Here is a 144179-nt window from a genome sequence, read left to right on the forward strand (position 1 = left end):
ATTTCCCTAATAATTTCGTATACCTCTATCAAGTCTTCCCCCCTCCACCCCCCCCCCCCCCACCAGCTTCCTCATCTCCAGGGAAAATAAACCCAGCCTATCTAATCATAACTGAAATGTTCCAATCTAGGCAACATTCTGGTGAATCTCCTCTGCACCCTCTCCAGCACAATCACATCCTTCCTATAGTGTGGTGACTACTCCGTGTGATTTAAACGATGTTTTATACAGTAGTAACATGACATCCCAGCTCTTATATTCTGAGCCATGGCCGGTGAAGGCAAGCATCCCATATGCCCTCTTCATCACCCTCTCCACCTGTGCTGTCACATTCAGGGATTTATTGACCTGTAGCCCAAGGTTCCTCTGTCATCAGCACTCATTAGGACTCTACCATTTACTGGGTATGTCTTACCCTGGTTTTCCCTCTCTAAGTGTATCATGTCGCATTTGTTAGGAATAAATTTCTTAACGTATGAATGTAACATAAAAATTAGGAGCAGGAGTAGACCACCTTCCCCTTGAAGTCCATAATGCCATTCATTCACATCATGACTAATCTTCTTCCTCAGCTTCATCTTTCTGCACTAACCCCATGCTTCTTGATTCCTTTAAATGCAGAAATCTATCCAGCTCAGTTTTGAATGAACTCACTCACTTTGCTGTCCAAGCCCTCATTGTAGAGAATTCCAAAGGTTCACCTCTCTTTGGGTGAAGAAATTTCTCCTCACCTCTGTCCTAAGTAGCCTACCTTTTATTCTACAACTTTGTTGCCTAGGTATTGCTATATGCAATTGTGGACTGCTTCATTACCTAAGGAATTGGAAATGATAAAGAATAAATCTTCAGCAAACATCCCCACTTCTGACCTTATGATGGATGGAAGATTATTGATTAAACAGCTGAAGATGTTGGGCCGCCGTCAGTGCCCTGAGCAATATTCTGGCACAGGGGTTATCAATCTCCAATGACCAGAAACACCTCTCCTGGTGCCAGGTATGACTTCAACCAGTGCTGTGTTTTTCCCCTTAATGCCCCTTAACTTCAGTTTTATCAGGGCTCCATGTTTCCACAGTCAAGTGCTGCCCTGATAGCAAGGGTAGTCACTTTCACCTTTGCCTTTCAATTCAAATCTTTTGTCCATACTTGGACCAAGACTGTAATGAGATCTGGTGAATCCCAAACTGATCATTGGGAACAGATTGGTGAATAAGTGCTGCTTGATACTGCTGTTAATGACACCTTCTATCACTTTATTAATGCTTGAGTGTGAAATGAAGGAGCAGTAATTTGTCAGATTTAAGTTGCCATGCATTTTGTAGGAAGGATATACAGGGACTATATTGTTGGTTAAGTCAAAGGGTCATAGAATTTTATATATAACACAGAAACAGACTGTTGAGCCCAGCATGTCCATACTGACCATCAAGTAACCATCTATACTAATCCCATTTTCCAGCATTTGGCCTTCTATGCCTTGGTGATTGTAGTGTTTATCTAAATACTTCTTAAATGTTAATGAGAATCACTGACTCCACCACCTCTTCAGGTAGTGTGTTCCAGAATTCAACCACCCCCTGGGTCAAAAAATTCTTCTTTATATCTCCTTCAGATCTCCCTCCTCTTACCTTAAACCTGAGTCCTCTGGTTTTTGACACCTTTGAGTGCCAGTGTTGTAGATGTCCTGCATCAATTTTATAAGAGATGTGTCTAATTTTAGAGTGAAGCCAGGATATTGTCAGGGCTCATAGCCCTTCTTGTTGAGCTGGTAGATCTGATCCAAATCTATTCCAATTCGCACAGTGGTAATGTAGCACAACACAATGAAGGGTATCCACATTGTGATGATGGGACTTAATCTCCACAAAGACTGTATGATGCTCATTCCTACCAATACTGTAAAGGATGGATTAGAGAGGTTGAGATCAAGCAGGATTTTCCATTGTGTTGGTTCTCTCATTACCTGCTGGAGATTCAGTGCCATAGCTATGGCCTTGAGCAATGGCACAGCCGCATCGGTCACTGGTAATGGTCCTGAGGTGATCTTGGTTGAAGTCCTCCACTTAGAGTACATTCTATGGTTTCTCTATAAAATATGCTTCTTCCAAATGTGATCTGATGCATGGAACTTCATGGGATCTGCGGAGTCATTGTTGAGGTCTCCCTGGGCATGCCCTTCTGCTTGTATACCACTGTGTCACCACAGCTGGTCACTACATCCTGCTGGTGGGAGTAACATGTCCAGAGATGGTGACGGAGGATTCTGAGTCATTGACCAAATACTTTGATGTTGTCAGTATGATTATGTCAGTTGCTGCCTGTATAGTCTGTATGATAAATCCTCAGAAGTTAGCAAGCAGGACTTTGCAAGGTCTAATGAGTCTTTGTCACGTCTGCACTAAGTCAGTGCTATTATTGTGTTTTGTCATGGTGGTTTTGTGAAAGTAGGCGTCTTACATGGCTACTTCATGTATAAAGCAAACCAAATGTGGAGGGCAGATTTCCTTCCCCATAGGATATGAGAACCAGATGGGTTTTAAACAGCAATTCAGCAGTTTCATTTTAGCCATTATTGAAACTATCTTTTATTTCAGATTTACGTAGTTGCTTGAATTTAAATTCACCTGTTGCTATGATGTGATTTGAATCCGTGTCTGCATTTCTTCGGTTTAAACCTCATGATTACTACAAAAGAAATTTTAAAAAGCACTGAAGATACCCAGTAGGTCAAGTCAGCATCAGTGGAGAGAGAAACAGAGTCAAGTTTGCAGATCGATGACCTTCCATGGAGCCCTCTTGATTACTAGGCCAATAACTTCACCACTATACCACTGTTCCCAATAATTGCCCTTTTCTTTGGACCCAAAAGGCCAATGATAAATTTTCATAACATAATTGCTTTATGCTGTGTAGCTCATAGAAAGTATTGAAAGTTAGTCAAGGACTCAAGTGAAATATTATGTTCACACATTATAGGAAGGAATGTGAAGATGGTCCAGAAAAGACTTATGAGAATGGTTCAACAGGTCAAGCAGCATTTGTGGGGGTTGGGGGGGGGGTGTCGATTATTGAAGGAATTGTCAATGCGTCCTGATGCAGGGTTTCAATCTGAAACATCAACAGACCTTTCACCCTGACAGATGCTGCTCAACCCACTGAATTTCTCCAGCAGATTGTTTGTTGCTGCAGATTCCAGCATCTTGTATCTCCATTATGAGAATGGTTCTTGGATGAGGGACTACATCTACAAGGATAGATTAGAGAGGCTGGGATTAGTTTCCTTTGGAGATTTGGTAGAAGTATGTAAAAGGAGAGAGTGGATAGTGAAAGGCTGTTCCCTTTGGTGAGTGGTCAAGGATAAAATAAAGGGAAAGAGAAATAAAGGTGACATTTTTTATATGCAGCATATGTTTGGAAACTGAAATGTACTGCCTGCAGATGTGAAGGCCGGATCTATTGTGGCCTTCAAGTGGAATTAGAAAATATATATTATGGAGAAAAATTTGCAAGGCTAAAGGACCAGTGGGTGAAACTGGTAGAGAGCTGCCACAGACATGATGGGCTGAATGGCCCCCTTCTGTGCTGTAACCATTCAATAATTCTAAAATCACTGCTTCCTGTATCCAAATATAGTCATGCTCTCTTGAAAATTTAAATATTTTGGCCAACTCGTAGAATCCTGTAGTATTGTCACATTTTATAAGAAGCAAGCACTACATCTTCAGTTTTAGGGTTTAAGAAGCATTATGTTGGTTTCTAACTGTCCTTTGACTGCTCTAAATGCAATCCAGAACTATGACGTGATTTTTACGATGCCAGATGGGAGGCAGTAAAATCTATTTTACTGCTGTTGTGTTGTACATCCTGTTATATAATGGTTCCACGTGACTGCATGACACACTGGGAAACGGGAAACTAGCAGTTTGAGTATTCCTTTTGTGAATTACATTCTATTCATGTATAAAGTTTTGGATCTTTTTCCTACCTACAATACAAAATAATTAATTTCCAACAATCAGGTATTTGTTTCATGGTTATGGACGTTCATAATCAAAGAGATGAAAAAAACATGGCACTTTTCCCATGTGGCTTCTGTTGATTTTCTCTTCACCCTTTGCAGAAATTACATACAAACATACAAATTACGAGCAGTCAACCCCTCAAACTTGCTGTGCTTTTCAATAAGAATGTAGATGATCTGATCATAACCTCAACTCTGCATTCCAATCAACCTGCAGAAACCTCTCACCCATTTGCTTGTAAAATATCTATATATCTCTACCTTAAACATATTCAAAGTCCCTGCTTCTACTGTCCCTTCTGAAAGGCAGTTCCAAAGACTCACAATCCCTTGAGAAAAAAAATTGATTCATCTCTGTCTTAAGTGGACGACTTTTCATTTTAAAATGGCGAGTCCTCATCTTATAACAGTGATCTAGACTCTGTCCACATCCATCCTCTGGATCTTGTATGTGTTAATGAAGTCTCCTCTCACTTTTCTAAGTACAAGCAGATACAAGCCTAGGCTGTTCAATCTTCCCTCAGAAGACAGCCCATCCACTCCAGGTATCAGTCTAGTACACTCTGAACTCTTTTCAACATGCTCGTTTCTTAAGTAAGGAGACAAGTACTGTGCACAGTACTTTAGATGTGATCTCATCAGTGCCATAAATGAACCACTCATTTGCTGCACAGTCTTATCATCCCTTGGTCAAAATCCTAGAACTTTCTCCGTACTAGCACTACAGAAGCACTTGCACCATACCAACAGCCCAAGAAAGTGGCTGAGCACCAACTACTCAAGGGCAATTAGACACTAGCTGTCAATGCTAGCTTTGCCAGTGATGACCACACCCTGGAGTTGAAAGTAAGAATTCACTGGGTCTGCATCATGAACTAGGTTGTGTTGCTGCAGACAATTCATTTTAACATGGACCTTGATTTGACCACAGTCACCCAACTTTGATATTTCAGGGCCAAGACAATGGGGGACTTCTAGGTAATTCACGTCGTCAGAGACGCCCACTAGAAAAGTAGGGGCATGGGTACTACACGGCAGCACTGGCGGAGTGTTCTCGATGTGGTGTCTGTACTAAGCACCATCACTGTGGATGTAGTCTGGTCGATTCATCAGTTCTTTGTGCCTTCATACAAATCCAACTTTGCAGAAATTGTGATGTTTAAACTGTGCAAGTCATCAGCTCATTACATCAGCAGGAAAATAAGAATAGAACTTTAATCCAATATTAGCACATGGGAGGGCTGTTTCTTTCATTGTAATAAAGTCATAAGGAACAGCCTATAGCTTTGCGGTAGAAATACTCCCAGGTAGAGTACAAACTTAGAGTGAATTTGTTCATTACATTGTGGTAACAAGGTCATATGTTGACTCTCTCATGTACATAGATCGTAGGGATTGCTGATTCACCAAGATCACTGATCAGTCAATGTAAATTAGAGGCAACATGATGTTGGCAACTTCTTTAGTGTGAGCTTCCATTTTGTCAGATGTCACCCAGTTGTTTTTCTGGTTCGTCTCTGGCTGTGGTTTGGACAGTGGACACAGTGAGAAAACTAGGATATAAAACAGTAGCTGACTGAGAATGTTAAGTAACTGGTATGTATTTAACTATCGCTGCAGTGAATTCTCAGACAGCTGATGGCCCACAAGATAGAATAAAAATTACAAAGGAGGAGGAAGTTGATACAGGATCTATAGATGAGAGACAAGAGTTACCCATACATTGCCTTGTGGAATGTGGAAAATGCATGACAGCATGAGTCGGGCCTCTCTCAATACCACTGCATCTTTCACTGTTTGGACCCCAGTATTCTCCTTCCTCTGTCCCTTACGGGGGGACAGAGTTGCATTTTGTGAACAGTACTCAGCTATGTCCTGCAGTGGCCGTTTTTATGATACCAACATAACTCACAGCACCAGCCATTCAGGAGCAACCACAACCTTCCCTAACCAGAGGACAATGTGAACAACAGTAATACCTCTGATAATGATCATTAAACCAGCAGAGACTGCAGGTTGAACACTCAGATCTATTCACCTCAGAAATGGTGCCTTTAGCCATTTAGCTAACAGAGTCTCCTGAGAATGATTTTTTACATCTGTGAATAAAGTGCGGATGGTTGAGGAAAAGTTACCCCTCCTCCACCCACATGGGGATCAGAGGTCAACGTAAGTAAGCCAGATGTAAATTCTCCTTGCTGCGGGCCTTTCCTGCTTAATGTTCCTTCCCACACCAGACTTTCTGTTCAACGTTTCATCTTCCTGAGTGAAAAGAAGCCCTTTGCGTGGGACTCAGACTCATTTCATTTAAAAGAAGCAGTGTTTTTCATAAAAAGAAACAGGAAAGAGAGGGGGAATTATATTTTTCAGTGTTACTTCAGTTACTTAGTCCTGTTCCCCCAGTGAGGGAAGCTGCAGTGCTGCCTGTGCTTTGCACTGTTTCAGCTATTGATCAAACATTGTGCTCAGTTCTGTGACTGAAAGGTGGAGTCTTTTAAAGGCAAAAGCCTACTCTGTTCACACAAGCACAGACAAGCAGGGTTTATCCCTTTTGGGCACTGCCTCTCCTGAGCTGTATTTATTGTAAACAACAGCAACAGACAAAGAGTGGCAGGAGCAATTTAGGTTGAACAGCCATTCATTTAACTGTCATCTGCCCTACCAGAGGAAGCTCAGCAGATTTGAAAAGTGGAGGAAATATGGATTCTTTTCATTTGTTATCAACTGATTTGTTGGGCCAACAATAAATGAATTAACCTGGCTGGGGCTAGGTATCAAATAAGCTCTTTCAATATGATGAGCATCATTTTCCAGGTTAATATTAACTATAGAATCCCAGCTGATTTGTTCTCCCATTCTTTTAACGCTCTTACCCTACAAAAAGAACCAGTGACCTCCATGCAGTATAAAACTTATGCACTCAGGGCAAGTTTGCTTGCTGGAGCAACAGACAGTCCTTTGGAGGAACTCATTGAGTCAAGCAGCATCTGTGAGAGGAAAGGAATTGTCGATGTTTTGGGTCGAAACCCTGCATCCTGACTGACAGTGGAGAGGCTGTCAGTCCCGATGCAGGGTTTCAACTCGAAACATTGACAATTCCTTTCCTCCCACAGATGCTGTTAGACCCACTGAGTTCTTCCGGTAGATTGCTTGTTGCTCCAGATTCCAGCATCTGCAGTCTCGTGTCTCCAAGTTCACTTGCTGGTTTACTTAACATTGCTACCAACATCAGCATTGCTTTTATAGTGTCATATAGCACGGGAACAGGCTCCTCGGCCCACCACATCCATGCCCACTACCTACACTGATCCCAATTTTTCCCTCATATCCTCATCAATTCCCCTCTCCCCCCATTACCATTGTCCTGCCAGCCACCTACACTAGAGGCAATTTACAATAACCAATTAATCTTTCAATAACCTCTTTTATTGGGATGAGGAAGGTCCAAGGCATCCATGGAAAACCCTTGCAGTCATAGGGATAACACAAACAACACCCAAGGTCAGGATTGAATCCAGGTCTCTGGAACTGTGAAGCAGCAGTATAACCATTGTGCTGCCCCTATACTCATAGACGGACAGCTACCACAAAGTTATCCCCTCACTGGGCAGATAGGAGGCTTCTATGGAAAATTTCTAATTGTCAAATGTTAATGAGATAAAATAGACAAGGCACAAGTGGTGAGGCAGCAACTGTAAAGAAATCTTTCAGCCACATCTCCTTTATTCCGACTTTAGCTCACCCATTATGGTGATCTCCATTCTAATCATTAACTTGCCCTGATAACTGCTGAATATTTCAAATTCTAGTTGCCTTTGAAATGTTTTAAGATCTAGAATCACAATGAACAACTCTTTTCAGATCTGGTTTTATGTGCTGGAACAGGTAACCTTTTGCTTTCAGTTATAGCTAGCTTCCCGCTCATATCCTGTTATTAATTATTGCATCTGAACTGAGTGGATTTATTTTGAAACCAACTTGTTCAGATTGATCCAGAAGCAGTAATGAGTCACAGATGGGTGAAGGAACCTTAGGGTGTTGACTAGCTTGAGATAAGCATGAGTAGAATTGGACTAATTTGAATGGAGCTTGTCTTTGTGGGGCACTGTGTGTGAACTTTTCTCCAACACGCAGAGATCTTACTTCCCAGAGGGGTGAGAGCATGTATTAAAAGGATGTTGCCAAGCCTTTGTAGCTTTTGGAGCATCTTATGTATAATAAAATATAATAGAGTGAAGAATCATGGGCAGGTTAACACCTATTGATGTATGTTCACATGTAGGAAACATCTTTAAACAAGGCAATTCTCCAGGACTGGGCAGCTCCAACATCACCAAGATAACTGTATCCCATAGCTGGCTGGCAGCAAGTGAGATGGACTAAATTCCTACTTTAAAACAACTATAATGAGGTTCCGACCCATACAAACTTACAAACTTAGTGCAGATCAGAGCTTGTGTTACTAGTTCTAAAGCAGTGAAGTTTACTGACTAAATGGACAACTGAGTGATGTAAGTTTCAATGTTTATTTTCATCAGGTTTCTGGTCCAGGGTAGCTCACAAAAACAACGCTGCTAAAAAACACAGCCCATTTAGCAGAGAGCAGCAGTGTAGGGTTTGGGTTGTAATATTCCCCAAAGGAAAATCGTAACATTTAGGGAGAAGAGAGCAACAAAGTGAGAAATGTTCACTGTGGGTGTAATCATAGGATTCACCCAATAACAACGGGATCAATGGTGAGATAGAGGATGGTGTCATTGAATAGTTGGATTGATGGAATAGAGGCCCTTGTGATTGGTTAGAGGGATCCATGGTGTGGTAGATACTTATTGAGATTGGACAAATCGATGGCCAATTGGATGGTAGACTTTGTGATTGACAGTGAGATCAATGAATGAATAAAGAGCTTTATAGTTCCACAGCAGGGTTGATAACTGGTTCATGGCCCCTGTGATATGACATTGAGATTGGGTTTTGTTAGCTAACCAGTTGAATTTGATGGTTAGATAATGAATCTAGTTACTGTTGCAGAATGGGGCAGCAGCTGGTGGACTATTCTCCCTACACTATTGATGTTTGTTACTCTCCAGCTGTTTGCTAAGCTATACACAATATTTCACCAGGTTTGTTACATCACCACCCTTTGTTAGAAAGTTAGTAGTTTAATGCCTTAGAAATCAGCTCTGGCTATTGGGATCAGCCTGTTTACAGGAATGAGAGAACATTCAGCAAAATCCCTAAACATTAATCTCAATGCCTATCCCGGAAATACCTGCAGATTAAACAATCTGTAGATAATTACTTTAATCATTTAAATCATATAATATGCAACATATCAAGCAAGCTTATTAATGACTGATCATCGGTTATTTTAATTACTGTGAGCAAAGCAACTCTGACAGCTCAGTGAGTGCACAGGAACTGCTGGGACTGTACAGACCCAAGGGCCTCCTTCCAACTCTGTTATACTAGCTTTTTAAGTCTCAGTCAAGACGCCAGCATTAATCTCTTAATAGCCTGAGCAGAATATCTGTAAAATTAAAATAAGATGGAAAGACTCAACAGGTCAGGCAGCATCTATGGAAAAACAATGTCAGCAGCCCAACCTCCTCAACCCTTCCTCAACCCCAGGAAAACAGATGAGAAGTATTTAATGAGGACCCCGATTCCATTCTGGGAGTGTTCAATGCAGTGCCTGAGTTCTGGGTGCAGGACTGTATCATTCAGTGTGGAAGATAGCCAGGGATGGTTGGAAGCAAATCCTGCAATGTTAAATGTTGTGCATGCAATTTTGTTATTACTTCGATCCCTGGCTCTTGCTCATGTGTTCTTCCCTCAGCACCACATAACCTCATGTTGTGTGAAATCGTTCTTTTAACTGGCTTAAGGATCAAGGACTCTGGATTCGAGCTTTGTAGACCAAAACTAGTTTAATCACAAAGGCAAACATGGGACAGAATGGATGGGAACAGACACACGATCACGCACACTCAGGATACCACAAACACAAGAGGGGAAGCGCAACTGGGGTAAAATACACTCACACACACACACTAATACACACAAGCACACAGTAACAATGTACAACTTCAAGATATAACACTTCAATGCCCGTCCCACACTAGCATTGGCCCTTAATGCTCCCTGACCATGTGGTGATGCACTCTTACCAATGATCTCTGCAGCATTGTCTCACTACTCCTGGGGTCATCAAAAGAGGAAGGGCTAGTGGACACAGCCCTTTTTATGGTGCTAGGAGGCTGGGTGGAGCCTCACTGTTATGATTTGAACGAGCCAATGGTGTGGAAGTCAAAGACAAAAGTTCCTGCCACAGCCAATGGTCAAGCAGGTTCGGAGACAAAGGATACTGCTCAGGCAGGTTCAGATGCAAAAGATACTCTCACACCTGAGGGGTGGGTGGAGCCGCACCTTGATTGACAGTAGTATCACTTCCAATCAGAGGAGCAATGTTGTCCTCCTGTCAGCGGGGGTCAGTGTCATTACTGTCACGTGACAGCCATGTGGATTTCTCACAACACCTCACTCCTAACCTCCTTTAAAACCCCACACTCTACCAATGTTCTCTGCTCCTTCCCTTAAACCTACTGGTATTCTGGTTTGTACTGGAAATGTACTCATTCTGCCCATCGCTCACCCAATCTGTGCCAAAGACCAATGTATTACATCACACCCATTCTACTCTCCTATTTGTCTCAGTGCCAAAACATTGTAGCACCACACACTCTGTCTTCCATACCTCCAAACAATCAGTGCAACAAATTCTAAGCAGTACAGAATCTCAGAAACAAACCACAAGCAATTTTGTCTCCCATATGTTACATTACCTCCTACTCTTGAAATCCTGAAGTCTTAATGGGATCTGAGCTTGGAATAATTTAGTATCAGGGAATTTTGGACTGGCCCTGTCCTTCTAGCTCTGCATGTGTAACCCTACTATAGGTCAATTTTGGAGTGACATAAGGAGATGGCATGCAAGTTAGTTCAGACCTATGCTGGTATTGCCAGTATAGGGAAGGCTAGGTTGAGAGAAAGGCAAGGAACCAAGGGATATGAGGATAGTGCTGGAAAATGGCACTGAGGGAGATCATCTGTGATCTTAATGGATGGTGGAGCAGGCTTGAGGGGCACTCCTGCTCCTGTTACTTATGCTCTTATGTTCTCATCCATCCTATGTGCCTAGCCCGAGTCAGACAATCCCACCACTCTGTTGAGGATAAAACAAATCACAGAACTAGTATGAAATAGTCAGGAAAAGACACAGTTAAACATTAAAAACAGAACAGTTGTCAGGTTGAATGGACCAACATCCCTTCAGATCCCTTTTTTTTCTCTGAGCTAAAATGTAAGTGGAGAGAGATTTGATCGCAGGAAATGAAAGCAGTAGATGAAGGTGATCCTGATGCTGTATTCACAGGCCAGGAGCAGGCACCAGAGTCCATGATCTCACAGAGTGCAGCATTCTGACAAGGGATAGCATAGTTTAAGGATGAAATTTTATATTTGCACAGTAAGGTACCAACATGAATGAACTAAACCAGAGTATCAGGGAGAGTTTGAATGAACAATGAAAGTACACAGTGTTGAAGGATTCTGTGACTGATAGTGGGCTTCTTAATACTGTCTTTTCTCAAGCTGGTTTCATTGCCACAAAGAATGTGCAGCTCACATCACAGCTACTGATGTGTATCATGTATGAACTGGTTGATGGGAAAACTTGCAAAGTGTATAAAGATGTCAGTCTGAGGAAGTTCATAGGTTCAATGTAACTCAGCCCCACACATCCAGTCAGTCATGGGTGCAACTGGAGTGCTGGTCAATGGAGAGAGAAAATGGCATGTGACTCAGTTCATACCGATCCTTTATTCAGTGAAAACTTCATACTCCGAAGTACCAGCTCCAACACACTACTGATCTGCTGTAGAATAATCGGTTCACAAACAGCAGGATGACAGAACATTGGACTCCCCAGGAGAAAAGCTGAGGTTTCTTCTGGCAAGTACCCCATTTAATGGCTGTCTGGGCCCCTGGATTGGGAGAAGAAATCTCACCATGGAATGATTTGTCGATCGTGTCCCCCAGAACTCAGGCTGCAGCATCTTTTTAGATTCAACCTGTGGGTTGTGGGCATCTCTGGCAGGACTCTGTAATCTCTTAACAAGTATGGCCTATGACCTGGAGGGAAATTGGAAAGAGATGAAGCTCTCTGGTACCTGGCACCCTTACCCATCTGGGTGGAGACATCACTGGTTTCTGAGGGGCTGGCAAAGAACCCTTGGCAAACTTCTGCAATGTATCCTTGGAAGAGATGCACAGAGGTGGAGAGCGATAAGATACGGAAGCATGTTCACTACTAACAGAATAATTGGAAAGGACAGAGACGTACAGAATGCTGACCCTGCACATACTGAGGAAACCCCTGCAGCTGAAATTATTGTTGTGCTTTTGCTGACCAGCTCTTATGAACAGAGGCAGAACATTTTACAGGCAGGCAATTGGAAACCCAAAGCTCATACAAAAGTAGTATGCAGCAGAATCTTGCAGCAAAATGCAGTGGTGCAGCAGGTAGTGCTACTGCCTCACAGCTCCAGTAGCCTGGATTCAATCCTGACTCCCAGTGCTGTCTGGGCAGAGTTTGCATTTCCTCCCTGTGACCACATGGGTTTCTCCAGTTTCCTTCCAAGTTCCAAGGCTGATAGGTTAGTTGGCTGCTGTAAATTACGTGTGGAGCAGGTGAATGGTAGGAGAATTGGGTGGAGTCGATGGGCATGTGAAAGAGAAAATAAGAGATTACAGGGAAATAAGAGGAAGAATGGGATTACTCTGGGTGCTGGCACACGGCAGATGGGCCAAATGGCCTCTTCCCATGCATTAGTGAGTAAGTAAATTGAAATGTAATATTTCAAACAAATAACTCTGTTTGTTGCCTCTTGTAATTAGTTTAACCATTATATTATCAGACAGGAAGAACAGGGGAAGGTGCTTGCAGTTAAATGGTATAGTTCAAGCTATCAAACCAGATTAGATCCACTCATTAAATGTGCCATAAATGACACAGCTCCACTTAAAAGCTGCTTTAAGACGATCAAATCTTTTTTTCTCCCAGTCTATTCCATGGACAAAACAACTGTTGGTTGGGTTGACTGAGACTGCATTGTATTGCATTGCGATAACCATATCAGGTTGAGCATCGCCGCCTGGGGCTAATCAAATCTGCAATTGTACATACACCATTGCTGACTCAATCCTGTGCAAAGGAATGAATTATGACTTCATGGAATGCTGTATTACAATGATCTATTAGAAATCCTAAACTATTTGTTCTTATGGAGGAGGGTTCTTTCTCATCCTATCTTACTATCTGATCCATAGACATTATCTTTTAAAAAATGGTTTGTCCCATGAATGCATCCCTGTCTGGCTGGAATTTATGTTAATTTACAGATATCTTATGATCGTCTGTGTGTCATATATATAAAGGTTGAAGTTTTAACCCAAACCCCCACCTAAAAAAACTGAGATTAGTCACAGCTCTGGTTTGACGCTCCTCATACATTTTACACCCCATTGAAGTTAATATTTGACTGAGATGTAAAATCACCATTCCATCCAACAAGTTGGGGCAGTTAGAATGGCCTGCAGAGTGTATGATGTTCACTCCCTTGCACTACCATTCACTGTGGACTCTGGGCCAACCCTCATTGTTTTGACATGAGCTTAGGTATAAAGCTCAGAATGCTGTTGTAAAGCCCTGGTGAAAATTGCAGTGGGGCTGATTATTTGGATCAGATCTTAAATAGGATTTCACATTGGTTACACAGTGCTCAGTTACAGTGTGTGGTTGTCACCACAAGGTAACTTCTTTGTTGGAGTTGCACTTCCCATTGCACTAGCAGCGAACGTCACGTAAGCTGCACCTGGCAGAAGAACAGCTACAATAAAACCTGCAACGGGGTCGGGGTTCCTTTCCATCATCTCACTGCTGCTAGTTCACATGGGCTCAGGTCATTAAATATTCACAAGTCTGACAGACCAGTCAAACTCTGTAACCACATGGGATCTCATCTCAAAGAATGCAGTCACCTGTGTGTTCGTAGAATGTCCAGGACCCTGTTGAGAATGTGATGCTTAGAGAGAAGGGGAACTGGACAGACACTATTACTTGCTGCTGAGTACGTGAAAGGGCTTTGGCTGCTACATCAAGGTTCGATTCCTGCTCACTGCTGCTGAGAGCCTACAAACTCAGGATTTACAGCAGTTTCACAGGACCATCTGGTGTTTGTCCTAACACCAACGATACAGGGAGTATTGGTGATAGGTCAGTGACCTCAGATGTTATCTCTGTTTCTCTCTCCACAGGAACTGCCCGACCTGCTGAGTATTTCCAATATTTTCTATTCTTCAGGGATTGTGTAGCATCCAGTTTAAGGCAGTCTAAGACAGCAGTTGCTGCCTTTACATTGGGGCTGTATCCCTGTAACTGGGGCTGTCATGGGGTGAACATGACCACTGATTACAGAGTTATATCAACACCTGTACCAACCCCATTGTAGAGACACCAACTGATATCTTAGGCTTCCTTAAACTGGATGCTACACATTCCCTGAAGAACAGAAAATGTCAAAAATATTCAGCAGATCAGGCAGCATCTGTGGAGGGAGAAACAGAGTTAAGGTTTCACATTCTTGACCTGTCACCAACACTCTCTGTGTTGTTGGTGTTAGGATAATACCAGGTGCTGATATGAAACTACTGTAGACACTCATTGGATGTGAGCAGGAATTGAGGTTTGAAATGGCAGCCAAAGACCTTTTACATACTCAGCAGCAAGTAATGAGTTCACCACATTTCAGAAACAGTGGGTGAACCAGATTGGCAGGTGCACTGTTAGTGGCCCTTCCACAATGCTGTAACCTTATAGATGTATAATTTTTCAGGAAATGTGGGTTATAGTAAAGAAAATTCCCCGTCCCAAGTGATCACCCACCAGACTCGCATTCTGAGTGTTTGTGACAATGAAGCATAAAGTTCTTCCCACACTGTCTGCTTTCAGTATTTAAGAGTTCAGGTTCAGACATAGCAAGCACATTTGGGTAGGAAGAAGAGAGTAAAGGAGAGCCAGACTTTACTCTACAGATGTTCAATATGTTGCCTACAAAGGCCGCCAGTGTGCTGTACCCTGGCCATGATTCACAGCCTCGAATTAACTGAGAATCAGCGCAACAAAAGGAACAACTCTGCTTCTTAAACCAAACCAGACCGAGGCAAAGGCTGAAGTTCAGTTAGAGGTTGCAATTGTTTTGGAAGATTTACAACAAGAAAGACCACTCAGCCTATCAGGCAAATTTCCTCCACAACACATAAACATTCAGCCCTGCCTGGACTTTCCCCATCCATTTAAAGGTAAATGTCACATTCATTCTGCTCTTTGAATAGGCCACTCTCAACTGATGAAATCAATTTATTCTGAAAGAAATTACAGGCAAAAGAGATTAAAATAGATATCAAAATTATCATCACTTCAATGGCACTTCTTCCCACATCTCGTCTCTCTGGTGGGTGTCTGGCAGGAAGGTGCGGTGTGTGTTTGAAACATTCCACCTTCTTTAATCCATCCCTCATGGACAATTCAATGCATTACTTGCCCAAACCTAAAAGCATTCTGCTATATGGGAACTGTGCTTACACATTACCTTAACTAAGTGTGGCTGGAACTGTGCATTGTTGTATTACTATGTGTATAGGAGAACAGAGGATGTACAGAGTGCCTGGAATCTTCTCCAGTACTTCATGCTTCTTGGCATTTCCATGACACTCTGGGAAAGTTTTGAACAGGATCCTCCTCCCTTCCCTCTGGTCCCCTCACTCTCGCCGCTTTCACATTCCAGACCTTTTCATCACTAACAATGTGACATTGAGTGTTTCAGTTTTTCCACTCCTATTACTCGGTCTAACTTATCCCCTTCTGAACTTGGTAACCTCTGTTCATTAGGGACCGACCCATCAACAAGGGCAGTGCTGTTTTGGTTTGACAAACTGACCTCTATCTCGCAGAGGCAAAATATCATCTCTCAGACACTTCTGCATACCTCTCACTGGACCATGAATCCACCTCTGAACATCAGGCCATTGTCTGGCACATAGCCACAGACCTCATTTCCTCGGGAGATCTTACCTCCCCAGCCTTCAGCCTTGTAGTGCCCCAGCCACACAACTGGCTTCTACCTCTTGCCAAGGCTCACAATCACGACTGTCCAGGCTGACACATTGCCTGCTCTAGCCCCACCAATGATTTCTTTTTGCTTGATTCCATCCTTGTTTCCAAGGTTCAGTCCCATGCCACAGACATCCGTGACACCTCTGATGGAGGGTTTCCAATGTATTCGTCCCAACTGACTATTTAACCATGGACGTCCAAAATCTCTACACCTCTCCCTCACATCAGGACGGGCAAAGGAACCTCTGCTTCTCTTTTGAGTTCTGCTCCACCAACACACTCGTTCACTTGACTGAACTTACATTGAACACCTCCAACTTCGCTCACTTTCTCCAGATCAAAAGGTGTAGCTATGGGAACTTGCATGGTCCCAAGCCACGCCTGCCCTTTTGTGGGATACATGGAACAGTCTTTATTTCAGTCCTACTCGGGTTCCCTGCCAAATCTCTCGCCAGTACATTGGTAGCTGTCTTGGTGCTGCTTCCTACACTCATACAGAACTCAAACATTTATTTTGCTGCCAATTTTCACCCAGCTCTTACCTTCACATGGCTTATTCCTGACTCTTCCTATATCATTCTGGATCCCTGTGTCTCTGTCTCTTTCATTACAATCCGACAGACCCACAGCTATATTGATTATTCAACCTCCCACCCTGCCTCTGTGAGGACTCATTCCATTCTCACAATTCCTCCGTCTCTGCTGTGTTTGCTCAGATGATGAGACTTTCCACATGGGTGCTTCTGAGATGTTTTTCTTCTTCCTTAAACATGACTTCTCCTCATCCTGATGGATCCCTTAACTGTATCTGATCTATTTCCCACACCTCTGTTAATCCCCTAAAATCCCAAACAGAGCAAGGATAGAATATCTCTGATTCTCACTTTCTCCCACCAGTCTGCACATTTAATGGATCATCCTTCAGAATTTCCACCATTTTCAGTGAGATTCCAGACACATTTTTCCTTACTCTCCATTCCTGGTCTTCTGAAGGGACCATCCACTTTTATCCCCCGGTCCAGTTTTCGGTCTCCACCAACTTACTCCCCTTCTCAAGCACCTTCCCATGCAATACCTGTATTTTTTTCTTCCCACCATGCAGGGAACCAAATGCCCTATGCAAGTGAGGCAACAAATGTATCTTTTCCAGCCTAGTGTACTGTATTCAGTGCTAACTGTGTGGTCTCCTCTATGTTGGAGAAACCAAAGGCAGATGCAGTAACTGTTTGAGAACACCTGTGTTCAGTTTGCAGGAACTACCCTGAGCTTCCACTTACCTGACACTAACTCTCCATCCTAATTCCATTCTGACTTTATCCCCTCCCCTGCCCTGCTCCAAAAAAGCCCAATGTGAGCTTGAGGAACAGCAGCTTTCTAGACTTCAGTTTGGACAATTTCATGTAACTTGTTTTCTCTGCATCCAAACTGGCCAGTTCTGCTGCAGGTTTTCCATCTGTAATATTAACTCAGTTTTTCTCATTCCACTGGACTGCCTGACCTACTGGGGATTTCCTGCAGCTGTGACATGCACTTCACTGTTTTACATGTTTGTTTTCTATCACTCTAACTGGCTTCATTAACCTCTCAACCAGATAGCTTTACCAACAATCAATCATCATAGCAACCCCTTATCCTACCATCCCTCCACAACCTCCCTGCAATTTAAAACTAGCCTGTTTTTTCCTCTCTTTCTCAGTTCTGATGAAGAACCTTTGACCTGAAATGTTAACTCTGTTGTTCTACTCACAGATGCTGCCTGATCTGCTGAGTGTTACCAGCATTTCTTGTTTTTATTTCAGACTAGCAATATTTGCAGATTTTTTAAATTTCCAAATGCCTCCTGACAGGAAAGGAAGGAAATTATTCTGGACATTTTCAGTACTTTCTGGGGGATCATTATAGCCACAGAACCAGCCAGGCCCCTTTCTCTCTCAGAAAATAAGAAAAACATTCCAACAGCAAGGGATTGGTGCTGAGGCCTCGATTGTGTGTAATGTATATAAACAAGGATGAAAATGTAGGTGAGTGGGTTAGTAAGTCTGCAGATGACACAAAGATTGGTGGAATTGTGGACAGTGTATATGATGTAGGCTGTCAAAGGATACAGCAGGGTATAGATCAGTTACAGATATGGGCGAAGAAATGGCAGATGGAGTTTGATCTGTGCAAGTGTGAGGTGTTAAACTTAGGGAGATCTAATGTAAGGGGAAAGTTAATGGCAAGACCCTTAACAGCATTGATGTGCAGAGGGACCTAGGGGTCCAAGTCCATAGCTTCCTGAAATGGCCACCCAAGTAGATAGGGTAGTAAAGAAGGCATATGGCATGCTTGCCTTCTTTGGTTGGGGAATTGAGAATAAGAGTCAGGAAGTCACGGTGCAGCTATATAAAACTTGTTAGGTCACATGGAGTATTGTGTGTAATTCAGTATTGTCACCCCATTACAGGAAGGATGTGGAGGCTTTGGAAAGGGTGCAGAAGAGGTTTACCAGAATGCTGCCTGGATTAGAGGGTATGAGTTATAAGGAGAGGTTGGACAAACTTGGGTTGTTTTCTCTGGAGCGTCGGAAGCTGAGGGGAGACCTGATCAAAGTTTATAAGATTATGAGGGGCATAGATAGGGTAGACAGTCAGAATCTTTTGCCCAGGGTAGGAACGTCAAGTATTAGAGGACATGCATTTAAGGTGAGGGGGGGGAAATTTAAAGGAGATGTGCGGGACAAGATTTTTACACAGAGAGCGGTGGGTGCCTGGTACAGGTGATGGGGGGAGTGGTGGTGGTGTTTAAGATATATGATAGTGGCATTTAAGAGGCTTTTTGATAGATAGATGAATATGCAGGAAATGGAAGGGATATGGATCATGTGCAGGCAGAAGAGATTTAGTTTAATTTGGCAACATGTTCAGGGCAGACACTGTGGGCCAAAGGGCCTGTTCCTGTGCTGTACTCTTCTATGTTAGTGGCCTACAATAAAAACTGAATGCTTAAAATAATCAGCTGGTCAAGCAGATACTGTGGGGAAAGCATCAGAGTTAAAGATTTAGGTTGATTAATCTTTTGTCAGAACTGAAAATGAAACGTCTAAAACTTCAGAAAAGGGTTGGGAGGATGGGGGGAAGTGCTGGAGAGAACAAAAGGGCAGGTCTGTGATTGGGTTGAAACCTGGAGAAACTGAGCAACATGTGGTGGTCATGCTGGCTGAGAGAGGGTGGTAAAGGGTAGGGAATATCAGAGGATATGTCTAGGCAGGTGTAAGTAGGGGTAGATAACTGAAATTTGAGATACCAGAAGAGGAGTGAGAAGAAACATTCAGTGCTGGAAATGTAGGATACAAGATCAGGATAACTGATGAGCTGTGTTAAATTCAATGTTGAGTCCTGAAGGTTGTAATGTCCCAGTTCAGAAGATGAGGTGCCTTTCCTTGAGCTTATGTTAAACTTTATTGAAGTAGTGTCAGAAGTCAAAGGCAAGAGAGGTAGAGTGGAAGTAAGATGGAGAGTTAAAGTGACAGGTGACTGGAAGCTCAGGGTCACCCTTGCTGACTGAATGGAGGTGTTCTGCCAAGTAGCTGCCCAATTTGTGTTTGTTTTCCCCATTGTAGAGATGACCACAGTGTGTAAATTGGATGCAATACATGGTCATAATTTGGAAGAAAAGCAATGAATCACTGCCATTCCAGAGCTACTCAATCTCTACCTACTGTAAACCTGAACTCGTGCAAAACTCTACTGCCTGCACCCAAACTGTTGTGTTCAATAATCTATGCTGTCATGTGCTCTGATGGTTTAAAACTCTCATCCTTGGGTTCAAATCACTCCAGTCCAGGAGCCTCCATCCTTCTTACACACATGCTCAGTGCTGGGAACCTCAGTCCCTGTTTTACAGACACTGTCAGTGCTGGGAAATTTGGTCCTTGTTACACATTGTGTCAACGCAGAACCCTCTGTCCATGTTACACACAACAGTGGTGCTGAGACACTCTGTCCTATTACACATATTCAATTCAAGGATGGTCTGTTCTGTTGCACACAGACAGCACTGGGACTCTAATTCAATTATACGCCCAGTCCAGAAATTGGTTTTGGAGCGCGTATTTATTGGTGGACATTGCAATCCAATTTTCAGTTTACTTGAACCAGATCATGCTGGAATGCATTTCCTAGTTGAAATAATACCTGATCCAAAATTGTACTGATCACTCTGTGTGCTATTCACATCAGCACACCTTATATTTTCCCAGCACCAGGTAAGCACAAAGTGATGTTATTAGAACAAAGCATGTTTCTGTCCATACCAGCTTCGTAAATGGGAAACACACCTGATATCTTCACCTTCAGGGAACCTACGTTCCCAGACCTTTTCAGTTGCCAGCATGGATCATGGAGGGATGGTTTTTGGGGCATGAATGTCTTGCTAGTCCCTTCTAGTGATCATGGGAGCTGTTTCCTTATCCCCAGCAGCTCTGGCTCCTCCGTAACAGCCAAAGTGTATGTTGCTGCTGTGGCAGATGTGTCTTCATGGGCTGATGGCCTTCTCTGATTTCCGCCTGGCAAAGCGTTGAGAGATGTGTTAGATTGAGGGAGGTCCCATTGGGAATCACACATGTTTTAGCCTTGCTGCTAGATGTAATCCATGCTGACAAAATTTCAGATTGGATTTTGACCAATTTTGTGACTTTTGTGAGGGACCTGACTGGGTTTTGGCACAAAACACAGCAACATGCAATGTTGTATAGTCAGTGCTGGGTACTTTCATCTAATGGTGAACCGTTAATCAAGAGTTCCTGTTAGTGAGACAAACTAAAGTGTCATCTATACGAGTGTCCTGTCTGGAATGAGTACTACAAATGCCATCGCCCAACGCATTCAGACAGCAGAGTTCAAATTGTGAATCCTCCATTAAAGGTCTTCGTAAAAGAGAGTTCTCTTTTACAATACTTCTAATCTATTTGATAGCAAGTGTCATCATCAAGCAGTTAGAGGGAAGGAGCTGCTGATAACTGAGGCAAAGCTGGGTTGTTACCCGAGGATTTTGTCTTTCCATTTGCCGCATTGTGGCACATAATAAATGCCTAGTTAACATGATTCCAAATACTTCTGCTCCAATTTTACAACTGGTTTAAAATAACTCTTGTATTCTAATGACATTATTAACCATACATCTGATTAATGTAAATACAAAAAGATATGCAAACACTTGTCAAATATGAAGACACAAGAAATTCTGCAAACGCTGAAATCTGGAGCAATACACAAAGAGTGCTGGAGCTACTCAGCAGGTCAGGCTGGATCTATGGAGGGAAATAAACAGTTGATGTTTCGGGCCAAGACCCTGCATCAGGACTGGAAAGGAAGAGGGCAGAAGCCAGAATAAGAAGGTGGGGGGAGGGGGAGGCACACACGCATGCAGGGGATAGGTGAGTTCAGGAGATAGGCAAGTCCATGTGAAAGGGGGAAGGTAGGTGGGTGGGGGGGCGGGGAAGATGTAATAAGCTGAGAGGTGATCGGTAGAAGAGGCAAAGGGCTGAAGAAGAAGGAATCCAGTAGGACAGGGCAGTGGATCATGGAGTAAAGGATAGAGGAGGGGAGGAGAGGAGATGGGCAGGTCATCAAGGCAGGGGAAGGGAGCCACAGGAATAACTGAAGACAAAGGGGTGGGGTGGGGGGAAGAAAAAGAAAGGGTGAGGTTACCAGAATTGATCTCGAGAAATTATTGCATGTTGCTGTGTTTTGTGCCAAAACCCAGTCACAAAATCGGTCAAGATCCAGTCTGAAATTTTGTCAGCATGGATTACATCTAGCAGTAAAATATTGTCACATATGTAATCTAATCTCATATGATCTGTAGAGCAAACACAAGATACTGTATAACAGAAAGATGCACTGAGGCACACATAGCCACAGACACATACACACATTTACACACAGACATGCACATATGCAGACACAGATATGTAAACACACACATTCACATATGTGCACATTGACATATGCACCCACACATATTTCCTGGCTAAATAGGAAGATAGATTATATCCAAAAGACATGCATATCCACATTGAGCAGCATACAAAAGGCATACATGGATCATAGATACAAACAGAGGTGGGTAAAATTGGAGTAATGTTAGCACATAGGAAGTCTGGTTGACTGGGAATTCGTTCCAGTAACAGTCACATGCTGTGTGGTAGTTAGATATTGCTTCAGCAGTGATGTTAGGATAAGTTGTGGTGAGGTCAGATTGTGTAAGTAAACGGTTTGTTCACTCTGCCTTTGCTCTGCTTAAGAAGTTAAGCAAGTAGATGAAGCTACCATGATCTTAAGAAGTAATTAAATGTGTGGATTTGTACAGTGCCTTTCACATCATTAGAAGTGCATAATCAGAATATGGACTCCAGGCTGAGGAAGGAACCATGAGGAACAGTGACCAAAAGCTTGGTCAGAGGTGGGTTTGCAAAATGATTTTCAAGTAGGGAGGAGAATGGTGGCTAGAGATGGAATTTCAGGCTGTGAAGCCTGGATGAATGAAGGTCCAGCTGTCAATGGGCCAGAGAAAACCATGTGAGACCAAACTCGGAGGAACACAAGGCTTGGATGGAGAGAAGGGCTGGAGTAGATTATATTTAGAGATAGTGAGGGTATGAGCTGGTATGGATGATCATGGTTAATCAGAGGCACAGGATTGGGAGCCATTTGGGGTGCTGGGTGTGTAGACCACAGTAGCAGAGTTTTGACTGAAGTTTATAAGATGAGGGAGTCTGTTGGATCAAGTCTGTAGGTGACTACGATATGGTTGTGGGTTTTAGCAGCAGACAGACCTAGGTAATGTCGGCGAAGGGCAGTATCACTTGATACAATGCACAGAAAGATATACTCACATTGGAGGCAGTGCAGAGAAGGTAGGAATGAAGTACTTGCATTGGTAGTAGTGCAGAGAAGGTTGCTTCCTGGAATAGCGAGGTTGACATGAAGAGAGGTTGAGCAGGTTGGGCTGAAACACATTGGGGTTTAGGTGACCTCATTGAAACATCTGAGATCCTGAGTGGGATTGACAGAGTTAATGCTGAGACGATGTTTTCCCTAATGGGGCTATCCACAGCTAAGGATGTAGTTTCAGATTAAGGGTGTGTCCATTTAAGACAGAAATGAGGAAGAATTTCTTCTTTCAGCTGTGACTTTTTGAAATTCTCTACCCCATAAAACTGTGGAGGCAGAGTCCTTGTATGTATTTAAGGTGAAGATTGATATATGTTTGAACTACAAAGTAATGAAGGGATATGGGGAGAGAGAGCAAGAAAATGGTGAAGTGCCCAAGATGGGCTCAGCCACGATCTTATTAAATGGTATAACAGGCTTGAGAAGCTGATAGGCCAATGGTCCCAGTCTTGCTCCCGTTTGGATGGTTTGGTAGTTTAGTGGGACCAGGCTAAATGTGAGAATCTCATGGAGCACATAAGCTTGGAGAGAATATGAGAGGAAATGTGTAAGAAAGATGAATTCGGAGCTGGGGGGAGGAGTACAAGGTGGAGTTTTATCCATCAAACAATGAAACTGACCTCTGGATGCTCACTTCCTGAGTGTATTTGTGAAAGAGATCCATAGAATTTCAGACACTTAGAGAATCAAGGGTGGGCCCAAATTGAACAAGATGCAAGGACAGTCTTACTTAAGAACATTAAAGAACAAGAAATAGGAGCACGGGTGGGCTGTTTAGCCCCTCAAGCCTACTTTGCCATTTAACAAATCATGGCAGACTTTCTACCTCAACACCACTTCGTGCCCTGACCCAAACTCTTTGACTTCTTTAATATTCAAAAATCTTTCAGTCTCTGTTTTAAATGAAACCAATGACTGAGCATCCAGGACCCTGCAGAGTAGAAAATGAAGATTTACCATCCTCAGAATGAAAAAAAATGTCTTCTTGTCTCCTAAGTGCGGTACCCCTTATTTTGAAACTGTGACCCCAAGTTCTAGTCTTGATCTCATTGAATGTCAAAGCAGGCTTAAAGGGTTGTTTGATTGTTTATATTTTCTTATATTCTTAAATATTTTATCTGTGCTGATTGTTATCTGGGCTTGTGGTGGATGGGAATGGGACGTGCACAGTCTCTCTGTCACTGCTTCTCAGTCAGGCTTGAACGACAACTATAAACAGGATGGGTTTTGAACTCTGCTGTTGTCCCTTTGGAGTCTCTCTGCAGATCAGGGGTCATTCCTGGGAGAGCTGTTGGCTGAGTAGTTTTTCCTTCATTTCTATGTATCCTGATAAACCAAAGAAATAAATAGTTGGAATGGAGATTGAAACACCAGACTTCAGATGTGCATAACATGTGCCATACATTCATCTTCGAGACTGTCCACATTAAGGCCCTGAGAAGCTAGGTGGTGTATGAAGAATTTGCATATTTCCTTATGACAGAGATGGAGGCCATTTGGCCCATTCCCTCACTAATTTTCTCTGTTCTCCCCACATTTCTATCAACTACCTCCGGATTCTAACACTTACCTACAAACTCAGTGCAATGTACAGTGGCCAATTAACCTACCAACCCACACTTCTTTGGGATTTGGGAGAAAACCTATGCTATCACCAGGAGAACATGCAAATTCCACACAGACAGCACCAGTTTAGAAAATGCCTGGGTACTTTCCAACAAGTGAGAGAAGGGTGCAGAAAAGTTGTGTTCTGATCACACCAGGGCCCAGAGCTCTGAGGAACATTCTCAATCAGGAAAATGAGAAAGTTTTGACTGTAAAATCCCAGATTGAGAAGATTTCATCTTAATTTTAAGAATTAAAGATTCAGCTCAAAGCAAAAAGAACTATGTTCTTCTGAGGGACTTTCCAAAAATCCACATTTTATTTCTTCCCCTATCTGACCAGTGGTTAGTTTATACAGCAGCCCTGGCTGTGGGAGCATCTGGGCGAGGAGGAGACTGCAGCTGCCCCGTGTTCATCTCAATTCAGCAGATGCAGACTTTTTGTGAAACAATCCTCAAATGCTGGGCCTCCTTACACACACAGAGCTGGGAGGTCAGTGAAGGAAGCAGGAAAACCAGTTCTGCCTCTGTTGTGTTAGCCGTGCTGTTTCGTGAAGGCCCTTGTGCCACAATTTGAGGTGAACAGTAAGACTGACAAAGTAGTGAGCAAATGATTCATTTCAAATTCTGGGAAAAAAATACAAATCCAAGTGAATGAAAATTACATTCCATAACAAGGTAATTAAAATTATGGATAATTTTCATGATGGGCCTTGGTATAAACTATAAGAGTTGTAGTGTCATACAGCATGGAAATAGTTCCTTCAGCCCACTGAGTTCATACCAACCATGAACTGTTCATTTACACTAATCTAACACAAATCCCATTTTATTCTCCCTCACATTTATAGCAGCCAATTAACTTACCGGGTCACTGGAGCTGTGAGGCAGCATTACTTAGTGCCACTGGGCAATTCCACCCCAGTTAGGATCTTTATAAAAACCTATCCCTTCGCATCCTAATTGAAGTCTTCCAAAGGTGTTCCAGTGCTGCAGTCCCCAGGATTTCCTCAAATCAGGTAGGGTCCCAGTTAATCTATGCTGCAGCCTTCAGTCTGGAAATTGCTTCACAGGCTACTTTTGGCATTAACGTAGCTTTGTGGCTTACCCTAGTGCTGATTGTGAATGGGACATAAAAAGTGAGAACCTTGGGCGGCGCAATGACACAGCTTGTAGACCTGCTGTGTACAATTCCAGCGATCTGGCTTCAATCCTGATCTCTGGCCTTGCTGTGTAGAGTTTTCACGTTCTTCCTGTGACCCTGTGGGTTTCCTCCCGCATCCCAACAACATGCAGGTTGGTAGAGAGACTGGTCATCCTAAACATGTGGATGAGTTGTGGAAACTGGAAAGAGTCGAAGGGAATGTAGAGGAAATAAAATGGGATTAGTGTAGAATTGGTGTGCATTGGTGCATTGCACAGCCTCGGTGGGCTGCAGGCCGTGTTTCTGTGCTCAACAACTCTATATCTCTATGAACTTCAAATGTGAAATTGTTAGGCTGAAACCAACATTGTCAATTTCAGCACTGTGACATATACTGACAGGTTGCTGTTCTCAATGTGTAGCATAACAGGTGTGATCTTTGCAGATACACATCCTGATACAAGCAACCCTCTTCCAAATACATGGGAGTGTTGCTACTGAATGAATGGATATGGCAATAATGGGAAGAGGGCAGAAGAGTAGTCCCGAGTGGACATGGACAGGCTGTTGAAGGACAGTACCTGCAAGAGGCCTTTTCTTCAAGTATTTGGGCCATGGAGATCCTCCAGGGTTATAGTCAGACACTCCTGGGAGAAGGTTGCCAGGAAGGTATTTGGGCATGCGTACAGTATATGAATGCCTGTACTATGGTTAAGCATGCAATACGGTCAAACACCTTCCCCTGCCTGCTCTTGTGGGCAAAAGGAAAATTAAATGAAGTCCTCTCTACATGAATATGGAGATTGGGTGACGTCCCGACTGCAGAGATCAGCAGTAGCATCTTTGAATGATCCTGAGACTGGAGAGTTGAGAGTGATCTTGACCCACGGACAAAGCACTCAAGGCACACATGTAGGACTACATTTGAGGTCATAGGAAGACTGAGGACCAGGAATGCTGTTGGAGTGCAGATCATGGCATGGCCTCAGGGAAAATGGAGTGTGACTATTCTGTAAGTCATTTAGAGGCATTTTTCAGGCCAGTGAGGTTGAACATCCTATTGATGTCATTTTGGGGTGGTGGGGGGTGGTTTATACTGGAAATGTATGGAGAACAAATATCCATTGAGAAGTGTGACAAATATTCCAACGGGAACTAATGCACCCTCAAATGTGCACATTACTCCAGGTTAACCCAATTTTCAACACCACAGCACCATTTGTCTTCACATTGTGTAGATGTATTTCTCGCCTCCACTGTGGTTAGAATCCCATGCTGCTTCCCCATAACACATTAATTGGTTCCAGGCAGGTGATATCAATGTCCCGTCTTGGCTTTTTTAATTCACATGGTTTGGGTTAAAATTAGAAACTTAGTCCATAGGGGAGTCACAGGTTACAGGGAAAGTACAGAAAAGTGGAGCTGAGGACAAGGTCAGGTCAGCCACGGTGAATAGTCGAGCAAACTCGAGGGGTCATGTGACCAAGTTCTGCTCCTGTTTCTTATTCTGTTAACTGCTTTCATAGTTTTATCAGGTTGGATATTATTTTGATGCTAATTCTCACTGAATCCTGCCTCTATTACATAACTCTCAGTCCACTCAGATTCATGGCGTTACTCCCAGTTATTTCTCTTATCAAAATGAATCACCTCACACAGACGATGAATCTGATATTAACCCAGTCCCTGTCTTATCAGCATCGTCTAAATAAAAAAAAACTATGCTTCCTGCTCTAACCACAGTTTGCAAATTTTAATCTGAACCTTGATTTTTGCAGTGAACAAAAGTAGCTGTAGAACGAAACCCTGTAGTCACCATAACCCATTTTCAACTATCTGGATGAATTTCTTTTATCTGTTACTGTCCACTTCAACTATTCCTTTCCCTGGCCAACACTAGCCCACTCATTAATTGCACACTATTTAATTTTCTGCAGAAATGTAACACATCCTTGGAGAACTGAATATAGTCCTTCGAAGCTCAAGGTGTGACTCAGACCTTCTGAGACCAAAGTATTATTTTCCATGAATTGTTCCCTTTTAAGGTTTTTTGATCTCAGGAATTTCACACATCCTAGCTGCCTGTCTGTTACATAACATTGCACATTATGTAGACCTAGTATCTGTCAGAGATTCCCTGACCACCACCACTTTATGTTACACAGAGAGAGGAAGCGTTCAAGCAGTGACACTCTTCCTAGTGCACTGTGTTGAGTGGTTAGTGACAGGTTGTCAGGGTGAAGGGGAAGGATAGGTAGATCCATAGGGAGTCTGAGGATGTTTCAACATTAAGCCCTATAACGATTCTGAAGCCTAGTTACAGAGCAACAATTGTAACTATCTGAGAAACAGCCCTGCCTCATAAGAAAACAGCACAGAGGGAGCAGTGAGCTGAGTACGGGAACATTCAATTCTCTCTGCTCGTCAGCACTGATTGGTCTCATACTATGTAAATAATATGAAGAAACACTCTAAAAATGAAGTGTACCTACCAACAGTGTAGCATGGTTTCTTAAATCATATTGCAATATGCAGCCAACTGACGATTTTTGTTCAGAGAAATCGTATCCCAGCTTAAACTGAAACACTTATCTCAATATTTAGTCAAGGTGTTAGCCGAGGAATCAATCCACTCAATTCAAATAGGAATCTTGTGTGCTTTTTCTTCATATATATCCAATGCTGAAATGCAATGGACCCTTTAATAAATTAACACAGCCTCTTTAATGCCATGATTCTAATCCTTTAGTATGTTGACATCTGCCTCATAAGCAGATATGGAGCAACATATTTCCATGCTTGGCCCCACAGTCCACAGTAAGCATGAACACAACATACTTCCACAGTCTGCCTCCTCCTTTGGACTCTGGGCCCTAGTCTACCCTGACTATTTCCTGAGAAGAAGAGTGATGTGGAATTTGTGGTAGGTGTTGAAATGACTGCTGTTGAGTAACCCAGTGTTCAAGGAGGGTGCTTGTGTTTTCCTTGCAAACTGCTCAGAGCACTACAGCTGGTTAAGCATTAAACACATTGATCAACTTGTTCTTTGCTTGTGTGTTCATAAAAGCTTAAAACACCAAGTTAACTGAGTGTTAACCTAGGATTTTCAAGTGGCATATTTCATTTGCAGAGGAAAGCAAAGGATTCCATGCACATCTTTGTGGCATTAGCTTACAGGGCAGGTGCTCAGAAGCCTACTCCCCCACCCCTCCAAACCCATCTGCCCCTTCACAGGTAGCTTTATTCTGAGTCAGTCCAAGTGGGCTCCTCTGGCAGTTCCACAACCCAGTGGCAAAGCTCCAAAGATAAGGGTAAAGTAAATTGTAAGGACAATTCAATGTACACGAAGGATTAAGTGTGTGGTCATACAAATAATAGATGGAAGAGAGTGTGGGCAAACATTATGGTAGGAATAGTAAAATATGATATGGTGTAAGACTGATCATTGCTGATGGTCAAACAGTCTTGAATATTTTTGCATGTAGACTCATATAAATTTTACAATGAAGAAGGCCTTTCAGTTCATGGTCTCTGGGCCACTTTAAAAAGAGCTACTGAGCTTAAGCCAACCTTCAGCACTGCAGGTGATGGTAGTGGAATGGAGTATAATGGAAGGAAGTCTTGCTGCAACTGAACAGGATTTTGATAAGAACATACCCGTGTAAGTTCTTATCATACTGTGTTCAATTTTGGTCTTCTTACTTAGGATGGGATGAGGGGCTTCTCTTATGAGGAAAGATTAAGTGGAATGAACCCATAATCTATTGAATAAGATTCTGATGGGGTTGAAAAGTGAATGCCGTGAGGATATTTCAAAGTCAAAGTCGAGTTTATTGCCATATGCGTATGCACAGGTGCAATGAAAAACTTACTTGCAGCAGCATCACAGGCACATGGCGTCAGAGACACAACAATCACAAGAAAAACATAAACATAAATTATACAAAATTATTCAAGAGAGTACACAATTAGAACATTAAAAAACAAAGTCCATTGTGGTGCAAAGTGATTAAAGAAGTCATAGTTTTGATGTACCGAGGTAGTGATTAGTGTTGTGCAGGTTGGTTCAAGAACTGAATGGTTGAAGGGAAGTAGCTGTTCTTGAATCTGGTTGTGTGGGACTCCAGACTTTTGTACCTCCTGCCCGATGGTAGCTGTGAGAAGATGGCATGGCCTGGATGGTGAGGATCTTTGATGATAGATGTTGCCTTCTTGAGGCAGTGCCTCATGTAGCTACTTCCAGTGGTGGTGAGGGATGTCCCCATGATGTATTGGGCAGAGTTCACTACTCTCTGCAGCTTCTTATGTTCCTGTGCATTTCAATTGCCATACCAGACCATGATGCAACCAGTCAGGACACTTTCAACAGTACATCTGTAGAAGTTTGTTAGAGTGTTCGGTGACATTGCAAACCTCCTCAACCTTCTAAGAAAGTGAAGATGCTGGCGCACCTTCCTTGTGATTGGACCTATGTGCTGGACCCAGGACAGGTCATGCGATATGCTAACGCCCAGGAATTTAAAGCTGTTGACCCTCTCCTCCACCGATCCACCAATGCAGACTAGCGCATGTTCACCCTCCTTCCCCTTCCTGAAGTTAACAATCAGCTCTTTAGTTTTACTGATGTGGAGCAAGAAGTTGTTGTTGCAGGACCACTGGATGTCCTACCTCGCTCCTGTATGCTGAGTCATCACCACCTATGATTTGTCCAACAACAGTGGTGTCGTTGGCGAATTTGTATTTGTATATTCATTCTAGAGTCTGGAATTAGAGGCCACAATTCTCAACATTACGGGTCAAATGCTTAAGTCTGGTCACTGAGAAAAGAAGGATTCTCTTGGGGGTTGTCTACATTTGGACAGTGGGACAGTGTCTGTGAGACTCTACCCCAAAGAAGATTAATGTCTGTGGGACCTGTACCCCCAGTGAGGAACAGTGTCTGTGAGACTGCACCTCAGAGAGAGTTGGGTCGATGGGATTGTTACCCAAGTGAGTATTAGTGTCCATGGGGCAGTAGCCCAGGGAGTATCAGTATATGTGGTCTGTTCCCCAGAGAGGTTTAGTGTGTGTGGGACTATTACTGGGTCAATTTGTGTAGGACCGGTACACTATTGAGGGTTGTTTTCTGTGGGATATGTACCAACAGTCTTTGTCTGTGGAACTGTACCCCAGACAGGGTTAGTGTCCATGGGCCCTGTACCCCGCTTAGTGCCTTGGTGTCATGACAACAACCTTTCCCTCAATGTCAATGAAACAAAAGAGCTGGTCATTGATTTCAGGAAAGGGGGTGGTGTACATGCACCTGCCTACATCAACGGTGCTGAGGTTGAGAGGGTTGAGAGGTTCAAGTTCCTGGGAGTGAACGTCACCAATAACCTGTCCTGGTCAAATCACGTAGATGCCACGGCCAAGAAAACTTACCAGCGCCTCTACTTCCTCAGGAGGCTAAAGAAATTCGGTATGTCCCCTTTGACACTCACCGAGTTTTATCAAAGCACCATAGAAAGCATCCTATCTGGATGCATCATGACTTGGTATGGCAATTGCTCTGCCCAGGACCACAAGAAACTGCAGAGAGTTGTGAACACATCCCAGAACGTCACAGAAACCAGCCTCCCCTCCATGGACTCTGTCTTTACCTCCTTCTGCCTTGGTGTAACAGCCAGCATAATCAAAGACCCCACCCACCCTGGTCATTCTCTCTTCTCTCCTCTTCCAATCAGGTAGAAGATACAGGAGCCTGAGGGCACATACCACCAGGTTTAAGGACAGCTTCTGTCCCATTGTGATAAGACTATTGAATGGTTCCCTTATACGATGAGATGGACTCTGACCTCACAATCTACCTTGTTGTGACCTTGCACCTTATTGTCTACCTGCACTGCACTTTCTCTGTAGCTGTGACACTTTACTCTGTACTGTTATTGTTTTTACCTGTACTACCTCAATGTACTCTGTACTAACTCAATGTAACTGCACTGTGTAATGAATTGACCTGTACGATCGGTATGCAAGACAAGTTTTTCACTGTACCTCGGTACAAGTGACAATAATAAACCAATACCAATACCCCAGGGAGGAACAGTGTCTGTGAGTGTACCCCAGAGAGCGTTGGTGTCTGCAGAACAAGTACCCCAGGAGAGGGACAGTGTTTGTGGGACTTCTGCCCAGCGAGGGCTTGGTATCTGTGTGACAGCACTCAGGATGAGTGAGAGGCTGTGGGACTATTCCCCAAGGAGGATTAGTGACTGCAAGACCCATAATGCAGTAAGGGTCAGTCTCTGTTGGACTGGTACCCTGTTGAGGGTTGTTTTCTCTGGGACATGTACCCTGGTAAGGGTCAACGTCTTTGAGGTGAGGGATAGACATAGAGAAATTGGAGTTGCAAAGTTCAAATAGGCAAGTATTCTGGTGGCTACCAGTTAGGACTCTGTGGCTAATATGTTTCACAGCCGGAACAGTTCTATTTAACTGTGCCCATAGATAGTTGGCAGGAACTGATATCATCTCAGCCTTTGATACCAAATTTGAAACCTAAAAATGTGTTTGTTTTTCCATCAGATGTGGCGCTGGGGCAGCCAGCTGTGAGCAGAAACAAAGTGAAAGAAAGGTTGTGTGATAGAGTCCACTTTCAGTATTGCCTCATAATTAGCTCAGAGTTTAATCATCCCTGTACAGTTGGGGGCTTTCCTTATCACACTGATCACCAATCACTCTTCATATGGAAACTGAAAAGACGTAATAAGACCTGGTTAATTATCATAGTTGTACTTATTTTGTTGGAGTAGAGCTGAGAGATGTTTCCACCTTTGTTGTTGGGCGCCATGTGGATCTTCCCTGACTTGCTGGACCTTTCAGTTGGCTGATATGCTGGACGCAAAGCTCTATGAACTGAAGTCTAGAGCACCCACTGGGCTTGTGTCCCAGAGTTGTATCCATGGTTGCAGGCAATTGAATGGGGCAAAGGACACCATTTGCCTGGCGAGAGATGCAGTTGGTTGAATCTGTCGCCCATTGTTCTGCATTCCCACAAGGCAAGCTCAAGGAGCAGGGCTTCTCCTTGCAACAGTAGGGATGCTGATACTCTCTTCCCATCTCCCAAGGCTGTAAGCTCTCTGTTCATTCAACATTCACTAAATAAAATGCAGGAGAGACAGCTCAATGTTTGAGTTCGATGTCAGGCCAATCTTCCACTTAAGCACACCAGCTTGTATTCCCCTGTGTGTAACACGCTCAAACCTGTGTTCTCTTTTGTGAAAAATGCATCCTCTATATAATGCATTTGAAATTCAATATTCTTTTACTAACATTTCAGAGAGTATGAAATCAGTGAATGGGAATGGGAGTATTTGAGATTGAAGTTATGTTGTCATTGGCAGTGTTCTGGCCTGTTTGTTTATGCTTCGGTCAGTTTCACTTGTTTGTGCAATTAAAAAGCTGCTTTTATGAGGCTCTGTGGTTTTTTACAACATGTACACGTGGAGCTGAGCTATTTTGGTTGGTTTGTATTGGGGTCATGGTTAGTTCACTTGCGATAAACCTCTTTCAGTCCAGCATAGGGAAACTTATTAATTCAGTAATTTATGACAGTGAAAAGACTGATTCAGTGCTTCACTATTACTGCCTCTGTGATCCAGCACTGTGGGAAGGCATGTTCTGAATGATAAAAGATTGAACATGTATCTGCCAATATTTGAACATGACCCATGGGGGAATGAAATATAAGCAGGTGGTAAATATTCTGCAGGAACAATCATTTTCTGATTAGTTCCGATGACTGAAAGGTGATATTGATGTAGGGATGGTAGTGGAGTGACAAACCTAATATGCTTGGTTAAAGGAATGGTGGTAACTTTAGCATGTAATAGGCCAAGGGACATGAGGCAAAGAATGGTGGTGTGGAATCCTCCAGGGTTTAGGAAATGGATCAATATATTTCTGGTTATAAATAGATAATGTGGACCTGCATTCATGAGTTGCAATTTACATTCTATAAAACTTGGCAACGTAAATAATGAAGAAGAGAGCAGCAAACTTCGACAGGACATTGACAGTTGGTGAGACACAGGCTGATATAATGTAAGGTGGACAAGTGTGAAGTGGTGCATCTGGAGAGGGAGCACATGGAAAGCTCTCATTGTGAGAGGTTGAGCAGGCTGGGAATTTTTTCTTGGTGCATAGGAGACTGAGGGGTGATCTTAAAGAGGTGTATAAAATCATGAGGGGCATAGATAGGGAATTTACCCAGCCTTTTTCCCAGGGTTGGGGAATAAAGAACTAGAGGGCATAGGTTTAAGGTGAAAGGGGAAAGATCTAAAAAGAACTTGAAGGGAAACCTTTTTACACAGAGGATGGTACATATATGGAATGAGCTGCCAGAGGAGGTGGTTGAGGCAGGTACTATAACAAGTTTTATAAGACAGTTGGACAGATATATGGATAGGAAAGTTTTAGAAGGATATGGGCCAAACGCAGGCGAATGGATCTAGCTTGGTTAAGCATCTTGGTCGCCAAGGACGTTGGGCCAAAGGGCCTGTTTCCGTGCCGTACAACTCTATGACTATGTAAATAGTCCTGTCTTGAGGGAGGGGGTGCAAGAGCAGAGGGACCTGGGAGCACTTACTCATAAATCATAGAATGCACAGTACAAGTTGATAATGTGGCTAACAAATCATATGATATACTTAGCTTTTAAATTTCTCCCTTCTCACCTTAAAGCTATGCTTTTAGACTCCCCCACCCTAGGAAAAAGACTGACTATCTATGTCCCTCATGATTTTATATATCTCTATAAGGTCACCCCTCAGCCTCCTCTGTTTCAGTGAAAAATAACCCAGCCTATCCAATCTCTCCTTATAACTACAGCTTTCCATTCAAGGCAACATCCTGGTGATTCTCTCCTGCACTCCTTCTAATGCTACCACATCCGTCCTGTCATGTGCCAATCAGAACTGTACACTAAACTCCAAGTACAGCTGCAACATGACATCCCAACTCTATTACTCAGGTGGAGAAGGATGCTTGGTGGGGAGTGGATGGGTGATTACCTGTGTCACTAAGCCCTGGGTGGGGTTTTTGCAGGGATTATAGTACTGAGCCCCCTGTGGGACTGGGTATTGGGATGACTACCTGTAATAATGAACTCAGGGGATGAGATCAGAGGGTTCATATGACAAGAGATAAGAACGGTGACCATTTGGCCCTTCAAGCCTGCTTGGCCACTTATTAAGCATGGCTGATCTGATCATTGGTCACAATTCCATTTTCCTGATTGATTCCCATTCTTTTGATTCCCCTCTGTCCAAAATCTACCCATCTGACCTTGAAGGTATCTAATGAATCAGCCTCCCACAACTCGCAGTGGAAAATTCTAGAGATTCACAACTGTCAGAAATTTCTCCTCATTCCTAATTCTGTGCTTTAAGTGCATCCTGTAAAAATGCACCCAGATTTCTCCAAAAGCTCAACATTGCTTAGTTCCACAGCATGTAACTAACACCCTGATTTTCTCTTCTTCCTACCAAAATGGATAACTTCAAATTCCCCCATCGTTCCTACATCTCCACCTTCATACCTGTCGATATACCTTTACAGACACTTTGAACATTCCTCAACCTTACTTTCTACCTGTCTTGTATCATCAATAAACTTGGGTATATCATTGCTTAAGTGCTTTTGTCCAAGTCATTAACATAGTTTGCAGATAACTGCAGTCACTGGACTGATCCTTGAGGCACCCCACCATCTACCTGTATCATGGAGTTCTGTTTGGTGGAGGAGAAATTGGACAGAGAGGACGGAGTGGAGGTTTCTGTATCACTGCGTACTGTTTGCATCAATGAACCTTGGCCCGATAACAATGGGTTCTAACGGGCTTTGCTTTATCAGAAACAGGATTAGTGACTTCCACTCTGACATTGATTCATGATGTTGTTTCTGCCTCTGCTTAGTGCATGGTTGCCCAGAAATGCGACACAGTTTTATTACTGGAGAGTTTCCTCAGTTTGCTTCTAGCAAACTGAGCATATTGATTAAATGAATGGTAGCCAAGTGCTGGCCACAGGAGAGGTATTCTCCTGATTCCTGAAATTTATGGACCAAATTGTGTGGTTGGGAGCTAAGACCCACTTAAACCATCAGTTAGCACTCCAGTGTATCCCCTATCGATTGCTCTCCCCAAACCACCTTCAAACTCCATATAGCATGGAGGAAAGAGAGTATGAGAGTCAGGTAGGCAAGGAGCAATCCTTGGGAGTCAGGCATTTAGGAGGATGTTCAGCTCAATGGAAGGAGAGGGGAACTTGGAGCAAAGAGTAGAGGACAAGGTTTCCTACTGGATGTGGTGGAAACTAAACTGTAAATAGAATTAACTTGTGTTTCTGGCCTTGCGTGCTCTAGGGAAATGCACAATGACTCATTACACAGATCTTGGGCTAAAATTGACTCTGGGCCCTGCTATTTGATCACAGGAGATTTCATAGGTGTCCCTCTCACTGCTCAAAAGAGCAGGTTAAAGACTATAGCCCCAAAAAATGCAGCAGGGCATAGGAGACGTAAACATGACCATTTTAAAACCTTGTCCAATATCTTCCAAGTACCCAAAGTTAAAACTTTTGCCCCTAAGGTGTCAAGATCCAAGGTGGGTCTATTCCTATCCAGCAGAGAGGATAATCTGGGTTGAAAGTTCAAACCCCTCTTTAACTAATGAGATGGAAGTACCTCCTATTTAGTACTTGGAGGGGATCCAAGTGGTTGGCGTTCCGGTGACATGTCCACTTCCCAGTAGGCAAGAACCTATTTGCAAATCCAGTTCATCAATGAATTACATTGAAAATCCAACTTAATCAGACTGCAGGATTGTTAGTGTAGAAAATGAAAGTTGATCATACACAGAAAGGGAAGAAAGCTCCTGTGAATTTGGAAACTTTGCAAATCAATGGGCACCCAGACAACGGCCTATGGGCATTTTTGGACAGACCAGCTCCAGTATTCCACAGTACATGAAGCCCAGGGTATCCTGGCCTTTGTTCCACAATTTCCCAGCATTGCAGAGATCGTAAAAGTGAAATGCTGAGAGAATCCTGAAGGAGAGGGTTGGACAGAGGTTTCTGCGGGGTGGACTAGTGGACGGGATTGCTGGTCGGTAACTGAACCACAGTACCCACCAGCAATCCCCTCCACCACTCCACCCTGCAGAACCCAGCTCAGGAGCTTTTGACAAGACAGTGTGGAGGGACCCTTTACTTTATCTAAGCCTTGTTTTATGGAGTGTGCAATCTCTTTAAAGAGCATTACTCAACAACTTAAGTGACAATCAACGGGTTAACCAACCAGATGTGCTATGAAGCTACCTGAGGTAAAACCTAATAGCAAAACAGGATTTCAGTCCAAGATCCCAATTTGGAGGCCCTTTATCCCTAAGCTCCTGAGGCAATGACTTCCTTTCGTCCAAAATATACCAGAGGCATTGTGCTCAGAATATATCATTTTGTTATAGGAACCACGTCCCTACTTTGGAAATATTTGATGTGACAGTGTAGAGGGAGTTTTATATCTAATATGTCTCTTTATTAAACAATAAAGAAAAAAAAACAATTTAGATTAAAACTCAGACCTCTGAGATAAAATGAACTCCAGCCCCTGTGGTGCCTGCCTGTCACAGAAAACCAATGTCACACTGTGCACTCCCTCTCCAGGGACAAGAAGTATAAAATGACATCAGACATAGAAGTACCCAGTTGAGTAGACAAGGATCCTGTAATCTATGCTGAGAATGGAGACTGGGCTCTAGTTTCTTAAAAAGTGGAGATAATTCCTCTTTGGGACTGGGACCATGACTGCCCTGTTTCCTTCTCCAGTCAATCCAGCTGAAACCAGCTGGTTGTCAAAGTGCCAGAACACAGTGCCTCCCCAGGAGCCCCATGTGCTCCTCTAAGTTTTCTGCAATAGCCTGGGTGGTGGGGGTGGGAGGGCAACTATACATAGGATCTGGGGGAAAGCCTACTCTCAGGGGAATTGCCCTTCAGGCCCTTCAGGGGAATGGCAGCTCATTCCATATACCGACCACCCTCTGGGTGAAAAATTGTCCCTCAGGTTCCTATTCAACCTCTCCCCTCCCACCTTAAACCTATGCTGTCTAGTTCTTGATTCCCCAATGCAGGGAAAAAGACTGTGTGCACTCACCCTATCTATGCCTCTCATGATTTTATGTAACTTTCTAAGATCACCCCTCATTTTCCCTCGCTCCAATGAAGAAAGTCCCAACTTGTTCAACCTCTCTCTATGACTCAGTCCAGCGAGTCCTGGCAACATCTTCGTAAAGATTTTCTGCATTCTTTCCAGCTTAACAGCAGCTTTCCTGTAGCAAGGTGACCAAAACTAAACACAATATTCCAAGAGTTGCCAACATCTTGTACAACCACAACATAACATCCCAACTTCTATGTTCGATGCCCTGCTCATAGTCATAGAGTAATACAGCATGGAAACAGGCCCTTCGGCCCAACTTGTCTATGCCGACCATGGTGCCCAATAGGCTAGACTCCTTTGCCTACTTTTGTCCCATATCCTTCTAAACCCCAAGTTTGGAGGGTCCAAACACAAACCCTGAATTGTCCTAGTGCAGGGTTATGACCTGAAACGTCAACAATTTCTTTCCTCCCACAGCTGCTGGTCAACCTGCTGAGTTCCTCCAGCAGATTGTTTGTTGTTCCCTCTAAACCCCTCCTATACATGTACTTATCAAAATATCTTGTAAATGTTTTTTTTAAACCATTTCTTTAATCACCCTCTCCCTCTCCCTCCACACCCTAGCTCTTCATCACAAGCTTGCCTGAGCCTGAGCTTGTGAGTTTCACCTTGCAAGAGTCTAAACAAGGCACATTTGCAAATTATTACCAGTTGATTGGCATATTAACAGCAGCAAATAAAGGTAAGGCAAATATAAGTGGAGTAGCTATAGTTTGGGTGGTGTGGTGTGGCGGGGAGCTGGGGCTTTGGTGAGGTGTGGCGGGGAGCTGGGGCTTTGGTGAGAGGAGGTGACGGTAAGTCTCTGGTAAGTTCTTTTCTTTCTTTGATTTGGTGTTTCCTTAAGTGCCAGAACAGAGTAGTGAGAATGGCTCCAGGGTCAGTGGTGTGTTCAGCCTGTCAGCTATGGGAGTTCTGGGAGACATCCAGTCTCCCTGATAAATACATCTGCATGAGGTGCATCCAACTGCAGCTCCTTACAGACTGTATTAGGGTACTGGTGCTGCAGCTGGATGACCTTTGGCTCCTATGAAATACTGAGGAGTACATTGACAAGAGCTACAGGGAGGCAGTCACTCTGAAGCTGCAGGAGGTGGGTAGCTGGGTGACTGTTGGGAGAAGGACTGAGAATAAGCAGGTAGTGCAGAGTACACCTGTGGCTGTTCCCCTCAATAACAGGTATACTGCTTTGGATACTGTTGGGGGGGAAATGACCTACCTGAGGAAAGCTGCAGTGACCACATCTCTGGCACTGAGCCTGGTTGTGTGGTGCAGTAGGGAAGGGGGGAGGAGAGTGGTAGCAATAGGGGATTCCATAGCAAGGGGGGCAGACAGGAGATTCTGTGGATGTGGAAGAGACTCCTGGATAGTATATTGCCTCCATGATGCTAGGGTCAGGGATGTCTCCGATTAGGCCCATGGCATTCTGAAGGGGGAGGGTGAACAGCCAGAGGTTGTGGTAGGTATTGGTACCAATGATATAGGTAGGAAAAGAGATGAGGTCCTGAAGAGGGAATATAGAGAATTAAGTAGGAAGCTGAAAAGCAGGACCTCAAGGGTAGTGATCTCTGGATTGCTGCATGTGCCAGTGAGGGTAAGAATAGGATGATTTGGCAGATGAATGTGTGGCTGAGAAATTGGGGCAGGGTTTCAGATTTGTTGATCATTGGGATCTTGTCTGGGGAAGGTATGACCTGTACAAAAGTGATGGGTTACACCTGAACTGGAGGGGGACCAATATTCTTGTGGGCAGGTTTGCTAGAACTGTTGGGAGGGTTTAAATTAGTTTGGCAGGGGGCTGGGAACCAGAGTGATAGGTCAGAGGTTGGTGCATTTAGTGTACAAGTAGATGCAGAGTGCAGAAAGACTGAGGAAGGATAGGCAGTTGAAAGGGCAAAATTGCAGCTGGTTGGATGGGCTGAAGTGTGTCTACTTTAATGTGAAGTATCAGGAACAAGTATGTGGAACTATGATGTGGTGGCCATTACAGGGACAGGAATGGCTGCTGGATATTTTGGGGTTTAGATGTTATCAAAAGGGACAGGGATGGAGGTGAGAGTTGGGGAGTGGCTTTGCTGATCAGGGATAGTGTCACAGCTGTAGAAAGGGAGGATGTCCTGGAGGGATTGTCCACTGAGTCAGTGTGGGTGGAAGTCAAAACAGGAAGGGAGCAATCACTCTATTGGGAATATGCTACAGACCCCCCAATAGCAGCAGAGATGTTGAGGGGAGCAGATCAGGAGGCAGATTTTGGAGAGGGGCAAAAATAACAGGGTTGTTGTCATGGTGATTTCAACTTTCCTAATATTAATTGGCACCTCCTCAGCATAAAGGGGGTAGATGGGACAGAGTTTGTAGGTGTCCAGGAAGGATTCCTGACACAGTATGTGGACAGGCTGACTAGAGGAGAGGCCATACTGGACCTGGTACTAGGCAATGAGCCCGATCAGGTTTCAGATCTCTCAGTGGGAGAGCATTTTGGAGACAGTGACCATGACTCTTTCTCCTTTACCATAGCCTTGGAGAGGGATAGGAGCAGACAATATGGGAAAGTATTTAACTGGGGAAGGGGGAATTATGATGCTATTAGGCAGAAACTTGGGAATGTAAATTGGGAACAGATGTTCTTGGGGAAGTGCACAGCAGAAATGTGAAAGGTTATTTAGGAGTACTTGCATGGGGGCTCTGGATAGGTTTGTCCCATTGAGGCAGGGCAAGGATGGTAGAGTGAAGGAACTGTGGTTGACACAAGACGTAGAATATCTTGTCAAGAGGAGAAGAAAGACTTTCCTGAGGTTTAGAGAGCATGGATCAGACAGGGCTCTGGAGAGTTACAAGGTAGCCCAGGAGGGAGCTTAAGAATGGACTTGGGAGAGCTAGAAGGGGGTATGAGAAGTCCTTGTGAGTTGGATCAAGGAAATCCTCAAGGTGTTCTATATGTGAAGAATAGGAGGATGACTAGTGAGGGTGGGACTGATCAGGGATAAGAGGAAATGTGTGCCTGGAGTTGGAAGAGGTAGGGGAGGTCCTTAATGAATACTTTGCTTCAGTATTCACCAGAGACCTTGCCGTCTGTGAGGATGGTGTACGACAGGCTCATGTGCCAGAACATGTTGACGTGAGGAAAGAGGATGTGCTGGAACTTTTGAAAAACATTAGGATAGATGAGTCACTGGGACTGGAGTTATTACGGGAAGCAAGGGAAGAGATTGCTCGCCTTGGTGATCATCTTTGCGTCCTCACTGGCCACAAGAGTAGGGTGATTGGAGGGTGGCAAATATTCCTCCTTTTAAGAAAGGGAGTAGGGATAACCCTGGAAATTGCAGACTAGTAAGTCTTCAGTGGTGGGCAAATTACTAGAGAAGATTCTTAGAGACAGATTTATGGGCATTTAGTGACTCATAGGCTGATTGGGGACAGTCATGGCTTTGTGAGGGGCAGGTTGTGCCTCAAGCCTGATTGAATTCTTTGAGGATGTGACAAAGCATATTGACGAAGGTAGAGCAGTGGATGTGGTGTACATGAATTTTAGTAAGGCATTTGATAAGGTTCCTCGTGGCAGGCTTATTGAGAAAGTCTGGAGGCATGGGATCCAGGGAAACTTGGCTGTGTGGATTCAGAATTGGCTCACCCTTAGAAGACAGGGTGGTGGTAGATGGAACCTTCTGCCTGGAGGTCAGTGACCAGTGGTGTTCTGCAGGGATCTGTTCTGGGATCCTTGCTCTTTGATTTTTAGAAGTGACTTGGATGAGGATGTGGAAGGGTGGGTTAGTAAGTTTGCTGATGATAAAGGTTGGTGGTGTTGTGGATAGTGTAGAAGGTTGCTGCAGATTACAACAGGATATTGATAGAATGCAGAGCTGGGCTGAGAAGTGGCAGATGGAGTGCAACCCAGGTAATTGTGAAGTTATACACTTCAGGAGATTGAATTTGAAGGCAGAATACAAGGTTAATTGCAGGACTCTTAGCAGCGTGGAAGAACAGAGGGATCTTGGGGTCCATGTCGATAGATCCCTCAAAGTTGCTGTGTAGGTTGATAGGGTTGTTAAGAAGGCATATGGAGTGTGGGCCTTCATTAGTCAGGGTATTGAATTCAAGAGCCACAAGGTGATGTTGTAGCTGTAGAACTCTGGTTAGACCACACTTGGAGTATTGTTCAGTTCTGGTCACCTCATTATAGGAAGGATGTGGAGGCTTTAGAGGGTGCAGAGGAGATTTGCCAGGATGTTGCCTGGATTGGAGAGCATGTCTTATGAGGATTGGTTGAGTGAGCTCGGGCTTTTCTCTTTGGAGAAGAGGATGAGAGGTGACTTGATAGAGGTGTACAAGATAAGAGGCATAGATTGAGTGGACACTCAGACTTTCCCAGGGTGACAATGGCTAATATGAGAGGACATAATTTTAAAGTGATTGTAGGAAGGTCTAAGGGGGATGTCAGGGGTAATTTTTTTAGTGGTGGGTGTGTGGAACACTACCTATCTAAGTCTCTTAAATGTCCCTAATGTATCTGCCCCCACAAATCTGCATATGAGGGCAGATACATTGGGGACATTTAAGACACTCTTAGATAGACACATGAATGATAGAGAAATGGAGAGGTTATGTGGGTGGGAAGGTTTAGATCTTAGAGCAGGATAAAATGTTGGCACAACATTGTAGGTCAAAAGGGCCTGTACTCTGCTGTAGTATTCTATGTTCTCTAAGCTTAAAGTAATGTCTTTAAATGGTGACAGACCAGCAGAGTGGACACAGCTTTCAGAGCTCTACCACCTGGGAACATGGACCATGGTGGGCTGTAAGAGCTAAGTCCATCCCCAGTTCAAAGCCCAGCATTTCCAATTGGGCCTCCATAAATCATAATGTGGGTTTTTGTGGGTAAATTTAAGGGAGGTAATGGGTGTAGGGGAAAAGAGCATTGGCTTCCATTAGAATGGCTGTGAATAAGCTGTCTCAAGAGAACCTGAAGCAGTCTTTTCCATCTGTTTGGAGGATGGGTCACTCAGAGCTACCCTGGCACAACTTCTGGTGCACAAACAAAACTTATTTCCCCTGGACACCACCTAACCTGTACTGTCCCTGGAGTGTGAGATGGGATAGAGTAGATGGAGCTTTATTTTCCCTCCATCCCTTTCCTGGGAGTGTTTGACAGGACAGTGGTGAGGGAGCTTTACTCCATGTTGTACATGCCTGGGAGTGTTGGACTGGATGACAGGACAGTGATGAGTTTTACAGACATCCAACCCATTTGTTTTTAGAAAAAGTTTATTACCATTTACAACATTTAAATCATTGTTACATTAAAACATTGCCATCCTTCTCCAGGATACACTCCAGTCCCATTAGTGCTTAGCAGTCCTGAGATCTCCAGACAGCCAGTGGACACCTGGGCTCTCTCCAGGGACACCTGGCCACTGACATATCCTCAGAAGAGGGGCCAGGGGTAGGTGGGGCTTATCCTCTACAGCCTGCTGTCTGGACCTGTGAATGGCTACCTTGGCCAGGGCCAAGAGCAGACCAATGACGTTCTACAGGACCAGCTCCTGAGGAGGGTTTCATGGCCTGGGTCCAATGAGCAATTCCTGCTGAGCAGGGATCAGCTCAGCTGGGATTGCCCCATACTCTCAAACCCTCGACACCCATTGCAATGGGATGGCCAGAGGCTTTGGCCACAAACTCCAGTGGCATGAAGCTTGCTCCTCCATCTAGTCTATCCCTTCATCCGGCCACCTGGGCAGCCCGAGCACCTCCCTCTGCCAGTGACAAGCTGACTGGAAGAGACTGTCCTGGTGAAAGTCAGGTAACTCCTGCAGAGCTGTGTGGCTGATGCTTGCCACTGGGAGCTGTCGTCCTGAAGGTAGTGCCCCTGGTGGAACAATATATCACCAGGCACTCCATCCAGGAGGATGCTTAAGGTACAGGTATCTCTGCAGGGTCTGAAGGCAGAGAGTTGCCAGTTTGGTTCAGATGCACACCAGTGATGGACCACACTCCTCAACCAGTAGACTCAGAACCTGACACTGGAGTGTTTGACAGGATGGTGCTGATGGAGCTTTACTGTGTCCAACCCATGTTGTATCTGCCTGGGAGTGTTTGAAAACAATGAAGAGGGAGTTTTACTTTGTCTAACCCACTTTTATAAAAATTTTATTAACATATTTATAATATTTGCATTGTTTTAATTGTTTTTGCAAACTTGCATCTTTAGATTAAAACATTGCCATTCCTGTCCAGATGTACTACAGCACCTGTGGCATCCACTGGTCCTGGAAGGACTCTAGAGAGCCATTGGAGACCACATGCTCTCTCTCCAAGGACACCTGGACTCAAATGAATCCTTGGAAGAGGGTCAGGCATTTGGCATGAGTGGAACCCTACCCAGCCTTCTACCTGCACCTATGAATGACCAGGAGCTGGCTGATGAGGAGGTCCTCTCCTTCCCCTTCCATCTCAGGTGCCCAAAGATTAGGAGACTGGGGCAGAAGTGCAACTGGAGCTCAAGAGCAGCCCCTTCAAATACTCAAACAGGGGCAGCAACCTTGCACACTTCATGTATACATGGAACACAGACTCCTCCAGGCCTCTTTGTGTAACACTCTTCATCCCAGATCACTGATGTAAAGGGGAAGGACTCCTGCATAGAGAAACCTCCACTGGGGAACCCCCTTGCTGCTGGATGGCAGAATGGACAACATGACATGTCCAAACTGCAGGCAAGGGTGAGGAAGTGGAGCATATGCAGGGCAGCCCATATGGAAAATACCTCCACACCTTGTGGAACAGCACAGAGGCAGCTCATGCTGTGCAGGACCAGCTCCTAAGGAGAATTTGGGACCTGGGTTCAATTAGCAATTCTGGCCAAGCAGGGGTCAGCTTGGCAAAGACAAGAGGTTCTGCAGATGCTGGAATCTGGAGCAACACACTCAGTGCTAGAGAAACTGAGTAGATTCTGTGGAGGGAAATAAACAGTTGATGTTTTGGGTCAAAACCCTTCACCAGGACTGGAAAAGAAGAGGGGTGAAGCCGGGATAAGAAAGTTGGGGGAGGGGGAGGAGCACATGCAGGCAGGTGATAGGTGAGTCCAGGTGAGGGGGGGGGGGGGGAAGGTAGGTGGGTGGGGAGGGCAGATGAAAGGGGGTGATGTAAGCAGCTGAGGTGTGATAAGTAGAAGAGGCAAAGGGCTTCAGAAGGAATCAATAGGAGAGGGCAGTAGACCATGAAATAAAGGGCAGGAGGTGGGGAATAGATGGGCAAGTCATGAGGGCGGGGGAAGGGAAAAGAGAAGGGGTGAGGGGCCACAAAATGGGGGGGAATAGGGGAGGGGTTACTGGAAGTTAGATAAATTGATATTGAGGCCATCAGCTTGGCAGAGGTTGCCCCACACCCATAAACCCTCTCGACGGCCAGATGTTTCAGCCATGAGCTCCAGTGCCATCAGCTTGCTCCTCCACCATCTGATCAATCCCTTTGTCTGGCTGCCCTGACAGACAAAGCACCCCCCCCCCCCCCCCCCCCCCCACTACCAGGGGAACACTCTGACTGGAGGCAACCACGTCCCAGACTCTGGAAAGATCCTAGTAAAAGATCTGGTTTAAAAAGATCTGGTTTAAAAAGTCCTGGGAAAGGTCCTGGCAGAGCAGCACGTCTGATGCTCTCCAGTGGGAGCTGCACATCACCCTGAAGGCAGTGCCCCAGGCAAGAAGAATACGTCACTGTGGGAGGATGCTCAATGTATAGATATCTCTGCAGGGTCCAAAGGCAGTGTCATCAACTGGGATGTACACCAGTGACTGACCACCCTCCTCAATCAGTAGACTGAGAACCTGTCATGGGAGTGTTTGACAGGATGGTGATGAGGGAGCTTTACTCTGTATCTAATCTGTGTTGTACCCACCCTGGAAATGTTTGGGACAGTAGACTCTGTCAGATTCTTATTGTCTGTCTCAACTGATGCTGACTGACCTGGGTGTTTTTAGCACTGTTCCAGTTTTTCTTTTCCGTGTTTCTCATACTGGTTGCTGTAATTAAGTCTGAAGATCCCTCATTCAGATCATTTCTATTTTAATTAGTTTATTCAAGCCAACAAAACAATCAAGGCACATAGACTATTACACAACATGGGCAAGAGGTGGGTAGGAGGTAGGTAGGTACTGGGAAATCAATATAGTATATGCAACAAAATCTCCTCCATTAATCCTATCTCCATCACTGCTAGTCAGAGTTGCAGACCATTTTAAGGACAGGCTGTCCCTTTAAGAGTGAGCAAGAGAGGTTGGGAGGGGGGGAAATTAAGAGGCTGAACCATTTGCTGGTCTGTTCTATGATGGGAAGCTGCACAGACCGAGGCCTGGGAACTGGATGGATATTGTTCATCCTATAATTCGACATAAATGTCTCAAAATGGAACAAGATGGTCTAATTAATTGAGAAATGTTATTGATAGCTTGGGTTAATTCATATAAATAAATAGAAGTTGTATATTCATGTAATGCAACACCAATGTTGTGTCTTGTAAACATTTAAATATAAACAATTAAACTCCAGTCTGGAATGGAAATGGCACGGAAATAGACTCTGGATATACATGTTCTTAAAAATCTTTCTAAGGGGAGTACTCCATTGTCATAGTTATACAGCATGGAATCAGGCCCATCAGCCCAACTCATCCATGCTGACCCAAGATGCCTATCTAAGCTAGTCCCATCTGCCCACATTTGACGTGTATCCTCTAAATCTTTACGATCCATGTACCTGTCCAATGTCTTTAAATGTTATTTTTACCTGCCTCAACCACTTCCACTGGCAGCTCCATATACTGACCACCCTCTGTGTGGAAAGGTTGCCCCTCATGTTCCTATTAAATCTTTCCCTCTCACCTTAAACCTATGCCCTCCAGTTCTTGATTCCCCAATTTTGGGGGGGAAAAACTGTGCATTCACCCTATCTATGCTCCTCATGATTTTATACATCTCCATAAGATCATCCCTCAGCCTCCTGCACTCCAAGGAATGAAATCCCAGCCTGCCCAACCTCTCCCTGTAACCCAGTCTCTTGAGTCCTGGCAAAATCCTCATAAATACTTTCTGTGCTCTTTCCAGCTTACAGTCTGGTGACCAAGGCCAACACAATATTCCCTGCAGTTAAAGTTAAAATGCTGGAAATACACCGTGGGTCAGTCAGCACCCATGTACAAGAACACAAGAAAATAGGAGCACGAATAGGCCACTCAGTCTTCAAGCCTGTCCTGCTATCCAGGATGATCATGGCTGATCTATGCTGGCCTCAACTCCTCTTGTGTGCCAGTTCCCCAGGACAGGGGCTAGTGGCTTCATGCCCCAGGCTGATGGAAGAGCATGGGGACCAGAGTGGGGGTAGCCATGCTGCAGATGTGTGTGGGTGGGCAAGGTTAGGTTTTGTGGTTTGATGGCATGGACATCCCAGTGTTGCTGCGGGGGGACAGGGGAGGGTTGAAGGAGAAGTCACTGAGACGGACACATTAAGTTGCCAGGAGCTCATGGACTGTCTCGGCAGCCTTTCCAATTTCAGCCGTGACCTGCTGTGACAGAGGAAGGAACAAGGGTGGAGGAAGCGGGTCAGGTCAAGGGAGGTGCTGGGTTGAGTTGAGGAGGAGAAAGGCTGGGGCAAGGGGGTGAGAAAAGTGGCCAGGGGAAAGAGGTGAATGAGACGGGTGGAGAGGGGCTCGGGTGGGAGTGTAAAGGAGGAGTGAGATTTGGAGAGGGGTGGGATCATTCATGGTTCTGGAAGGGATGGTGGGGAGTGGGATGGTGGGAGGAGAGTGAGGGGGTTAGTGGGGAAGAGAAGGTTTGCGGAGTGGAGACGCGGCGGGGTGAAGGTGGCAGAAGTCACAGGTGAGGGTTAGTGTGGGAGGAGCGCGTGATGGGGAAGCTGCCGGCAGACGTTAAGTTAAGGCAACGACAGCCAGTTGTAGTCAGTGAGTGGAGCTGCCTCCCTCCCCCGCTCTCCTCCCCCGCAGGTCGGTCTGTCCAATCCCACGGACGTGAGTTAGGCAGCGAGACCGCCCTGATTTACTCCGCCGACACCCGATATCAGTGATAATCCACAAACCCCCCTCTCCCAGCCAAGACCCCCTCTGACAAGCTGCCTTCGGGGAGTGTTCTGGGCGGACTTCGACCGAAGCGGCTCCGGGTAGCGAGAGGTCTCAATGAATCCAGCTGGGGGTCCAGTGCCGAGCGCCTGAGTCGGTCCATGGTAAGAAACTTTGTTCAGTCTCTGTCAGTGACCGCCTCCGAGTTCGTCCTAATTATACTGACAACCTTCCCTCTCCGCCCCTGAGATCAGCGGTGACTCCTAACGCCACTTTATTGTCCGCAGTTGAAACATTCCAAAAGGTTTGCGTTGAAGGGAGGTAGTAATGTTTAACTGGCGCACTTAATGATTGAGGAATATTTCACCAAAGCAAGCCTTTGCTTCTGACAGTTTAGAGCCGGTCGTTATTAACAGCTCACAGGCGGCAGCTCGAATGAATCGCGTTTTTTGGGCAATCTGTCGAGGTGGTAAGATGTCAGCGTGGAGTTAGTTCAGCGGCTTCGGGAGACGGGTTCGCCCAGAGATGCTCGGTGGAAGGGACTTAATCGGGGATCATCGCTTCTCTCTCTCTCTCTCTCCCTCCCTCCCTCCCGATTGACCGTCGGTTTCAGTCGCTGTTGCTTTGGGCACGGATTGTCTGAACAACCCGCACCCACTGTGAAGAATGCAGTGAGAGCTGGGGAGACTTCGAGATGATTGCTCGGTAGGAATTGAGATAAAATACTTGGGGCATTAGATTGAGAGCGGCAAGGGATCTCGGTGAGAATTCGGGCTCTGGGAGTTAACCCGAAACAAAAGGAGTGTATTCCTTGCAGTTACTGTAAAGTGATTTGGTTCAAGGTTCCGAGATATCAAGGCGGACCGATAGGATAGACGGAAAGAAACTGTTCCCACCAGCTGATGACCCTGGCACTGGGGAGAGGGCAAAATATTACAGCCAGGCATTCAGGTTTGGAAATGCTTCCACGCCCAGTCCTGTCGAGGTGGTTAATATTCAATCTGAGATTGAGAGATTTTCGTTAACCCTAGTTACTAACGGATATTTGACAAAGATAAATTCGTGCAGTTGGGTCACAGATCAGGCTGTCTCATTGAGAGGTAGAATGGGCGGGAGGGGCCGAACGACTTCTCCCCTCTCAGCATTTGGCCAAAGAGGGTGGAAACAAGTAGAGTAAAACGAGCGCAGACGAGGGCCCCACAAGAAGGGGAGGGCTCGGCTGCAGTTCTAGGGGATGGAGTACAATCAAAGAGCGATTCAGCACATCTGGCTTTTCTTAAAGTTCCGTCATCAGTTCCATTGCCAGCTCGTTTCCCCAGAGCCCTGTGGATTTTTCCTTAAATTGCCTGTGGAGTGAAACAAGATGAGTGTTGCACATATGTGGATTTAAACCCCATTCGTGAGATTTGGGTCCATTATCGTCCTGTACCGAGGGAGCGCCACTGGCGGAGGGGCATTGCCGGAGGGAGCGTCGCACTGTAGGAGGGGCGGCGCCAAGGGAGTGCCATGCTGCAGAAGGGGCCAAGTTTAGGTGACCCTGTATGGTCAGCGATGAGCTGTGTATTAGTGAGCTGTTGAAACTCGAGGAGTCTTGAGATGGGGGTGGGTTGATAACGTTGTGCTGCTGTAACCAGTAGGTGGCTATACTATAACATTAGGCAGAAGTTAGCCCATGATCGTGTTGGATTACACTGGCTCCTGTCCATTCAGTAGACAGGTGTCTTCCACTGCATAGTAGTGATCAGAACATGGCAAGAGTCCAAAACATAAATGGATTGGGCATTACAAATAATCACCCGAGTCCATTGACTTGGATCACCTCTGTACTTCTCCATTTGTGACCTTTGATATAATCTGCTGCGGAGGCCCTGAGTTCTGGAATTCTATGAGCAAACCTCCCCACCTCCAGTTGCAATCCTTTCAGATGCTCCTTTAAACCCACCACCTTGACCAGAAGTACGCTGGGGCATTTTGCTACATTAACAGTGCTACAAATTGTCATTGAACATTACAGCACCGTATCTGCAGGGCCATGGACTCCAGGCCCAACACAGCAGGGACAGGAGGTTTAAGGAAGGTTTGGGGCAAATGGGGAGCAGCAGTAAACCAGATAGATTGTTCCAGATAAGGGAAAATGGTTCCTGAAGGTCCCAACTGAGATTGGAATGAAGAGGGTAGATATACAGGAGATTGAAGGCAGAGGCTAAGAAATGGGATCAGGGAGGAGGTGAGGTCACAGGAGTAATTAACCTAACAATCCCTGTGGACGCCCTGAAACTCCTGTGTGGAGGTTGACCAAGAGCTAAGTGCTTTGGGGTCGGTGTGTTGATGGTGAGAATGGAGACAGGTGGAAGAATTCGGCTACACAGTGCTAAAAGATGAAATTGGCCATAATTTGAAGACTTATAGGGGGAAGTTTCATGTCCTGGATATGGTCACATATGATCATATGTTGACTGTACAACATTATTGTGTTTGATAAATTAGTAGATTAATACATAAAAGAAACCTTTGGTTTCAGAAAGAGACTTGTACTTGGGAGAAGCCATGACTCACCTTCCCTCATCCATCCCTCTAGAACTGATGTCCTTTACTACAAGGTGACCTGTGGCAGAGCTCACACTTGAAGGAACTGTGCAGGCCAATCAGTGCTCTCTGCATGAGACACTGGCTTATTCCAGTGCTCAAATATTCAGGGTGAAACAGCCACCTCTGATATCTAACTTACATCTGGCCTTTAATGCTTCAAACCCTGACTCCTGCTTCTCAGTAATCTACTTACTGAAAAAGCTATGCTTCCAATATGCCTCTGCATATTACTCAAGCTGATTTTTCTATGGCTGGGTCTAGAAAATGTCACTAGACTATTCTCCAGAAGCCTTCACTACTGAAACATTGAGGACTGAGCGTTTTGATAGAATGAAAGGAGTGGGGTACATCAGAATAGTTCCAGTGACGGGTATATAGGAACATTGCACTGAACGGTTAAATTGGTCCCCACTATTACATTTTATTTATTATTTACTTAGAAGGGTGTTATTTTGGCACATTGAGTCCATACTGGTGCTCAGAACCATTTTCCCACTTATTTCCGTGTAACCTTTTCTCTCTCTCATGCCCATCAATTCTCCCCTGATTCTCCTACTGCTTATTTGAGGAGTGATTTACCTATTACCCTATTATTACCTATTACCTATTAGCCCATTACCCTAGTAATCCCTCTGAAACACCTTAGTAGAGGTTGACTGAGAACAGATTACACACACACACAGTTCTGCTCAATCTGATGCTAAATGTATTGGCAAGAAATACTGCTGAGCAAACAGAATATGCACCAGAAACTTGCTGCGGAACAGCTAGTGATCGTGAGCAATGCTTAGCTCAGAAAATGTATGGGTGACCAACCACCCATGGTACTTTTGCAAAAAGCATTCTGTGTAGATAACAGTTGACACATATCCAGTATTGTCCAGGTTCCTCGTCCAAGCATGAGGAACCTCATCCATATTTGGGTGTAGATGGGGCCATGACCAAGATTTTAGGTTCTCAGGATGATCTTTCAGTCAATGTGAAGTTCTCAGGACTGTTTATCAGTCACTTGCTTGATGTTCACAACTATTGAGCTCCAAAAGGCCACCTTATCTGCCCTTGTGTATAGTTTATTGCTGTCCTTGATGACTGTAATGTCCGTATGGTGCGTGGGCAATTGGGTGAAGTTGTTCTGTCTTTTGTTTGTTCAGGCAAGAAATTCCTAAAGCCAGCTAACTGTCTCACTTCTTATCTGTGAAAAAAAAGAATAGCTTCAACAGAACTGAAACTGTTTTCAGCGAGACCTTAAAAAGTTGATTTTAAAATCATGTTAAGCATAAGGTTTTTGGTCAAATTTGGTCTTGTCCAATAATGAATGTAGGAGGGAATGAATTGCAAAATTTCCAGGTTTGCCCATGATTTGAAAATAGGTGGGAGGGCATATTGTGAAGAGACCATTGTGATTCTACAATGGGATATTGATAAATTGAGTGATTAGGTGAAAACCTGGCAAATGGGGTTTAATGAGGGTAAGTGTAAGATCATGCAATTCAGTAAGAGGAATCAAAAGTTGAATTATTTTCTAAACAGAGAGACTGCAAATGAGTGAAGTTCAGAGGGATCTAGGTGTTCTAAGTGCATGAATCACAAAAAGCTAGCAGTCAGGTCCAATAAGTAGTGGAGAAGGGAAATGGTACGTTGGCCTTTATTTCAAAGCGGCTGGAGTTTAAGAAAGTTTTGTTACAATTGTACAGGGTGTGGGTGAGGCCACACCTGGAATACTGTGCACAGTTTTGGTGCCCTTACTTTTAAAATGTTATAGTAGGATTAGAGGCCAAAGGAGATCCTCAAGGCTGATTCTTGGGATGAGAAGGTTGTCCTGTCAAGAGAGGCTAGACAGTTTGGGTCTGTATTTAGAAGAATGAGGGGTGACCTTATTCAAACAAGTTCCTAAGGGGACTTGGGTAGATGTTGAGACACCTTCACAAGTGGGAGAGAGTCACAAACAGGGGACATAACTGTAAAATAATGGACCAGCCATTTGAAGCTGAGGTGTGTATATATAAAAAAAATCTTCTCTAAGAGGGTAGTGATTCTCTGGAATTCTCTGCCCCCAAGGGTGGTGAAGGCCAGATCATATTTAAGGAGCACTTGGATAAATATTTGAAAGCTTGAGGAATTGAGGGTTTTGGGAACTGGCACAGGAGAGGAGTTGAGGCCAGCATCGATCTCCTGTGATCACATTGAACGGTGGGGCAGGCTGAAGGGGCCTGGTGGCCTACTCCTGTGACCTGAATCGTTCTCATAGATGTTACAAGGGGTGCAGGATATATCAGTGTTACCATGAGGAGTATGGAGTATGTGTTACAGAAGAGCGCTGGGCACTATGTTACACTGAATGTGTTGACAGTTGTTTCTAGTCACAGTGGTCAGGAAAGCACCTTTCTAATTTATTCCATTTCCATGCTCCCACAATACTGCTGGGTAAGGACTTCCAGAATTTAGACCCAGGGACAGTGGTGGAGTTTTTCCAAGACAGGATAGTATGTGATTAAGAGGAGAACCTGCTGATGATAGAATTCCAATGCACTTGCCGTTCTTGTCCTTGGTACAGGTTCTGTGTTTGGCTGGTGTTGTCACAGTAGTCTAGGTGAGTAACTACGTTGCACTTTGTATTGCAAACATACTGCACTGGTGACAGAAGGAGAAAACATTTCATGTGGTGTATCGGATGCTGATCAAGTAGGCTGCTTTGTTCTCCTTGAATGTTGTTGGAGCTGCACTTATCTAGGCTAGTGGATAGTATTCCATTACCAGAGACTTGTAGATGGTGATGGTGGAAATGCTTTGGGATGTTAGGAAGTGAGTTACTTGCTGCAGGATACCTAGCCAGTGAGCTCCATTTGCTGCCACAGTATTTATGTAGCTGGTCCACTTGAGCTTGTGGTCAATTGTGACCTCCAGAACTCAGCAATGATAATGCCATTGAATGTCATGGGTATAAGGTTAGACTCTCTGGTGGTCATTGCCTGACATTTTTGTGGCAGGCATGTTACTTGCCACTTATCAGCCAGTGCCTGAATGTTGTCTAGGTGTTGCTGCATGTGGGCATGGACTGCTTCATTTCCTGAGGAGTTGTGAATGGAACTGAATATCGTGCAAACTTCTATATTTCTGATCTCATGATGGAAGGAGGGTCTAAAATAAAGACTGGGCAGTCACAAGTTTGGACAGGGCTATGATTAAGTCTGGAGCCAATTAGTTCTGGGCATAGGTGACAGGTGCAAATTCATAACACTTGATAACTTCCATCACTTTGCTAATGAATAAGTAAAGAATCAATTTGTGGAAAATAGTTGGGTTGCATTTGTCCTTTTTATGAATATGGCTTTCCTGACCAATTGTCCACATTTTATTGTAACTGTACTCCTACAACTTGGTTAGAGAGGCAGCTATTTCTAGAGCACAGGTCTTCTGTCCCATAGCTAGGATTTTGTCCAGTCTCATATCATTTGCTGTATCCTGTGTTCATAGAGGCATACAACACAGAAAGAAACCCTTCAGCCCACTGAGACTGCATCAACTATCAAGCATTCATTTACACAAATCCCATTTTTTTTTAATCCTTCCCATATTCTCAACAACTCTTCCCATGTTTTCCCACTCACTACACACTAGGGGCTGAAGCTGTGAGGCAGCAGCTCTAAGAGCAACACCAAACATGCCACCAACTATGTTCTCAGTTATTTCTTGATATTATGTAGAGTAAAATGAATTGGCTGAAGATAAAATTCTGTGACGGGGGCTCAGGAGGAACCAGAGATGGTTCATCAACTCAGATCTGATGCAGGGTTTCAACCTGAAATGCAGACATTTCCTTTCCTCCCACAGATGCTGCTTGACATGCAGAGTTCCTCCAGCAGATTGTGTGTTGTTCCAGATTCCAGCATCTGCAGTCTCTTTTGTCTCTATCCACCCAGACTTCTGGCTGATCATAGTTGCAAATGCTTCAGCCTCATCCCTGGCACTGATATGCTGGGCCCTGCCATCATTGGATGATAGGAATCAGAATCAGGTTTATTATCACTGACTTGTATGTTGTGAAATTTGTTGCTTTGCGGCAGCAGTACCTACAAAGACATAGAATTACTATAAATCACAAAATAAATAAATAGTGCAAAATAAGGAATAACAAAGTAGTGTTCATGGAGCTAGGGGCTCTGTTTCTGTATATGTTTGTGTCAAATATTCACACAGTCATAAGGCATCCACTGCACATACCAGTCCAGCTTCCACTAGTATTGCCTGTTTCCTAAGACATCAAAAGAGGCTGAAGGTTGGTTGTGTTTGGAACCTCCTCGGATCAAAGAGTCTTCAGAGAACCAGGTGGGACCATTTTGTGCCTGCTTTCTCTCGCAGACCCTCAGCATGCCCCTCTCCCCCAATAGTAAACAGGGGTTAGTAACCTGGCAGTAAATAAGGGCTGCATCAAACACTACAACTTCACGGCTTGAGAGGCTACAAGAAGCAATTGACTGTGGGATTGATTACCCCTGTCTCTTGCATGCAGTTTTTGTTGTTTGGAGCACATGTTGTGTTCCAGCTTCATGAGGTTGACATCTCATTATTTTTAGAGTTTGGTTGGTGCAGCTCCCAATTTGCACTTCTGAGCTTGGGCCGACCCCTGGGCTTGACAGCAATGGTGGAGTGAGGGATATGCTGGGCCATGTGGTTACAGATTGTAATGATGTACATTTCTGATACCGGTAATGGTCCACAGTACCTTGTAGATGCCCAATATGAGCTGCCAGATATGTTTTGAGTCTATCCCACCTAAGCTGATTTTAATATTTAATTAAAGCCTAAGACAGTTGTTAATTCCCAGTTGCTCCCTCGACAAAGATGACCTGCCTCTGCACAGGCTCCCCCCCACCCCCCCATCCAGACTGTATGATTGGCACTAATGATGGTGAAACCACAATGTCATGGGATTATGAACAACTGAATGAGCTGGGGTTCATCTAATAAAGAGATCTGAAAGGGGATGTGTAAGTGTCAAACTAGAGATGTTTCCACCCATGTGGAAAACTAAATATAGAGACCATAAACGTGGTGTTCATGAATAATTCTAATATTGGAATTCAAAGTGTCACAGGTTCCACATGGACCCATTGAGTTTGTGCTGGTTCTGTGCAAAAGCAATATAGCTAAGCCTAACCACCATCCCCATCCCAAACTCACCCATGGCCCTGAAAATTTTCTTTCTTTCCAAGTACTTATTCAGCTTCCTGTGAAGGCTGTGATTGAATCTGCCTGGGATTGCATTCCTAACCATTTGCCCTGTAAAAGAAAATGATTTTCCCATGTCAACTTTGCTTCTTTTGCCAATCTGCTTTTCTGTGCCTTCTGGTTCTTGGCCCTTCTGCCCATGGATGGATGGTTACACTCCATGCCCTGTCTATATCCTTCCATGTTTTGATATACATCCCTTGACCACCCCCCCACCCCCAACCCACACAATCTCCCCTATCCCATGGAGAACAATGTCGGCTTCTCTCATCTCTCCACAAAACTGAAGTGCCATACCTCTGGAATTATCTGGATACATTTTGCATTTTCACTGAAGCTATGGCTTTTTTTCCCAAATGTGTTATGTCCAGAACTGGACACAACTCCCCAGCTGTAGCCAAACCAGATTCATTGTGACTTCCTTGCTCTTGCACTCTGCTTAGGATCCTGTAAGCTACAGTTACAATAAATTGTGGACAGTTGGTCAGGAATGTCGTATTCAGGATCCTCTGCAAGCTCTTTGTGTCTTCCTTGCAACCTGCAAACCCACCTCTCTTTGTATTGCCTGCAGTACACTCAGCCCGTCCTCTGGCACACCTTTTGTCACACCTTTCCGAGCAGTACAGCTTGCTGAGATGAGAGGTCATGTAGTGTTTGGGACAGAGCTAGAGTCTCCAATGTTCTCATGTGAGAGAGTCAGAAGACAAAATTCCTCAGGCAATTTAGAGAAGAAATCCTTTTCCTATTTTCTTTAACCTGGTTTATCAGTTTAAAATATTCTTGTTGAGACTAAAAAAGAAATGTTTGGTTGAATGTTAAGGCTGAGGTAGATTTTTAGACTGTGAATAAATCTCTCTACCAATTTTAAGAATGTGGAACTTGCTGCAACTACAGATGGAACTTGTGGTGAATAGCAGAAATGGATTGAAGGAGAAGGAAGAAAAAAGTACCACCTCAGTGCTGTAAATTCAATAGCATCAATTATCTTGTCTGAAAACTGCCTGCCTGGAAACAACTGCATAAAGAGCAGGGCTTGGGGGACAGGTAGTAGTACTGATGAGTATTTCAGATTCTGGGTTGTCATTGTAAGTTACTCAGACTCTACACTGGATACTGATCAGTGTTAGAAGTGTAGTGTGATATCACCATTGATCTTTCACAGTGTCAGTGTGTAGCCACTAATCTTTAAGACAGAAATTACAATACAGAGCCTGCAGTCTGTCAGACAAATTCCCCTAGAGAAGGCAAGCAAGATTTGCACATTTTGTTCAATCTTATAATCTTGTACCTTCAAAGAGACTCTTCTATCAGGTTAGCACAAATAAGGTGTAAAGTTATATAGTTTCATACACTCTAACCAAATCACATTACAAAAGTAGAAACCTGCTTTGATTCACAATACATTCCTCATTCTGATACACAGCACACCTCCTTTAACCTTCAGTGTAACACTGAAAATATTCTCACACAGACATTTCTACTTATCAGACCTGAGTGGAAGCAAGTCATCCTTGACCACAAGGGACTGTCTAAGAAGGAGAATGTACTCCCTTGCTGAAATATTGATACACCTCACACATTTCACTCCTCCAGTATAATGCCATGATATAACCCATGCTGCTCAGCATAATACTCCATTGCCCCACACCTTCAATGATATACAGAAGGGTTTGTGATATGACAGTGATATATTCCACACCACCCTCTCTACCACTCACTGATACACTCTCCATGTAATACTTTCTGATAAACACAGTGTGTAAAGCTCTTGAAATAACACACCCCACTCTCTGATACAGTTCTCACTGTGACTACATATATCCCACATTCTTCACGAAGTCTGAAAGACAATATGTCCTAACTGAAACACTCTTTGATTTCTTGATTCCACTCTGATGTATACCACCGTCCTTGTTGCATTCCCCACAGTACTCAATGTAACACCTTTGGTGTACCCACACACTGCACTGATATATCCCACAGCCCTTGTAATGTTGATGTATGCATCACACCCCTTAAAGCAACGCTGTGATATAGCCTCAGTGGTTAAACAGGTATATCCCATACCTCTCACTGTAACTAATGCATTCCACCATCTCCATTAGACCCTTCAAATATATCCCACAGCCCTAAATGTAACAATAATATTCCCTACTTCCCTCACAGGATTATTAATGTTCCCTACAACCCCAGCTGTAGCATACTGATGTAGCCCATAGCTCTCACAGATGCATCACATGCTGATATAGCTCACAACTGCCTCTAAGGCAGATGCATATAGCCCACACCCTCACTGTGATGCTCAGATAAACCCCAGACCTCTCATTGTAATAATGACATATCCCACACATATCCTCAGAACATCCTTATGTACATCACTGTAACACACTGATGTGCCTAACCCCAATCACTGCAACACTCCACAATATACATCACACCCTTCAATTTCAAACAGATATACTCCATCCCTGTATTACTTGATTTGCCAATATATGTTGAGTTCTGAAGAGAAACAGTTTGAGACTAAGTTTCTTCTTAACCTTTTGTTTTATATTTAATGACAGAGGAAATCCAGAGTCAGTTACGGTTTGTTCAACTTGTATTCCAGTAAAGATCCCTGAATGGTTTTCGTGGTTAAACAAGTTAGAATGTGCTTGTGATAAGCTATATCCTTCCCACAAGCTGTTACTTAGGCAGTAAGCACACAGCAGGATGACTGGGGCTATGTTCTGGGATGTGGAATTCGGATGCTCCCTGTGAATAAACTTGCTTCACTGCAGTGTGTTCCCTGTAAATACTGAGCTCCAGATCACAGGAGTCCCAGCATTAAATGACCTGGTTTTCAAAACTAGGTAAGTATTAAGGATCTGTAGTCAGTATTGTTTTTTCCCTTTCATCCTCTTTCTGTGCAATCTAAGCTGGTGGTCACCCTCTGGAAGCCCAGGATAATGGTCAGGACCCCTCCAGCCTTTAGCCCCAGGCATTGTTTGAGACTTCTGGGCATTGCTCATTTTGCTCTGCCTATTCCTGGCCAGATATCATATGATTGCAAGGTGACATCACAAAGAAAGATGGCTATTTATATATACTATATATATATAAAACCTTTGCAGCCATCAGACTTCCCTAAATGAAAGACCAATGAAAGACTGACATTTTGGGGGAAATTTTTTTTGATATTTTACCAGAGATATGAGTCCCTTGCTGATATTGTGTTGCAGCCTTTGACCTGGTTCCCAATCAATGTGAAAGTGGAAGCTGTATGAAGGCTGTGTGTCTGGCTCCATAGCACAGTCTACGTGCGCTTATAAAACCCACAGGGGTACCTCATGCTTAACAGTGCACCACTTGAGTTTCCCTTTCAGTCAGAACAGTACAGGTATGTGTGCAGATGTACACATCCTTCCTTATACATACTCACGTATATGTGTGTATGTTAATGTTATAGGCATGCACTTGGGTGTATTTTTACACAGAAGCAGAAAGAAACCCCATGAACCTGGGATTGGAAAGAATCTGCATTAGCAGGACAGAACCTGGAAGCTAAATTCTAAACTCGACTTGGCAATAAAAGCAAGGTGTAGTCCTTGTCCTTGTGACCTGTAACTACAATTGTACTGGCCACGCAGACAGTCTAGAGCCTGAACACAGCAAAATTCAATCCTTTATCAAATGTGGCGTTAATAATTTAACCACACAGTTGTGACCACAGTGCACGAGTTCCTGGAATCTGTGGTGCACAAACTCGAGAGGCAACAGTCCTGGTCGCAGTTCATGAGGAGACAGGGAGGTGGTAATGTTCCAGGTATAAGCAGCCCATTCACACAGTACAGTCAATGCCAGATCTGTCAGTATCTGACTGGAGTAGTGTCCATACCTGACCTTTGCCATCCTTCAAATCTGTTCTTCCAAGGAATGGGGCCATACTGCATCAGTTGTTTCCAAGTCCTTTTAATCGCAAATCCTCAGTTCTTTAGCTTATCATTGGTCAAATTCATAGGTTGTCTGACTTGATTATTGGATTGAAGACACATGAGGGAGACACCTGATCAGCAAAGCTTTTAAGTACAAGCTTGCTGTTGGCTGTGACTGGAATGCAAAGTTCTGATTTTTGTCTAAAGTGGCCCTTTAAACGCTACCCGGCCTCAGTCTGACAAGCCTTGCCATGGTTACCTTCACCTCTGCACCTTGGCATACATTAATGAGTTTGCCAAGATTGTACTCTATGTTTGGATTTCAATTTGACATCAGAACAAATGGCTGATTGTGCTGAATAATCGCAGCGTTTGAGTGAGCCCACCAGGACGAGGGGGGACTCACGTCACCAAACCTTACTGTCTGCAAATTATGCACAAACAAGCATTCTGCACCTGCTCTCACAGAGGAGAGAATGACCAGAGAACAGGCCCCGAAGGCAAGCCTGCCTCTGAGAACAGATGCTGAGACTCTCTTTGTAAAGAACAGTGGGATAATGAGAGAGAGAGAGGGCAAGACATGCAGTAATCCTATGTCCCAGCCAGGCAGTATGAGGCTGTGAGCTGGGGCTATGATGGACTCCTTTGAACAAACTTCAATTTCAGAAGTTTCCTGTGCAAAGGGTAACTCAATACTGCGTGTGTTCAGCAAGCAGCCCCTGGAACAGGGACCAGAGGTTAAAAATTGAGTGAATCAGAGAGAGCAGCTCTCCCCTGCCCCAGCAAGAAAGGCCAGATGGATCCTGGTGATGTTGGTCCCTGTGCTTGGCCGATCAGAACCAGGTTGCCTGTGACCTGCTGTTTCTCATCAGAAGCCTGCCAAACATTATAAACTAACTTAGCAGGTGTGCGCCTGTCATGGGGTGGAGTGAGGGAGTGGGGTTTAATCACCAACATCCTGACATGGTGGCAGGGAGAGAGATGAGGGTTTTTTCCCACCTGCTGAGGTCAGAGTGTGGTGGAATACTCCCCAGACTCTGGGAATCTTTTACAGGCTCTGGAAAACACGGTACTCTCCTTCAGTGAAAACACCCACAAGAATTTAGACAGCTCTCCCACAACTTCCTGTGTGACACTCTCCAAGGAATTATGGAGGCTCAATCATCTTCAGGAGTTGGGGATCTTCCTTGGGTGTGCTGTGTCTGGGCCCTCATGTACCAAGGAGTCAGCATGCACTGCCACAGCACCACAGATGTTGCCTGACCTGCTGAGAGTTTCCAGCAGTTTTTAAGTTAGCACTGTGTTCCATTCTCTGACCGATCCCACCAGACTCTCGTAACAGTGGAATGGCTCTACTTTGTGTTGGTACAAAGTCCCAAAGAGATGGAAGTCCTGTGAGAGTTGAGGCTGGTGCTGTGACAATAAGGTGACGAAGCAGTCTGAGGGATCCTAAACTGAGCTGGATGACAATATTTCAATCGCCTCTGCAACCCTCTCCATTAATTTTTATTTCCCTTGTCAAATCCCAGACAAGACTTGTGGTTACATTGGTATTAGCTTAAATATCCAGTGACCTGCTGACCAATCTGGCTCAGTGCATGACTGTGAGCAATAAGGGCTTAAGTTCAAGTTATGATCCATGTCAAACCAATAGAATGAAAGTCTCCTTGCTTCCATGTGATGTGAGTATTGGGCAATTACAAGCCTGGTCCCCGGGAGTGATAACATAGAACAGAACAGCATGCTTCGGGACCTTTGGCCCACAATATCGTGCCGACTTATTTTATCCTTATGCACATTTGAACTATCCTCCTCTCTACTTCACCTCCCATAACCCTTTATTTTTCTTTCATCCATATGCCTACCTAATAGTCTCTAAAATGATCCTGTTGTATCAGCCTCTACCACCACCCCCAGCATTGCATTCCAGGCACCCACCACTCTGTGTAAACAAAAACCTAACTGATATCTCCCCTGAACTTTCCTCCATGCACCTTAAATGGGTTAACTCTAGTATTGGCCATTACCGCCCTGGGGAAAAGATGCTGGCTGTCCACTCTGTCTGTGCCTCTCATAATTTTATACACCTCTATCAAGTCACCTTTCATCCTTTGTCGCTCCAAAGAGAAAAGCCCTAGCTCACTCAACCTCTCCTCATAAGACATGCTCTTCAATCCTGGCAGCATCCTTGTAAATCTCCTCGGCACCCTCTCCAAAGCTACCACATCCTTCCTATAATGTAGTGACCAGAACTGAACACAATATTCCAAATGTGGTTCAACTCTATAAGAGCTGTAACATTACCTCTTGGCTCTTGAACTCAATCCCCTGGCTAATGAAGGCCAGCACACCATACGCCTTCTTAACCACCCTATCAACTTGCATGGCAACTTTGAGGGATCTATGTACTTGGACCCCAAGATCTCTCTGTTCCTCCACACTGCTAAGAATCCTGCCATTAACCACGTACTTTGCATTCAATTCTGATCTTCCAAATTGTATCAGTTCGCACTTCTCCGGATTGAACTCCATCTGCCACTTCGCCGCCCAGCTCTCCATTCCTGTCTAAATCCCGTTGCAACCTACGACAACCTTCTGCACTATCTACCACACCACCAACCTTCGTGTCATCTGCAAACTTCTTCCCTTCCACTTCTTCATCCAAGTCATTTATAAAAATCACAAAGAGTGGGGGTCCCAGAACAAATCCCTGCGGAACACCACTAGTCTCTGACCTCCAGGTCGAATATTCCCCTTCTACAACCACCCTCTGCCTTCTGTGGACAAGCCAATTTCGAATCCACAAGCCAATTTTCCATGGATCCCATACCTCATGACTTTCAGGATGAGTCTACCATGGGGAACCTTGTCAAACGCCTTGCTAAAATCCATACATACCACATCCACTGCACAACCTTCATCAATTTGTCTTGTCACTTCCTTGAAAAACTCCATTAGGCTTGTGAGGCACAACCTGTCCTTCACAAAGCCATGTTGACTTTCCCTAATAAGACTATACTTCTCCAAATGCTCATAAATCCTGTCCCTAAAAATCCTCTCCGACAGTTTGCCCACCACTGATGTAAGACACCCTGGTATATAATTTCCAGGATTATCCCTTTCACCTTTCTTGAACAACAGAACAACATTTGCCATCCTCCAATCCTCCAGTACCACTCCTGTGGCCAGGGAGGACATAAAGATCATCATTAACGCTCCAGCAATCTCTTCCCTCACTTCCTATAGTAACTTGGGGTATATCCTATCTGACCTCAGGGACTTATCTATCCTAATGCTTTTTGGTAGCTCCAACACTGCTTCTTTCTTAACCTCAACATGCTCCAACACACTTGCCTGTTCTAAGCTAACTTCATATCTGTCTAAGTCTTAAACAGTTTTTTTGCATCAGTATTTACTCAGGAAACTGGCAGCGTGGATATGGAAGGAAGGGAAACAAGCACTAGTGTCATGGAACATATAGAGATAGAGGTTGTAAACTGGATTTGAAATTGGCTGAGTGGGAGAAGACAGAGAGTGGTTGTTTCTCAGATTGGAGGCCTGTGACTAGTGGTGTCCCTCAGGGATCTGTGTTGGGGCCATTGTTGTTTGTTGTATATATCAATGATCTAGAAGATAATGTGGTAAATTGGATTAGTAAGTTTGCGGATGACACTAAGATTGGAGGTGTAGTGGACAGCGAGGAAGACTTTCAAAGCTTGCAGAGGGATCTGGACCAAATGGAAAAATGGTCCAGAAAATGGCAGATGGAATTTAATGCAGACAAGTGTGAGGTGTTGCATTTTGGAAGGCCAAATCAATGGAGGACATACACAGTAAATGGTAGGGCACCGAGGAGTGCGGAGGAACAAAGGGATCTGGGAGTTCAGATACATAATTCCCTGAAAGTAGAGTCACAGATAGACAGGGTTGTAAAAAAGGCTTTTGGCATCCTGGCATTTATAAATCAAAGTATTGAGTATAGGAGTTGGAATGTTTTGGTGAGGTTGTATAAGTCATTGGTGAGACCAAATTTAGAATATTGTGTGCAGTTCTGGTCACCGAACTACAGGAAGGATGTCAGTAAGATTGAAAGAGTGCAGAGGAGATTTACAAGAATGTTGCCGAGTCTTCAGGAGTTGAGTTACAGGGAAAGACTGAGCATGTTAGGACTTTATTCCTTGGAGCAGAGAAGAATGAGGGGAGATATGATAGAGGTTTACAAAATGATGAGGGGCATAGACAGAGTTAATGCAAGTAGGCTCTTTCCACCTAGATTAGGAGAGTTAAGTACGAGAGGACATGGCTTTAGGGGGAAAGGTTTAGGGGGAACATTAGAGGGAACTTCTTCACTCAAAGAGTGGTGGGAGTGTGAAATGGGCTGCCATCTGATGTGGTAAATGCAGGCTAGCTCTTAACTTTTAAGAGTAAATTGGATAGATACATGGACAAGAGAGGTCTGGAGGGGTATGGGCTGAGGGCAGGTAAATGGGACTAGCAGAATAATGTTTCGGTACAGACTAGAAGGGCCGAATGGCCTGTTTTCTGTGCTGTAGTTTTCTATGGTTTCTAAGTCCCTCTCCCTGGTGAACATTAAGTTGAACTACAAAACTGAGTATAATTGAATGCATTTATTTGCACTATACAAATTATATTCCCAGTTACTGCCAATAACTACTCTGAGTTTAATGTAGGAGTTTTGTACTGCCTGCTCATGGCTTGGTACTATCTGTGAAGAAAGTTGATGATCCCAGTGGGATTTCATTACAACCGGAGAGAACTGGAATGTTAAACAGACAAGAGATGATGTCTGTTCTACACTGCTTTATATTTATGGTTCCTTGTGAGTCCCATAATGGATGCATTCAGCTCTTGTTTAACATATACAAGGGAGACTTTATAAAAACACCAGCATGGGCTGTGACCTGGCTCAGTGCTGACGTTTTGTTATTATCCATGACATCCTTTTGGCTATAATCCTAAAAATGTCAATCTTTCCTATATTTGAAAATTCTTTTTCCTTCCTTTAACCCACAGTTGGCAACTAGTGAAAGTCTAAATGATCAGGAGCTGGGATATTGCTGCTGCTTACTCCTGAGCACGATAAGCCAGCCTGCTTGATCGGCAGCCCAACACCCTAGACATTCAGTCCTCCGCCATTGCTCACCACAGTCCACAATCTGTACTGTCACCTAGGCTCTTTCAGCCACAGCTTTTCCACCTAGTAGGGCAAGGGCAGGAGGTGCAGAGAAGCACCAGCATTTCTTAAGTCACACACCAACCTCATTTAGAGTTACATTGCTATTCTTTTCTAATCACTGGATCAAAAGTTAGTTCAAAGGAGCTGCATCAGTAACCCAAGGTGTTAGGAAGTGGGGTGACTAAGCCCACAATATAAGAGCAAGAGTGTGCAATCTCTCAGCACTGTGGGGATCACATCATTTTGTCCATGTGAGTCTAATTATCATTTGTATTACATCTGTCCAATAATTGTCTGCAGATGCTAGCATCAGTCATTGTCATTTCAACAAATCATAAAGAAGGATCCTGAAGACCTCTGTCCGTGCAGCAACTTTCCTCACAGTTCCATTTAAAAAGCAAATCTTGAGTGGGTCCTTGTAACTCAGGATGGCAGCTCCCTGCTCGTTGAGATGAGTTTTAGAAAGAGTCCTTTCCAGAATTAGATAGATTTGGACTTCCTGGCTGATTCTTGGTTGTTAAAGTTTATTATCAGAAGAAAATGTATGATTTCAAGCAGAAGACATTAGAAATGTGACTGTTTACAATTCCTTGAAGACTGCGTAGGTCACTGTGACCTCTTCAGCTTCGGGAATAGAGATGCACAACTTTGTTTCACTTCCCCTCTCATTTGGAATCCAATTCATGATATGACTCAGATTGTTCTGCCTTTCCTCATCTTTCTGAGCTTTGGTCATGATTTAATTGACGCTATTATAAAGGAATCACTCAATCAGGGACCATGTGATATGCTGTATCTATTCACTGGGTGAACATAGCCCAGACTGGGCCTATGAGTTCATGGAATGTTCTGAGAGTCCTGGGGAACCACAAGCTCCAAACCTGGTGAATAGGTTCACTGAAAGGTCAGCCATTTGTTGATGGTTTACCAAGTTCTGATTCTTTGGTAGAGTGAGCCCTGCTTTATCACATTGTACTTATGTGACAATCACGAAAAGGGGAAGCTCTGCAGCAGCTGACCAGATGTCACCTGTGATTCAAAGACAGTGTATAGTGAGGGTTAGGGTGTCAAACATATCAACCGACACAGGTAACGAAGAGTGTCAAAGGGAAGGTTCAGTACGGAGACCCGGTCTTATTAAGGTAGGTACATTTAATCAGTATGTATCATTTAGGAGGGAAATTAAACCAAAAGTTTGTCATTCTCAGGAACAGCAAGAAAATCTGTCAGGTTTTCCCGTGGAAGAGTGAGTGAGCTGAATAGAGTGCAGCATGAATGTGCTTGGTTTGTTGAGGAAGTCCTTTGGTTTTTAAGTTTGTGTTCTGACCTTTTCAACAGACCACGTGTCTCTGTGCAATGTAAGTGTGGTTCCAGTGCTCTCCTGGCCAGCTCTGATCCAAACCTCTGCTGCCCCTATCCTAACTCGCACCTATCACCCTTGTGTGCTCTGACCCACATGGCCTCTTGGTCTGATGATGCCTTAAATTTAAAATTTTTTTCAACATTCTGTTTGAAGCACTGTATACTTCTGCCTATCCCTGGAACTAAATGAGATTCTGGACAACTTTAATCATCTTAAAGTTTAGAAAAATCAAATTGTCAAAAGTATTCTTGAGGACTAGTTAATGGAACGAATTTGGACATTTTCTTGGAATATGTTGTGGAACCAACCAGGCAACATGTTGTTTTAGATCTGGTCAAGTGCAATAAGGATTAATTAATATTCTCATCATAAAGGATCCCCTGGGGAAGAGTGATCATAACATGATAGAATTTCACATTCAGTTTGAGAGTCAAAAAACTTAATATGTAAAACTTTAAATGCAATCGCAAAAGCATGAAGTCCAGGTTGCCCAAAATGGACTAGGGAAAGATTAAATGGTAAGATAGTTGATAAAATAGTGTTTTAAAAAAAAACACCTCAACAAAGATGCAGAAGGATGACCGATCTATGGCTAACTAAGGAAGTTAATTGTGGATTCAAATTGAACTAAAAGTCATAAAAAGTTGTTAAATTAGTGGCAGGCCAGAAGATTGGGAATATTTTAGAAATCAGCAAAAAATGATTTGAAAGATAATGAGTTTTTAAAAAAAGTGGATTCTGAGAGTAAACCAGCAAGAAGTAGATTATAAGAGCTTACATGTACGTAAAAAGGAAAAGAGTGGCTAAAGTAAGTATTAATTCTTTAGGGGATGAAACTGGGGAATTTAACTAAGGAAATGGAGGAGATTTTCAACATTTTTTTATCTGTTCTTACAGTGTAAGGCACTAAAGCATCCTGATGACATTAAAAAGTTCGGGCAGAAGGAAGACAGGAACTTCAATATTGTTAGTGGAAAAGTACTAGGCAAACTGATGGGACTAAAGACTGACTTGTTCCCTGGATCCAATGGCCTGCATCCTGGGGCCTTACAGTAAGTGACTGCAGCTATATGGGATGCATTAGTTGTAACCTTCCAGAATCTAGGGAATTTTGGAAAGGTTCCAGTGGATTGGAAAACCTCAAATATAAGGCTGCCAAGAGGGAGTGGGAAAGCAGGAAACTGTAAGCAGTATATCATTGGGAAAATGCTGGAATCCATTTTAATTGCAATACAATTAAACAAAGTCAATATAGTTTTATGAAAGGCAAATTGTGTTTGCTAAACTTATTGGAACCACTTGAACATGTAACAAGCAAGGTGGATAAAGAGATTTTGCTGATGTAGTTGATAATGTGTCACATAAAGCAGAGAGCTCATGTTTTGGTGGCAGTTTATTCACATGGAGGTTTGGCTAAATAACACAAAACAGAGCAGACATAAGAGTCGTTCTCAAGTTGGCAAACCGTAACTAATGGAGTGCCTCAGGGAACAGGACTGGGGCGTCAACTATTTATGTCTCAACTATTTATGATCTATTTGATGACTTAGATGAACAGACCAGGTGTATTAAGCCAAAGTTACTGCTGTTGCACAGATAGGTGGGAAATCAAGTTGTGAGAACAGGGAGTCTGCAAAGGAATATACTGTATATATAGATAGGTAAGTGAGTGGCCAAATTTTTCGCAGTAGAGAGAAATGTGGGGAAAATGTGAAGTTATCAACCTTGGTAGGAAGTATATAAACAGACTACTTGTTTAAATGGAGAGAGGCTCCAAAATGCTGGTGTACAGAAGGATCTAGGTGTCCCTGTACAATATACATAAGAAGTTAACAGGCAGGTACAGCAAGTAATTAGGAAAGCAAAGGAGATGATGTATAAAAATAGGTAAGTCTTGCTATGACATGAAAAGCTAGTGATGAAGCCACGGTTTTTTCTCCTTCTTTAAGGAGGGATATACAAACATTGGAGAAAATTTAGCAAGTTAATTGCTGGCATGAAAGGGTTGTTATGTAAGGAAACACTCTACAGTTTGGGTCTATTCTCATTGGAATTTTGAAGAATGAGAGAGATTCTTTTTTAAAGATATAAGATTCTGAGTGGTTTCACAGGGTCGATGTTAAGACGATGCCCCCCCCCCCCCCCCACCACCACCGGGGAATCTAGAATGAGAGGGTAGAATTTCAGAATAAGGAATTGACATTCAAGCCACACAGAAGAGGAATTTTGTGTCTCTGAGGGTCATGAACTTTGGAATTCTCTACCCTAGGATGCATAGGAGCCTGAGACTTTAAATCTATTCAAGGTTGACATTCCAATGGGATCTCTGGACTCCTCTCTATTTCTTACACTTTAATGAGCTCTCTGCATATCCCCAAGTTTAACTGTTCCACCACTGGCACCAGTGTGCCTTCAATATCTAAATATAAATTCATGTATTTGTAGAACATTGCTGGTACTGCTTATTTGGATCACAGCCAAGTGCCCTGGTTATATTCAGGACTTGGTATAGTGAGTGTGAAGTGATGGCAGACACCTGCAGATGGTGAGCCCAACCACTTCTCTCAATGTTGTGAGTGATCCAATCCCCAATGGTGTAAAGCAGGCAACGGCATTTCACAGTGACGGTTTTTCTTAGAGATTTGAGCAGCATTAGAAACCTAGGGATCAAATAAGAACTTTTGAATCCAGTGAATCGGAAATAAAAACACAATGGAGTTATGTTAAGTTTGTACAGAAGCTAGGTGAGGCAACATTCAGAGCTGTTCAGAAAGGCTATCAAAGCACTGGAGATAAACGATAGCAGAACTGAGGGGTTCTAATTATAAATGATTGAGTAACTGAGATTTTTCTCCAGAGAAAGGAAGGCTGAAGCATTACCTGATGGATGTCTTTAAGATTAAGGTCATTCAGTGGATGGTCATAGAATGTTTTCTATTCTGAGAGATCCTAAATTAGGGGCTATAAACAAAAGACATACATGAATAAATCCAACAGGGAATTCATGACAAATATCTTCTCTCGGAGAATGAGGAAATAGTTTAGATGAAGAGAATTGATCCACTTAAGGAAACACTAAATAAACTGCTTGCAGGGGAAAGAGTAGAAGGATATGTTCATACAGAGAGATGAAGAGGGGTAGGAGCAGGCTTAATTTGAAGCATAGATACTGACATGGACCTGCTGGCCTAACAGCCTGTCTGTTTAATAATATGTCATTGCCACTGAGTGAGAAGACACTTTGACAATCTGGCCAGCAACCAAAGGGCCTTGTATAGAAGAGAGCAATAAGAAGAGGAGGGTCTCGGCTCGGTTCTTAAATCCTGAGCACCTCTCAGACCCTGCTACAAGAGTCTTCACCTGGCACTGATCCAACTCTAGAAGTTGCTGATTCAGTTCTGCAGGACTTCTAAGTAAGATTTTTTTCTGCCTTTGCAAAAAGTCTTTATATCTTTCTCCTATCAAGTTTGCTGTAGAACCTGTGACCACAACAAACTCACCTGGATTTATGGGTCATAATGGTTTTGCTTTCTCTAGCAATTTCCTTGAAAACAGTCATTCTCATGCCTGTTTTCCTGTGTAAACTCTTCTGGTTTCTAGAGCCCTTTCACATGGCTCAGAATTCTGTAACAGTGCCTGCAATTGCTCTGCCAAATCACATCCTATGGAACAACAGCCAGCTCTTTCCACTTCCAGACACTCCTTGCTTCCTCTTGTTCAACTAGTTTTTAATCCAACCCAGACGTGCTGGATTGAAGCCTCGCATTCAAACCTTGTGGGCTCATCTCCTGTGTGCATTTTATCAAAAGCTTTGCAGAAGTCTAACTAAACAAATCTGGCTGAGCTCTCTCTGCTCACATGGTTCATTAATTCTTAAAGGAAATCCAAGAGATTTGTCAGCTCACATCATCCAATGAATTCCAGCTTGATCAAATCCAGTCCCACTCACTCCTTTGAAGAAAGCCGTGCATTTCACAGAATGCAAGCACTTAAGCATTTTTTAAAAAATTACTCATCTATGGGATGTGGGTGTCACAGGCAGGACCAGTGTTTATTGCCCTTCACTAGTTACCCCTAAAGGTGGTGGTGGTGAACTATCACCTTCAACCTTTGCAGTCCTCTGGTAAAGGTACTCCACCCAATGCTGTTTGAGTGGGAGTCCCAGTAATGATGAAAGACAAATGATAAATTTCCATGTGAGGATGGTGCACAGCCTGGAGGGGAACATGCAAGTAGTGGTGTTTGCATGTGACTATTGCGCTTGTCATTTTTGACTTTAGAGTTGGTGGATTTGAGAGGAGCTGTTAGAGTAAATTAGGTAAATAACTATATTGTACTTGGTATGTGGGACACACTGCAGCTGTGATATGCCAGTAGTGAAGAGACTGGCGAATAGGATATCAGTGTGACTTGTTTTGGATGCTGTTGAGCTTCTTAAAGTGTTGTTGGAATGGTGAATGAACTATTGCGACAGAAAGATTTGGGATTTAGGTGAGTCACTGCAGGGCAAGATAACATTGTGGTTAAGTCACTGCAGCCAGAGTTCTGAACCATTGCTCCAGAGATATGAGTTCCAATGCCACCACACCAGCTAGGGAATTAAAATTGCCCTGTAGCTAGGGAAAGATGTGCTGGCCCTGGAGAGGGTCCAGAGGAGGTTCACAAAAATAATCAGCCACGATTGAATGGCAGAGCAAAATCAATGGGCCAAATGGCCTAATTCTGCTCCTATATCTTATGGTCTTCAATTTTTTGAATAATTTATTAAAATAATAGAGTTGTATCAGTGAGCATAAAACTGGATTGTGGTCTAAACCCATTTGATTCACTGACATCCTTAAGGAGAGGAAATCTGCAGTCCATACTTGGTAGGCTCTCACCAACATGCATATGTTTGTGCCTCTAGACCCACCCATGTGATTGACCCTCTACACTCAATTCAGGGGCAATTACAGATGGACAGCAATTGCTGGCATTGTTAGTGACGTCCACATCCTGCAAATAGATGAGTAATAAAAGGTGCTGCAGGGCAGCCGATGTGAAACCTGCATGTCAGTGGTTACGTCATTGGTTAAATGCTTGGGTCATTGATGAGCCCCTGACTTGTATCACTGTTGCAATGTGTTAAGTAAAGCATCATTTTTGATACTTTAGAGAAGTGTGACTATGCCTTATAACAGTGACCAGCATGGTTAAGTCAGTTGAAATGGACAGAGAGATTTCAGTAATGCAACAGCCTTTCATGCTAACAGTGATCCAAACTGGAGTAATTAAAATTTTAGAGTGGATGAGAAGGGAGGAGAGTGTCTGACAAAGTTCTTCAGAGCTTCCTGCAGACAACATGGAAATGCTAGGACCTGAATGATGAGCCTTCCTGTTAAGGAGATGAACCCCTTTCCCCGCCACCCCCAATGCTCTCACAGCTGCTGGTGCTTTGATCAGGGCTTGTGTCTGGGGCCTATCACTGTGGTGATACACATTCACCTCCAGGCGCTGAAAGACATTGAGGCAGCTCCTCCTGTTCAGACTGTGACCTTATCTGCAGCTCTGCTTCCCAAAGGTCTTTATACCCACAGAAGTAGCTAAACATTTCTTGCTCTGGTAGAGGTAGCTAGGATCAAGTCACAGAGGCTGAGCCAGAAGCAATGTGGAAAATCCCAGCATGGCTTTTACTGTAAGCAGCTTGCTTCATTGACGTCACAATCAAAATGGCTAAACTCTCCAGTGAGATCATCTGCCGGTTAGGTTTTTTCCCTTCTGCCACTGCATTACTCTGCTGGGGGAGGGGGAGGGGTGGGGAGGTGCCAGGGAGGCTCTCACCAATCAGTATTTTGTATCTGCTGGTGACAAGAGATAACCAAAGGCATCAAGCTATACCGAAATGTGTGTTAAAGAGGAATAGAACTGGCAGCTTCAGTTGCTGGTTAGAGGATTTTCAGACAAAATAGAGAAGAGAACATAAGAGGGTGGGTGGCAGTAATGGTGTTGGTTTATTATTGTCACTTGTACCAAGGTACAGTGAAAAGCTTGTCTTACAAACTGATCGCACAGGTCAATTCATTACACAATGCAATTACATCGAGTCAGTACAAAGTGCATTGATATAGTACAGGTAAAAACAATAACAGTACAGAGTAAAGTGTCACAGCTACAGAGAAAGTGCAGTGCAATAAGGTGCGAGGTCTCAAGGTATATCGTGAGGTCATAGTCCAGCTCATTGTATAAGGGAACTGTTCAATAGTCTTATGGTTAAAGAAACAATAACTGCTGTGAGAAAAGATGGCACATTAGAAGGATCAGTAAATTAGTTTATATGACATGAACGAAAAAAAAGGGTGATCACCTTGTTTGGAGGTCTTAGTACACTTCCAACTGTCCGGAGGAAATTTTTAGCCAATTTTCTGATATGCAAAAGCATGAGAGCAGTGATAGTGTGGGATATAATGTCCCTGCTTTAACTGGGATACAGTCAGTGTAAGAGGATTAGAGGCAAAGTGGACAGCTATGGTGTATCAGTAAAGAAAGTGGCCAAAGCTATGTTTACAATAACTGAACTGGTGAGAAATTTAAGTTATTTCTACCCCAGATAGTGAGCAGAGAATTCCTGCACAGCATTCAGGAGAACATTTTTAGCCAGTATGCAGAAGGCTCAATAATTTAGTGGGTTGGACAGTGGGGTGGAGGTGCAACCTTATATCTAACTATAGGGAGTGAAGCTGGGTAGGTGGAAGGAACATCAAAGGGTTTGTAGAAGTAATCTAATTCAGTTATATTTAGCACAGTTATAAAAAGAGAGATAAAACAGGAGTAAAGGTTCTAAAGTGGGATAAGGCCAATCCAAAAGTTGATGCCGTTGGGGCAAAAGAGTGAAAAGTAGCAGATGGGATAAGCATAAAAAAAAGGGCACTGGGAGTTTGGCACCTTTGGAAGTGGTAAATGGCCAGGCATAGTCGGAAAAATGTCCCAGTAAGAGAGGAGATTGCAGGGGCCCTCACAATTTTTCAATCCTTCTTGCCTACTACAGTGTTGTTTAAAAAGGGATGAAGGTACAAAATAAGTAATTGCAGGTCAGTTAGTTTAACCTTGGTGGCAAATTATTATAATCCATTCTAAGAGATGGTACAAACATTTGTTTATAAGGATACAAATCAAGGACAGTCAGGATGGATTTAAGGGAGATCATGCTGACTAATGATTTTTTTTGAGGTAACAGGGTCAATGAAGGCAGGGCATGTGATGTAGTCAAATGGATTTTAACAAAACTTTTGACAAGATCCCATGTGGCTGGCTGGTCAAAGAAGTTAAAGCCTGTAGGATTCAAAACTGTCTATTGACAGGAAGCAAAATACAATGGTTGATGGGTATTTTTCTATGCAGTGGGTTGTTAGCAGTGGATCAGTATTCAAACCCTTACTTTTTTGTAATATACACTGGAACCTTGCTTGGAACTCAGGATGTACATCCAAGAACAAGAATTCTGGTGGAATCAGCCCAAGAAGGGGCTATTGTAGCATCATATGAACAGAGTTGCGCTACTGAGAGCGTTGCTGTGCGCGGGGAGCTGGCCGCAAAACCCTGCCCTCTGCTGCTGCTCCTGCAGCAATGAAACTGGGATCTCATCACTGCATGATCCGGTGTGGAGTAAAAACTCAGGCAGTGTGCAGAGGCTGGTGTTGGGTGGGCTGGGGCGAGTGGTATGGGCACTGAGCACAAGATTTGGGTGGCATGGTGAGTGCAGGGAGAAACAGCACCTCCTCCATGTGTTCACAGACTACCTGGATGCTAGTCTCTCTCATCACTTCCTCTTGGATGTGATGGGAGCTTCTGTCTCCCTCTTTCTATATTTGATTGCATATCTCTCCCCGCCAGATTCTTCCATGATAATTAGTCCAACAGGCAGCAAGTCTGGTCAGGGTGGAAGACAGGTGCTCACACCAGATTTCCCAGCACAACCACACACAGCTGAAGCTGGCTGTACCGTGCACTGTGAGTGTTCGTACTGTAGGACCAGGAAGGCTGGAATGAATCGGTTCTCCTGTGGGTAGTGTTAAAGGAGACACTATTCCACGTTAGTGACTTGTAGCTAAACATATGGGGAATGATAAAGGAGTATGCAGATAACGCAAAAAATAGTGTGCTTGACAGTGGAGAGGTCAGGGCTGCAGGATGATACAGACAGTTGGGCAGAAAAATGGGAGATGAAATTTGGAAGTACAAGAGACTGCAGATGCTGGAAACTGGAACAACAAGCAATCTGCTGAAGGAACTCAGCGGGTCGAGCAGCATCTGTGGGAGAGAAGGAATTGCCAACAATGCAGGGGCTCGACCTGAAGCATTGACAATTCCTGTCCTCCCACAGATTGTGCTTGACCCGCTGAGTTCCTCCAGCAGATTGTTTGCTGCAGATGAAATTTGACCCAGAGACGTATGATAATGCATTTGGGGAGGTGCAGTAAGGCAAGGGAACAATAAATGGGAGTATACAGGGTAGGGACAAAAGGTCCTTAGCTTGTACGTAAATAGATCACTAAATGTAGCAGGACAAGTGAATGACGATTTTAAAAAGGAAAATGGCATGTTCTTCTTAATTAATGAGGCATAGAATGTAAGAACTGGGAAGTTATACTAGAACTGTATATAATACTAACAGTAGTTAGGCTACAGCTTTAGCTCTGTGTTTAGTCTTGGTCACTATTATAGGGATTATGTGATTGCGCTGAAGAAGTTGAAGAGGAGATTTATAAGGATGTTGCCGTGACTGGAAAATTGTAGCTGTGAGGAAAGGGGATGTGTAGAAATTTTACTTAGTTGTGTAAGTTGAGGGTCCTAGATAGAGGGATCAAACATCTAGGTACACTGATATAACTAGTAAAAGGATCAGAGGCAAGATAAGGATTTTATCCAGAGGGAGTGAGGAGGCTGGAAGATTGTGTGAAAGGGCAGTATGACCTGCAGGGCTACAGACTAAGTGCTGGAAGGAGGGATTAGGCTGGGAAATCTTCCACAACTGGCACAGACACAATGGACTGAGTGTCTCTTTCTGAATTCCCTATGATTCCCCCTCTCCCAGAGGATTACCCAACCACAGACTGCCAACCAGAAATTAAGCACGGACTGACTCATGGGACAGGCAGATTTTGTATATTGTTCACACAAATGTGGCAGTACTGTTACCACTTACTAAGAGCAAGTAGAAGCTCAGTGAATAGCTTTGTTCATCATATAACATTAAGCACGTAGCGTAGAACTGAGCTGTTCAACCCATCTGCTCTTTGCTGGTTTTTATATTTCACAAGTGCATATCCCATCCAATCAACATTTCCTTCTCTCCCAACGGTGTTGACTCACACTGGCATACATTGCCCTTTTCTGAAGGTGCTGACCTTCCCTGGGATACAGTTCTGTCTCCTGAAGGTGCTGACTCTCCCTGGGGTACAGTTCCCTCATCTGATGGTGACAACTCTTCAGGGTACTGGTCCCCGGAATCACAGAATCATAGCAAGAAACAGCACACCTTGTTCATGCCAACCATGATACCTATCTATACTAATCTCATCTGCTTGCATTAGGTGTGTATCCTTCCACACTTTCTCTATCCAAATGCGCTTTAAACATTGTAATTGGATTTGCCTCTATCACCTCCTTTGGCAGCTTGTTCTATGTATCCACCACCCTCTACGTGAAAAACTTTCCCCCCAGGCTATCTTCTTTAAATTTCTCCCCTCTCACCTTAAACATTTGCCCCCTAGTTCTAGACTCCCCTGCCCTGGAAAAAGAACTCTATCTATGCCCATCATAAGTTTATAAACCTCTATAGGTTATCACTCAGGCTCCTACATTCTAGTGAGGACAAATCCAGCCTACCCAATCTCTCCTTATAACTGCAGTCCTCCATTCCAGGCAACATCCCAGTGAATCTCTTCTGCACTCTCTATTGCTATCACAACCTTCCTGTAGTATGGTGACCAGAACTATACATAATACTCTAAGTGCAATCTAACCAATGTTTTGTACAGCTGCAACATGACATTCCAACTCCTATACTTAATGCCTCGGCCTTTGAAGGCAAGCGTTCTATATGTCTTCTTCACCACCCTATCCACCTGTGTTGCCTCTTTCAGCAAACTATGGACTTGCACCCCAAGGTCCCTCTACACATCAATGCTACTAAAATACATGCCAATTACTCCATATGTGCTACCAGAATTTGACTTCCCACAGTGAATTACTTCACACTTGTCTGGATTAAATTGTATCTGCCACTGTTCTGCCCAACTTTTCAGCTGGTCTGTGTCCTGCTATTTCCTTAGACAAGTTTCCTTAGACAACCTTCTTCAATATCTACAACTCTGCCCTCTCCTAAAGGTGCCAACTCTCCAGAGTATATATCCCTCTCCTGGCTATACCAAAGCTCCACTCATTCAGTGTGATGATTCCAAACATCTCCCAGCTATGTGTCCAGAGTGCCTGAAGTCCACCATAATTATGACCAGTAAAGATTCCTTTCACCTCTCTGCCAGTAAAAAAAAAAGGACTAATTTGATGGAAAATTATCAGGAAATACAGGGCTAATTAACCATATGTGCAAGCTGTTCTTGGATTGGAATCTCCATCATTCTTCAAGGAAAACAAATAAAACTCCACAGGCATCCGAAGGCCTAGGTCCAACAAAAACCTGTAACCTAAAGAAGATGGTGGGCGGATAGCGTGTAGGAGATTCAGCAAGTAGCCAATAAGCATGATGTGTGTAGTGCTTTCAGTACTAAAGACTATCCACAGGCCATTTCCCAAGGTCCTACTCTGCTGCTGGCTGAGAATAATGGAGAGCTTATCAAGAACAGAGGCAATCAGCTCTCACTGGAAGGAGAACCTCAAAGAACTCCTCAACCATGACTTCATCCCACTGAACACTTTCTGGTTCGGTTTTGCCATCACCCCAGACAGAGAAGTAGTTGGAAAAGCTATACATCAACAGAGAAACAGCAAGGCCTCAGGAGCAGATACTATCCATGCTGAACTTCTGACTCACATTCATAGTCTCACAAGGACATGTCAGGGGACCTTGGGGTCATCATTATTATGACCAATCTGATTTAGTAACTATAGCGATGGTTCCCTGCTGTCTTTCATCAAAGTCATTGCAAGCAACCTCCTCAAATGTCCCCTGTCCTTGTGGGCAAAGAGCTGCTCCCCAAATCACAAGGTAAATTCTATTCATCAAGAAACACAATGGACATGATGTTCACCACATAAAATGCATGGAGCAGCATCAACCACCATATGAGGCCTTTTTTAACCTTAATCAAGTTTGGCTGACCCCAGAAATTCATCTCTTTTCTACACATGCCACATGATAACATACAGCTCAAGATTTTAATCAGTGGATCCACTGGATGGCCATTCTCAGTGCAGACTGGGGTCCAGCAAGGCTCTATCTTCACTTCTTTTCAATCTTTCTCATTCCAATATTGCACCTCACCTCCAGAAAACTTCTCACTGAAGCCAGTCGACAGGACAAATGGGAAACTGTTCAACCTCTGCCTCCTCTCCAGTCTAGAATCAAGTTTACTCCAGGCTCAGTTGCTGAGATGCAATCGAGTCACAGTTATACAGCACTCCAGCCCAACTTGTCCATGCTGACCAAGGTGTCTATCCGAGCTACTCCCACTTGCCTGCATTTAGCCTATATCCCTCTAAACTTTTTCTACCCATGTACCTGTCCAAATGACTTTTAAACCTTGTAATTGTATCCACCTCTACAGCTTCCTCTGGCAGGTTGTTTCACATACCCACTATCCTCTGCGTAAAAGCATTGCTCCTTAGGTCCCTTTTAAATCTTTTCCTTCACAGAAGATGCTTGTATTTATGCACGTTTAGTGGCTGAACTCCAAGGCACCACTGAGTTTTTCACCGAAGGGAATGAATGTCCCTTTAACTGAACATTTGCAAAACAAAGGACCTGCTGAATGATGCTAGTTCCCAACTGTAAAGGTCCGTGACAAGAACCCAGATAATACACACCACTCTCCTTATCTTGGTGAAAGTGGGCATTGACGGTGAAATTCCCTGGCACCTCCATTGCACCAGCACTGTCTTTGGGAGTCTGGCACTAAGTGTTTGATGGCTGTGACTCTCACCCAGCACCAAACTCATGGTCTACCAGGCACCAAGCTCATGGTGTACCAGGCAACAATGATATCCAACCTCGTGTTTGCTTCTGAGACATGAACTACCTATAGTAGGCACCTCAAAGCACTGGAGAGGTACCACTAAAGCAGTCTCCATAAAATTGTCCAAATCTGCTGGCAGGATAAGCAAACCAATGTGGTGTGGCCTCCCAGGTTAACAGTTGCATCACTGAGGCTCTAATTACACTCCGCCAGTTTCAGTGGATGAACATGTCGTTCACACACTGACACCAGACTCCCAAAATAAGCTCTCTACTTCAAGATACACCATAGTAGTAGATCACCTGATGGATGGAAGGAGGATGGGGTTGATTCATGGAAAAATATAACATCCCTACTGACATATGGACACTCTGGTCAGTTGGGCTGAAGGGCCTTTTTCTGTGCTGTATGATTCTATGACTGTTCAAAGTGGAGCAAGAGCATATGGAAGGTACTGAGAACCGCAGATCTCTTTGTTGGGAGCACTGGGAAGACTGGTGATAATGGCAGGAGTGCAACATCTCACATGCTGCCCACCCACTTGCTCTGTCAAGCACCTCCTGCCCTACCTATGGCAGAATTTGTGGGTCCCATAGACTGGAGTGGGTGCCATCCTTGACCCAGAGGGCCTGCCTAAGGAGGAAAATATTTGGTTTTATAGGAAGGGTATGAATGTTGAATTGTTATTTTTGGAAGTATTACACAGCCACGTGTCTGAGGAAATGCTGAAGTTGCTATTTGTGTTTGGATCCAGGTGGTTTGTGGTGACTAATCAGTGACTTCCGCCTTTCTAGCTGCTCGGCAGTGTTTGAAAGTAATTCCTCAAGTAAAATCTGACCCCTCAAACCTGGTCTCTGTGTCCCCATCCACCAGTTCCATCACTCTTCACCCACCCAGCTCACTGCCTTCTCCTTTGCCACCACCTACACTGGGCCTATTCTCTATATCTGCCAGAGCAGGAGAGTTTGTGTGGCTGGAAGTGGCCTGTGATCAGTGCTTGTGCCTTAGTGGGGGACCATTTACTGACTGGATCCTGGTGCTGAGGTCAAGAAGAATAAAACCTTTCTTTGTGGTCTACACTAGTGAGATTCTGGATATCAGCAGGCAAAGTCTATTACATGACTGTTGATGAAGGGTGTTGGAGGCCAAATCAGTCCCAACCAATCAGGGACTGGTTTTCAGTGAAACTGCTGTTGATTATTTGGTTGGTGAAATCAAGTTGCAAGTGAAACTTCACCTGCAGAGACTTGGTAAATAAGACACAAGAGAGACTGCAGATGCTGGAAATCTGGAGCAACACACAAAAAATGCTGGAGGAACTCAGCAGGTCAGGCATCATCTATGGAAGAAAATAAACAGTCGTAAATAAGATTAGATGGAACCTGAATATTCAGAAACGTTGTGATTGCAGCATTGTGTTTGGATGGGGCTGACAGCAGGCTCCTTGGGATCTGCTACAGCCAATGATGGGCAGCAGAGGGTGTAACTCTGGGGTAGTGACAACATTTCGGGTAGCAGAGGCTTGTCCACCTTCTGTCCATACTCCACACCACAGTCAGGTAAGCTAGAAACTGACAGGAGAGCCACATTTATAGGGATGTAGTTCAGAGTCCATCTGGCCCATGCAACCTGACTCGCATGGATCAATGCCTGATGCAGCGGGACACAGGAAAGAGCCACCTTCCCTGTGCCATGGAATCTAATGGCAAGAGCTTGTGTCCTCACTTTACCCTAGCCTCTCCATCCACACCCCAAAGGTGCAGCAGTTAGTGCTGCTGCCTCACTGTTCCAGTGACCCAGGTTCAGTCCTGACCTTGGATGCCATACATGTGTGGAGATTGCACACTCTCCCTGTAACTGTATGGGTTTCCCCTCTGGGTGCTCCGGTTTCCTCCCACATGCTAAAGATGTGCTGTTTGGTAGGTCAATTGGCCACTGTAAATTACCCCTGGTGTTCGTGGGTAGCAGGAGAAGTGGGGTGGAGTTCTTGGTCATGTGAGAGAAAATAGATTACAGGAAATGGGATTGCTATAGACCCGGCATGGACTCAATAGGCCGCATGGCCTCCGACAGCATTAAAAATGATGAAATATTGTGGAATGTTAGTGTAGTGTTTGTTAGTTGCAGTTAATAATCAGCCTTTTCTTGACCATGCAGGTGATGGAGAACCACAATGGCAGCTCTACATGAAGTTCACACTCTAGAATTGTATCCAAGCTGCAACCCTTGCGTCTCTGGCTGACAGTGGGCTTACAACTCAGGACCCATTATGCCCTCGAGAGAATCAACTTCCTACAGCTGCCAGAGACTTCTGTAGAAATGGTTGAGAATCATACACCGTGCATGATGCCCGTGGGCTCCTTCAGTAACTACTACGACAAGAACTTAACCAGATTTCATTATAACCTAACCGGTAAGCTTCAGGACCCCAAATACAAGTTGCAGGACCTGAGTGTTGTGTCTGTTATCTTCATCATTCTGTGCTCCTTCATCGTCCTTGAAAACCTGCTGGTCCTTGTGGCCATCTGTAGATACAAAAAGTTCCACTCGGCCATGTTCTATTTCATCGGTAACTTGGCACTGTCGGACCTGTTCGCAGGCCTCGCTTACATCTTCAACCTTGTATTCTCGGGTGGCCGGACCATGACGTTGACCCCACTGCAGTGGTTTTTCCGAGAGGGCACCATGTTTATTGCGCTGGCAGCCTCAGTCCTCAGCCTCTTGGCCATCGCTATTGAGAGGCATGCTGCCATTGTGAAGGTCAAACTGTACAGCAGCGACAAGAACAGTCGAATGTGCCTGCTCATTGGAAGCTGTTGGATTGCCTCTGTGCTGCTGGGTGGGTTGCCCATCATGGGCTGGAACTGCATGTGTCACCGGAATGGTTGCTCCACCGTGCTCCCTCTCTTCTCCAAGAACTACATCTTATTCTGTATCACCATCCTCAGCATCATCCTTCTGTCCATTGTCATCCTGTATGTGCGGATTTACCTGATTGTGCGATCTAGCCACTGTGAAACGGCAGCCCCACAGACCTTGGCCTTGTTGAAGACCGTGACCATCGTCCTTGGAGTGTTCATTGTTTGCTGGGCGCCCACCTTCATCATCTTGCTGCTGGACTTTGCCTATGAGGGGAGTGACTGCAAGATCCTGTACAAAGCCGAGTATTTTCTGGGCGTTGCCACCCTCAACTCTGCAATGAACCCCATCATTTACACCCTGAGGAGCAGGGACATGCGCAGGGCATTCCTGCATGTTCTCTGCTGCTGCTCAATGATGGACAAAAAGGCACGGATGGACTCTTGCTTCCCCATGCTTCGCCACCCCAGTACCTTGGATCGGTCTTACCATAAACACGAGGCACTAGACTCGCCAATGATGCCAGAATGTACAACCTTTGTGTGATGCCTGTGGTTCACTAGGGCCACGTGGTGAGGATCAAGGTCACAGGCACAGTCAATACATGCATTCCACACACTAGCTCCCCATACGTGGCCTTAGTCAATCCCCACACCATCTATCTCTCCAGTGTGGGGGATGAGTTGGATATGACACCCAATCTGACCATATCAGCTGACCAGTGGGATTTATGTTTTGTTGCCCTGGAACCCATATGCCACCAGCCAAACAAAAGGAAGTAACCTTGCCAAAGGACATTCTGTTCAGCCTCACCAGGAATAACGGGATCCAAGGGTGTGCCAAGACTGTGAACCATGACCAGAGCAATTCTTGGAATGTATTTCACCAACTGTAATGACTGGCATCGCTTGACTGCAGCCTCTTGAAGCTCTGTCACCTTAACCAGTGGGTCAGAGGTCATTAGGAGGCCACACATGTTAATGGTGTGTTGCAGAAGGGAGGAAAGAAAATGTTTTGCAGGGGAAGGTACCAAAAACACATACCATTCAAACAGGCCTATCATCTCTCATCCCGCATTCTACCTGTCCCTGATGTTACACCAAGTCCCAGTACATGGCCCCTGACCCTGACAAAAGTTCACCCCCCTCCATCCAAATAGAGTCCCTGACTCTGAGACCACACCCCCATCCCTGGTCCACAGTAAATGCCCATGCAAGACCCCACTCCCAGTACCCAGTGCGTGATGGGTTATACTGGCATGACCCGGGTGATCCTTAAAGCAGTACAGCTGTATAATTGTTACCCCAGCGCATTATAAATGGACAATGGCAGTCTTTATTGCTGGGCCTAGGTTCTGGAACTCCCTATCCAGTGGCACTGTGGCAGCTTGTTTACCAAACAGACTGCAGCAGTTCTTAAAAGTGACTCATTCCTGCCTTCTTGAGGGCAATTAGAGATGGGTATAAATGGCAACAACATCCACATCTCATAAAAATTTATGAATAAACTAAACAGTACCCCATGGGAAAGGTTTGGTCAATGAGCTAAACCTTTTTGAGACTATCGCCTTGGCAACAGAAGAATGGCTGATGCATTGAATTAGTTCTGAGATATGTGAAGATCCTAGATGTGTTACTGCTGCTCATCGCTGCTTTAACATTCATGTTCAGTTCTATTTTAAACGCTACACATGCCACTTAGAAAAGTGTTTGTTTTCACAATTCTTTGAGTTAGCCACAATGTGCTGCTGCTTGCATCTGTCCCTCTCCCTTGCACTCACACTGTAATGGTGTCTCCAACTGAACATTTATTTTATATCAGACATTTGGTGATTACTGTCCAGGAGTTCTCACTGTTCGGCCAGACACTGGAGTTGGAAAGAGAGCCATGGGTTGTGAGACTCTGGCACAGTCTTGCACCCTCAGCACAGCTCTAAGATTGAGAGAGCAGTCTGTTCTTGACTCAGTGTTTAACCCTTTGTGTGGAGTCAGTCCCCAAATCAGAGTCTATCCTTGAGAGAACCCTGGTCCCAATGCATGGTGTCCCTTTTTCCCCCACCTCCTGTCCCCATCGTTGGGGAAACGTGCAGTTTCACACCGAACATGTTGGAATTGTCTTTCTATTAAAATTATAATTAAATCTGGGTGTAAAAATTGAGCTGTGGCCTGCATTTCCTTGACTGACCAAGGTAGTGGTGGAATCACAGTCAAGTATTTTAATTAGCCTTACAGCAAAATCCCAGCAGACAGGTGGATACCACTTGATGTATTTTCTATAGTAATACTGTTTTGGAGGAATTTAATGAGAATGAATTGGATGGGTCATCATGGCCAGTTGGGTGGACTGCCCCTTTCAATGGAAGTGAACGAATAGGTTGTTGTGCAGTTTCAATGTTTAAGTGGCAACACTACAGCTAAAGGTAGTATTAAATACCAAATGTTTAATGTATATTAAACAATGTACAGAATGCCAAATATAGACTAGTAAATGGTACGAAGCCCAATTGAGGGTCTGTTCACTGAAAATTAAATGAATGAAAAATAAACTTTTTTCTAAAAAAAATCTCTAAGCATTGTTTGTGACCCTGTGTTCAACAACTGCTCCACTGAGAAGCTCAGAATTTGTAGGTTTTCAACATGCCTTTGAAGAGAGAGGAAAAATTGGAGTCTTACCCTGCAGCTCCAGAGGGACTGAGCTTTGGGTTGAGCTGATTTAACACTGACACTGGTTGCAAGAGGTCTCCTCTGTACTCTGATTTCACTTTCTCTCTTCTTCATGATGATATTGAGCCTGATACCCAATAAACTGAGTGTATGTCAAAAAGACAGACGGAATTAATGCAGGGCATGAAAGCTTGTAGCTTAGTGAACAGCAAGAAACAGCTGTGAAATGTGAGTGTCAAATAGTGGCTGATAATATCTTTCAGAGTATAAATAGGCTGAAAATCTAGAGCATACGTGGGTGCAACATCAGGCACCATCAGTTGCTCCAAGGAAGCAATAAGTTTCTAGATCTGATGTCAACCTTTATCTTCTTAAATGGTAGAATAGGCTCAATTAACCCTAGGGTTAACACTAACCCTATTCATTTTGTTCTTATTTCACTTTTTACCAGCTCATTCTTGGAAAGAGAAGAAACTGAGATTAACTATGCCTTCCTTGTTCTCAGAATGTCACTAGGTCCTGCAGAGTTGAGTTTTTGAATTGTGTTGTCAGCTAAAACTTTATAGCCAGTTGATACGGGAGAATTTTGTGGGATCATAGGGGTGCATGTTTCCACTTGGTTTAATGTCCTATCTGAAAGACAGCATTTCCAACAATGCAGCACCTCCTCAGCACTACCCTCCCAGTTTGGGTAGGGAACAGAAAAGTGATGTTGAGGCCAAGGCTGGAAGGTGGAACAAGAGGGGCCAATCAACCTACTGTTCCTGTTTCTTACATTTATCTTCTCTGACAATGCACCATTCCCTCCTTACTACTCCTCTATCAGAGCAGCATTCGCTTGCTACTGGACCTTGAGTTTTAACATATCATTTTTAACAAGCCTTTGGAGAGCCTTGACTGGGGCAATGGCCACCGGTTGGACACAGGACCCAGTGGGGTCTGGTCACTAGTTGGTCACAGGGCCCAGTGGGGGCTGGTCACCAGTTAGTCACAGGACCCAGTGGGGTCTGATCACTGGTTGGTCACAGGGCCCAGTGGGGGCTGGTTACCAGTTGGTCACAGGGCCCAGTGGGGGCTGGTCACCGGTTGGCCACAGGGCCCAGTGGGGGGCTATCACTAGTTGGCCACAGGGCCCAGTGGGTTCTGGTCACTAGTTGGACACAGTGTCAGGACATAGGGACTACTTGAACACAGTGTCAGGACATAGGGACTACTTGAACACAAGAAGCAGACAGTGATCACCTGTCGAACACTTGTCTCAGTGTTGGTTGGAAACTGCGCCATATACTGGTCACTAGCTGGATACACTGCCCGTCACTGATTGAACACAGCCGGAACACTGGGGAATGGCTTGCATTAAACTGTTGGAACTGCTGTTTAGTTACTTAGTCAAGTTTATAATCTCAGAAAATAGACATCACAGGAGGTGCAAGAGCTAGAACCAAGTGTCACTGTTTCATAATTAGAGAAAAGGCCATTTAGCATTGAACCGAAGAGATGTATCTTCACTTAGAGGGTGTGAATCTTTGGAATTCTCTACCCTGGAGGGCTGTGGAGGCTCAATCATTGATTGCATTCTAAACAGAGTTGTGCAAATGAATCCCCATTGTATGTTTTAAACCACCTAATCTACCTGCCCTGCTTCCATTCAGATTCTTTGAACGTAAATTCCAAGATTCCTGTGTCCTTCCCCATTTATGAACACCTTCCCATTTACTGGTATTCCCTTGACTTGTTGCACTTCCCCAAAGGCATTAACTCACAGTTCTCCAAATTAAATTCCATTTTACCACTTTTTTTGCATAACTAACAAAGCTTCCTGGTTGAAAGCTTTCCTCACCACTTAACCACATGGCTAACTTGTGCACAGCTTTAACACCATACTAAGAAACTGTTTGACTTGGGCCTGTTGGGGAATCACACTTATCTCAGTTTCCTTTTACAGACAACCTATGGCCCATCTTTTGTGGTCACTTGCTTAATAGCTCTTGCACAGAACTCCTGTGAGTTCACTCTTCTGTTCAACATGAAGTTCTGGGCTGATAAAGTTTGACATTCTCCTAATCCTTGCTCCAAATACTAAATCTTTGTCCTGTTGTATCATTGCAGATGTACCATCACCCAGTCATTGAAACAATGTGCTCTTAAGAAGATGAGCGAGCTACAGCAGCTCTGCATCAGCTCAATATTTGTAAGCTGCCCAGAGGCCAGGGTAGATATAGGACCCAGGACCCAAGACTCAGAGACAGATGGCAGGGATTGTGCAGGACCCAGGGACACGAGGCAGGGACAGAGAAACCCAGGTACAGAGTAAGGTGGCTGGGTCCAAGAAAGGGAAGGACCAAGAGAGTGGGCCAATTGACAGGGTTCTGGGATGGGAGGCAGTGTCCTAGGACGAGAGGGCCAGTGACGGCAGAAGGACTATATGACATGCCCCAAGGACAAGGTACAGGGCCTCTTCTTAGTATGGTGTGACAGGGTGGGCCCAGGAGTACAGACAAGCCCAGTGATAGGGCCCGTGAACAGAAGACAGGGCCCAGTGATGGCTGATGCCTGGGCCCCTGTGCATAGATGCAGTCAAATTTTCTAACAAGTGACTGGATGGTGATCAGAGGTGCAAATTTTATTTTTCCTCGGGTTGTGAATTTCGGGCTTGGCCTCATCAGCAGAACAGGTCTGCTAGCAATCAAACCTGGGAATTTCCTGACTCAGTCTCCTACTTGGGTTCACTGCTGTGTGTTTTGTAATTTATTTACAGAGTGACATTACCCTGTTAATGACCTCAAGCAAAGGGTTTGGCAGCAGTGTGGCTCCAGCCTTGACAAAGGCCTTGATTATGATGTGGCCCAAGTCCCAGCCATGTAGGAAATAGTCTGTTAGGATTTCCAGTGAACAGCTATGAGGTGGAGAGGGTGCTGGGTGACTGGAAATGGAACTGGCTGAGTAAAGATGGAACTGATCACTAAAGATTGAATATTAAAAGTCTGTACTTGAAAACCCACCAGACTCTGTGAGATCAAACACTGTTTCCATCCACAGAACTTGTTGTTCCTGTGCCTGCCAATCCCACCAGGTTGCTCCAGTCATATGACCAATCCATTTCTATTTCATTAATGGGAAGAAGTGGGTGGTGCAAATGAACTGGGGCTGTGATCAGAGCCACTAGGAAATCCAGGGAACTCGGAGACTGGCTGCACAAACTCACCGGGCTTCAGGACCATCTCTCAAACATCACTCCCCTCCCACATGTTTGGTCCTTTAATGCGGGGGGGGGGGGGGGAGGAGGTGGTGTGATATGTCAAATGGTCTCCTGCTTTATGGCTTTGGCTTTGTGAAGTTCTACGTTTAACTCTCAGCCAATATGTGAGGAAGTTAAAGTCGAGTTGTTTATTTGAATTATTTGTCCTCAGAATGTGGTGACACTGATAACACTGCAGTGACAGGTAAATGAACTGATTGATGAACCCTGCACTCTCTTGGGCTCTATTGTGGGGATACAGTGATGATTTTCTTCACATTGTCTCCACCTCTCTCCCCTCCCTCTTCCCTCCCCAGTATTCCCCTTTCTCAAAACACATTAATGAATCCATTGAGCTAAAATTATAATCAAAACAGCATTTCCAAGACCCAAATGCATCTCTTTCTCTAGCAACAGACTATGACCCAAGCACCCTTTTCATAGCCCCTTGGTTCTGTACTCGACCCAGAGATGAACTTTGGATGATGTCCATATTAAGCCCACTAAGACTACCTATTTCCATCTTCTTTTCAAACCTAATTCCGCCCTTCTCAGCTCACCTGCCGCTAAAACCCTCATCCATGCTTTTATCGCCTCTAAACGTGTCTTCACTCTTCAAAAATATCAAAAACTCTACTCGAACAGTCCTTATATGTATTGATCCATTCACCCATCACCCTGGTGCCTGCTGACCTACACAGGTGCCTGGTTAAGCAATGCCTTGATTTAAAATTCTCTTTGTTTTCAAATCCTTTCTGTAAATCTGTAATTCCCATAGCACTGCAACAGTCCGAGATCACTGCATTCCAATTCCTTGATTGCCCTGAATTTAATCACTGCACTATTAGTGGCCATGCTTTCAAATGCTGAGACCTCAAGCTCTGCAAATCCCTCTATCTTTTTCACTGCTTTAAGAAACTCCCTAAGATCTACCTCTAAAGCCAAGGTATTGGTCACCTAATATAGTTATTGTTTGATAACATTCCCACATCTTTCATAGTCATTTTACAGAGATAGGAGTGCATGATGAACTATGTACATGTGTGGACTGAGACACACAGAGACACAAGCATAGACTGAGACAGACACACACAGACATGTGCCCCCTCCCTCCCCCCCACACACAGAGCCAACAGGTAAATGCACGTGCACTGACAGACTGAGCCAACGAGCACAAGCACTGGTGACCAGTTTCAACCTGACATCTGACAATGGGACCTTAACCACATAAGCAGAGTGTGAAATTTAAAATCTCCGCTATGAGCACTCAAGTGAAATTAGTTTCAAATTAAAGACAATTCAGTGCTATCATTCTGACCCCACTGGTTATTGGGCTGAGTCTGGGGAAAATCATTTCACAGGGGACACTTCGTCCTCAGTCTGGATACGGCAGCCAAATCAGCTGATTGACAGGTATGATATGAAATGGAGGAAGAAAGACTACAAAATAACACGAGACCTCAACAGGTCTTAAGTGTAATGGAACAAAAGATCAAAGGTTTGATTTCCACTGAAAGTGAGTACATTTAGTGATTCTCAATCTGGAAAAAAAGATGTCATTGATATTACATTCCTAAGTCGTCACCCCATAAGCCCTGTTATCTTTGTTCATCATGAGTCATACAGACAGAGATCTAGTTCAACAGCCTACACTGACAGGAAACCGATCACAGGTGCAAAGGGGAAACAAAATTCTAAAAGATCCTATTTAAAAATGCTTTTCTGCATTTTGGAGACGTAGAACAGATACCGCAGTCAGCATGCCTGCTATATTAAGATTCAATACCCCCAATTGATTAACCAAGGAGAGATGGATTAATGAGTGGCATTCCAGAAATTATCTAATTCTTGATCAGTCATTCCCAGTGGATTCTCCAGAATTCCAGATTCCTTGAGTTGTTGGTGCCCTGCAACTTGGCCAGGAGCCCTTTACTCAAGAGCCTATGGATACAGTTGACCAAGCTCTGTACGCACAGCAACTTCAATGATTCCACACACTGCAGCTCCCGATATTGAATGGGCAACACAGCCATCAAGGGACACAGGCTCTCTGGCTTGGGTGGAGATGGCATGGTGCATTGTGCTGTGATGGTCAAGTGGATAATTGATAGTCACAGACTTGGAAATGGTGCTGTCTCAGTCAACATTTCAAAAGGAAAGGGATGGAGCACAAAGTAATGCTTACATTTCAGGTGAATGGTAAGTTTATATACGACCTGTCCAACCCACCAGCCCCACCCCATCTCTTATACACAGATACAGGAGGCAATGGGCAGTGGGAGCCAATCCAATAGCTGGCCGCACAGTTTATCTGACGACTGCATTGCAACCTTGTGCCATCACCATCACCCAACAACACAGAGAGGCAACCAGCAGTGAAGGAACAGTATTATTTCCAAATGGACTTTGCCACATATACATTACTGCGTGACATAGTGCTGTGGCCTGGAGTTTGTGCTCAAGTCACTGATATTTATTTAGTTTCATAAATTACTGGAGAGCTCCAAGGTTTTGGCAATTCACTATCCTGTAACTGGGCATGTGGTGTTGGAGCCATCGGGAAAAGTGACCTCCGTGCTGTGTGTACACCACAACTATTGTGATACAGTATGTTGTGAGACTAACTCTACAGTCTGACAATGGAAGACCAACTCCCTCAAACACAAACAGCCAAACCCCACCTGACTAAATGCCGCCATCTGGTGGATAGTTTCAATCTGACATCCTCAATGTTACTGCATTTACTTTTAGATTTGACCCCTTATTGGTGTGGGAAGAAGGATTGAACAAATTGCAGGTAATAATATTTCAATTTCTATCCGTCTCTGCTGACACTACGGCCTGGCCAGAGCAGACAGTACGCAATGGAGTTAGGAAGCCCAGCTGGGTGTTCAGTCAGAACCCTACCTTTTTGCAGTTAATATCTCAGCTCAAAGCGCATAGAATCATGAAGTCAGAGCTATACAGCACAGAAACAGGCCCTTCGGCCCAACTCATCCATGCTGACCAAAATGTCTATTCAAGCTAGTCCCATTTGCCTGTGTTTGACCCATATCCCTCTAAACCTTTTTGATCCATAGAGCAATCCAACTGATGGGAGAGAGCAATACACAAAAAGTGCTGGAGGAACTCAGCAGGTCAGGCAGCATCTATGGAGGGAAATAAACAGTCGACATTTCGGGCCGAGACCCTTCATCAGGACTGGAAAGGAAGAGGGCAGAAGCCAGAATGTGGGGGGAGAGGGAGGAGCACACGCAGGCAGGTGATAGGTGAGTTCAGGTGACAGGGGGAAGGTAGGTGGGTGGGGGAGGGGGTAGAAGATGTAATAAGCTGAGAGGTGATAGGTAGAAGAGGCCAAGGGCTGAAGAAGGAGGAATCCAGTAGGAGAGGGCAGTGGACCATGGAATAAAGGATGGGAGAGGGGAGGAGGTGGGCAGGTCATCAAGGCGGGCAAAGGGAGCCACAGGAATAAGGGAAGACAAAGAAGTGGGGGGGGGGGAGAAAAAGCAAGGGTGGGGTTACCGGAAGTTAGAGAAATCGATGTCGAGGCCATCAGGTTGGAGACTCCCCAAGCGGAATACGAGGTGTTGTTCCTCCAACCTGCGTCTGGCCTCAACGAGGCAGTAGAGGAGGCCATGGATAGACATGTCAGTATGGGAATGGGATGTAGAATTAAAGTGGGTGGTCACCGGCAGGTCCTGGCTGTCAGAATCCCACCACCAGACACATCTTCTCCTCACCCCCTCTCTCCGCTTTCCGAAGGGACCGCTCTCTCCGCGACTCCCTTGTCCACTCGTCCCTCCCCACTGATAACCCCCCTGGCACTTATGCCTGCGACCACACCAAGTGCTACACCTGTCCCTACACCACTCCTCCCTCACCACCATTCAGGTCCCAGACAATCCTTCCAGGTGAGGCAGCGCTTCACCTGTGAGTATGAAGGTGTCATTTATTGTATCTGGTGTTCCCAGTGCGGCCTCCTGTACATCGGTGAGACCCGACACAGATTGGGTGACCGCTTCGTCGAGCACCTTCGCTCCATCTGCTGCAACAGCCAGGACCTCCTGGTGGCCACCGACTTCAGTTCCACATCCCATTCCCATACTGACATGTCTATCCATGGCCTCCTCTACTGCCACGTTGAGGCCAGACGCAGGTTGGAGGAACAACATCTCGTATTCCACCTGGGGAGTCTCCAACCCGATGGCCTTAACATTGATTTCTCTAACTTCCGGTAACCCCACCCCTTCTTTTTCTTCCCACCCGCGCCCCCCCCCCAACTCCTTTGTCTTCCCTTATTCCTGTGGCTCCCTTCCCCTTGCCTTGATGACCTGCCCCATCCTTTATTCCATGATCCACTGCCCTCTCCTACCGGATTCCTTCTTCTTCAACCCTTGGCCTCTTCTACCTATCATCTCTCAGCTTATTACATCTTCTCCCCCTCCCCCACCCACCTACCTTCCCCCTCTCACCTGGACTTGCCTATCACCTGCCTGAGTTTGCTCCTCCCTCCCCCCACCTTCTTATTCTGGCTTCTGCCCTCCTCCTTTCCAGTCCTGATGAAGGGTCTCGGCCCGAAAAGTTGACTGTTTATTTCCCTCCATAGATGCTGCCTGACCTGCTGAGTTCCTCCAGTACTTTTTGTGTATTGCTCCAGATTCCAGCATCTGCAGAATTTCTTGTGTCTCCGTGATGGGAGAGAGGTTCACATCTCCACTGACTCCAAGGGTCAAACATGAAATGACTCTCTGTCTTGTTCCTTATGAGTGAAAAGTTCATAAAAGTAACAAGCTTCAACTAAATAAAAAAACAAAGGACTACAGATGCTGGAATCTAGATGAAAAACACAATGATGCTGGAGGAACTCAGCAGGCCAGTCAGCATCCATGGAGAAAAGCAGGTGGTCAACGCTTCGGGTCAGGACCCTTCAGGACTGAAGATAGGAAAAGGGGAAGACGAATATATAGGAGGGAAAAGCAGAACAGTGATAGGTGAACAAAAGAGTGGAGGCGGGGTGGGCACAAAGTGATGATAGGTAGATGCAGGTAAGAGATAGTGATAGGCAGGTGCGGGGGAGGAGGGGAGAGCAGATCCACTGGGGGATGGGTCAAAAGCAAGGAGGGAAAAGGGGGGTAGAAAAGCTTCAATTAATAACCCACTCACTTTTCTGTTTCTGTACCCTTCTATATAATTTAAAATGATTCATTAATTATCATTTGTGACAGTGGGTAATGTCTCCGCTTCAAATCAGAAAGTTGCGGGTACCAACTGAAATTTCAGAACAGTTTCTAGTAAGGGTGTGGAGGGAAAAAACTAAATCCATAACAAACAGCAGCAGGCAGAATGAGTTTCAAATGGTCAAATGATTATTTCCCACACTTTTTCATATATCTCAAATCAAAGGCTCCAGTGCAGTATCAGCTGCTGTTCAGCAGGTCACACTCTCACCGCTGAGTCAGGTTAGGTCCAAGTCCCACATAAAAGACTTGAGCATAAAAATAGGCCAACATTTCAGTCAATATAAGGGAACACTACATGATAGTGGGGGTGGGTGCTCTGTCTTCCAGGTTAAATCAAGGTCCTGTCCGTTGTTTTGGAGAGATTGAAAAGATCCCTTTGTCTTACTTCAAAGAGCAGAAAAGTTCTGGTCAATACTTTTCTTACAATCAACATCACTCAAGCATATTAATCAGTTCATTATCACAAAGCAGTTTGTGGGAAACTTTGGTTCAGAAACTGCCGGGTTTTCTTCATTATACAAGTCACCAGACTCCAAAAATATTTAATTCACTGTAAGAGGATGTGTTGAGATAATGAAAGGAGTTAAATTTGAGATAAAAACAGAAAATTCTGGAAGTATAAGCAGAATCTGTGGAGAGGGAAACTTAACATTTCAGGAAGACCATCAGAAACGTAAGTTCAAGCATGTAGACTCCAAATCGCCCCATTATAGAGAAAACTGCAAAGTAAACAGTGAAAGCTGTGTACCAAACTGTAATAAGTATTTGTGTTCGGCACAGACATTGTGGGCTGAAGGGGCTGTTCCTGTGCTGTACTACTCTATAGCTGAAAGGAATGTTTGGGATCCTGATCAGTTTGGAAGGGAGGTGGGAAAAGTGTAGTTGTTGCATCTTTTATGTCTGCATGGGAGGATGCAGGAAGAACGGAAGGGGTGTAATGGTGAATGAGGACTGAGTTCAGAGTCCCCTGAAGGAAACAGCTTCTTGCATTTGCTGAAAGGAAAAGAAGGGAAAAAGGAGTTTGGTGAAGGCTTTAAGCTGGAGATGCCAAGTGATGAAAAGTGGAGGTTAGTAGGGTGGAATGTGAGGAGAAGAAGACCCCTATCCTGGTTCTGGGAGCAAGGGAAAAGGGTGAGAGCAGAAATGGGCTGAGGACCCTGCCGACTGATGGAGGGGAACCCAATGTTAAGAATTAAGGAAGACATGACAGACAGCTGGCCCCATCTGAGCAGAAGTGATGGAGCTGGAGAAATTAAGAGAATGGAATAGATTTAGGAAGGAAGTTAGGAGGAAATGTACCATCACGGGCAAAACCCTCCCCACCATCGAGGACATCTTCAAGAGGCAGTGCCTCAATAAGGCAGCATCCATCATTAAGGACCCTCACCACCCAGGGCATGCCCTCTTCTCGTTACTACCATCAAGGGAGGAGGTACAGGAGCCTGAAGATCCACATTCAACATTTCAGGAACAGCTTCTTCCCCTCCACCATCAGATTTCTGAACGGTCCATGAACCCATGAATTTTACCTCGTTATTCCTCTTTTGCACTATTTTATTTACTTAATTTTGGGCAACTTATAGTAACTTTTATGCCTTGTACTGTACTGCCACCGCAAAACAACAAATTTCACAACATATGTCAGTGATAATAAACCTGATTCTGAATGTAATAGTGGGGATCCAATGCCCAACCGTGGGAAGGTGAACTGCAGAATCATTACGAACACTTGCCATCTGAAGCAATGGGACAGTGGCTATTATCTAAAATTGTTGAATTCAATGTGAAGCCTGAATGACAGTGAAGCTTCTTCATCCATCTCACGATCACAACCTTTCGCTTTGCAGTGTCGCCCATTTTGTCATTTCATAGATTTATGAAAGGGATATCATGTTTGTCAAATCTGTTTTTTATTATGTAACAAGCAAACCACATTAAGGTGAATCAGTTGGTATGGTGTATTTGGACTTTCAGAAGTCTTTCAATTGGGCGCAACACAAAAGACTATTAAGAAAAAAATCAGAGCACTAAAGTGGTGACGAGGATGCAAAGAAAGTTCAACTGGAAATAGGTGTACGAAATACAAATTAGGAGCAGGAGTACACCACTTGATGCCTCATTCCTGCTTTGCCATTCATGATATTCATTGCTGATCTGATTCTAGCCTCAACTCTGTATTCTAACCAATCCCCAGTTGTCTTTCACTCTTTTGCATCAAGTATCCATCTATCTCTGCCCCAAAAATAATCAAAACCTCCCTTTGAGGAAGAGAAATCCAAAGACTCATGACTCCTCATCTTAATCTTAAATGGGCAACCCCTTATTCTTAAACAGTAACCCTCCAGGTTCTCCCACATGGAGAAACATTCTCTCCACATCTACCCTGTTAAGACCACTTGGGATCTTATATGTTCCAAGAGAACTCTATCTCTGTTCTGTCGGAGGGGAATGGGTGAAAGCAGACCTCTGGAAAATGGAGGAAATGCAAATGAGGGCTCCATCAACTATGGTAGAGAGGACACCGCATTTCGAGAAAAAGGAGGATTTTTCAGAAGTCCTGGAACAGAAAGCCTCATCTTGAGAACAGATGTGGTGGAGATGGAAAAAATGAAAGAAAGGGATGACATCCTTACAGGAGACAGGGTGGGAGGAGGTGTAGTCGAGGTAGTTGTAGGAGTCAGTGGGTTTATTGTAGATATCGGTGGATAGTTTGTCTCCCAAGATGGAGACAGAGAGATCCAGAAAAGGGAGAGAAGTGTCAGAAGTGGTACAAGAGAATTTGAGAGCAGAGTGGAAGTTAGAAGCAGAGGTGATAAAACTGGCGAGTTCTGCATGAGTGCAAGAAGCAGCACCAATTCAGTCATCAATGTAGTGGAGAAAGAGTTGGGGAGGGATGCCAGAATAGGTTTGGAACAAGGACGGTTCCATTTAGCCAATAAAAAGACAGGAGTAGCTGGAGCCCATACATGTGCCCATGGCTATGCCTTTGATTTGTAGAAAGTGAAGGAATTGGAAAAGAAGTTGTTGAGGGTAAGAACAAGTTCTGCAAATAATAATCTTTGTTCCAGAAAGAAGTGAAGGGTTCTAATACCTCCTTGATGGAGGAATGGAGGTTTATGAAGACTGGATGTCCATGGTGGTGGTTGGGGCCAGGGAATTGGAAGTTGTCAAAATAGTGGAGGGCATGAGAGTTGTCCCAGGTGTTGTTAGGAAGGGACCAGGCAAGGGGAGACAGGATAGAGTTTAAGTGTGAAGAGATAAGTTCAGTAGGGAAAGAGGAGGAAGAAATAATGGGTCTTCCAACACAGTCCTGTTTGTGGATCTTGGGTAAGAGATAAGACAATGAGGAATTGAGGCACTATCAGGTTGGAGGCTACAGAGGACAGATCTCCTGATGTGATAAGATTTGATTGGTCCAGGTGGACTCATGGTCTAGGGGAAATATAAGGAGGTGTTTAGAGCTACTTCTAGCCGCTGCATGCAGAGGTCAGTCCACAACAGCACCAGCCTTGTCCAAGGGTTTGATAATGAGGTCAGGATTGGTGCAAAGTGAGTGGAGAGCTGCTTGTTTGGAGCGGGTGAGGTTGGAGTGGATGAGGGGAGTGGAAAACAATTGGTGCCTCCTCTTTGTTTCCTGTTACCCAACAAATCATCTATCCATGCCAATGTCTTTCCTCCTACAGCCATGAGCTTTTGTTTTCCACAATGTTTTGATGTGGCACTTTATCAAATGACATCTGCAGATCTCCGTGAAAGATACCCTTTATCCACAGTATGCAGTTCCCCATTATCCACAGTTCATGTTACTGCTAAGCGAACAAGTAAGAAAATATCAACAGAGTACAATGTGGAAAAATATGAGGTTATCCACTTAAGTAGAACAAATAGAAATGCTTAACGCTTTTTAAAGAAGATTGGAATATATTAAATTTCAAACGTTCCTTTACCTAAAAAAAATACTTGTTATAGAGTTCAGTAAAAATTCACCTGTGATGGCAGGTCTGTCATATGAGAATGGATTGAGTCAGCTTGGCTCCTATTCTCTGGAGTTCACAAGAATGAGAGGTGATCCCGTTGGAGTGTAAAAAAGTCTTAGAGGGCTCAACAGGATACGTGTGGGAAGGATGCTTCCCTTGCTAAGGAATCTAGAACCAGGGGTTACAATCTCAAAATAAGGGAATGGAAACTAGGACTGAAATGAGGAGAATGTGGTGAATCTTTAGAATTCTCTATTCCAAAGGGCTGTGGAGGCTCCCTGGTTCCCAGCCTCTCACAGACTTTCCTTGTCCTCCTCTCTGCCCTGCCCTGTGCTTTGAATCTTGTTTTACCTCTAACTTCTCCCAGTACAGGTGGAAGTCAGCGAGATTTTTATTTCCTTTCTCCATAGCTGCCATCGGCTCCGTCGCACACTTCCGGCATTCACCGTTCCGATTTCAGATGTTCAGCGGCGCGTTATTTGTGTTTGCGTTAATGTGTAAGCGGGACGCTGAAGGAATCAGGTTGGAAGGCGGGCGGCACTTTCAGGCTCCGGGTTTGACCGCACGGCCGCTGGGCCTCACCCGTTGTGAAGGACGTCGTTGCTAGGGGAGGGGGTCACGCCTGCGTGGTGAGTAGCTGCGCGCCTGAGCTGGAGGTAAAGTCGCGACTCCCGCTGGCGGGTTACTGTGGCAACCAGGCCTGTGTTGGGCCCCGACCCTCGACCCTTCCGTTTTCCTGCCTGGACTATGCCCGGGTCTGGGGAGGGAGGGTGGGTCTAAAGTTACCGCAACAATTAAACTCGGGCTTAGGGTGGGGGTGGGGTAGGCTAGGGGCTTTAACACTAGGCCCGGCAACAACGCAGCGGTTCGTCGTCGCCCTCCTGGGTCGGGAAACTCTCGCTCTCCTGGGTCGGGACACTCGCCCTCTCCTGCTCAGACTCTGAACCCCCATCAATCACTGAGTGGGTCAGGGGTTGTGGCCTCTTCCCTCACCAGACTTAGGGAATCATGTTTCCTTCTAGTGGGTGGGGGGAGTATTCCACCTCCCCCTACCCACACAACCCTGCCCCCTCTTCCCCCAATATCAGGCGGTAGTCGGTGTCTACGGACTATGGTCTTGAGCAGTAGTGGTCAACACATTTAGGAGGGGGAATGGGAATAAAGGCATGCTGGTGGGGTGAGATGGTGGTTGGGGCTACTGGTGACAGCATCAACATGTTGGCATCCCCAGCTCACCCTCTATTCTCAGCCACATTCCTTGGACAGCCAGCCCAATCCTCCACTGGAGCCTGCAGCCTTTTTCCTTGCCTGAACAGCAACATCCCCTTCCTCTTGTCACCATCATCGTTTTACACCACCGCCCTCCCCCAACAGAAGCCACGGAGGGCATGTCCCCAGAAGAATCCAATGGAGCGAGTCAGAAGTAGACCATTCAGCCCTTTAATGTTAGCTGTATAATTCAGTCAGAACATGGCTGATCTTTTCCCTCTGTAATACTTTCCTGCACTGACTATATGTCCTTTGGTTCCCCTAATATCCACAAATTTATTGATTACTTTCCCGATTATATCCAGCGACCGAGGCTTCACAGCCTTCCTGGGATCATAGAGGTTACCACTCCCCGTTCCTGATTAACTTCCACGCACCCATCTTCTGAGGTCATTTCTCTTTGCTGGGCTGTGCAAAGGAAGCTGGTGGAATGTGAGTTTAATGCACCAGAAATGTGCACTCATGTTTCTTTCTATTTGTTCAGTGTGTTGGATTGTGGAAGGATTGGCTGGAGTTGGATGAAGATCTCAGAAATAAACAATGGTAAGTCTGGTGGCGGAGTTTAATGTTTTGAGAGTGGGAGGTTACGGTGATCTGGCAATACTTGTTGACAATGGACAAATGTTGAGGGTATATCTAAGAACTGACGATGTGCAGCTAGGGACCTTTCTCTTTGAGATCTGTGTTCTGTCTCCTTCTAAACCTGACAGCATCTATATTCTCTTGACCTTAATGGTAGTTGGCTGAATACTGATTGAGCCTCAAGATTACAACCTGTGAAACCATTGTCTGCTCCGAATTTCAATATTTCCTTTCAAAATAAGAGGCCATTTTGCTCCATTGAGTCTACACTGGCTCAGAGCAATCTCTTTCCCAACTGTTTTTCTGTGTAATCTATTCTCTCTGCATTCCCATCAACTCTCCCAGATTCCACTACCAGGCTGCACTAGGAGTAAGTTATAGTGACCAATTAACCTACCAACCAGCATCTTTGGGATGTGGGAGGAAACCAGAGCACCAGAGGGAAGCCCTTGTAGTCACAGAGAGAACATGCAAACTCTACACAGATGGCTCCAGAGGTTAGAATTGAACCTGGATCTCTGCAGCTGAGAAGCAGCAGCTCTATCAGCTGCACCACTGTCACAGCCCAAATTTTATGTGTTGTTGCAGGTTAAAAGTTGGGATCACATTTTAAACTGCAAGAACATTGCCAGTGCACAGTGCTGGACATCCGCTGCCTGCATTAATTTGATCACTCGTACGTCCTTCTCTCGCTCTCTCACCCCATTTGAGCTCCTGCGTTGCTTGATTGCAGAGATGCTGCTCTGAGATGGTTGGATTTCTGCAAAAGTTGACATTCTGAGTAAGAGGAATTAAAAACAGGAAGTGCTACCAGTTCTTTGCAGATCGGAAATACGTGGGATGAGAAAGATGGCCATGTTAGATTAATGGCCATGTTCTAATCCTGAAGACAGGTTTCAGGTTGAAAACCTAACTCCCCAGTTGCTGCTGAGTATTTCCAGATTTTACTATTTTTATTTCGCATTTCAGAAAGTCATCCAGTGAGGGAAAGTGTCTCCCTAAGGCTCTAGTATGGCATATTATCTATGGTTTGGAGCAGTTTGGAAAGTGGTCTTGGATGCTTGGTGGTCTTGGTGGGTGGAGAAACCTCAGCCAGGGTCCCTGCTTCTGATTAATAAACAGTACTGCAAATTCCCAGAGCAAGGAATTGAGTGGGTTCAGCTGTTGAATCCTTGTTGATTAATATTCTTCTGGTGCTGTCTAATGAAGAACAGCTTTGAGCTCCAGAGGGTAACCTTCCCTGTGGGACCTACATTCTCAAGAATCACTGCATCTGGGGAGGAAGGGAGGGGTATATTCAAAGGAAAAGGGCCTTTCTAATCATAATTCATTCTTTTCTCTTCTACAGGGTGAACGGAAGGGAGTGAATAAATATTACCCACCCGACTTTGATCCTGCCAAGGTTAGTTAGTGTTCATTGTGTGTAAAATGAAGTACTGTGAAAACTGAGTGAAAATGAAAATTGCATCCACGGAAGAGCTGTGGAGCAATGCATAGTACTGCAACTTCCATTTGTGTGTGTGCGTGTGTAGCAACTTTAACCATAAGAACATAATGGGAAGCAGCCCTTAAAGCACGCCTGGGAGCTTTAGAGTTTACCTGATTCTGAGACTTTCTGGGCCACAGTTCTTGTAAGTGCATGAACAGCTGCGACTGTAGCTTCAGTCCCATGGTCCTGGGAGGAGGCTGCTTTAACCCAAAGTAACCAATACTTTGCTCCAAAGTCCCAGAGCTCTGGTTATTTCACAAAATATAGGAGGATCCAGAAAGTCTGGACAGTTCCCAGGTTTCGAAGGCCCCTGAAGTCTCTGCCATTCATTAACTAAGGTGATTCCTGGCCTCAACACTTTCCTGTCTGATCCCTTAACTCTTAATTCTCTTTGAGCACAATAATATATCACTCCCAGTTTTGAATTTATCTCAACAAATAAGAATTTGCTGCCTTTACACTTTCTTTAGGTCTTCTCACCTGAATCCAAACAGCCAACAGCTTATCTTGAATCTTGTCGCCTACATTTAGGCACTCCAGGAAGCATTTTCAGTATTCCCATGCCCATCTCTCAGAATCTTGCATGTTTCTATAAAATCTCATTATTCTAACTCCAATGAACCCAAGCCCATTCTAAACCTCTTCAAAACCTCCTTATCCCATGAAACTATGCCGCACTGCCTTCATGGCAAGTGTGGTGTATTTTGAATTTGGAGACCAAAATAATGACGTCCCACAGCACACTGCAAGAGGGCTACCAAACACTACGGGCAGGTTCAGTGGGAGTGTTTAGAAGGCCTATGAATAAGTTTTGCCATATACTTTTCTTGCGTTTTCTTAATGTGCCTTTTTAACCTGACAGCATGGCTCCCTCAACAAATATAGGAACAGTCACCCTCTCCGGGAAAGGGCCCGGAAACTCTCCCAAGGTATCCTCATCATCCGGTAAGTTTCCTGCTTTTGTCTTATGTGCTAAGCTACCTGTTGTGCTGCATTTGATCTTGTGGAGTGAAAGTGCCCAATATTGTGTCCAGTGTGCCACTATATCCCTGTGTGAAAGATTAATTGGTCACCCCAGGGTACTAATGACCTCCAATGTTCGTTCCGCAGTAACTCTTAGTATTAGTGTGAACAGCTTGGTTCCCACTGCATTGTCAAATAGTCTGGCAGTGCTCACACTGTGGCCTCTTGACAGGAGCAAGTGGCCTTCACAGTGGCCTTCTCCTGTGCAGTGCCATTCTGGTTTCATTCGAATAGTTTGACGTTTATCAATAACCAAATCATTTCATTTCTCAAAGGTTTGAGATGCCATATAACATCTGGTGTGATGGATGTGGAAAGCACATCGGAATGGGTAAGGCGGGGAAATTTTAATTTATTAGAATTGTGGTGTCATTGGCAAGGCAGTTTTATTATTCATCACTAGTTTTCCATGACTAGGGTGGCTTGCTTATGCCAGCCCCAAATGCAGTTGTGTCAAGCATGTAGATAGCTCTGGAGTCACAATAATGCAGACAAGATGAGGATGGGAAATTTCTTTCCCTAAAAGATATTAGTGAACCAGATCTGTTTTTATCACCATCTGACAATGCTGAGAGTACTTGGGGGTGGAAGTATGTCAGTTGGATTACTGTCCATTTATCACTGGCATCAGTTCTGATAGCTGAATGGAATGTGTTGCGATGCTCTGAGTGTGGCTGTCCAGAACAAAATGTGGTTACCATTCCCAAGACTGAAGGTGCTTTACTTGGTTTCTAACCCACGCTGTATCTGCCTTGAGAGTGTCTGATGGGACTGCATAGAGAAAGCTTTACCCTATATCTAACCCCTGCTATAGCTTCCCTGGGGTTGTTGGATGCAATAAGTGGAGCTTTCCTCTGGCTTTGAACAGTTGGTGACAATGCTCTTTGTTGATTGCAGGTGTCCGGTACAATGCAGAGAAGAAGAAAGTTGGGAACTACTACACAACCCCCATTTACAGGTACCACCAGTGTTTCACCCCTCATTTGTTATTCACCCGGGCTGCTCCACAGCCAAGTCAAGACATAGTTCCTTCTGTCCTCCTTAAAAACCTCCATGAGCACAACTGACCCTCTTCCCTGCCCTATCCTGTATTGCCCAGTCACACCACCATTCACCCTCTATACAGCAGTTCTGGCACTGACAAATTTGTGTGGGGTAATTTTCTATCAATTTTACTTGGAAGCATTTCAGTAATTGTCCATAATTAATTCTTAAATAGAAGTGTCTTTATTTTCCTCATGTCCTATACTTTGTATGATTGCAGTGTTTTAAATCTTCCCTGTCCTTTGACCATGAGTTGAAATGGATCCCAATGCCCTGTTCTCCAGATAGCTAATGAACAGCAATCAGATATGGCTTTGGCGACCCCAGTTTCTAAAGGTGCACCTATGCTTTTAGTGATGAGATTCACAGGGTGCTTCCTATCACTTCCATCCCAACCTCTGCATACTCTGTATCCACCCTTCCACTGCCAGTATTGTCCCCTGATAAATATTCTTGCTGCCTTCTCTGTCAGCATGTGGGCAAGATTGGTGTCCATCTGTCTGTCTTCCTCTTTCTATATCTTCTGTGGTACAAGCAGGATTTGTATCCATGTATCTCTCAGTACATCTTCCTTGGGATGGTGGGTGATGGGTTTCTTAGGCTGTGCTTTAGTAAGAACCTGATGTTGGATGTTGCAGATTTCGGATGAAGTGCCACTTGTGTGTGAACTATATTGAGATGCAGACTGACCCAGCGAACTGTGACTACGTGATTGTGAGCGGAGCCCGACGGAAGGAGGAGCGCTGGGACATGAAGGACAATGAACAGATTTTAACAACTGGTTCGTAACCAAGGCGTTGGTGGCGGAGAGATGTGGGAAGGGGAGGTCGCAGGGGAATGGAAACTGAAAGGAGTACCTTGCACATTATGAAGAGCTGGGAATGTGTGTTGAGGGCCAATCAGAGAAGCTGGGATTACACTGAGGCTCAATGCGAGGTGGGTGAGCGTGCACTAATGTGTCACTTGGTAGTGACTCTCCAGTGGTTAGTTCCATACTGAATTCCTTTGCAGCAGCATTTATTATCCTGTTCCCTACCCACATCCCCTTCCTTACCCAGGTTCCTCCACTGCATTAAAACCCTGGTTCCAGGTTAGCTTATTCTACATACACATGTACAAAGCAAGTGCCCATTTCCCAGCTCGTCTTCCTCTCTTTTTACCTGTTTCATCTGCTGTGACCCTTGTCTGTGCTTTTGTCCCCTCCATGCCTGGCGATTCCAACCTGGCCAGCCTCCCATCCTCATCTGAATTCATCCGATCATCAGCGGCCTTAATCTTGCACCAAACCAATGTACTCTTGGGCTATATTGGAGGGCATGGCTTTAAGGTAATGGGTGGGAAGTTCAAGGGAGACGTCAGAGGGAGGTTTTTCACCCAGGGAGTGGTTGGTGCATGGAATGCGCTGCCTGGGGTGGTGGTGGAGGCTGATACGTTGGGCAAGTTCAAGAGATTGTTAGATAAGCATATGGAGAAATTTAAGATAGAGGGATATATGGGAGGAAGGGGTTAGATAGTCTTGGGAGTGGTTTGAAGGTCGGCACAACATGGTGGGCCGAAGGGCCTGTATTGGGCTGTATTGTTCTATGGTTCACCATCTGTGCTACTCTCCATGCTATCTATACTCATTTTCAGTTCCTTACTATTCAGGATTTAAAGATGGAGATGAAGATATTTACTTTGTGACTCAAGCTATGCCGTCTCTCTGGTTCTGGATCCTTGTCCATGGTCTCACTTTGTCTATGTAGCCGTACCTTTAGTAGTGAGACTGTAGGTTATCCTCCTTAACCCCTTTGCTCCTCAGAACCACTGACCACACTTTAGTTTGGGAGGATGAATTCAGAGAATGCATTTGGTATGGTTTGCAATTTGTTATGGAACCAATGCAGAGAACATGGACCTTTTAATCTTGTGTAATGAAACAAGGTTAACTACATCTCAATGAAAAGAGATTCCTAGAGTAAAGTGTTTGATGTGATTATAACTTTGTATGCAGATGGAGGGGAAAACAGTTTAGCCAGAACTTAAATTCAGCCAATTATGTAGGTATGATGAGTGCATTGGGTAAAGCAGATTGGGAAAATAGGTGAAACAGTTTGCCAATTGACAAACTATAGCAGATGTTTAAAGAAATATTTCAAAATTCTCAACGAATATACATTCCATCAAGAAACAAAAATTTCACAATAGAAGTGGTGTATTTGTGGCTAACTAGGGTGGTTAAGGATAATAAACTTTAAAAAAACTTCAGTTGCCAAAAATATGTGGTAAAGCAGGGGATTAGGAAAGTTATAGGAAGCAGCAACAATTAACTGAAAATTGAAGTGAAATATAGGTTATGAGAGTAAATTTATAAGAAATATATTGATTGTAAAAGCTTGGAAGCTATGCTTTTATTTTAAGAAAAACATTGGATGGCTAAAATGACTATAGGGCCCTTTGGGACAAATGCAGGTGACATTAATATGGGGAACAATGAAATTATAAAGGTATTAAATAACTATATTGTATTTGTTTTCATGGTAGGGGATATTATAAAACTAACAGAAATAGAAGGAAAACCAGGTTTTTAAAAATAGTGGAGAAGAAGGTAATTCGTGTCTCTAAAGAGAAAGCACTAGAGCCATTAGGGGGGCTAAAACCTGACAAACAGCCTGGATGTTTGGGTTGAAAAGGAAATGCTGCAGAGAAAGTGGATTCATTAATGTTGATCTTGCAACATTCCTGAAGTTCTGTAGCTGTCCCTGCAGACTGGAAGGTAGCAAGTGTCACACTATTATTTAAAGAAGGAGAGAGAGGAAAAATAGGAAATTATAGACCAATTGGCCTTGTGAACTAAGAGGAGGACACAGAGAATCTGCAAAGTGATATAGGTTAATTAAAGGGCAAGAAGGAAATAGATAGAGTCTGATGGAAAAATGTGAGATTATGCACACTAGTGGGAAGAACAGAAAAACTGGATGTTTGTTAACTGGTGAGAAACTGGAAAACCTTTGTGTTCAAAGGGATCTGGGAATGCTGGTCCAGGAGACACAAAGTAAACATGCAGATACAACAGCAATTAGGAAAGCAAATGGTCTCTTGGCCTTTTGAGAGATGGTTGGAGTATAAAAGTAAGGAAGTATTGCTGAAATTCAGAAGCGTTCGTTGAGACCATTTGGAGTACTATTTGCAGTTTTCGTCTTTTCATGAGGAAGGGTATACTTGGATTCCAGTCCTGAATTGAGGGCAAAGTTGGTAGCACTGACTTTGTCCCATAAAATTTAGAAGAACCAGAGTTGATCTCACTGAGGCACACAAGATCCTGAGAAAGGTGGCAAGGTAGATGCCAGGAGACTGTTTCCTATCTGTCTGGAATTAAAAGGCATATCTTTAAGCTAAGGGGTCGGCCCTTTGGACTGAGATGAGGAGAAATTTCTTTTTCACAAAGGTCTGTGAACCTTGGGAGGGTGGCAGAAGTTCAGTCTTTGATGTATATTCAAAGTTGAAACCAATAAAGTTTTGGACACTTTGGGGATTAGGTAGGAAAGTGGTGCTGAGGTACAGGATCAGCTGTAATAATTAAAATATGGAGCACACTGTTTCTATGTGGTTGTTCTGCTTCAACTTGTCCTTTGGTTCTTACACCTGCAATGTGTAATGGTTGGTTTTGCCCCATAAAGTTGGTATTGGAGCATTGGGTGAGTCTTCTGCTTTCCATATTGAATCATGAAGTGACCATTTATCCTTCAGAGCATGAACAGAAGAAGAAGTTGGAAACAGATCCTATGTACAAGCTAGAACATGGAGTGAGTGACCAGGAGAAGCTGAAGATTGCTGTTCCTACCCTGTCCAATATCCAGGATATGCAGAGTGCATGGAAGGATGACTTTGCCATTAACAGCATGTTACGCAAGAAGTTCCGGGTAGGCCATATTATCAATATCAGAATAAAGGCACCAGACTATTGCTTGGTATCCCTTTGCCCCACCTTTACTCTGAGGGACATAATTCAGTGTTTATTCCTTCCCCCAAGAAATACAAGTCAGTCCACACGATCTCACCAATTAAATACCACCAGATAAAATGCAAAATTTCTCCTACAAGGACTCATCTTTGAAAGGATGCCTCCTCTCCAACACCCTCCCCTACCCCCACCATGATGTCAGATCACGGAGGAAAACCAGTCAGTGAGTGTAAAGGTAGTAATTAAATCCAACGCCAACTATCCTTGGTTCTATCACCACCATTTTCAAACCAAGAAAGAGAAAATGCTGGAAACATTCAACAGGTCAGGCAGCATCTGATGAAAGTAATTTACTGAAACTTTGATTCTGCTTCTCACTCCATAGCACCTGCCTGGCCTGCTGAACATTTCAAGCATTGTCTGATTTTTGATTGGGTTTCCAGCATCAGCAGGATTTTGCTTTTTATTTATCCTTTGTGTGCCTGTGAATCGTGCCACTTCAATGGCTTTGCTTCACTCCCAAAGGAATGTTGATTCCAGATTCGATTTATCTTGCCTTTAGGATGAGAAGAAGGTACTGAAAGAGGTGGAAGAGAAAGATGAAGCTCTTCGGAACAAAGCATGTCTCAGCATCCCACTGCTCGAGGAGTCTGAGGAAGATAAACACCTGGCTTCCCTTCTCAAATTACGAGCTCTAGACTGTAAGTTGGGACGAAATGAACTATATTCAACTGATGAGTCAAATGGTACACAGTTAACAGCAGGACCCTTAACAGCACTGATGTACAGAGGGATCTTGGGGTTCAAGTCCATAGCTCCATGAAAGTGGCCACACAAGTTGTTAAGGTGGTAAAGAAGGCCTATGGCATGCTTGCCTTAATTAGTCGAGGCATTGGGTTCAAGAGTCGGGAATTATGTTGCAGCTTTATAATACTTGTTCAGACTGCATCTGGAGTCTTGCATTCAGTTCTGGTCGCCCCATTAGAGGAAGGATGTGGAGGCTTTGGAGAGGGTGCAGGAGAGGTTCACCAGGATGTTGCCTGAATTAGAGGGCATGTGCTGTAAGGAGAGGTTGGAAAAACTTGCGTTGTTTTCTCTGGAGCAGCAGAGGCTGAGGGGAGACCTGATAGAAATGTATGAAATTATGAGAGACACAAAGTAGACAGCTGGTATCCTTTTCCTAGGGTTGAAATATCTAATACCAGAGGCATACATTTCAGGTGAGAGGGGAGATGTGTGGAGGAATGATCAGGAGGAATACAAATCTCAGAATATGGGGAGACCCATTTAAGACTAGGATGAGAAAGAATTTCTTCTCCAAGGATCGTGAGTCTTTGGAACTCTGCCACAGAGAGCTGTTGAGGGTGGGGTGGGGGGAGGTTGGGGCAGAGTCCTTGTGTATACTTAAGGTGAAAATAGATTTCTAATCATTAAGGCAGTTGAGAGTTATGGGGAGAGAGCAGGAAAGTGGACTTGGATGTTGGAGCAGCTATAATCTTTATTCAATGGCAGAGCAGGCTTGAGGGGCTGAATGGCCTGCTCTTGTTGCTACCTCTTATGGTTCCCACCCTCCCCACCCCCACCCTGATCCCTGGAAATCCAGCCCATTTAGCCTAGTTATTTAGTTCGTCATTCACCAAGAGAATGGCTCCAAATTGACCAATTTGAATACATGGAGGGTTGCAAAAGGTCTTCTTCCTCTTAGCTTGGCCTTATGGGTGGATAACTTGAAAGTAAATGTGAGCTGCAATTTCTGCACAATTCTGGGAGCAGTAGTTACCAAAGAAATCATCTCGAGTTAAAACAAACAATGCATATTCCACAAAATCACAGCAGCTAAGGGGGGCAGGGAATGGCAGATGGTCACACAGAACCGAGAGGGTTCAGAGCCATGCATGGGAGTAATGTTAGTAGAGACTGGGTGGTGATGGCACACAGTGTCTTAGACAACCTCAAAAGCCTGGAACTGAAGAATTGAGAAAGTTGCAATTGAGTTGCCCTGTGGGAGGTTAAATAAATTTGGACAAAACTAAAACTATAGCAAACGGATCTCCTGCCTTGGTTCATCAGTGGGTGGGAAATCCTGCCACAATGGCACAATCACACACTGCTTGGACCCTAGGCTGAGTTCTCTGCTGTCAGCAGTCAGTACAATCAATAATCATATGGTCTCCACAACTACTTAGGATACCAACTCGATCATTTGTTGTCCAGTTATCTCAGCGGGAATCTACAATCTTTTTTTTATTCATTCAAGGGATGTGGGCTTTGCAGGCTGAGCCAGCATTTAATCGCCCTTGAGAATGTGGTGGTGAGCTGCCTTCTTGAACTGCTGCAGTCCTTGAAATGTGTGCGGTTGAGGGTGAGGTTTGAAAACCCAGTGATATCACTGCTGATTCTTGCTGCCTAAACTCACGGGAGTAGAATGACCCCTTGTGTAAAGTAGGATTATTGTAGAACAAGCTGACAGTTGTACCAGTGATTCTAACTGTTTCTTACACAGCCTATGAAGACAAGCAGAGAATGAAGCGGAAGGAGATCACTTCAAGGTCCTGGTTTGCCTCTCCCCAAGTCGCATCCGGAGAGAAAACTGGAGATGTATTGAAGAAACTGGGACTGAGCAAAATATCAACAACCAAATCCTTAAATAGTCCAAATGGAATTGTTGCAAAGTGACCTGGGAAATATCAGAAAGAAATCAGCGGAGTATTCAGTGAGCCAAAAGGAGCAGTCAGACTTGATCAACGGGGATACAGAGACCACGATAGAGATGGGGGAGTGAAATGATCAAAGAAGTTTTATTTCAGACTGTATGAGTCAAGAGAAAAGCAGCAGCTTTAAGGGGGAAGCTGATTCCCTCCCACAGACTGAGGTTGTGACAGATGCAGATCGAGATGTCAATGCCAACTCGCTTGTTGCTGATTACTCTGATTCCAACTCAGATGCAGACAGTTCCTGAGCTTTGCAGGAATGTAAATAATGTATTGATACTCCTGACTTTTTAATGTATTCCTGTGCAATAAACTAATATCTGAGAAATTGTAAGTGTACCAAAGCTAATCTGTGGTGTTTATTGAGCAGAGGCCAGAATTCCTTTTTTTTTGGGTTGCCCTAGTGAATTTAGGAACAAGTTTGGAATATGGGAATGACCAATTCACAGAATTATATAGAACTTGAAATACAAACATGCCAACTGCTGTTGGCTTTCGTTTGTTTGAGCACCCTTTAACCAAATGCCCTATTAGTATGACCTTCTCTTGTATTTATCCAGGTTCTTGCATTGGGCACTGCTTAGCTCAACTACTGCCTGAGGAACTGTGTTTCATATTCTGAATTAAGGTGTTTCTCTGGAATTCTTTATTTCATTTATAAGTTGCTATCTACAGCCCCGATTTTGGTCTTATTAACAAATGGAAATATTTCAGTGACCATCTAACAAACTCTTTACTAATGTTAAAGACTTCAGACACATCAACCTATTTTTAGAACGGAGAACAGCTCAACTTCCTATTACTCATACTCTTTATTCTGGTAAACCCTTTGATTCTTTTCTGTTTCTTGTCAAACATTAGTCAGGTCAGATGTGAGATTTCTCCTGAACTGTGCTTATCTGATTACTAGGAAGGGTGCAGTTCAGAGGGATTTTTGGGGTGATGGCCCATTTCTCTAAATTGATTTTTTTTTGGCTGTATTTGATGTATGTTTCCCTAGGAACACCCTATAGAGCAGTCTTGTGATACTGAACCAGTGGGTCTGAAGCTCAACAGATACCAACACAAAATATTTCCACTCCCATACAAAGGGGCATTCCAGCAGGAAGTAACAGATGATCTTATTCCTAATGGAATCCTGATGGCAGCTTGCTATGGTACTGAGGTTCCAAGATTGTTTGACCGCAGAGAAAGGGTTTTTCTTACCACCATCATGGCCAAGGCTGGGTACCTGTTAATCTGGCAAATAGATGGTTTGTGAAATGGTGTCAATGCTTTCTTGGGGAGGGGGGAGGGGAAAGCCGCCTTCAGAAGAGTAGAAGTATGGTCCAGGCTGACCATTTCCTTCCTCACCATGAAAGAGGTGCAGCGCAGCTTACTAGGACATTCTTGTGTCTGCTTGGCTAATGTTATCAGATCCCGTCTTCTCAGAGTAAAGTACAAGTAGAACTTCAGCAGCACAATTTGTAAATCTCCTGAGACAATCACACACACAAAGGTGAGAAATGATCATCTCCCTATGAACCCTAGCTTAGGTTAGAGGTAAAATGTTATGAAACTGAGGCTGTCAACGGGGGCCTCTCTTTTTCAGCTGTGAATTCTTGTTTAGTGCAAGGCGGATCTAAATCTGCAGCCACACAGGCTGTATTCGTGGTTTGATTGTGTGTCAACAAATAGGGCTTGTTTTAAGTGTTCCACTGTGATGATCCCACTTAGTGACACTTAAAATCATGAACTGCAATCTTGCAGATTGTACATCAAGTAACGGCCAGTTGTAACTACTCCCCATAGCCTTTTGTCCACGTTGCCAGTGTTCAGGTTGGTTCCGAGCAAGTCTCTACCTCTCTGAAAAGCTTTATAGACGTGTCCTGGTGCGAGTTGAACGGTATCTTTGAGCTGCCCACTTCGAGCGCATTTATTCCAAAGAATTGCATTGTGCAGTGGGGGGACATGGAGTGGCCAGGTGAACTCATGGTACCGATTATATAGACTGAGCAACAAAAGTGGTGGAAATGAGGAAGTAGTGGTTCGGTAGATGTACCGTCCGGTCAGTGGCCGTCGGATCAATGGCTCATGTGAACAGTCTTTCACGCCCGAGTCAGATGAGTGAATGAGCACGGAAATATGTGCCGGACCAGATTTCGACGGGATGGGGTTGAGTGACGGACCGGGTAGGGTTAGGCGACGGACCGGCTTCTGGCGGGAGTGGTTTGAGTGTGGGACCGGATCCCGGTGAGTTGGGGCAGTGAGCGGCCGCCGGCGGCTCGGTTGCTCGCGGTTTCCTGCCGCCCGGGGTTTCCGCGCGCGGTCCGTCGGTCAGTTGTTGATTCGCCGGTTGTTTCCCTTCCACCGACAGCAGTGTGGGGTGAGAGGGACGGGCTGCGGTAAATCCAGGGTGCGCATGCGCTGCTGAATTCCTCCCCCACTCCCCAAACCCATTTTCTCCTCCTCCCCTCCGCTCCCCCACCTCCCCTCCCCCTCCCCTCCCTCCCCCCTCCCTCCTCCCCTCCCCCCTCCCCTCCCCCTCCCTCCCCTCCCCTCCCTCCCCTCCCCCCCTCCCCTCCCTCCCTCCCTCCCCTCCCCCCCTCCCCTCCCTCCCCTCCCCCCCTCCCCCCTCCCCCCTCCCCCTCCCTCCTCCCCCCTCCCCTCTCCCCCCTCCCCTCCCCCCTCCCCTCAATCCCCTCCCCCCTCCCCTCCCCCCCTCCCCTCCCCCCCTCCCTCCCACCCTCCCCCCTCCCCCTCCCTCCTCCCCTCCCCCCTCCCCTCCTCCCCTCCCCCCTCCCCTCCTCCCCTCCTCCTCCCCTCCCCCCTCCCCCCCCTCCCCCCTCCCCTCCCTCCCCCCTCCCCTCCCCCCCCTCCCCCCTCCCCTCCCCCCCCTCCCCCCTCCCCTCCCCCCCCTCCCCCCTCCCCTCCCCTCCCCCTCCCCTCCCCTCCCCCCTCCCCTCCTCCCCCCTCCCCTCCTCCTCCCCCCTCCCCTCCTCCCCCCCTCCTCCCCCCCTCCCCCCCTCCTCCCCCTCCTCCCCCCCCTCCCCCCTCCTCCCCCCCTCCCCTCCCCCCCTCCCCTCCTCCTCCCCCCCTCCTCCCCCCTCCCCCTCCCCTCTCCTCCCCCCTCCCCTCCTCCTCCCCCCCCTCCCCCCTCCCCTCCCCTCTCCCCTCCCCCTCCCCTCCCCCTCCCCCCCTCCCCTCCCCTCCCCCCCCTCCCCCTCCCCCCCCCCTCCCCCTCCCCCCCTCCCCTCCCCCTCCCCCCCTCCCCTCCCCTCCTCCCTCCTCCCCACCCCCCCCCTCCTCCCCTCCTCCTCTCCTCCCCTCCTCCTCCTCCCCCCTCCCCTCTCCCCTCCTCCCCTCCTCCTCCTCCCCTCCTCCCCTCCTCCTCCCTCCCCTCCTCCCCTCCTCCTCCCTCCCCTCCTCCCCTCCTCCTCCTCCCCCCTCCCCTCCTCCCCTCCTCCTCCTCCCCCCTCCCCTCCTCCCCTCCTCCTCCTCCCCCTCCCCTCCTCCTCCCCCCCTCCCCTCCTCCCCCCCTCCCCTCCTCCCCCCTCCCCCCCTCCCCTCCTCCCCCCCCCTCCCCCTCCCCCCTCCCCTCCTCCCCCCTCCCCTCCTCCCCCCTCCCCTCCTCCCCCCTCCCCTCCTCCCCCCTCCCCTCCTCCCCCCCCCTCCCCTCCTCCTCCCCCTCCTCCTCCCCCTCCTCCCCCCTCGTCCTCCCCCCTCCTCTCCTCCTTCCCGCTCCTACCCCCTCCTCCCCCCACCCTACCCCCTCCTTCCCCCTCCTCCCCCCACCCTACCCCCTCCTTCCCCCTCCTCCCCCCCACCCTACCCCCTCCTCCCCCCACCCTACCCCTCCTCCCCCCACCCTACCCCCTCCTCCCCCCACCCTACCCCCTCCTCCTCCCCCACTCTCACTCCTCCCTCCTCCCTCACTCTCCCATGTACCACACATTTCCATCATCCTCCCCACTGCCCAACCCCAATCTTGTTGCCTCAAACCACCCATCCTGTGAACCTCAAATTCCCCACTCATCCTTGATTCATCTGCACCGACCCACTCACTGAAATGATGTCAAACCCACCTCCATCACTGAACCTCAAAACCTTCCCAGCCTGTCCTAATCCTTGACCCCCACCGACCATTGATTTCCCTCCTCCACCCTGTCAACCTCCACTGTCCCCCAACCCACTCTCCCCACCCAGCCAACCTTGACAACCATCCTGTAAATGACACCAACAAAGCAATGGAGCTCAGCAGGTCAGGAGAGAATGAATAAATGACGGCTGATGTTTCGGGTTGAGACCCTTCCTCCGTCCAGAATCTTTTGTGCAAAATCTTGAACCTTTTCCACTGGCTGCTTGGTAATCTTCCCATGTAATCTTCCAAATAGAGCGTCTTTTTCAGGAATCTGCTGTTGAGCATGCAAACAATGTGATCTGCTCTCTGTAGCCAATTAGTGGTGCAACAGGTGTCTCAGTGCTAAAGTTGGCCTGAAGGGGACACTGATGTTCATTTGCTTATGCCTTGAAGGATTTTGCAGATTCGGCATTGGTGATATTTTTTGAGTGACATAAAGTGCCTGTTGTAGTTAGCTCAGGTCTCAGAAGGGCAGGGATAAATGGTACCCAGTAGAGCATGAGTTTTGTAGCAGGTCCAAGGTGTTGATTCTCAAATACCTTGTTCTTCCATTGAGCAAAGACTGTGATAACAATTTGAAGGCCATGGTGAATTTCATCTCAATGTGTCTCTTCACCAATAGATGGCTCTCATTCTCTCTCGCTCTCTCTCTCTCTCACCACCCTGTCTCCCCAGCTCTCTCTCTCTCCCTCCCAGCTCTCTTTCTCCCTCCCTCTCTCTCTCCTTCCCTCCCCGCATCTATCCCTTCCTCTCTGCCTCTCTCTCGCGCTCTCTCTCTCATTCTGGAATCAATCAAGTTCCTTTCCTGCTTTGCCTTTCCTCTCCAAAATTGCTATGACTTTTTTAAAGCATGGTACCCTGTGTTGGACACTTAACTTCCTGGCTTTTGTACTCTTTTCCATATTCGGAAAGCTCAGAATACCACAATTTATTTACCACTTCATCAACCCATTGTGTCAGCTTCAAAAATGTGTTCAAGCAACCTAATTATCTTGTACCTCTTCATTCTATGTGTTTTCATTTTCCTCCTAAAACATATTGCCCATATACTGCCTTTGACTTCCTGAAGTCTATTATTATCTTCCTTACTGTTAACTGCACATCTAAATGTTGGGCCATTGGGAAATGTTGCTTTCCTGTCCAACTCACTGTTGTCCCAGAGTGAGAGGTGCAGGGTGAAGAAGGTGGTGGAGACAACCTAGGTTAATCATCTTTATTTTCACTACTCCTACAGAATCTGAATACAATCGGAAGTTGAAGTGAGCCATCACCATGGCAAATCTGGTAAGCAGATCCTTGGACTGAAATGAGCTTTGGGAAGGGAGGGAGGAGTGAAGTCTGAACGGTTACCGTTGGAAGGGTTATTGCAATTACTGAATCACAAGTGGAGACTGCAGTTTGTTACAGGCCATTGTTGATTACATGACTGGTTTTCTTTGACAGGGTTCCAGCAGCCAAGCAGTGACCGAGTACACAGTCCGTGTTCCCAAGTAAGCAGCTCTTTTAATTACTGGCTTGCGTAGGAACCCACATGACATACTAATAGGGCAGTTAGGATCATGCCAAGGGATCCCAGCAATATACCTCTTATAAAAGTTCTAATGGACTCTGTGTGTGTTTCTGTGTATGGTTGGGTGAGACTGAATGGGCTGCAGGTAATCACTGTCTGGGTTCATGGCCGAACTGTGTCGCTTGGATCAGGTGGTTGACAAGGGAGAGGAAGCAAGGGTGTGGAACTGAGGAGCTGTATTAGAAGTTTAGGAGTGAGGAGCAGAAGTGCGAAAGTGGTGTGGAAAGGCGAGGTTGCAGGGAGAGGAGACTGAAGAAAAGGTTTGAAGAGAAAGGGTGGTGAGCTGCTCAGAGTGGTGTGGGGGAGGGTTGGCGAAGTGTGGGGAAGATGAGGAGAGCGAGGTCTGGGGGTGGGAGGGAGTAACAGTACATAGCTGGAACAGCAGGAGAGTATTATGAGGAAGCTGGGTGTCGCAGTGTTAAAGGAGTGGTGGGCCTGGGGTCAGTGGGTGCGATCACAGTTTAATATGCTGAGTATTTCTCCTTTACAGGAACAACACCAAGAAACACAACATCATGGCGTTCAACGCTGCTGATAAAATCAACTTCTCCACATGGACTCAGGTACGCCCCCAGGGTGAAGAGAACCCCCGTCCACTTGCTGTGACCTGTTATTTAGGGAATGAGTGAGCAGGAATGAGAGATTGCGTGGGGTGAGCCTGGGGGGAGGAGGGAGAGGTTGGTGGGAGCAGCAGGGGTTGGCATGAAGCTGTGGGGATTGGGGTGAGGATGCTAGTTTGGGGAGATGGGTGTGTCAGGGAGCTGGGGTTGTGTCAGATGGGAGCTTGTGGGGAGCATGTGGGGTTGAAGGGGAGGGGATGGGAGGTGGAGAAGTGTAAAGGGAGAGGTTTGGTGGTTGGGGAAAAGGATGTATGTATGGGATTGGGTGGATGGGGGGTGTCCAGGTAAATGACCTATGTTAAGGTCATCGGGTTGATGTTAGGAGGGGAGAGTATGAGTAACTGCAATGGATGGTGATGGTATCAGTCCGCATGTTCTGATAGTTTAGTCACAACATAAGGTATAGGGAAATTGCAAGCTTTGTATTTGTATTGTACAAGTATTGAGTCAATAAAGGATACTTACATAGATGGCACTCTTGGAAAAGAGTCATGTTAATAATGTGCCTGCAAGAGCGTATCAGTGGATGGGTGTCTTACAGTGAATAACTCTGCTCCCCACTCCCCAGAAACTTCCCACCTGCATTTTCCCATCCAAAACACATACCATCCTGATTCAGAAATATATCACCTCACTGTCGCCCAGAACTTCCCAGCCAACAGCACTGGGAGTGCCTTCATCACACAGACTGCAGTGATTCGGGAAAGTGACTCACCACCATTTTCTCAAGGACCATTTGGGAATAAGTGATAAATGCTGGCCTTGCCACACTCACACCCCATGAAAGAGAAAAAAGTAGGAACTGCTGAAAAGAGAGAGGCTGACATTTATTAAATCAGGTCATATAGGAGATATTATGTACCAATAATATTCACGTGCTCGCATACTTTCCGTAATTGTGTTCTTGATTATCAGTACGCTCTGTAAGACTAGATAAGCAAGTCTTTGGTAAGTTGTATTTATAATGTTCCTAAATAATGAATCTATGTGAGAGGCCTACACAGAATGAATAGGAAGGATCTGTTTCCCTTAGCAGAAAGGTCAAAAAACAAAGGGCGTACATTTAAATTCGTAGAAGGAATAGACGGGAGGTAAGGAAAACTGTTTTCACCCAGAGGGTAAAAGAGGCAGAAACCTTATCACATTTAAATAGTACTTGGATGTGCATTTGAATAGCCATGACCTGTGGTGTTGGGATTAGGTCGCTTAGCTGTTTTCCAATTGGGGCCAACACAATGGGCCAAATGGCATCCTTATTTGTGAGAAACTTTCTGTGACAATAATTCTTCCATGATTATGTCTAGTTACATTGATGAAGGTCGAGCAGTGGATGTGGTGTATATGGATTTTAGTAAGACATTTGATAAAGTTCCTCATGGAAGGCTCATTCAGAAAGTCTGGAGGCATGGGATCCAGGGAAACTTGGCTGTGTGGATTCTGAATTAGCTCGCTCATAGAAGACAGAGGGTGGTTGTAGATGGAGCATATTCTGATTGGAGGTCAGTGACCAGTGGTGTTCTGCAGGGACCTGTTCTGGGACCCCTGATCTTTGTGATTTTTATAAATGACTTGGATGAGGATGTGGAAAGGTGGGTTAGTAAGTTTGCAGATGACATGAAGATTGATGGTGTTGTGGATAGTGTAGAAGGTTGCTGCAGATTACAACAGGACATTGATAGGATGCAGAGCTGGGCTGAGAAGTGGTAAATGGAGTTCAACCAGAAAAGTGTGAAATGATACACTTTGGAAGATCAAATTTGAAGGCAGAATACAAGGTTAATGGCAGGACTCTCAGCAGCGTGGAGGAACAGAGGGAATCTTGGGGTCCACGTCCATAGATCCCTCAAGGTTGCTGCGCAGGTTGATAGGTTTATTAAGAAGGCATATGGAGTGTTGGCCTTCATTAGTTGGCGTATTGAGTGCAAGAGCCGCGAGGTAATGTTGAAACTCTATAAAAATCTGGTTAGACCACACGGAGTATTGTGTTCAGTTCTGGTTGCCTCATTATAGGAAGGATGTGGAAGCTTTAGAGAGGGTGCAGAGGAGATTTACTAGGATGCTGCCTGGATTGGAGAGCATGTCTTATGACGATAGGTTGAGCGAGCTAGGGCTTTTCTCTTTGGAGCGAAGGAGAATGAGAACTGACTTGATAGAGGTGTACAAGATGATAAGAGGCATAGATCGAGTGGACAGTCAGAGGCTTTTTCCTGGGGGAAAATGGCACAATTTTAAGGTGATTGGAGGATGGTATAGCAGGGATGTCAGGGGTAAGTTTTTTACACAGAGAGTGGTGGGTGCGTGGAACGCACTGCTGGCACTGGTGGAGGCAGATACATTAGGGACATTTAAGAGACTCTTAGATAGGCACATGAATAAAATGTCGTCACAACATCATGGGTCGAAGGGCCTGTACTGCTGTAATATTCTATGTTCTACTGTCATTTCCTTTACTTAGCAGGTGTTCTTTGTTGTGTCTGCATTTGTGGTGTGGATCTTCCAATCTTTATTCCCAAAGAAACATACTTAAGATGCTGACACAAGAGACTGCGGATGTTGTAGTCTGGAGCAAAAATCAAACTGCTGGAGGAACTCAGCAGGTCTAGCAGCATCTGTGGAGGAGCATTTGAAGCCTTTCCCAATACCTAAGATGCTATCAGGCCTGCTAACCATTCACAGCATTTTCTGCTTCTATAAAGACACCTACAATCAAAATGTCATCTTCCCCCTACTGTGCAAAAGCTTTCCCAATAAAGCTGTGTCCTTTTGCTGTATTTTGACCTAACGATGTCAACTCAGTGTTACACGATTGTATAGAATGCCAATGAGATTGTTCTTTTTAACATTCACTACATGCCTTTTAGGAGGTTTTCCATTGTGTATGTTTGAGAAATGGGTGGGACGGAAATCATTGTATTCGTTTAGTACCAGGATAGGTTTTTTTCCTGAGTTGTGTCCAGTAAAGTGGGTATAATAGAGGGAGAGGTCCACTGCTGTATCCTGAATGGAAATCATTGAGACAAGGGCTGTTACTGCTTGCCAATGCTGTTGGGAGCTGATATGTTAAACATCACATTTCCTTACAGGCTAAAATGGAGCGTGACCTAAGTAACAAGAAGATTTATCAGGAAGAGGAGCAGCCAGTGTTTGGTGCTGGCAGTGAGTTTGGCAAAAAACTGCGCGAGGAATCAAGGAAGAAGAAGTTTGGGATTGTTACACGAGAGTTTAAGGCAGAAGACCAGCCGTGGCTGCTGAGAGTTAATGGGAAGGCAGGTCGGAAGTAAGTAACACAGCCAGATATGGAGACAGGCAAAGGCTGAGACAGCCACGTCGTGCATCTAACACAATTTATTTTCTTTTTTCAGGTTTAAGGGTCAGAGGAAAGGTGGGGTTACTGAAAATGCATCCTACTACATCTTCACGCAGTGTCCAGATGGAGCATTTGAAGCCTTTCCTGTTAATGCCTGGTATAATTTTGTCCCAGTGGCGAAACACAAGACTCTGACTGCAGAGGAGGCAGAGGAGGAGTGGGGAAGGTAAAACCTCAAGCACGTGTGCCCATAAACTGAGCCCTCCTTCTGTGTTTAAACAAGCCAGTGAAATGTTACTGTTTTGGTCATTGATCAGCACTGACTGAGCCTGGGTTCCACATTGCTGAGCTTAATGATGTATTCCTGATCCTACTCCATTCAAAGAACTGATCAATATTCATAATATTGTTTAACTCTGCTTTCACCACACACATTTATGTTCTTACCACTGAGAGGCTGTAATTATGGTGTGGCAAACTTTCTTTCCATTACAAGTAAATTATAGACCTTTTGTATTTCAAACTTTGTAAGTAGGACCAAACTTTATGTTCGCAAAATGCTGGAGGAACTCAGCAGGTCAGGCAACATCTATGGAGGGAAATAAACAGTTGACGTTTTGGGTCGAGACCCTTCATCAGAACTGGAAAGAAAGAGGGGAGAAGCCAGAATAAAAAGGTAGGGGTAGGAGTACAGGCTGGCAGGTGATAGGTGAGTCCAGGTGAGAGGGGAAAGATGGGTCGGTGCGAGAGGGGGAATGAAGGGGAATGATGTGAGAAGCTGGGAGGTGACAGGTGGAAGAGGCAAAGGGCTGAAGAAAGAATCCGATAGGAGAGGACAGTAGACCATGGAATAAAGGGAGGGAGGTGGGGAATGAGAGAGAGGTGAGGGCAGGTTGTGAGGGTGGGGAAGGGGAAAGAGAAAGGGTGAGGGGGCCACAGGAATGAGGGAAGAGAGGGAAAACAAAGGTGGGGGGTGGAGTTACTGGAAGTTAGAGAAACCGATGTTGATGCTGTTGGCTCCATCCGCCACAACGGCCAGGATGTCGCAGTGGCCAGCCACTTCAGTTCCACTTACATTCCCATACTGACATGTCTATCCAGGGCCACCTCTATTGCCATGTCAAGGCCAGACACAGAATGGAGGAGCAGCACCTCATATTCCGTCTTGGTAGTCTCCAACTTGCCGGCATCAAAATCAATTTCACTAACTTCTGGTAACCCCTCCCTTCTGTTTTCCCCTTTTCCCCTCCCACCTTTGTTTTCCCTCTTTTCCCTCATCCTGTGGCGCCCTCACCCTGGGGTTACCCTGAGTCACTTCAAACTTTATGTTGGCAAACATTGAATTTGTTACCACACATTAACAGAGGCAGTTTAATGTGTAAAATTAAAATTCATTTTTAGACCATCCATTCCAACCCACAGCAGCAGGCCCATTAATTAGAATCTGGACTGGACCCCGGCCAAGTTTTCCCGGGCCTTGCACAGCTCATTGACAGAGACAGCACAAAGGCAGGCTCTTTGGGTTACCCAGTGCATGCCGACTATCAACCACCCATTTACACTTATTCTGGATTAATCCCTTTTCTTTAATTTTCCCCGCATTCTCATAAGCTCTCCCCAGGTTTTACCGTTCACATACACAAGGAACAATTTTACGGTGGCCAATTAATCTATCAACTTGCACATTTTTGGGATGTGGTAGGAAACCCACATGTTCGCAGGGAGAATGTGCAAATTCCCCATAGACAGCACCCGAGGTCAGGATTGAACCTGTGTCGCTGGCGCTGTGAGGCAGCCGCTCTACTAGCTGCGCCACTTGCCGCTAATTCGGCAACTAAATAAAGCCGGGAAGCCTTGTGGTCTGGCTCCACACAAGCAGTTTCCACCTTCCTATTCATATCTTGATCAATGTGGGAAATCTGATAAGGACAGATGGATCAACACAGCTAATCGCACATTACTTTTTCTTTTCTGCCATTTACATTCTTCTAACCTGGGAACCCTCCAACATGGCCTCGGTCTCTCAGGCGCAACAAGGTGGTGAATCACTTCAGCATCATGTTGCAGAAGAGGTTGAAGGAGCAGGACCGAGAGGAAGGGGAAGAGGAGGAGGAGAAGGTGAAGAAAGGCAAAGAGAAAAAGAAAAAAGGAAATGACCTGCGAATCCATGAACTGGAAGACGATCTGGAAATGAGCTCGGACGAGAGTGATGGGGAGAGTGGCAGTGATAGTGAGTGACACAAGGTGCCACGAGAGGGGCTTTCCCACTGCGCTGTGCACATGGATTCTGTGTGAGCAAGGCAGGGGTCCTGCTGTGTTCCTCGTAACTTGGAGCAGTGACCTCCAGGCTGTGGAGAGGGGAGCTGTGTATGTGTCCGTGCCCCAGGAGTTGGGGAATGGATAACACTGTAGCTGCCACCCCACCACTCCGTCACGGAGGGAATTACTGTGCCTACTGTAGTCACAGCGCTCGGGAACCATGAAGGGGCTGGGGAGTTGGAGACTGGGGTCAAAATTCCTGTCCCCATGCATGCCCATATTTGGACAGTCCTAATTATAGAACCATAGAACACTACCGCACAGAAAACAGGCCATTCGGCCCTTCTAGTCTGTGCCAAAACTTTATTCCGCTAGTCCCATTGACCTGCACCCAGTGCATAACCCTCCAGACTTCTCCCATCCATGTATCTATCAAGTTTAATCTTAAAACTTAAGTGAGCCCACATTTACCACGTCAGATGGCAGCTCGTTCCACACTCCCACCACTCCCCCAAACCTTTCCCCTTTCCCCCTAAAGCCATGTCCTCTCGTACTTATCTCTCCTAATCTAGGTGGAAAGAGCCTACTCGCATTTACTCTGTCTATACCCCTCATAATTTTGTAAACCTCTATCAAATCTCCCCTCATTCTTCTACACTCCAAGAAATAAAGTCCTAATCTGTTCAATCTTTCCCTGTAACTCAACTCCTGAAGACCCAGCCTAGGAATTATCTTCTGATCCTCATGTTTCACCACAAATATCATACCTTGGATTCCAAATATTGGAGGCTGTGCTGGATAATCAACTTGTTAAAACTGATTGCAGTCTGTATGGATGCCCCTGACTGCCATGCCCCATCCCTGCAGAGATGGGTCATGGTGTGGGACACTCCCTCAGAGGACTGTATCCCTGTCACATCTGCTGTACCTGAACTGGGCCTGAGGTTCCTTCTCCCACCTCTCTGGACAAGCTTGGAACTGGGGCACTCTTTGAGTGAGCTGATTGCTCTGGTTCAGCCGTGTAACTTGTCCTCGCCAGGTGATACCAAAAAAGACGCAAAGGCCAAGAAGAAAGGGAAAGCTGTGTCGAAGAAAAAGAAGAAGAAAGGCTCGGACGATGAAGCATTTGAGGACAGCGATGACGGTGATTTCGAGGGTCAGGAGGTGGATTATATCTCCGACGATGATTCCAGGTATCTGTTGCCAGAGTCGGGTTTACCTGCTCCCATCCAGAGGGCGATGGAGGTAGGGTTCCCCTGCAGGTATCTGCACTTGAGGTTTTGGCAGGGACATTGGGGTGGTGTGCTGCTGCCAAGAAAGGTGAAGCTACTGATCTGTACAAGAGTTTGGAGTGGGAGGCTGCTGTCTTTTGAAGCAGGGTTCAGCAACAGGGTGGTGTTCACTGGGTGGATTCAAGGCTGCATACTCATGTAAGAGACCACTGTAATGTGTGGCTTGGTGCAAGATATTGACAGTGTGGGCATCGCACCCAATCTCAATCCTGCTCTTGCTGCCATTGTCAGTACACCAGCAGGGGACGATGATATGGGACCTTGGGTAGATTCGGCTGGACAGTAAACAACTTGCCAGCAGTGGGATGCCTTTGAGGCTCAGTGACAAGAGCTCCCAAGTGAAACTTGATGTATTCTGATGAATACAAACTCTGTTGGGTGAGTTGTTGAGTGATGAATAGAAACCAGAGGTTTTACAATACTTCGCTCTCATTTCCAGCGATAATAATGAAGTGGAGACGGAAAAGGCGAAGCCCAATAAAGAAGAGGATGGGCCAAAAGGTAAATGCAGCCGATGCCACTGATCACTTGTGCTTGGCCCAAGATCACCCACGCAGGCAGCCAATGTTTGTGGTGGGAGGGCGGCGTCCATTGGAATTCGTGCACTAGGGTGTGACTGGACTTATTCAACCTGGGAAACAAAGGAGAGACGCTTGCTGCTGTCCGTAGACCAGCCCATAATACAGGGGAGGATTTCAAAGCACAATGGCTTTTATCTCTTGGGTAAAGATGTCTGCCATTTGTTCAGAGCATGATCCCACTCAGGCAAACCTTGAGTTACTCCATTGTCTGGGTGTTGAGGAGGGTAATAAATAAGCCCATACCCTTCATTGGACTGTGTCTTGAGGTTATACACACCTAGTATGTACTCAGCAGGATGAGGCTATTCTTGGTCCAGCCCCAGAAATGGCCAGATCTATTATGGGGGAGTTCCATTCCCATCGGAGACATAAAAAGAATGGGGTTCCCAGCACTCTCCCAACCTCTTCCCCTCTACCCATTCTGGACTCTCCCCTTCCTCCACCAGCCCTGCCACCCCCCTGTCTGCCACCCTTTGCCCCTCCCTGTGGTGATTTGAGTTTTCCAGACTTTGTGGAATTTTGCTCTTCAGGAATTGATGAAGATTCAGAGAGCAGTGAGGAGAGTGAAGAGGAGAAGCCCACAGAAGAGAAAGAGGAGGATGACGATGAGAAGAAATCCACCGGCCCTGAGAGGAAAGAAAAGAAGAAGAAAGGTGAGGATTGGCATCTTTTTTCTGCTGTGTTTCACTAGTTCTAGGTGTGCTGTGGAAAGGGTTTGTGATGGGTGTACCTTAGTTACCCGCTCACTTCTTGAGTGCTCCCCACTAGGTTGCCAGGAACCCATGATCACAGCCTGTAAACCAGTGTCATTTGTTTCACATCATTCTCAATACACTGCACTTGGTCTCTCCTCCTATCGCCTCCCCAGATCGTCTGAGCCCCCCTCAGGCAGTCTTCATACTTTACGGGGAGTATCTCTCCACGCCGCCTCTCCCTTCCCTTCTGCCCCAGGGTCATGCACAGACTGCTGTATCCTGGCCAGGACAGGGTCCTCCAAAGCTCTTTGTGTAGATGGGTGTTTCTGCCCCAGGATCTTTGGGTCCAGTGATTTGGGATCTGGTGACTTGGGGCTCTGTGGTTGCCTGAATTTGAAATCCATTGATTCTAGTGGAGGAATAATGTGGAGCCCTGCTACTCATCTGTGGAAATTTGGACAAGTTATTAATGTAAACTGACAAAGTGTCATCAGTGGTTTCTATTTCCCCAACGTTGGTCTGGTTTCACTCATGTCAGGAGCAGCATCTTTGGAGAACAGAGTCACTGTGATTTGACTGAAGCCACAACACACATCTATGCAACACACTGTCCACGCACCTTCCCTCAGAGCAGAATCCCCCGTATGCACCTTCTGACCTTCAGTGATCACTGAAACTTGACCTTATAACAAGTCGAATGTGTCCTTTGTGCATCTTACAGACAGCAGTGAGGAGTCTGAATCGTCGGATGAAAGTGATATCGAGTCAGAAGCTGCCTCGGCGCTCTTCATGCTGGTGAGCATCTCCGATTAGAATCCAGAGTCACTCCCCATGGAAGCTGACCGATGATTAACCTTTTGTTTCTGCTCCTGTTTCAAGAAAAAGAAAACTCCTCCAAAGAAAGACTGGAGAGGTTCGAATAACAGTTCACGCGGGAATAGTCGCCCAGGCACACCCACAGCACAAATCAGCACCTCGAATACTCTGAGAGCAGCAGCCAGCAAACTGGAACAAGGTGAGGTGGTTCACCAAGGAATCAGCTCATCACACAACCGGCCAAAGGAGTAGACAGTCTGGAGGGCGGTGGGATAAGGGGAGTGGAGGGATCTCTATAACCCTAAAGTGCAGCATGGTGGAAGAGGCATGTTTTGAGGCAGAGGTTAAAAGGTGTTGATGTTCGGAGGGACCTCGATGTTGTCGTGCACCAATTACTGACAATGGGGGCAAAAGTGTCCCCAATGTCGCCCTCATCCTGATGACCACCTTCGTCTGTGGCTGCATCAGGCTGTGCGTGGAACCCAAGTACGTCGGCACCAAGTGTCACTACGTGCCAAAGTTCTATCTGTCCCTGGTGTTGCAAAGGATGGGCCTGGCCCCTTTGCCATGCAACGTCCCAGTCAGCTGGACGATGCCACACTACCTGTTCTTCGTGGAAAAGTTCTTCTAGACCAACATCTTTGACAACAAGTCCATCAGGCAGTGGTCAGCATGGAACATCCTGCAGACACTGCAGGAGAAGGACTCAATGGATACTGTGGGGTGGTTCCCTGAGCAGACTGTCCAGACCACCTGGCAGAATGCCTCATCGCCAGAACTCACCAACAAGCACCAAGACCTCGCTTGGCTGGCGGTGAGAGGGGCCCTCCCAGTCAGATCCTTCCTGCATGGTCGGAACATCACTCCCAGCGCGCGCTGCTCCCGGGGGGACTGCGCTGGGTATGAGACAGTCACCCACCTCTTTGCGGACTGCGGGTTTGCGAGGAGGGTGTGGCGAAAGGTGCAAGGGTCCTTGTCACATTTCATCCCCAGCAGCTGCGTAACAGACGATCCTCTGATCTACGGGCTGTTCCCGGGGACACACACAGAGATGGACATCAAATGCTGCTGGAAGTTCATCAACTCGGTGAAAGGTGCCCTTTGGTCTGCCCAAAACTTGTTGGTCTCCCAGCGCTGCGAGGTGTCCGTAGGGGAATGCTGCCTACTGGCACATTCCAGGCTGCAGGAGTACGTGCTGAGGGACGCACTGAAGCTGGGTGCAGCCAACGCAAGGGCTCAGTGGGGAAGGACGACAGTTTAAGGTTCTTCTGCCACTGGAGAGGGAGGGGCGGGGTCAGGCGAGGAAGCCCCTTAAATATTGTAAATATGGGATTGGGGTATCACCTCAGGGAGCCACACGAGTGGCATCGGTGCTGTGGTACTTTTTATGAAAAGGTAACACTAATGACTGATCTGTACACGAATGTAAAGGTTTGCACTGCTTTATTGTTGTATATAGTTTGTTTTTTATGATGAATTAAGTTTATTTTGGAATAATGATAAGAAAATTACTGATGTGCACTGGCATCAAGCAGTAAGGAAGGCAAATGGTGGGCTGGCATTTATTGCAAGAGGATCTGAGTACATGGGTAAGGATGTCTTAATGGAACTATATTGGGTGATGGGATGGTACTTTGAATATTGTGTATAGGTCTAGTCTCCCTGTCTAAGGAACAATAAACTTGCAATGGAGGAAGTGTAATGAGGATTCATCAGATTGATGATGGGCTTTCTTTTTGAGGAGAGATTCAGCAGACTGCACCTGTACTCTTCCACGTTTAGAAGAATAAGACACAGAATTGCCATGGGGCATGACGCGGTAGATGTAGGGATGTTGCTTCCACAGACTGAGCTGGTCACTGCCTCAGTACAAGGGGTCAGCCGTTCAAGACCAAGAAGAGAAGAATTTTTTTATTGCCCAGAGGGTGGAGAATCTTCAACCCAAAAGAGATCTGGAGGTTCAGTCGCTCAGTATATTCAAGACAGAGATTGATAAGATTTTTGGATATTAAAGGAATCAGGAGACCTGCGGTTAGTGCAGGAATGTGGCGCTGAGGTAAAAGATCAGTCAGAATCCTTTTGAATGGTGAAGCATTTGTGACTACCTCCTGCTTCCATTTATTATCTTCTGCTGTACTTGTATATCTGTGTAACGCTGAGGTTGAGGAAGATTGAGGGTGCTGGACACAGTGTGGGGTGGGGATAGTTTCTTCAGGTGCAGGGGGTACCTAGGTCCCAGCTAGGGGATAGAAATAAGAATGTGGTGAGGATGGAGGGATATGGACCATGTGCAGGCAGAAGGGACTAGTTTAATTAGGTGTCATTAGCTTAATTAGTTTGGCTCAACGTCATGGGCTGATGGGCCTGTTCCTGGGCTGTTCGATGTTCTATGATTCTAAATCTGGGAATTGGGTTGATCTGTCTTCTGGTTTTTTTTTGCTCATTCCCAGGGAAACGCCAAGCCGGATCCGCGGAAACTCCCGTGGCCAAACGGCTGAAAATGGATGCCGGAGCGCAGTCAGCCTCTGGAAAATCCACACCTCAACCGCAGTCTGGCAAATCCACCCCGAGCAGCAGGTAAGTGCCAAGGCCCTTGGAGTGTGTCTGAGGGGTGCTTCAGCCTTGGGCAGGATGCAGGATTGAGTGTGAGGGATTGCAGGGATGGAGGAGAAGAGATTCTGAAGAAAGTATGAGGGAATGTGAAGGGAATGTGAACTTCCTGGCGGGTTCGGAAGATGGGGCTAAGGAGGTGAGCTGCTGGTAGGCTGAGTTTCTGGTGCTGGTGGGGAGTGATGTGCTGTGGCCAGCAGTGACCTGGGTGGGGTTGATCATTATGAAGCCACTCCATGTGTAAAACAAGCTCCACATCCAGGTGTGAAAGTCGACCCGCACTGCAATAAAGCAGACAACAGCAGAACCAAGAAGCGTACAATTAATGCTTTATTATTTAATGCTAGCGGGAGTGAGGGGTACAGAGAAAGAGTAAACAGTGTAACCCGAGCTCTGTACTGATCCCCACTCAAAGATTTACATGTTTGTGTCCCTCCTTTTATACTTAATTTAAAGATGCCTACGTGCAGAGTTGCACATACTTGGGCAGTTGCTTACAGCAACCTTTAGCAAAACAAAATATGCCTTAAGCACTTCTTTGCTTCACCCAAGCACCTGCACATCTTGCAGTCATAACTATAGTCACGCCATGGTTGAAGCAATAACAGCTGCACACCATTAACCCTTACGTTTCCAGTTACCTTTTACACAGGGGCAGCACAGCTGCTCTCTCACGGCTCTGACTGCCCAGGTTCAGTCCTCTGATGCTGTCTGTGTGGCGTTTACATGTTCATCCTGTGATTGTGTGGGTCCCCCCCCGGATGCTCCAGTTTCCCCCCCCCCCATCTCACAGATGTATTGCTGGGTTAATTGGCCACTGTAAATTGTCCCTAGTATATAGGTGAGGAGTAGCATCTGGGGGAAGTTGATGAGAATGTGGGGAGAATAAAATGGGATTAGTGTAAATGGGTGGTTGGTAGTCAACATGGACTCAATGGGCCGAAGGGCCTGTTTCCCTGCTGTGTGACTCTATAATCACGACTCTGCCTCTCCCTCCCAGTGATATCCAGCTGACAGAAGAGGCTGTACGTCGTTACCTCACCCGGAAACCTATGACCACCAAGGACCTGCTGAAGAAGTTCCAGACCAAGAAGACCGGGTTAAGCAGTGAACAGACTGTCAATGTGCTGGCACAGATCCTGAAAAAACTCAACCCTGAGCGCAAGATGATCAACGATAAGATGCACTTCTTCCTGAAGGAAGTCAACTGAGGGCTTGGCCAGTGTGTGTATGTAGCTTTCTGACTCCTTTCTGTTTAAGGGATGATCCCAGCAGTCTGTCGCTTTACATAATTGTGGTTAATGTATTCTCCTTTTGCCCTCCTGGCCTGGCTTATGGGGTGAGCTGGAGGGCTTTACCCAAAGTGAGTTTGAGATGCAACTGACCCAGATGGGGCTGGGGTGTGGGTCTCAGTCACCGGGGTGTGAGAGATGGAAGGGTGTCCCAGAGGTGCAGGAGGCAGTTGTCTCCAGGCTGAAGAGAGAACTGCCTCCAGTTATCGGAGCTGTGACTGCCTCTCCCAACTTTTAGCGGGAATGCCACGGGGGGGCCCTGGATTCACTGGAAGGACTCTATTCCTGAATAGGACCAATCCACATCCAGGTTGGGACCAAGATACTTAACTTGAAAATAATGCTGTTTGCAAGCGCATTTAAGCTTGCAGGTAGAGTGGCCACTGACTCTTTAAATTGTAGAATTGACCACAAAAAATTCCCTTCTCCCTCGCCCCACTCAGCACCTTCCCTCCTGCTCCATAATCACTGCGAGACCACAGAGGTGATCACAGTCAGAGGGAGTTGCTCAAATGAAGGAACCAGGACTGAGAGCAGGATATGTGACAGCTCAGACTGATGTCCGGGCAAGGGACAGGGCATGACAGGACTGACCCAGGGACGTTCTTGTGACTGGGATTGGGCTGCTTTCTGAAGCCAGCACTAGGAGTGGGGGCTAACTGTAGCACAAGATTCAAGTGTTCCCCAGTGATGCTTTTGTCAGCATCTGCCTTGCTTTTTGACTCTGGAATGACATGGTTTGTAATGTTCAGTTTGTTCCTGAGGCAGGTCCCACCCTCTAATAAAAATGGCCAATGGTTTTCATCCCATCTGTTTCATCACTGCAGTTGGCAGGTCAGCTGTGAGTGCACGGAGTGAGCACCCCGCCAGTGGGCAGCGGGGTGACCCCCCCCCCCCATCAGTGGGCAGCGGGGTGACCCCCCCAATTGGTGGGCAGTGGGGTGACCCCCCCCCCCCCCCCCCCCCAGCCCACCGGTGGACACAGCCTCAGTGTCAGGAAATGAAAATAAAAAATCCTGTAGATTTTGGAAATCAGAAACAAAAGTCGACAGTGCTGGAAAACCTCGGGCTTGGTTCCCCTTGTCCCACAAGCGTAAGTCCAGCCTGCTGGGCAAATCCCACCACCTTAGCATTAGCAATTTGTTGCACAGGCCTCATAGTTTAATGTGCTGATAAACTGTCCCCATTAAGCCATTTCGACTCATCCTGATGCAGCGTCTTGACCAGAAGCGTCAACCATCCCTCTGCCTCCACAGATGCTGCTCGACCCACTGAGTTCTCTTTGCTCTCAACACTATGTCACAGGCTCTGCATTTGTTCTAAACATTCCTCCCCACCTTCACTCCTAATGTAAAGCTAATTGCATCTCCCTCTTTCCTAGTTGATAGAGGCACAGAGAGATGTGGCATGGAAACAGGCCCTTCAGTGCACCGAGTATGTTCTGAGCATCAACCACCCACTTACACTAATTCTACATTAATCCTATTTTATTCTCCCCACATTCTCATCAATTCCCCCAGATCTTACCACTGACCTACAAGTTAGGGTTAAGTTACCATGGCCAGTTAACCTACTAACCTGCATGTCTTTGGGATGTGGGAGGAAACCAGAACACCGGAGGAAACCCATGCAGTCACAGGGACAACGTGCAAACCTCACGCAGGCAGCACTGGAGGTCAGGATTGAACTCTGGACTCTGGTGTTGCGAGGCAGCATCTCTACTACCTGTGCCACTGTGAGTGTGCGGGCACAGACCCGAAATATGGACTGTTCCTCCAGCGTTTAGCCCAGCCGGTATTTTGTGCCTCAGGATGCGGGGAAAGGAATGGTCTGGGAATGGCAGTCAGCATTCCCTCATGGAGCACCGGCCTGGATTGTCTGAAGTGGGCTCTGCACCCACATTCTCCTGTGAGTCACAACCAATTGTATTTATCACAGTTTGTCCTCTGGTGCGGATCTGTGTTGACGATCTGGTGTTGGCTGGAGCCAGACAGTGTGCTCGGTAAATGGGTCAGGGGCACGTGCTGGGAGGTGTCGCTTTGCGCTATGAAGACTGGGGAAGACTAGGGGTGTTGACAAGCCAAGGGCTGAGCAGCCGCTTGAAATGTTTGAGATACCATCTTAATACCACAAACATGCTGAGAGTTAGTGACTGTATTCAAAGCATTCCAGAGGCTCAGTGTCACCTGCCGAGGCTGCTGAAGGACCCCCAACGCAGCCCGAAAGTGGAGCCGCTACTGGCTGCGTAGGGAGATGCCTGCAAGCAGTGACAGGCCTGTTAATCATCCCCACTGCAATCCACACATTTCTCAAAACAAAGAGGGTTATTTTTCCAATAATGAAATTTATTACGGGTTGAAGGTTTCGGGGCTGGACAGATACTTGTCTTTCTTTTCCTAGTTTGTTCCAGCAGCGGCAGTGCATTCCTGCCCTGGTGATCGCAGCATCTGGTAAATCTCAAAACAATGCCGGCTGTCTGGCTGCACAGAACCACGCTGGGAAATAATTTCCTTCTTGTAAAAACAAAATTCTAGTGGCTTTACATTGAGTTCCATTTGTTTATGGGGTGAAACCTGCTCTTCAAGGATGAACAACACAGAGAAATTGCACAGAAAATGTGTTTCTTTGATATTTGTAAGGAGCTGACACAACTGCATCTGTGGACACTGACTGTGAGTGCAGTGTAGTCCCAGGACTCTGGCTCTTCCTGGTTTAACTTGCCTCATGGGCACTGGCTGTCACTGGGATACAGAAAGTGATTCCTACAGGGAACTGGCTCCATGGATACTCACTGGAGCATAATTCCACTTGCACAAGTGATCACCAGTTCCAGAGACACTAATTCTTCCTGGAGCAATGACACAAGTAGCTTTGGGCTACAGACACTGAGTGTCACTGAAGTGTTGCTCCATAGATACAGACTTAGTAGTACCACAAGCACTGGAGAACAGTTGCATAGACACTAACTCTCCCAGGATGACAGTGGGAGCCAGTATCCCTGAAGCCTGAGGTATGGTTCCTCAGACCCTGAATCTTGCCACTGTACACATTCCACAGACATTGTTGTTTGATGAGTGCAGGTTGCACAGGAGTGCAGTTTTATAAGATAAGATATAAGATTTCTTTATTAGTCACATGTACATCGAAACACAGTGAAATACATCTTTTTGCGTAGTGTTCTGGGGGCAGCCCACAAGTGTCACCACGCTTCCAGCGCCAACATAACATGCCCACAACTTTCTAACCCGTACGTCTTTGGAATGTGGGAGGAAACCAGGGCACCCGGAGGAAACCCAAGCAGACATGGGGAGAACGTACAAACTCCTTACAGACAGTGGCCGGATTTGAACCCAGGTCGCTGGCGCTGTAAAGTGTTATGCTAACTGCTATGCTACCGTGCCAGCCACAGACATCAATGGCATGTTTGTCCACGGCGCTTCACATGAACAATTAGTAAACAAAATGTGTCGTCAGGGCCCATGGAGGTATGAAGCATGTGGTTGGTCAGAAGGAGGCTGGAGGACAGAGTTAGGGATGTAGAGGTCTTGGGAAGGAATTCAGTAACCTTAAGGGTGACCAACAGATCTTGGAGCTGTGAGACTGGTGATCATAAAAGCACAGGACAGTGAACCATGGAGGAATTTGAAAACTAGGTTAAAATCAAGGTATCATAAAGAGATACGAGTTAAGATTCCCAAGTTGTCTGGTCAAGATGGAGCAAACCCTCAGGTAGTACCAGAAGAGTTACCGGGGAAGGTGTGAAATGAAAGAATTCGCAGGACTATAGGGCAAGCTGATCACTGGGCTGAATGATCTGGGTTGTAACCATTTTGTAACTCTAGGTTGTTTTGCCAGAGGCCAGTGAAGATCAGCAAGAATGAATGCATTGGGACACAGCGCTGGTCTAGGGCAGCAGTGTTTTGGATGACTTTAAATTAATTGAGATTAAATCTCGCACTTGGTTCCCTGTTTCTGTGAAGGGCCTCAGTGTCAGCACAGCTTGCAGCACCTACAAAATAACTGGAACCCAATCTGTTGATGGTTTGTCCACTTCCCCCACCCCTCTTCCCCCAACTGCCCCCAGCCCTCTCGATTGCCAGCGGAGGCATCTATGCACCATTGGACATCCCTGGGACAGGTGAACTCCTGGGCTGGAAGAGAGGTATTCAGGATTGACATGGGCTGCCAAGGAAGTGTCTCTCAGGGAAAGCTGTGGCATCTGTATGCTGATTCCGATTTGACTCTTGCCAAAGCCCATGCAGCTGGAATTCTTCAACTATCAGAAGATTAGCTGGGATTAGTGCGGAGGATTGATGGGTCTGTGTCCCTGCGTTGTACTTTCTGAGAGCTCTTTCTAGTCAGAATCCTGAAGAACAGGCTGTTTATTTCTGCACTTGCTCCCGTTCTCCCAGTAACTCTTCACATGCTCTCAGAGGGTTTGCTCAAGCCTGACAGAATGTGGATTTGGAGTGTTATGTGACCCTGTACATTGTTGGACTTGTGTCTCCTTACCTCATTGGAGGCCTTTTGGCCCATCAAATCTATGCTGGTTCTGGGGACAACCCCATTCCCTCACATTTCCTTGTAATCTATTCTCGTGTACCCATCAACTCCACTCCTGAATCTCCTGTCACTAACCTACACCAGGGGCAATTTACAGTGGCCAATTAACCCACTAACCTGCACATCCTTGGGATGTGGGAGGAAACCCACACAGTCACAGGGCGAATGTGCAAACTCCACACAGACAGCATCAGAGGTCAGGATTAAACCTGGGTCGCTGGAGGTGTGACACATCAGCACTACCTGCTGCACCATCAGATATGGGGGAGGCCATTCAGTCCCTCTATGCTGTTACACTATTCAATGGGATCATGGCTGATCTGTGAGCTGACTCCATATAACTATCTTTGCCTTGTATTATTCACTCCCTTTGGTGAAGAAATCTGTCCATCTCAGAAGTGAAGTGCACATTTGTCCCAGCATCAATGGAGCTTTTGTGGGGTGTTCCAGTACACCAACATACTCGCATCTAGATGTGTTTCCTGATCTCTTCTGAAAGGTCCGGCTCTCATTTTTGCACTGCCCCAAGTCCTAGTCTAGCCAACCAGGAGAATGTCCTGCTCTCCCTCATGTAAATCAAATTTTCCCTTTCTTTGTGATTCAAGGAATGCAAATGCGGCGTGATTTTCCAAGGAAAATCCACAAAATGCATCCAGTGATTTGTTCTCGGTGGTACTGATTCTCACTGAGTTTGTGAGCTTTATCCAGTGAGAGTCAGTGTCTGTACAACTATCACAGTGGCAGTGGGTATCAGTGGAACTGTACCCCAGAGAAAGTCAAGGCCCGTGGAACTGTACCCTAGTGAGAATAAAGTTTGTAGAAACGGTACCTCCACAATCATAATCTGTGGAACTGTACTGATGTGTGTCATCTGTGAAACTGTACCCTATTGAGAGTTGGTGTCTTGTGGGCTGTACCCCAGTGGGAATCAGTCTCTGTGGGACTGTATCCCTGTGAGAGTCACTGTCTGTCGGACTGTACCCCTGTGGGACTGTATCCCAGTGAGAGTCGATCTCTGTGGGACTGTACCCCTGTGAGAGTCGGTGTCTACTGTACCGTACTCTGGTGAGTGCCTGTGAATCTGTACCAGGGTGTATTTTAGTGAGGGGTCAGGATTGTGCAGGTGTGATGTCTACATTACGTGTTTGTATTTGGGAAGAACCCTGAAGCCGGTGAGCTCCCTCACCTGATCGGCAGCCCCTCTGTAACTGCTGGGGCTGCTTTGTATTCCGAGAGCTGTATCTCTCTCTGCTGTGTCTGACCTTACGGTGGACATTCTGACTGCTCGCGGGCGGCGCCTCCTCTCATTGAAGTTTCCAGTCCCTGCCTCTGTGGACTGATGGGGACACAGGAGACTGCAGATGCTGGAACCTGGAGCAACAAACGAGATGCTGGAGGAACTCAGCGGGTCAGACAGCACCTGTGGAGGGAGATGGACATTTCGGGTCTAGACCCTTCATCTGGACTGAATCCTCTGTCAGCGTCCCTGTCAGCGCCGGTGAGACCTAAAGCCCTTGGTTGAGTGAGAAGATCCGACCGTCCGTCCCTGACTGAGAAAGGCTCTTCCCCCAATACTGTGACACAAGAGATTCTGCAGAGGCTGGAATCTGGAGCAACACACACACAATGCTGGAGGAACTCAGCAGGTCAGGCAGCGTCAATGGAGGTTGTTTCAGGTTGAGACCCTTCATCAGGACTGGAAAGGAAGAGGGCAGAAGGTGGGGGGAAGGGGAGGAGCACAGGCAGGTGAGAGGTGAGTCCAGGTGATAGGTGAGAGGTCTCCCCCTTCCCTTCTTATTCTGGCTTCTGCCCTCTTCCTTTCCAGTCCTGATGAAGGGTCTGGACCCAAAACATCGACTGTTTATTTCCTTCCACAGATGCTGCCTGACCCGCTGAGTTCCTCCAGCATTCTGTGTGTGTGTGTTCCCCCATCACCGTGTCCGCTTCCACACGCGGCCCTCCCACTACCGTGACCCCTATCAGCCTTGCGTGTCCTAATAAACAAACCACCCTCCGCTTCCCTCGCCCTGACCCCCCTGCCTGTAATGTTTGACCACTCATCCCCGTGTTTCTGTCTGCGCCGTGCGTGTTTACAGTTTGCAGGTCAGGTGCAGGTCGGAGCTGGATCTCGTACCCCTGCTGCCTCATAAATCCGGACATCGGCAGACAGCGGGCGGTTGCTGTCGGACAGCTGTTGTGAAGATGAGATCCGAACGCACACGGTCACCGCGCACTCGGATCCCGCAACAACTGACCACAAAAAGCAGCATGAAAACAACCTGATTTATAGCAATGCAGTATTTATAGAATCCGGTATTTTCCTATTTGGCTATTATCAGAATTCCTGCCATTCTTCTAAGTTTTCCTGCATAGTTGTGGGTTGCCCAAGTTATTCCTGTTAGTTATCGGTAGGAGCGACAATATTGATAATCCCGCATGGATTTTGAATTAGTGAATGATTGCAAAGCATTTAACCTAAAGAACAGCGAGACTACTGGGAAAACGCAACGATTCTCTCTTTATTTGGTGAATTTACTTTCCCCAGGGGAATGTGAAACGTGACCTCCGAGGAATCTAAAGTTAGATTCTGATGGTTGGTATCACAGGAGGGCGAGTGTACGTCTGGCCACGATCAGGAGCTGTGGGTGAGGCTCCCAAATCCGGGAGCTTTAGATGTTGATCACCTCTGCTCCAACTGAGCGTCTCCTGACCCCCACCCTGCTTCCCCATCCCTGGTCTTCCTTTCCACGTTGCCCTCACAATCTAACTCCTTCCTATCGATTACCCCTCTCTTTCCTCCTCCCTGAGATCTCCCTCTGCTTTCCCATGAAGGATTTTCATTAGAATTTCGGCCTCATTTCCCTTCCTGGCTGACAAAAGCAGTAACTCCAACCCTACAACCCTTCCAAAGGATCGGCGCTCCCTCAACTCTGACCTGGGTTTAAAGCCTTCAGCTCTGTCTGCCTCTCTCCTCCTTAAACCTATCTCTTTGATGGTCTTCTACTCAAATATCTCCAGAGTGTAGGAATAAAAGAGTCATTCTCATGTCGGCAGCCTGCTACTGATGGGGAGGCCCTCAAGTAATTAACGTCTGTGTTAGTGACAAGGATAGGGTGTAAAGTATCCTGGTTTGCTGCTGATAAAAAAAACAAGGTGGTACAGTTACCTGTGAAGAGGATGCAGAGAGTTTGCAGAAGAGCTAAAGGGAACAATGTAGAGTGCATAATGCAGGAAATGTTAGATTATTCATTTTATAGGAAGAATAGTATTTTATTCCAAAGAGAATAGTCAATGTTGACCAAGGGATGTGTACATGCTTGAAATACACAGTTGGGAGGGGAAGCAGGATGTTGCCCTTTATTGGAGTACAAAAGTAGTCCTAACTGCAGCTGTAGCAGGCTTTGGAGAAACCGTACCCAAAAGAAGGACGTACCTGCCCAGGAGATAATACATCACTGGATTGGTTGAAGACTGGACACTTAGAATCTTGCTCGATTTAATGAGTCCACCACTCAGTCCTCCTGACTCCATTGTGTTCAGGGCAACTTTACTCCCACTGTCCTCAGATGGCAATCCCATCATCCCACACTTGGTCTTTTGAAGCACATCTGAGAGATAATGTGGCTACAGCTCTCTGCTTTTGACCTTAGATTATGCTCCTGCAAAATGCTTTGGGGTGTTTTATAACACCAAAGATTATTTATAAATGCAAATTGTTTATGTAGAGATCGAGTAGCTGGAGCACAGGCTGTGTTAGCTCATAAAATAAGTCCCATTGCTTCCTTTGAAATAGAAGCAGAGCTTTAACTTGGTGAGTTCTGGGACTCAGGAGAGGAAACTCTCTGTCTACTGTTGGGTTGTTAATCCCTCAGCCCCCGGGATTCTCTCCAGAACGTGGCCATTGTCTTCCACTGCACTTCCTGCAATTCACTTTCCTCCCCAAAAGGCAGCTGACTAGTTGCAGATCCACTGGTATCCTTTCCCCTCTGACTCCTGACCCGTTTGGTTATTATTTAAATATGACTGCCCTTGACCTACTAATCTGTGCTGGCATCATAGTTAAGTCTACCTGCTCCCTGCTCTTTCATAGGGAGCCCATTCTGGTGCTAAATCCAATTTAGCCCCTCTGCCAATCAACTAACTCAGCAAACACTGAACTCAACAACTTCCCCAATGTTATCTATTCACTTGGGATGTGAGCACCTGCTGTCTCTTCACCACCACCAGCCTTTCCCAGGCTTTATATTGGCTGCCAACTTGGCTGAGAAAAGAAACTAAAAGGTTGAAGCAAAAGGCTTTTTTTTTCTCAGGCTAGTGGGAGTTCTTGAGTGGAGATACTCAAGTGTTGGTACAGAACTACTCTTCAATTGGTCTACATTAATGATTTGATTTTGGGTGTACAGGGCAAACTTTGAAAGCTTGAAGAGGGTTGTGGAGGCTGGTTCATTGGAGGTGTTTATAGAGGAGGTGGATACATTTTTCAAAGATCTAGGAATTGCTGGCGATGGAGAACTGGCCCAGAGGATGAGTTGAAACCTGGGGACAGATCAGCCCTGATCATATTGAATGGTGGGGCAGGCTGGAGGGGCCGAGTGGCCTACTCCTGCTGATTTCTTGTGTTCTTATGAAATATGCAAGGTAAGCAAAGACACAGAGGGTGTACAAGGACAGATTTATGAGGATGATTCCCGGAATGAAAGGGCTTACATATGAGGAGCGATTGTCGGCTCTGGGAATGTATTCATTGGAGTACAGAAGAATGAGAGGTGACCTCATAGAAACATTTCGAATGTTGGAAGGACTGGACAGAGTAGATGTGGCTAAGTTGTTTCCCTTGGTGGGTGAGTCCAAGACAAGAGGGCACAATCTTAGAATTAGAGGGTACCCATTTAGAACAGAAATGAGGAGAAATTTCTTTAGCCAGAGGGTTGTGGATTTATGGAATTCATTGCCACATACAGCTGTGGAGCCCCGATCATTGGGGCTGTTTAAGGAAGAGATTGATATGTATCTAATTAGTCAAGGTATCAAGGGATATGGGGAAAAGGCCAGGAATTGGGCCTAGAAGGGAGAATAGTTTAGCTCATGGTGAGGTAGCAGAGCAGACTCGATGGGCCAAATGGCCTACTTCTGCTCCTTCGTCTTGTGATCTTGTGACAGAAAGACCCAGATATGCTCATGTGCAACATTTGCAGACAGTAGGACTAATTAATTAGGCAGCTGATGAATCATTTGACATCCTGGAGCTTAGTAGAATAGGCAGGAAATTCTGCTGAACTCCCATTAAACACTAATTTGACCTCACCTGAAGTTTTGTGGCTAATTCTGGCCATGGAAAGTTTTGGGGAGAATTGAGAGATATATCAGACTGACCCCCAGAATGAGGGATTTCAATACCATGGAGAGACTGAGAAAGATGGCATTGTTCTTCGAGGACATCAAGAGGCGATTTGGTAGAAGTGTAAAATCATGAAGGGTTTAGATAGAGTAAATAGGAACTATTTCTGGTCGATGAAAGGGTCAATAACTTGGAACACCCGTTAAAGGGGATTGGCCAATAAACAGGAAGATAATGAGAGTTGGGTGTGAAAGGTTGTTTTTCAGACTGGAGGGCAGTGAAAGTTACAAGGCTCAGAACGATTGGAAAATGAGGTCAGCTGCCTGGTAGACTAGTGAAAGCAGATTCAATCAGAGCCTTCATACAGAAAATGGATAAATAATCAAAGGAGGAAAAAGATGCAGGAATAAGGAGCAAAAATGGGTTTAACTGGCACAGGTTTAGTGGGTTGAATGGCCTTTGGTGTACTGTCACTTCTCCAGAGGTGATTTGTCAATAATCAGAGGCTTTAATTACCAGGAGAGGGGTCTGGTCTCTGAGTGGGAAATATCAGTTGAATTCCAGGAAGTGTCTGTCTGTTATGCTCTCATCCCTTATCAGTGAGAGAACACACAAGAATGTGCCATTGAAAAAGAACTCCCATTCCTCAACCTTAATGGGAAGCTCTTGCAAAGGTGTGGAATCTCCATCCCGGAACTGAGGTAATGTGGCCTCTTGGAGCCGATACTCAAATCCTTTATCCAGCCCTTTCATCCTTTGATATCCTTCCCCAACTAAAATTTACTATCTTAAAAGCTCCAAACATCCTTTAGCACCCAATCCTTTAGGAGAGAGAATTCCAGATTTCTACCACCTTTTTGCGTAAAGAAATGTTTCCTGATTTTCCTCTTGAAAGGCCTGGTTCTAATTTTGAGGTTGTGCCCACTTGCTCTCAATCCCCCACCCCATCAACCTTGTCCCCCAGTAAACACAACCTAGGTTTCCACAGACTGACAGGATATAAGCAGAGGGAGCTCCTGAAGTGAAGGGATATGGATAAAGGGAATTCCTTTGAGTGTTGGGATATAACATTTGGAGACTGCAGATGCTGGGATCTGGAGCAAAAAGACAAACTGCTGAAGGAATTCAGTGGATCAGGCAGCATCTGTAGAGAGAAATGGTTGGTCGATGTTTTGGGTTGAGACCCTTTATCTGGAGGGGTTTCCTGGACTGTTGGGTGTTTGCACCATTCTGGTTTGCTGGGGAAAGGTTCGTCCAAATCAGCTTTTGAGATTCTGAAGTTTGGCAAGCTGGTTATTTGGTTCTTGGTGAATGAAACTGTGTGACTTGGGGATCAGAGAACTGTCAAAATGGTGAAAATTCCATCCTCAGCTTCCTATGTTACATAGGCAGTGCATCCTTCTTACTGATCCGAATGTTCTGTGGGGAATTGTGAGATACAGAGGAGGCCACTTTAACCTCCCAGGAGCTAGATTCCCAGCCCTTCTCAATGCATGATGTAGAACCAGCCAGGATCCTAGGGGTTGCTGTGGTATGCACTGGTGCAGTGGCCATGTTGCCTCCACAGCGCTTCTGCTGACAGCTGACTGAGCTGAGACACTCTGCACAGGAGACCCACATCAGTTGGTGTACCGTCCCAGCTCCTGGCCTGGACCAAGCAGAAAAGTTCATGGGTAATTCCCATTTTTGGAGCTGAAGCTGGATGCCTGACCAGAACAGTGCGACCAGAAGCTGCTACCCTCCACAGACTGTGGGCCAGGTAGCCAGAACAGAGGGAGCTGAGACCAGATGTGGCCACCACCTCTCCTGACCTTCCCCTCCAATGGCTAAGTTCAGGTGGTAGTTCCTGCCTTACAGCTGCTGCTGCTGCTTTGATTTTGCGCAGGGTCCCGATGAGGGGAGGTGGAAATATCCTGTCTGAACCAGAAAGGGTGATTTGTGAAGGGATTAGGCTGACACGGGGTGCTGAGGGATTTACGAGCAAAGTCTGCAGGATTATATGGGGAAAATTCAACCAAGCATTTCAAAGTGTTGTGAATATCAAAAGCACCTTGTGAGTGATAGATTGATGTGGAGAAGCGCCCTCTTCAGACTGTCCACAGGAATTTCCTCTGCATACCCTGCCTGCTGAGAAGCAGGTGCTGCAGCAACCAGCTTGGTGGCCAACTGTTCCTCTCCACTCCATCTGCCCCACTATAGACTGCAGGTCTCCCGAGTTCTGCTCCCAGTCTGGGAACAAGCTAGATCACCTACTGTCAAGTACCATTGGGAGTGGGCTGTGGTGATGCCACATATGGTTCAATAACCATCCAGCACTCAACATCAGGGTTACCTGCTAGTGGAGCACCTGATGGCTGAATAACCTGTGGTCAGTTGTACAATGATTAAGACAACCCAACAACTATGTTATGCCTTGATATCTGTATTTCTGTGGCGCCAAATAGCAGTGTGTATATATATGGGTGGTCTGTGTGCTTGGTGTGCATGTGGTGTGTTGGGCGATAAGTTGGAAGATGGTGCAGGTAGTGGTGTATTGATGATAGTTTACATAGAATATGCAACGTGAAGGGTGACATGTACAGAACAGGGGTAGGAGTAACAGAGAGGGAGGTGACAGGGTACGTACACACGGGTGTGATGATGAGTCCATGTAGTGAAGGTGTGCAATGTGGATGGAACCTACTGGTAGTGGCATTTCTTTGTGTCTGATATCCTTCTACTTAGTGGTAGAGGCCACAGGGTTTGAAAGGTCTTGACAAAATAGCCTCAGCAAATAACACACTGCAGCCACTGTGTACCAGTTGTAATGACTGTTTAGATAGTGGATGGGCTCCCTATCCAAGCCAGCTGCTCTGCTCTGCTTGTTGACTAGTTTGCACTAGACTCTGCTTCTCTTTCATTTGTGCTCCTGTGTGGTGTAGATGGTGCGGAGAGAGGAGGCGAGTCCACCTCTTGTAGCAGGTCAGGCCAGAGAAATTCCTGGTCAACACTGACCCATAGATCATTGATTGCAGGGAACTGGTCAATGTTGAATATTATGAGAGATGGTTAAACTTTTTTATTGAAGATGGTCATTGTCTAATACTTGGAATTGCAAATGCTGCTTGCTACTTTGAAGTTCAAGGTCATATATTGCCCAGGTTATTTACACAAGAGTATAAAATCATGAGGGGCACAGATAGGGTGAGGGTGAATGCACTCAGTCTTCTTCCCAGGGTTGGGGAATCAAAAACTAGAGGGCATAGGTTTAAGGTGAGAGGGGAAAGATTTGGTATGCGTGTGGAATGAGCTGCCAGAGGAAGTGGTTGAGGCAGGTGCAATAACAACTTTTAAAATACAGTTGGACAGGTACATGGATTGGAAAAGTTTAGAAGGTTATGGGCCAAACGTTGGCAAATGGGACTAGCTTGGATGGGACATCTTGGTTGGCATGGACCAGTTAGGCCTTTTTGATGTATAACTCTATAATACAAGTGTGCTGGACTTTGGAGTGCAAGGGATTCTGGACATGGCTCAGATGTGTAGTGGGTTCTGGACACAATGTAGATGTGTAGATTTCAGAACACGGTTTGGATGTATGGTGGGTTCAGGACGTATCATGGGAGTTCAGGTATGAAATGAGTCCTGGAATTGCAATGGGTTCTTGATGTGGCATGGTGTACGATAGGTTTGGTTCACAGAACAGGTGCACGAGGGTCTGGGTGTTGCACGTTTGACGTGACCCAAGTGCACAAGGCGACATAGATGTGACCAACTACACCACAGGTTTGGCACATGCTCAGATGTACAACAGGGTCTTTGTACAGGTGTGTAACAGTCAGGTTCATTTGAATTGAGTGTTCAATGCAGATTTAAGATTAGGATTGAACTGAATTTTCTGAAATGAGATTGGAACCCCAAGGTTAACTCAGGACCGAGAGTGCTGTCTCTGTTCCACTGCCATCCTTTTAAGGAAGTTTAAGAATAAAATGGGCAGATGTGGAGGGAGGGTCCTCCTGAAGCGCAGGCATGAGGCACGTGCTGCCTCTGGTGGACTCTGCAGGTATTGCTGCCTTGCAGCTGATGACTCATTGGCTGGAGCAGGATGAGATTTGCTTTACTCACGGTTAACGTGGTTTCTGCAACACTCTGAGGTATTTGGACCTGCTGACACCCGGCAGCTCACCGGCTAGCCATGCCAGGAATGTCGTATGAAATATGTGTCAGTGCAAGGATTCAGGGTACAGATGCGCTTTAAATACTCCAATTCACTCACTCCATCACAAACATCCTGCAGCAGCGAAGCAAGAGCGGCTGAAATTAAAATCAGATAAAGAACTCGGAGCAAACCCAGGGAACCCGCTCTGCTTGGTCACCACAAGAGTTATTTTGTAGAGAGGATTTCCAAGCACTGGGACCATGACATCCCCAATTATGCTCACGCTCCTGATCATTTTTCCCATTGCTCTTCAACCAGCCAGGGGAAGTGGATCTCCAGAGACCAGTGACCCAATGCAGCACCTGCCTGGTAAGTGAGACATGCACATTCTCTGTCAGATTAACAACATGAGTTTTAGTGGAGTGTGAGTGTGTGTGTGTAAAATCAAGTGTCAGCTTCACAAAGAATAACCTGTACTGAGATTTATTAATCTATTAAGCATAATCCAAAGTTTCATTCAGGGGAGGCCACAGTATCCTGTGTTTTATTTCACACTAGGGATTTTAGGCTCCATCTCCAGGGTTGGAAGGAACACAGACCAGGCTTATGGCTGCTGTTGACTGCTGGAAACACCCCCCATCCCCAGGACAGGGATCCGTTTCCACCCCCACAGAGAATCTGGATCACATGAGCAGTGGCTGGGGTGAGATCCCAGTGGATGTTAGCCTGGGATTCCCCTGTAAGTAACTTTGGTAGGAGAGGGGCAAACATCCCAAACATTTTGCTCGTAATTTGCACCCATGCTCCCTCCCAGCACCCAGCGCTGCAACTTCGAATCTTCCCCATGGGAAATTCAATTAATTAAATCTGGAATAAACAGCTGGTATCAGTAACGTGACCCTGAAACCACTGGATTATTGTAAACAACTGTCTGGCTCACTAATGTCCTTTAGGTGAGGAAACCTAATGTTTCTTCCAGATCTAATCTATAAACAACTCCAGATCCAGCAACGTAGCACTGATTAGCTGGTTCCTCACCCCAGGGATGGAAAATAAACATTATTCCTACCTGTGAGGGCTCTGTGATTAATGAATAAAGTGTCTGATTACTTGTTGAAATGAAATATGAATTCATTTTCTGTTTCTTCCAGAGAAGGGGGCTAACATGCTCCGATTATCCGAGAGGGACCCAGATGGGGAATTCACGATTTCACCATCTCCCTCATCAGTCTCGTCGCTCGAAGCTTCAGACCCACAGTCGTACCCGGGGAGGTCACGGAGAAAGAGGAAGATGTTTGTGATGAGGAAGGGAGAGGCGTGGGAGGAGAGGAGCTGCAGGCTGCGGGCCCTGCAGCTGCGGGTGCAGGACCTGGGTCTGGGTTACCGCTCCGACGAAATCGTTCTCTTCAAGTACTGCAGCGGCAGCTGCCCCCTCGCCCGGACCAACCACGACCTCACCCTCTCCCTGCTCCTGCGCAAAGCCGACCTCCTCAACCTGTCCCGGGAGAAGATCGTCAGTGACCCGTGCTGCCGGCCCACACAGTTCAAGGATGTCACCTTCCTGGACACTGACAACCGCTGGCACACAGTGGAGAAGCTATCAGCTTCAGAGTGCAGCTGCATTGGGTAACCTTCAGGGGTGGGGGAAGGCGGTGTTGGGGGGGGGGGGGGGTGGAGGGGTAGGGAAACCAAGAGTAGGGAGACCAAAGTCGGAATCAAAAGGAGGCAAATTCTTGAGCCGGTTGGGGGTTGAAGAACAAAAGTCAGTGTGTAGGCATTAAGTACAAGAATGGATCCCCTTCCCCAGGGTAAGGAAGGGTCCCAAAGCTGTGTTGGGGTAAGTGACTGAGGCTGGTCCCTGGGGAAAGTGGTTGAGGGGAGGGTTCTGAATGGTGGAAGAGTTCTGGCAATGTCCCTGAAACAAGACAGTCAAGCCCCTCCTCCCTCCTCCTCCTCTTCTCCTCCTCCTCCTCTTCCCCCCCTCCCTCTCCTGTGGAGCCCTCCCTCTATCTTGTGCACATGCAGCATCTCCCTTCCGTCCCAAGTTACTCATCTTAGCAGGACTGGGCCAGAGGCTCAAAGGTGCCTCGGTACCAGCAGGCTGTTGGGGCTGTGGTCCGACCGACGCCGAGAAGGTGGGTCACAGGTCCAGCAAACTGTTCCCACACTGCTCTGAGATTCCTCGCACTCTGCAGCGACCGGCTCAAGGAACTCACCTGTCCTGCACACA

General features: G+C 45.5%; 4 protein-coding genes across 19 annotated transcripts in view; 3 read left to right on the forward strand and 1 right to left on the reverse strand.

Annotated features, from left to right (window-relative positions):
- The first annotated feature begins 22573 nt into the window (after positions 1 to 22573).
- LOC127584911 (sphingosine 1-phosphate receptor 2-like) lies at positions 22574 to 84124 on the forward strand. Of its 9 annotated transcripts, XM_052041918.1 has the most exons (4): positions 48131 to 48412; positions 48641 to 48953; positions 67438 to 67592; positions 80868 to 84123. In XM_052041918.1, the coding sequence occupies exon 4, from the start codon at positions 81030 to 81032 to the stop codon at positions 82113 to 82115; it is 1086 nt and encodes a 361-aa protein (XP_051897878.1). In that variant the 5' UTR covers positions 48131 to 48412; positions 48641 to 48953; positions 67438 to 67592; positions 80868 to 81029; the 3' UTR covers positions 82116 to 84123. The 9 variants fall into 9 exon arrangements, with proteins under 9 accessions (XP_051897875.1, XP_051897882.1, XP_051897884.1 ...); XM_052041922.1 differs by lacking the exons at positions 48131 to 48412; positions 48641 to 48953 and adding an exon at positions 22576 to 22700; XM_052041921.1 differs by lacking the exon at positions 67438 to 67592.
- Positions 84125 to 97172: 13048 nt separating this feature from the next.
- On the forward strand, positions 97173 to 109086 carry yju2b (YJU2 splicing factor homolog B). 3 transcript variants are annotated; one of them, XM_052041928.1, is made up of 10 exons: positions 97173 to 97316; positions 98441 to 98499; positions 99887 to 99940; positions 100890 to 100972; positions 101326 to 101381; positions 101948 to 102008; positions 102733 to 102875; positions 105824 to 105996; positions 106600 to 106738; positions 108541 to 109073. In XM_052041928.1, the coding sequence occupies exons 2-10, from the start codon at positions 98497 to 98499 to the stop codon at positions 108711 to 108713; spliced, it is 885 nt and encodes a 294-aa protein (XP_051897888.1). In that variant the 5' UTR covers positions 97173 to 97316; positions 98441 to 98496; the 3' UTR covers positions 108714 to 109073. The 3 variants fall into 3 exon arrangements, with proteins under 3 accessions (XP_051897888.1, XP_051897889.1, XP_051897887.1); XM_052041929.1 differs by having other exon boundaries at positions 97311 to 97343; positions 108541 to 109086; XM_052041927.1 differs by lacking the exon at positions 97173 to 97316 and adding an exon at positions 97349 to 97457 and having other exon boundaries at positions 108541 to 109085.
- Positions 109087 to 110820: 1734 nt separating this feature from the next.
- Positions 110821 to 143235, forward strand: gtf2f1 (general transcription factor IIF, polypeptide 1). Of its 6 annotated transcripts, XM_052041903.1 has the most exons (15): positions 110821 to 110980; positions 114103 to 114152; positions 114312 to 114358; positions 114929 to 115001; positions 118142 to 118335; positions 118421 to 118591; positions 120393 to 120595; positions 121664 to 121817; positions 122356 to 122417; positions 123028 to 123150; positions 123914 to 123987; positions 124072 to 124207; positions 126459 to 126585; positions 127619 to 127846; positions 143101 to 143235. In XM_052041903.1, exons 2-14 carry the CDS (start codon positions 114141 to 114143, stop codon positions 127827 to 127829), a joined length of 1587 nt encoding a protein of 528 aa, XP_051897863.1. In that variant the 5' UTR covers positions 110821 to 110980; positions 114103 to 114140; the 3' UTR covers positions 127830 to 127846; positions 143101 to 143235. The 6 variants fall into 6 exon arrangements, with proteins under 6 accessions (XP_051897863.1, XP_051897858.1, XP_051897859.1 ...); XM_052041898.1 differs by lacking the exon at positions 143101 to 143235 and having other exon boundaries at positions 110822 to 110980; positions 127619 to 128714; XM_052041899.1 differs by lacking the exon at positions 143101 to 143235 and having other exon boundaries at positions 110973 to 111063; positions 127619 to 128714.
- The window catches only part of alkbh7 (alkB homolog 7), a 16793-nt gene continuing 7191 nt past the window's right edge, over positions 134578 to 144179 (reverse strand). The window contains exons 5-7 of the mRNA XM_052041845.1: positions 143334 to 143580; positions 139218 to 139459; positions 134578 to 134723 (exon numbers count right to left, since the gene is read on the reverse strand). Coding sequence (XP_051897805.1) covers positions 134578 to 134723; positions 139218 to 139459; positions 143334 to 143580 — 635 coding nt within the window. The remainder of the gene's footprint in view (positions 134724 to 139217; positions 139460 to 143333; positions 143581 to 144179) is intronic.

This window comes from Pristis pectinata, chromosome 31 (genome assembly GCF_009764475.1).
Source record: "Pristis pectinata isolate sPriPec2 chromosome 31, sPriPec2.1.pri, whole genome shotgun sequence".
Taxonomy (NCBI): domain Eukaryota; kingdom Metazoa; phylum Chordata; class Chondrichthyes; order Rhinopristiformes; family Pristidae; genus Pristis; species Pristis pectinata.

Coding starts and splice junctions, on each gene's coding strand:
- LOC127584911 (XM_052041915.1), top strand. CDS start 81,030: ATGGTTGAGAATCATACACCGTGCATGATGCCCGTGGGCTCCTTCAGT.
- yju2b (XM_052041928.1), top strand. Junction 99,941..100,889: donor CCGACTTTGATCCTGCCAAG/GTTAGTTAGTGT, acceptor TTAACCTGACAG/CATGGCTCCCTCAACAAATA. Junction 105,997..106,599: donor TGTTACGCAAGAAGTTCCGG/GTAGGCCATATT, acceptor TCTTGCCTTTAG/GATGAGAAGAAGGTACTGAA.
- gtf2f1 (XM_052041903.1), top strand. Junction 123,151..123,913: donor GAAAGAAAAGAAGAAGAAAG/GTGAGGATTGGC, acceptor TGCATCTTACAG/ACAGCAGTGAGGAGTCTGAA. Junction 126,586..127,618: donor AAATCCACCCCGAGCAGCAG/GTAAGTGCCAAG, acceptor TCTCCCTCCCAG/TGATATCCAGCTGACAGAAG.